General features: G+C 47.4%; 3 protein-coding genes across 11 annotated transcripts; all 3 read left to right on the forward strand.

The window, feature by feature from the left end:
• The first annotated feature begins 2,643 nt into the window (after positions 1 to 2,643).
• LOC128915717 (heat shock transcription factor, Y-linked-like) lies at positions 2,644 to 4,277 on the forward strand. The gene is made up of 3 exons (XM_054216451.1): positions 2,644 to 3,454; positions 4,093 to 4,208; positions 4,244 to 4,277. The coding sequence occupies exons 1-3, from the start codon at positions 2,885 to 2,887 to the stop codon at positions 4,275 to 4,277; spliced, it is 720 nt and encodes a 239-aa protein (XP_054072426.1). The 5' UTR covers positions 2,644 to 2,884.
• Positions 4,278 to 11,637: 7,360 nt separating this feature from the next.
• On the forward strand, positions 11,638 to 96,612 carry POC1A (POC1 centriolar protein A). 9 transcript variants are annotated; one of them, XR_008468677.1, is made up of 15 exons: positions 11,638 to 11,731; positions 13,185 to 13,269; positions 17,234 to 17,405; positions 20,896 to 21,075; positions 22,179 to 22,286; positions 23,640 to 23,755; positions 29,126 to 29,259; positions 40,396 to 40,464; positions 43,415 to 43,513; positions 60,075 to 60,215; positions 72,901 to 73,036; positions 73,224 to 73,370; positions 91,498 to 91,791; positions 93,394 to 94,263; positions 94,813 to 96,612. XR_008468677.1 is itself a non-coding variant. In XM_054216066.1 (12 exons), the coding sequence occupies exons 1-11, from the start codon at positions 11,714 to 11,716 to the stop codon at positions 69,331 to 69,333; spliced, it is 1,158 nt and encodes a 385-aa protein (XP_054072041.1). In that variant the 5' UTR covers positions 11,638 to 11,713; the 3' UTR covers positions 69,334 to 69,347; positions 72,901 to 73,026. The 9 variants fall into 9 exon arrangements, 3 of the variants coding, with proteins under 3 accessions (XP_054072041.1, XP_054072040.1, XP_054072042.1); XR_008468678.1 differs by having other exon boundaries at positions 93,394 to 93,982; XR_008468676.1 differs by lacking the exon at positions 91,498 to 91,791 and having other exon boundaries at positions 93,394 to 94,356.
• A 27,150-nt stretch (positions 96,613 to 123,762) lies between these two features.
• DUSP7 (dual specificity phosphatase 7) lies at positions 123,763 to 132,132 on the forward strand. The gene is made up of 3 exons (XM_054216507.1): positions 123,763 to 124,403; positions 126,752 to 127,180; positions 129,738 to 132,132. The coding sequence occupies exons 1-3, from the start codon at positions 123,992 to 123,994 to the stop codon at positions 130,043 to 130,045; spliced, it is 1,149 nt and encodes a 382-aa protein (XP_054072482.1). The 5' UTR covers positions 123,763 to 123,991; the 3' UTR covers positions 130,046 to 132,132.
• Positions 132,133 to 140,787: the final 8,655 nt, after the last annotated feature.

Genomic DNA, 140,787 nt, shown 5'->3' on the forward strand with positions numbered 1-140,787 from the left:
GAGAGACATGGATTTGACAGATGGACCACTTGGTGGATAAGGAATTGGCTGGATGGCCACATTAAAGGAGTTGCAGTCAATGGCTCCATGTCCAAGTGACGACCAGTGATGAGTAGCTTTTCTTAGGGGTTGGTATTGGGACTGGCACTGTTTAACATCTTTGTCAGCAACATGGACCGTGGAATTGAGTGCACCCAAGTTTGCTGATGACACCAAGCTGCGTGGTGCAGTTGAGACACTGGAGGGAAGGCATGCCATCCACAGGGACCTGGACAGGCTTGAGAGATGGGCCCATGCGAACCTCATGACGTTCAACAAGGCCAAGTGCAAAGTCCTGCACGTGGGTCAGGGCAATCCCAAGCACAGATATAGACGGGGCAGAGAATGGAGAACAGCCCTGCAGAGAAGGCCTTGTGAGTGTTGGTTGATGAGCTCAACATGACCCAGCAATGTGTGCTCACAGCCCAGAAAGCCAACTGTATCCTGAGCTGCATCAAAAGAAGCATGGCCAGCAGCTGAGGGAGGTGATTCTGCCCCTCTACTCCACTGTAGTGAGACCCCACCTGGAGTCCTGCATCTGGCTCTGGGGCCCCCAACATAAGAAGGACATGGACCTGTTGGAGCAGGTCCAGAAGAGGGCCATAAAGATGATCAGAGGGCTGGAACACCTCTCCTATGAAGACAGGCTGAGAGAGTTGGGGTTGTTCAGCCTGGAGAAGAGAAGGCTCCGGGGAGACCTTATAGTGACCTTCCAGTACCTAAAGGGGGCCTAGAAGAAAGCTGGAGAGGGACTTTTTACAAGGGCATGTAGTGACAGCACAAGGGGTAATAGCTTTAAACTGAAAGAGGGTAGATTTAGATTAGATATCAGGAAGAAATTCTTCACTGTGAGGGTGGTGAGACGCTGGAACAGGTTGCCTGGAGAAGCTGTGAATGCCCCATCCCTGGAGGTGTTCAAGGCCAGGCTGGATGGGGCTTTGAGCAGTGTGGTCTAGTGGAAGTCCCTGGCAGGGGGGCTGGAACTGGATGATCTTCAAGGCCCTTTCAACCCAAACCATTCTATGTTTCACATCTATTTGTAAAAGTCTGAAGCTAGATGGTGAAATACCCTCTGCTTTTTCCATTTTCCAGCACTTAAATGCAGTATTAAAGCTCTATTACAGCAATTTGAAGGACTCATGTTTTGTTGATGGTTGGACTTGATGATCTGAAAGGTTCCTTCCAACCTAGACAATTCTATGATTCTATATAAACGATTCTATAGAGGAAGTACTGTACAGTAATGTTTGTGCTGACAGTAATGTTTGTGCTGATCCCTTGTCCTGCTGCTGGTGAATCTCCCTCTGTTGACAAGTTCTTTATTCATTGGCATGATAGCAGCAAGCCTGCTTTTATCACCGTTTCCAAACTTAGCCAATGCTTAGAACAGATTGTTAGGGAACAGTAACCTGGGACTGCTAACAAGGTGAGCTCAGGGGTTGTTCTGGGCTGTCGGCTCTCTGCTGGGTCTCTGTCACCTTAGAAATAACCTCCCCTGTTACAGAGCTCGCAAAATGCTGCAGCCAACCCGCCTCACACTGGGCTGCAAGAGAGAGAGAAGCAGGAGCTCAGATACTGGGTACCATAGATGGGTCCTTCAGTTGATCCTGCTGGCGTGAAGAGGGTTTATGCCACACAAAGGCTTGCTGCAATGTGTTTCAACAAGGGAAGCCCTTTCCCCTTGCTCGGCAGAAGTGTTCATAGCCCCTTTGAAAGGTAGTTTGCTACCAGGGAGTTTTTCCAGCTGCAGGACAGATCTCAGGGCATATGAGGAGTCCTTGCTTTAGATGCTGGCCTGAAGGAGCTTTATCAGTATTGTCGTAGTGCCTGGAGCATTGGGTCAGTATAGCTTGTGTCAAACACGTAAAGCTGGCTCAGGACAAACTGTTGCCAGCTCTTCATACCCAAATAGGGTATTTCAGGGCAAATTTCTTCAGGTACCCCCTTCCCTTTCTCGTCAAATACAAGAAACAAAAGGCAAAATGTCTTCCTCTCAGTTAAATTCCTCCAGGGCTAAAGAAGCCAAAGGATGAAGGGCACAATAGAATCGTCTAGGTTGGAGGGGACCTTTAAGATGCAGCCAGTACCAGGGAGGGAGCACACTGAAAGGTCGGAGCCCGTCATGGCACCACATGCCTGGAGCACGAGGGTGCCTGGTGGGTGTGACAAAGGTTATGACAACCCATATCAGGCACAGCTTGACTGCCCTGGTGTGCTGGGCCAGGCTGAGCTATATGCTGGGCTCCTCTGAAAGTGACGGTGCAACTCAGGGGGAAAGATGCTGATCTTTCATCAGCCCGTTAGGCTTCTCTTGGAGCAAAATTACTGTCAGTGCCTGGGGAGGCTAGAAATTACTCTTGTGCAGTCCTGCAGTATTTAGACATGGGAGTATTTTGCCTGGCTTTTAGCGAATGTGCAGCCAAGACCTGTAAGATGTTTCCAGTGAATCACAAAAACTCCCCAAAAGGGGCACTGGGATGCCCAACACTGCAGCTATCCCCACTCCTCCCTTCAGACCCACTCCTGGATGCAACTGGACACAGCATGGTCATCTCATTGTCCACAGCCGTCCCACACAGCTTTACTGACTCCTGGGCTTGGGAGTCCCACCACCCCCCTGGCTCTGGGAGTGAAGAGCAGCAAGTGCTCTGCAGCAAGGGCTCCTCTGGCTGCTCCCTTCTGCCGGGGCACCACTGTCAAACAGCACCCTGATGTCACGCTGTGATGTCCCCACTGTGCAGCACGGGCATCAAAATGACATGTCAGAACGTCCCATTGGTGCCCCCGGTCACCCAGCACCAGTCGGCCTTCGCTTGCTGACTGGCAGGACGAGGCCAGGCTGCTCATGGCGATGGACAGTGAGGAAAACTTTTGTCCAACTGGGACAGAAGAAATGAAAAGGCAGGAACCTCCCGCAGAAATACCATCAATTTCTGCTCCAGCTGTGCTGGGGTATCCAGCCAACATGATTTCTGCTGGCTCTCCAGGACAGGGGGAAAGAGCACCCTGTGACGCTGCCGTAGCAGAGTGGAATGTGGAGCTGGATGTCCAACCTGGCTGTGAGGGTCACAAGACCAAGCAAGTCCCTCCTGTTTCCAACAAGGCAGTGGGTGAAGCCAATGAGTTCTCAGCACTCCACTTCCCTCAGAAGCTTTGGAAGGTGGTGGAAAGCCACCAGTTTCAATCCATTTGGTGGAGTGCGGATGGAAAATGTGTTGCCATCAATGAAGGACTCTTCAAAGAGGAGGTGCTGGGTGGGGGAAGACCTCAACAAGTTTTTGGAATGAACAGCATGAAGAGTTTCCTTCGGCAGACGAACCTGTACAGCTTCACCAAACAGCGACAGGATTTCCAACGATCTGCCTCCCTGCCCGAATTCCTGGCAGAAGAAGCAGCAGCTTCTGCACACAGCCAGGTACAGCACTTGCTCTGCACTTGGACTGAGGCTCACAGTAGTCTTGGGGGAGAGACGGACCTTCACATCAAATCGGGCCTCGCAATAGGGAAAATGGGGATGGCGGTGAGAGGTCTGGGTTTAACGACCTTCTCAGGTCATTTTCAGGAAGGTTTGAGTTAGTCTTTCTGACTAGTAGAAACACAGATAAAACACAGTTTGGTTATATCCGCTTAGTTTGAACCCATTAAGTGCAAAGTCAGATTCAGCATAACCTGATTTCTCTGAGTGTCTTTGCTACGTGTCTTGCAAATCTGAAACCTTCCTGTGGCACCTGCTGAATGCTGAGAAGGTACATCTAAGCACCAGAGTATCACCTGCCCACTCATTCGACACTGAAGTTGATGAACAATAGTGGTAGTTTCCAAAGCAGCTCTTATGCTTTTGAAAAGCCTACGATGCTCTGGTCCCAGGCAGCAAAATCCTGGGGGTGGCGATAACTGAACAGGACCGTCAGGTAACGTTTAGGTTTCGAACGCTCTGAGAGCCCTTTTCAATGTCCATGCTGGTCTTTTGCAATTCAGAGTCCCAGTTCTCGTAGCTTGGGGTTTTCCAGTCTCAAGATGGTGGCAACTGACTCTTCTCCTTTGCTTTTTTAGATCCTCTACTACTACAACCCCGCCTTCCACAGAGACCATCCCCACCTGCTGGCAAGCTGCAAGAGGAGGGTTGGCGTCAAACGCAGAGCCCTGGACGCCCCAGCCATGGATGAAGGGCACCCCTCCAGAATCCCGGGTGCTCAGCCTGCAGGGGACACACAGGCACCCACCAAGCGATGGGCTGAAGCACCTCCCAGCCTCAGCAGCAGCATCCCTCCGCCTCCCCCGGCAGCTGCTCCCACCATCCCAGAGCCTGCCGGAGCAGCGGGCAGCCAGAGGTTGATCCCTCTGGCCCTCTTCTTTGTGCCACCACCCATCAGCCAAGCCTCGGAGGGTCTCCAGCGTGCTGCTCCAGCTCCTCTGTGCTTTGCAATGCCCATGCTGGCAGCAGCCTCAGCTCTGCTGGGGCCAAGGCCACCCCACTGCCCCACCTGCACCTGCACCCCCAACCCTGCAGATGAACCCCAGCATTGCAAATCCTAGATAGAGCATGGAGAGTGGGCAGTAAGTCCATAGTTTCTTATTAGTAGCGTTGTTGATAGATAGAGCTTCATAGTCCTGGTAAGAAACAGGTCTTAGACAGTTGATAATAAAGTGTTTGTTGTCCTGTTTGCACAGCAGAAGCCCAGACTAAGTTTATAGACATACCAGACTTTCACCTGTCAAAACAGAAGCAATGTGTCCATGAGCACTTTAATAATTTTGCCTAACAATCAAGCTTCAATTTTTATATTTTTTTAGGTTTTAGGCTTCTGTTATAGCTTTAAGAGGGATCATCTTCAGCTGCTGGAAAGGTGCAAGCCAAAAGTGGGATACAAAACAAGCCGCAGCTGCCTGAATGCAGAGATGGATGAAAAGCACCCCAGAAGCCACCAAGATCTTCGGCCTGCGCAGGGAACCGTTGCTGGGGTGCAGGAAGGTGTTCACACCAGCTCCACCGCAGGACATGCAGGTGTCTGCTTGTAGAAAGTCCATACTTGCCAAGGTAAAGCAACTAATTGCTAGTCCATACTTGCCAAGGTAAAGCATCCCTGCATCTGCAGACCCCAGGCACCTCCAGGCACAGCTGACCCCCCTCCTTCCTGACCCTGCTGGAGCTGCAGGCAGGGAGAGCTTCTGGGTAGGGATAGTCACTAGTGAGTGAATAGAGCCTAACAGAGGTGGAAATCAATAGGGTCTAATAGAGTTAGTAATAAATAGTCTATTAGAGTTAGTAATAAATTGAGCCAAATAGAGTTGGTATTTCCAGTTGTTCTGTCCTTTTTGGACAGTGGAAAACACTGTTCATATTTAGTTCTGTGGCTTTAATGTTCCCATTTGTTCTTTAGTGGTCTTAGCAAGACAGACATCCCAGCACCAGCATATGGCAATGTCAGGGTAGTGCCAAGAGGTCCAGAGAAGGATGAGCTCCTGTTGGCACTGCACAGAAAAGCATCTATGCATCCCTTCCTCTCTCCCAGGATGAGATGTTGGAAGGGGAAATGATCCATGCAAGGGAAGCAACTGGTTTGGGTGGTGGGCTGTGGGCCGCACCGCCTTTTAGGCTCTGTCTACCTCAAACTATCTTGGAAATACAAAGGACCACTGTCCCCTCAGGCAGTTAATTTCACTGCAGAAGGGTTTGGCTTTAGTAATTCTACAAGTTTGCTCAGAGAGGAGAAGGAAGCTGCAGGGGAGGTGGTTAGATGGATGCTATCAAGTTAATGCTGGTTTGAACTAGGTCTGCTCTGACTTTTTGCAGATGCATCTTTCCCTTCAGCATGTAAAGGCACCACATGCAGCAGATACTTGGTTTTGTTCTGTGGTCGGCCCCGGCTGTGTTATCTGCCATTCCCCTCTGCAGCATGCAGGAATGGTGTGGAAAGGAGAGCAGACGGCCACTCTGGGTCTTCAGGAGGTGCAAGGCCATTGTGAGCGCAGAGCTTTAGAAGAAGGACCAGATGGTTGTGTGCTTGCCTGCACTGACCAAACTCAGTACTGCCAACAGCAGTTTCTCTAGAAAGGTCTATGTCCTCCTGCCCACTCTGCTCTGGGCGTGGCTGGGTGCGGATCCTTTTGGCTCTTCCTCTGTAACACTTTGTATGGAAACTCGATACCCTTGAGCAGGGGCAGACCCACACTCTGCTCTATCTGCAGAGTGAGGACTTTGGATATTTTGGGACAAAGATTTTCAATAGGATTCTAGGCTTGAAAGTTAAGGCCAAATGTGATCCAGCCCAGTGATCAGTGTTGACTGGAAAGCAGCCTAATGGAGAGAGATGAAGACCTCGAAGCATGCTCCTCTAGCACTGTTCTGGCTAATACCATTCTGGTTTATCAGGTGGGCGGTGCTGACTGTGTGCAGCATTACCCGCTCAGGGCAGGCCTGCCCCAGTGCCAGGGTCTGTGCAGCAGTGCCCTTGCCGGGTGCAGATGCTGGGGAGCTCCACATCCCAAAGGTCTCAGATTCATTCCTGTGAACTCAGCTATCATTTTCCTAGTACCAGTCTCCGTGCCCTTTGGTTCTGGATTGATGCAATCGTGAGTTCAGCAAAGTCTGAACTCCATTCACCCCTGCAGGCAACAGCAGAGAAAGTTTAGGGACTGAAAGCAGCCACCTGCCGTTGGTCACCAAGATCAGCAGAGCTGGGGCCACTGGGAGATATAACCAACATAAGTGGTCAGAGACAACTTCGTAGATGCTCAGAAAGCTGCTGATGGGATTCTGGATGGATCCAGCTTGCCATGATTTCTCACTCCTGAATCCTTCTCCTCCTTTAGGCCAGTTCTGGAAACCGTAGGCATGTATGAGCTCCCTTCCTTCCACCTCTCTTGGATGGCTGAAGAATTGTACAGCTTCACACAGGGAGCAGTAGTATATCCCTCTGGCCCTCCAGGATATGTCCTGGTGACAGTATGTCTCTGTCCCCTTGTCACCCTTCCCCTCACCACTTCAGCTATATGAATGAGCAATGAAAGTAGTTCAAATCACCTGTAAAGACAAGGCAGCAAATAAAATACGGTATTGCAATTAACTGGGTGCTTTCTGGCTCTCTGCCTAGCAGATGCTTTGGATCCAAGATGGACAAGTGTTCTCTTAGTGGCTCTAGCAGCTCCAGAGCCCAGGCTCTGCCGGCCCTTTGCTTTCCAACAGCAGAACTCTCCTGCATGCTGAATGCTGCGGGTGGGGGGGTGGTGTGCTCCCCCAGCCCTGTCAGCCTTTTCCACTTGTTGCTATAATCAGCTCATGTCACCTTCCTCCCGCTTTTCAAGGCTCTGATAACAAGCACCTAGGACAGCCAGGTGACCTTTGGCTGAGGTTCCTCTTTAAACTCTGGTAGCTTTTGCTTCATTGCCTAGTTGTTACGCAGCAGTTAAGATCAGTTCTGACAGCAGCAGAGTCTGCTCCCCTCCCTTTTCCCCTCTTAACTCACACAGGATCAAAGCTCCTTGAATGTGCTTGAACAAATTTGCATTTAGGTCAGTGAGAGATTTACTTGAGGAAAAGATATTTTTCTTTCCATCTTTTTCTTAACTCCATAAGAAAGGAAAATAAGCACAAAGGCAGGTGGGAGAAAAAAATTGTGGGCTATAAATAAATGGGTTTGGCACACATGGGAGGGCGAAGTCATTAGTAAGAGCGAAAATCACTGATGTGGCAGCAAGCTACATTTGCAGCTGATGTAAAGCTTGTTCTGAGGGGGCTGCTAGCAACTGGGAGAGCTGGGTGCGGTTGCTTGTTCCATCTTAGCTCATGCATGTTGCCTTGACCAACTCCACATCTCTTGGTGCTTCCCCTGTAGACAACAAATACTTCTTCCTACTCATTGAGAACCTCAGCTTTTCCAGGAAAACAATCTCATCGTGGTTTTCTAAAGCCTAACACACTGTCCCCCAGTTGGCATATTCTTAAAACTGCAAATGTACAGAGATTGGTGTGCTCAGCAGTTTAAATATTAACAGGACACGTGAGAACATGGGGTTGCAATACAGAAGTGGTAAACATTCAGTTTAGTTGCTAATCTTAGACCAACTCACTATAGCGAGAAGTTCAGGGCTTTCTGAATTGGGCTTGAAGTCAAAGGTTAGCCATAATTTCATGCAAGAATGACCCACCTGAATTCTGGGTGGGTCTGATGCTGTGCAGTAGCTTTGCTGCCCACGTGGCTGCGTGCTGCCCTGCAGCGTGCAGGGGCTGCAACGCAGGGCTCTGTTGTGATGATAGAGGTGGCAGATCCTGGGGCTTCTGCGCTCTTCCTGATTCATGGTCATACAAATAACACCAGGGAAGGACTTGCTGAGAATTACTATATAATGTATCTAGATTGCAAGCCAGGAAGTGGTATTTGAAAGGGGCTCTTCAACGCTTTTTTCACACATAGTTATGGTAATCCTAATGAACGAGCTGGCTAATTTGGCATGATTCATCTTTAATGAAATCATGCTGCCTTTTATCCATTTTTCCTGCTTATTTCTGTATCTTTAGAAAACTGAAGGCTGGAAGAGGTGTCAGCCTGCCCTCAGGTGGTCATCTGAAGAAAAGCAGGAATCACACTCCTGGCAGCGGGTGGCGACAGCGGGTGCTGCCTGTGGCGGGGTGACAGCACATGGGCTGAGGTCCTTCTCCCTGGCTGGGGCGTTGGGAGGGGGCTGGCTCCCAGGGACACGGTTTCTGAGGGATGGGAAAATCCCATCCTGCCCAAACCCAGGGCAGGTAACACCCAAAAGACATTTGGAAGCTGGGATAGAGCCTGGCCAGCGCTGCTCTAGCTGAACTGGGCTATCTGGAGACCCTGTCGTCTCCACCACAAGACCTGATATGTGCCTGTTGCACCTGAGGGCCCTTTTTTATTCCAAAGACCTTGGCATGAATATTCTTTAGTTCTTATTCTTTTGACATTTGTTCTGGACTGCTGGAGTTGTGAATGTCTCACCAATGGGCTGCTGTTTCCTCTAGCTGTTGGTGTTGTGCAGTGTCACCCCAGGGCTGAGGACTTGGTAAGTGAAGAGGCCATCCATGACCACCAGAGATGCTGCTAATGTATCATCTAGAAGGTGGGATGGCTTTTTTTTCAGGTGGTAGTATCTTTCAATAAAAGCAAAAGTTCCCATTTCTTGGTTTTATAAGTGGGAGTGCAACCACACCATGTTTCTGACTTCATATTTCTCTAAAATGGTTGCACAAGGCTTCTTTAGTGCCTTGGGCATATTTATCATCTTTTCTGTGTTCTGGTTTATTTCCGTGCAGAGAAAGAAAAACTAATAGTCAAATGCTGAAGTATTTCATGAGGAACAGATTAAGCAATGCTGGAAACTGCTTCAGATTTATAGATCCAAGATCCATAGTGACACGGGCAGAAAGGCCATGTCTGAGGGAGGTATGTATCTCTTCAGACTCGGTAACTCAAAGGGCAGGGGGAAAGGGAGAGCGTTTCAGACACACCAACACTCTTGAACCAGCAGACTTGACGACCATGGGATGGCAGTGCAAGAGGGAGACGGACGGATGGCTTCCCTGAGAAGCACAATTCATGGGATTGAGTTATAGTTCCATGGCAGCCTGGATCGCATCAGTGTTGGTTTGCTGTGGCCATGAGACATCAGTAGGCTCAAGAGGCAACATGTAGACAGTGACTGCAGGCTGGCAGCGGTGTATTTAGCCTTGCACCGATGTCAGCCTCAGGGGATTTTTGTCCTTTTCCTACTCACTGGAATCTGGCGTGGAGGTGCAAGTGCTGTCCCCAGGGACCGGTCACAACTGCTGTGGGTTCATCCAGCACACGCTGAGACCTGCTTGATGCTGTTGGCTGATTTAGGTGGAAAAAATCTGGATCTGGTGGTGGGAGAGGTGTGTTTGGACATTGCCCAAAGATAAGGAAAAGGTTTGAAATTGTCAGCTGTTCCACTTGCCTCTGCTTTTCCTTAAGGAAGAAATTTCTTTTAACCCTGCATGAAGCAACTTTTGAGTTAGAGATATTAAAGAAGAAAAAGGAAAAAAGCTGTAAAAGGCACAAATAGGCATTTAAACAAAATATATTCTCTTTCTGAGAATTGGAGAGCTTGATTGCTTGGGCCGATTCACATTAGGGAAAACTCCTTTTCTTTTTTTTGCTATCGATTGGGAATGGGAGCAACATAATTTCTGGTCCAACCTCAGCACAGCTTGAAATATGTCTTGTAGAGATCCTTATTGCTCGGCTGTGCTCCCCAGAAGCGCCGTGTTAGAGCCCATCCCCGGCCCTACACCATAACAGGCAGTTTTCAACAACAAAGCCCGACCTGCGTAAATTGGAAGTAGTTTGGAAAAAACTGGAAAAAAGATGGAGGATTCCCCGTGTGTTTAATGAAGCTGTCAGTTCCGTAATAACTGGAGAAAAATCCATTTCAATTTTAACCCAATTTCACATGGTAGAACAAGCTCCCTCAAAAAAATCCAGCTTTTAAGTCACAAGGCCTCCGAACAAGTAAGTGCTCTGCATTTGTGAACAAAGCAGGAGTGATTCAGACGAAGTGAGCAGGAGCATCTCCTGCCCAGAGGGTGACGAGGAAGGAATGCAATGTTTGACAGTCTGAAAATGAGCCTGTAAAATACAGGCAGAATTATGTGCAGTTCTGCTCTTTTTGGACTTCAGCACAAAGTTAGGAAGCACGTCTCCTGCTGATGTGGTAAGAGCCGTGCTGGGGAGAGGCGTAACAGGATGGAAAATGCCATTTTGGCAGCACCACGAGCAACGTTCGATGTTATGAAAATTTGTAACCGGCCCATGCTGACCGAGGAGAGAGGCCGGGACGCGAAGTCTACAATTACAAGGGTAGATAGATATTCATGCGCCATGAGGTGTCCCAGCCAAATCAGGGCACCCTAAATGTGGTTTTACACCGGGATCTTACACCCTTCAAGCATTCAGGTACAACTCAATGTGACTGATCACTTAATTGTAGGAAAACTTTGCAAAGCAACCCTGTCTCTGCAGCATTCTTGCTGTTTTGTCTATTGACCCAGGGCGATCCAGACGTCCCTGGAGTCGGCGTTGCTGGAGTTGTTTGTGTAAGATGCTGGGAGGGTTTCAAGGCGCAGTCGGAGGGGCCGGGACGCTGGTGTTCTCTCGGTTGTCCAGGGGTTTCCTTCATCCCTCGCAGGCAGCTCTGAGCTTCCACACAGCACAGGCCTTATGCCTCGGGCTGTCCGTTAGCTTGTTTTACTTAAGCAGGAACTGAAGCCTCCAGTAAAACTTCACTACCTCCTCACATGGCAGCGTGTAACGTGAACTACTATATATTTCCAAAGTTAGAAGGCTTTCATACTGTAAAGACTGACTGATGTAGTGGTGAGGGAAGGACATTTCCCTCACGCAGGTGAGCACCCTCAGGGCCCGCTGCGCTCGGAGGAACTGACTTTAACAGCAAGGCCTGTGCGGCTCGTTCCCCACCACTCCCCCCGAGCTCGCCTAACGGGCGACAGGCCCCCAACCCCGGCTCCCAAGCCTGTAATGGCGGCCCTCTCAGTGGGCAGGCCCCGCCCGCGGCCGGAAGTGCCCCCTCGCGCCCCTTCCGGCGCGGCGCCGCGGCCCTTTTAAGGGCGGAACCGTTGGTGCGGGGACCGAGCGGCGCGGGAACGGAGTTGTGGCGCGCGGGGGGCGTCATGGCTGCCGGCTGCCTGGTGAGGGGGCCGGCCTGGGGGTCTAGTGCCGCTGACCGGCGAAGGCCTGGGACGCTGCTGATGCTGGTTTGGGGAGAGGGCTGGAGTGGGGGGCCGTGGCCTCCGTGGTTGGGGGTGGTGTTAGAGGGCTCTAGCTCTTGGGGGTGGCGGTTCGCGGTGTCCCTGGGCTCGGGGTTTGATGGGGGGTAGTCCCTGGGGTGATGGCACGGTGCAGGGCTGGGGAAGCAGGGTGTCCCTGAGGGTTTGGGGGGGGGGGGGGGGGTAGGCCTGGTGCTGCTGGAGCTGGACTGTGTAGGGGAAGGCCGAGGAGGCAGCTCTGGGTCTGGGGGAGGCTTAGTGCTGCTGGGGTTGGGCGGTGTGGTGAGGGCTCTCCTCGGCTTGGGCTGTAGGGTGGCCTCATACAGTTGGGGCTGGGGAGGAACTGGGGGCAGAGTTGGGCTTGGGGTGGCTTAATGCTGCTGGGGTGGGCAGCTCTGGGTCCTAGGGTGCTGTTGCAGCTGGAATTGGACTGTGTTTTTGGAGGGGGGGGGTGGTGGTGCTGGGGGGGGGAGCTCTGGATCTGGGGAAGGCTGTGCTGAGGAGGGAGGTGCGTGTCAGCCACATTCTTCTGGAACTGGGTGCTTGTTTGAGCAGGCAGGGACTGTGGTCAAGTCCTGAAGGGGGGCGAGCAGGCTGCAGCTTAGGAGGGTGCTGTGGTCATCTAGGGGACAGGAGAGCTGGCTGATGCTTGAGGAGGGGGAAGAGGTAGGCTAGACTGTGGTGGGGGTTGCCAGGGAGGCAGAGACTGTATGTGCAAGAGCAGGGAATGAAGGCTAATCAATGTGTTCTGACGTCTGAACAATTTTCAAGTGTTACAACCCCCTGTAATGGTCTTCTCAGTGTTTTGGGTTTAGTGGTGGTTGTTGTTTTTTTTTTTTCCGACCTCGGGCTTTGTTTTGCCTTTGCAGCAAGGTGCTGTGTAGGGATGTGCAGTATTCCCTGGCTGTAGGGGAAGGGTAGTGGGTAGTGCAGTTCTGATTCTACCTGCTTGTTTTAACAGGTGTGTTAGCTCTTGCAAATTTGTCCCAGGTGGCCTCTTGGCTACCCCTGGGCTAAGATGAGCAGCTGTCAGAGCAAAATTGAGCTTGACGGCCTGCTCAGGTGGTTATCAACATGGCTGATCTGTCCCAAAGTCAGCTTTGAGGCCTCTGCACCAGCAGCATGTTGTTAAAATGCATGAATGATTTGTGCAAGCCACCTAAGATCCAGGGGGCTAGTCAGCTTGGATAATTTGCCTCTTTTCAAGTTTTTTGAGACATGTGAAATTTGCATTTTGTGTTGCACGATGTTTGTATCTCTGCCCAGTTTTTCTGGGATAAATATGTGGCTTGGTTGGTTTGTTGTAGAAATAAAACGGTTTTATTGTGCAAAAATGGTTCTTAATCTGTTGTGTCTGAACATTATTGTCTTTTAGGAAGATCCGTCCTTGGAGAGACACTTCAAAGGCCACAGAGATGCCATCACTAGCGTGGACTTCAGTCTCAATAAGAAACAATTGGGTAAATTGTTTCTCTGTGTTCTGATAACCAGATGATAAAGAGCTTCTCTCCTTTAGTTAAATGGAGGGAGCAGTGGAGGTACTGAGCTGTACAAGAGCAAAGAACTTTTTTTCATTAAAAGATTTGGGAGTATTTCAGGACAAACATTTCTATGTGCTTTGAAAAAAATCCTGTTGTTAAACCATAGGAGTGTTAGATTGTGTGCATCTCGCTGGTGCTTTAGGGGCATCTACTGTCACATATTGTTTTATCTACCTTGCTTTACCATGCAGTAAACTTAAGGTAAAACCTTACTTTTTTTCTCTGTCTTACATTTCTCCCCTTTAGACAATTACCTGTGATTATGCCAAGGCACGTGTCATAGTTGCTATTCAATAATCCACTGCGTGTGTGTTGAATAGGAACTCGGAGGGCTTTGGGGTCTTAGTGAAGTCACCATTCAGTTTGCGTAGCATGGTGTGGACATTGCTTTGGCTCACAGAAATGATGGTTTGAAGCAAAATACCTGGTAGGCAGTGGGCGCAGTAGGCATGAATAAATAGAAAGGTAGCAGTCTAGCAGGTAATAGTACCGTTCTGGATTTTGCAACCTACGCAACGTTCTGGAAGCTGCAAGGAAATGAAGCTGAATCAGATTGTCATGGACCCCCTCCCTCTGTCATGAATGCTAATTTAGGATCCTACGCAACTTTAAGGTAGCGGCAATTTAAGATTTATTAACATAGGATTAGGTTGTATGACTTTTAACAATAGTTGATCATCAGCCAATTATCAGAGTGATTTAACAAAATTTACTATGATCAACACAGTGACTTAGTTAAAGATTTGAAAATGGCAGGGTTCACCTGAGCCTTGCAATAGTTTCCTGAATCAAAATGCACAATCACACACACAAACAGATATAGAAGTTAACCTATGATTGTTTCCTTTTATGCAGGTTATAGTAAACTTCCATATCCCTGTGATCAAAAATGGACTCTACTCACTCTCTTACCTTTGTCGGCTTCTGTCAGCGGACAGTCTGAAACTCCTAACTCTTATCCCTGCGTCAGCTTCTATCAGCAGATGGTCTGAATCATGCCATGAAATAGGGGTTAGCAGCCTGCTGTGATCCTGGAGAGCTGCAAAGGGCCTCACTTTAGGTTTGATATTTATAGGGTCACAAGATGATTGACTGGGTCAGTACTTTTCCATTGTGGCCACAGTTCTTGTCTGGTGATCTTGGCAGCTTTCAGAGTGGGCTTGTGTTGCAGGCAGGAGGAGTTTTGGGCCATTAACCAGGCAACAGGAGTTGTAGGTGCAATCAGGGAGTGTCTAATTGCCCCAACTTGCTGTACTTACACTGGGACAAGAAGGTACCAGATTGTCTCCATTCACTGCCCAGCAGGCAGTGCCAGATTGTGCCAGCTCCCTGTGCTCACAGTTGAGACAAGACCAATGTTGGGTCCACCGCCCTTGTAACTGAAGCAAGAACGATGTTGTCTGGCGTTGACATGGCAATGTGTGCTGGGGGGGTCTGCACCACCACCCCCCTGCTGCTGTTTTTATTGCTGTCTGGTATCTTTTCTTTTCCAGTTCCTGTGTCCTTGATTGCAAAGAAAAACGTTCAGTCTGCTCTGTGTTGGTGATTCTGTTTCTGTATTCCTAAAACTTTATTCAGTCAGTGCAGATCTGTTTAGCAAGGGTGCTCTGAATGTAATTTAGCATTGCTTTTGATTGGCCTTTGAGAAGTAGTACGGGGCCCCTTGCTGCCTCCATCTAGACCATGGAATAGTCGATGCTTTTACTAAATGAGATCAGTTAAGAAAGAGAAACAACTTATAAGAAATTTTTCTTTTTCAGGTACTATTGAGTCAGTTGTGTGTACTTGACTCTTATGAGATTTTAAAGTTCTCTTTCCCCATTTGGCCCCCAAAAATAAATCAGCCAAACCTAGATGAGGACTCAGTCTTTTTATTCTATCAGATTGCTTGCCTAATCCAGGAGGGATAATAGCTATTGCCAACAAGTTGCATGTAAGCAGTATCATTCTGAAGTGCTTTATTGAGATGTTGGAGCATTGTTTTCCTTAATTTTTTTAACATCAGTCCTGGGTAAGCTGTGATATTGCAACTTAATATCTTTGCCAGACAATGACTTCGTGTAGTTATGACTAACGTTTAGATCTCTTTACACTACGTCTTGTGCTTAATTTACTTTTACACGGTTGTCTCCCCTTAAATTTTGATATCCCTAAGGACAGGTGTTGCCTGTATGAAATTGAACTGGCAAATATGTCAGGTTTTTGGTTTCCCCTTATGGGACATGCATAATGAATGATCCTGTTTGAAATGGTAATGTATTAATGCCAAATCAATAGCAGAAGAGATGACTATTTTTTGTGTTGAAATGACTGTGAAATAGATGGACATTTCAAGCAAGATCTATTTGGTATTTTGCCATAATGCTAATGAACTGAAATCTTGTAATGATGATACTGCCATGTCAGAACCTACCATCAAACTGATCTTTTTTTTCCTAGGAACGTGTTAAGATCTCCCTGGAGATATGTCCCACTTGGCACTCGGGTAGAGAGATACAGATGCAGCTTGGGTTTGTTGGCAGGCTAAGATGTGTGTCTTCTGTATTTGCCTGTGGAAAATCTACAAAGTTTTCTGTTATTTAGGCATTAACATTGATTTGAAGGGGTATTTTTACTGTCATTGTTTGAGACTTTAAGTTGCCATGGGCATATGTTTGGTCTTTTACAAACCACTAGGGTCCCAGTTCTCTGGACTTCATGCAGCATGGCGGGTTACAGGGGAGGAGCAGCTCTTCAGTTTTCACTGCGCAGAGGTGCTGATAGGACCTGAGCAGGAGAGTTTTAGACTGTAGTGGAATTTACTCTTGTGTTTGGGAAACCTCTTGCCTGGTATTCTTGGCGGGGACTGATACAGCTCCTGTCAGATAGGGAGGGGGATGTAGCTTGCATGAAGTTCAGTATTGTGGAGATGAGCTGTCAGTCGTGCTTGCAATGGATGTAGCGTGTGCACCTGAACTCTGCCTTCTACTTAAGTGACCCTTTCCTCTTGCTGCTGAGGAATATCTTGAAAAAGCAGCATCTGTCCTAGGGCATAGCTGCCGCCTTGTAAGTAGTCTTTGTCCTCTGGGGTCTCCCTCCAGCCCTTTCTCTTCTTTCTTGTCTTTGGAGCATGCCTTTGCCCTCTTCCACCCCTTTCTTAGAAGCCCAAGAGTAAAGGCAAGTTGTGGTGGTTGTTGGTTGTTTTTTATTCATGCAGGACAGTACAGAAGTAGGCATGAGTGAAAGAGTGGGTGTGAGTAGACGAAGGGGATCCCATCTCCATCCATATTTCCTTAAAGCCCCTCATGACTACCATCAAGTCCTGCTGACCTCTCCTACTAATAGCAAACTGAACACTGCTCAAACTGTGTTGCAAGCTTGGATTTTTCATATATTGTTAAGAGTTGCTGAGCTGGCTTTGATCAACGTTTTGCAACAAGGGAGAGGTGTTGGACGGAGATGTAGCTTTAAGTCACCAACTCAGGGTGGTGACTTAAAGCAATCTTTAGTGTGGTACTTGATATTTAACCTGCTGCAACTGGTAGCTGCCTCTGCTTCCCAATAAAGTGGTGAGATAACCTTCATCCACAGACCTTTTATGTCTTTCTGTAGTGTGTATTTATTTGGAAGAAGTTTTGCAACTTGTGTGGCTTTTGCCTCTGCAGCTGTTGCATGAATTGACCCTTGGAAGTGGAACTGTCAGTCCAAACCAATGCATGATTTTTTTGCTTTAATTACTAATGAAATATAAGGATGCAATACATTGGTGAAGCTTAAAGGACAATGTGCTTGAGATTGCTGGAAGCTGTGATGGTGAATTGGGTCTGAAATGTAGTTTCAATGTAGGGGAATTAATGCAAGTTTGGTCTTGTGTGTTTTGTGTTTTGTTTTTTTTTTATTTCAGCAAGTGGCTCGATGGATTCGTGCCTCATGATCTGGAGTATGAGACCTCAGATGAGAGCCTATCGCTTTGTGGGCCACAAAGATGCAGTGATGTGTGTTCAGTTTTCACCTTCTGGTCACCTGGTGGCTTCAGGCTCTAGAGACAAAACGGTCCGTTTATGGGTTCCCAGTGTGTAAGTATCTATTCCCTTCTGTCTCTGTCTTTGTGTTTTAACTATGGATTGGGATTTCCCTTTGCTTCTTGATAGCAGTTCCCCAACTATGGGACTGGGATCTCTTTGAAGGAAAGAAGAACCGTTTTATGTGGCAGCTCTAAGAGAGGAGAGGTAATTTGCACTTGAAATTGCATTGGAAACAAAACTGAAATCCTCTGCAAAGCTTAAAGTCAGTGTTAACTTCCTATGCTAATATAACAAGTCACTAGTGTAACTCATCAGTGGTGTGTTGTTGGATTTTTTCTCCTACTTTCCTCCTGGCAAACTGATCCTTTCCTGATCAGTGTTAAACAAGATGCTGAAACACAAGTTGGGGTTTTAGTGATGGAGATCTCTGTTCTGTGAGCAGGGTGGAGGTTACTAGCTTGCATGCTTGCTGTAGTCAACAAAACTGTTAGGTGCCTTTAATTTTTATTTCTTGGTCTAAAACTAGTAACTCTGCATTCCACTGATAGTAAATGATGGCATATTACTACGACAAAAGACTACTCTGGATTGTGTAGTGAATTTTTGTGAGCCTGCATATGATTAACAAGAATTTACTTACCCTTTCAGTACCTTAGCCATCTTAATGTATAATTATGAAGCTTCCATTTTTGAGTAGAGGGTTTAGTTGCCTTAACTCATTAACACTTGGCAAGTCCTTGGCAATCATTGTCTGAGAGACCTCATAACTTCTGTTTCACTGAGCAGTGCATTGTTTTAAGTGATGCTGCTTCAACAAGGAACACTTAGTTGAAATACAGCACAGACAGGAGAGAGCTGCAGAACTTCTGCTTGAAAATTTGCTGCAAGTAATGAGAAGCTTTTTGCAGCTGAGATGCATAAAAGCAGCTGTCAGTGTTTCCTCTTGTCTCCTGATTCCCACACTAACCAGTGGGATTGTTTTTTTGGAATGGTCAGGCATATGTAAAGGTATTTGAGGTTCCTCTGCTTGTGAGAAGTTGTAAATTGCTACTGTCAAAGACTAAAGGATCGTGTCCAGATCGTGATGATTATGGTGGCAAATAAAAGGGATTTTAAAAGAAACTAACAAACTCAAACTAAACAAAACCACACAAAAAACGTATCCCAATTCCAAGATAAACATGGCACTTCAGGTACCTGGGAAAGCATTTGTAGTTGTTTATTTTTTATGAGTTATTCTGGTTATGATTACCCATTGGAAGCTTTATTTGATGATCTATTAAACCATAAGTCACCTCTGCCATGGAACTGGTACGTTCTGAAAGTGACTTTTTAAATTCTGTGATAAAATGACCTTTAAATATCTATGATAATGTTTGCTAGAGTAATACCCTGCTCTAAGTTAAACCAGATAGATGACCCCGTTTTCCCCAACCCATTAATCATCATGACACTCACCTGAAACTATCAGAATGCCTGAACTCTTGTAAATGTAAATTCCTAGCGCTCATTTTGTATTCAGATCGAGTTATGCATCTGAGGCAGATATGCTATTACTCATATGTGGCAAAAGTATAGACCCTGCTTTTTGGGCAAATTACAGTTTATCTTTTAGCTACAGAATTGTCACTCCACCATTATGAATGCACTGAGACTAAACAGTAAATATGGTAGAAATGTCATAAAGTTAAAACTTATAGTGAAATAAAACTAAAATATGCAGCTTGTAACTTCAATTGTAGTTAACTTCAGTTTAACTAAACTTTCCTGGAAGAAATTCACAATGACATGTCAGCATATATATTATTAAAAGGCCCAAGGTGGATTATGATTAAAATTTAACCGTACTGCTCATCAATCTCCTATAAAGAGATGAACAGTGTCATTTTGCTATCTCCAGAGCTGTGCTGCTAACACAGCACGTTGAAAATAAATTACAGTGCAAACTTGTTAGATTCCTCAGAAGCTAAAATTTTAAGAAAGGGCTGGGATGTGATGGGAAAACCGAACTTAAAGGATATGTTGTGTGACTTTTATCTTGGTTGCTTAGGGATGTGAGCTCTGTAGTCTAAATTGCAGCTTCGGTTGTCATGTCAGAAAAGGGTGAGTGTGGAAAGGGAGTTGTTATTGTTATGCCAGTTGTCAATGCCTCAGTGCATGGCACCTTTAATCTGTGTTCATTTAGCATTCCTTGTCAATTTACCTTCTTTAGATAGAACAAAAAAAAAAAAACAAGGAGGCTGAATCAGGATTGAGACCTTCAGTTTGCTAGTTTTGCGCTGTCGTTAGAAGGGAAGGGAGAAACTGCCCTATAGTCTCTTTGCGGGCCAGGACTTTATTTCCAAGGAATCTGAAAACTTGCAGTCCCTCTGAAAGGTGATATGTTACTCAAGGAGATAATGCTACACTGGTGTATAGATTTTTGTCTTTGGGGTTTGTTTTTTTTTAAGCCAGGCTGACAGAATTTTGTAATCTCATGTTTCTGCATGAGTTTTTATCAGACTTGGGGATGTTCTGTGGTTTTGGACAGAAAGCTAACTTTCCTGAGAAGTAACCTTTATTGTTCTTTGCCTTCTGGCAGCTAAAAGATTAAATAAAACTAGGCAGCTCTGACCTTTTCTGGGGAGGGAGGGAATGTTACTGAAAGATATATAGTATTTTGATTTTTGGCCTTTACAGTTTTAGCCTCAGTATAAAGTCTGTTAAATCCTAACAGAGAAGGGAGCAAACCACAGTGTCTTTCTGTTGTTCTCTTCTGACTGTGAATATGGAGCTCCTGGTAGTACAGTACATGCTGGAGATCTATTTTGGACTAAGAGCCCCATATACCTGTTGGATCTCTAACTACGTTTTAACTTTCGATCTCTAAATATGCCTTGTGTTTATTTGCCAGAAGAATGCCTTTTGCATTTATTTGGAAATGACGGGTAAAGGAGAATAACAATACCTTGTATTTCGTCTTGCCTGGCTAAGTTAATGGTAGCTTGCTCCACGTTATACCACGTCAGGCATGCTGAGTTCAGTTGTTATTTCCTGTGTGGTGCCCCATCGGAAGCGTTTGGCTGGAGTATGGGCCATTACCGGACTAGGTGGGAGGTATTTGCCTGTTTGTCTCTGTCTAGATGAATTGTGAAAACACTTACCTCCCTCCTCGCCTGCCTTGCAGCAAAGGACCTGGTAACATTACAGAATCTCAGCGCCTTCTTTTGTATTGATGTTTCCATAAATGTTGTCTTTAAATGGTTGCACAAATTTAACAATAGCATTTTTTCCCCTGTATAGGGAACGTGGGTTGTTTCCTCTTGGATTGGGCTCCAGTATTGAACTGGAACAACTGGTTTTAGCTATATATTCTGTATAGCCTGTGAAGCATGTGTTTGTTTGGGTTGATCAACATTTTCTTCTTAATGTAAGCACATGCAGTTCCCATAGAAATACTGGTTAATAGCACGCTCAGCATACAGAAGCTTTGTGTTTTCAGGTACCTAATGTCTTTGCTGTCCTATTGTGCAGTTCTAAAGTATCCTTCCTTTCTGTATAGCAAAGGGGAATCTACTGTCTTCAAGGCTCATACGGCAACTGTAAGAAGTGTTCATTTTTCCAACGATGGACAGTCCTTAGTTACAGCTTCTGATGACAAAACAGTCAAAGTGTGGACGGTTCACAGGCAGAAGTTTCTATTCTCACTTAGTCAACACATAAACTGGGTTCGCTGTGCCAGGTAAGGACAGCTTTCTGATAAATAGAGATGGGGGTTTATCCCTCAAAGCAGAGACTGAGTATCATGGTCTTGCATAACGCGTTTCTATTCAGGATAATTCAACTGTACCTAGTGACTGAAATATGTTCTTGGGTACCCACTTTGTGTTTCTTCAGTGATCTCTGTCAAGCAGGGACTTTCCTGCTTAGTGATTTGTTGTGTTTTGCTTCTGCCTGGTATGGAGGCTTCTGCATCTTGAAGTTGCCAACAGAAGCAAAATGAGATGTATATTATTATGCTTATTTCAGCTTAGTTACTTTTAAACTTGTCATGTCTCCAGTTACAAATCACCACCTGTGCTCCTTTGAAAATGCTGAAAGCACTGCCACTAGGAAAACATTATTTCCTGATGACTCTCTCAGATTTGGCTTTCAGTTGTTGATCTCAGTTGTTCTGAGGAGTTTTTATGCATCTAGGATGAAGTCACAGTTTCTCTGTAGGGAAAAAGTTCATTATAGCTCTTGAATGTGGTGGTGACTCTATATATATCTATGCTATAGGTGCCCACAGTAAAGCAGAAAAATGTTTTTCCAGTATGTATGGTGATGATCTCTAGATAGGGACTCAAGTCCTGATCCTGTAAAATGTATGCCTCTGCAGAGAGATATTGATATCTGTCTTGTATACGAAATTTTGAGATAGGAGCTTAATATGTTCTTCTAAGGCACTCAAATAATGAAGTTTCTCCTGCTGCTGCTGTTATCTTGGGGGTAATTGTATTGCTTTGAATGCTTGTGGCAAAGGTAAGAATTATTTTGAATCGTGGTCAAGAAACAACTTGAGATAAATTGAAACAAGTAGGACAGGAGATCTTAAGTCAGACTCAAGACTTTCTTGAGGGTTATTTTCTGTGCTTGTGGAAGCAGGGATAGTTTGAGGGCTTATGGCTTGCTTTTTTTTCCATCAATTTACAGCAATCATATTTGTAGGCTTACTGATGCCAGCGTGACGTCTTGAAGAGCAAGGCGTGTTTACTAACATACTTTGACAGCTGGCCAAATCCAGTTGACCCTGTACACCTCTTGTTTGGGGGCATTTCTTAATTGCTGTAACTCTTGTTTTAGATTCTCTCCTGATGGACGATTGATAGTGTCAGCCAGTGATGATAAAACTGTCAAACTGTGGGATAAAACCAGCAGAGAATGCATACACTCCTTCTGTGAGCATGGGGGGTAAGTACCTGGCGGTGCAGGAGGACCAGCCACCTTGTGATTTCTGAAACGGAGGTGTCTGGTGAATGTACACCTGGCTTCGTGACTGCAGTCAGAGGTTCTTGTCCTGGCAATCCTTTCTTCCTCTTAAAAAAATCATTAGCACCTATTGCAAAAGCAGCCAGCAGAGGATGAGATGAAAAAAGAGCTTCCAGAATTGGTTTGGCTTTTTTATGACTTCTCCAGTTTGGAACCTTGAGGGTTATATTTCAATAACTGTCCAATGCGTCAAGCCTTAGTTTCTTTATGCTTATTTTTTTGAGATGCTTAAATTGTGTCAGCTATGTTACGCTTTTTTTATTTTGCTCTGAGTTGAAGTAAATTAAAAGAGCAAAAGCCTACTGGCAGATTGGTACTTGGATGCTTTATTTCGTCTTCAATTTCTTAAATAACAAAGTTATTCCAGAAACCACTTTGTATTCAGAAAAGCAGCTGTGGAATTGGGATTTTTTTTCATGAAAAATATTGAGCCACAGCAGAAGTTAATTTGTCCAGAAACACAAAACAAGTCCTTGGAGAAGTGAGACTAGAATCTTTCTAGTTTCTCACTGCATTGAATTTCTAAGTACAAATCTCTGTTCTTTCCAGGTAATATAGAATGATATTAAGGCGAATTCAGACAGTGTTATTTTTTTCCAGTGCTTTTAGGAATATAGCTTGTCCAAACAACCAATTAAAATATCTCAACTTCCTCAGCATTTGTTACAAGAATTCTCAAAGGATAATTTATTTCATCCAATTTCTTGTGTGGTTTTGGTGTGGAGTTAGGAGGTGCCCTTCAGAGAAGGTTCTGAAGGTTTTGCTGTGTGTGCAAAATAATTTGATTGCATACAGGTCCAGAAAGGAACTTGCTCTCAGCCTTACTACCTTCCAAGTGGCAACATATGATTTCGGGCACAAATTCAGTTAAGTTCTATCCTAAAATTAGTTAAGTGTAATAGAAGAAAAATATCTGTTCAGTCTTGTACACACCACTCTAGAAATCATGTTAATTTAATAGAAGACACATATTATGCAAACATTAAACGAACACTTGAAAATGTTGTTGTGACAGTTGGATCCATCATATTTTGGGAGGCTTGTATCTACAGCTCCTACAGCTGTAATGCAAAACATATGCTTAGATATAATCCTGCAGTCTACTCGGTGTTACAAGCAAGGTCTTAAGAGAAATTCAGCGCTACAAATTTTCACGTTATCTCGTCCTTTCCATATTGTTCACTGCATCATGATGTAGCTTCCCTTCTTGAAAAGACCTTTTTGATCTTCAGCAAGAGTTGAATGTAAACAGCTGGATTTAACTGCAATTTACAGGTTTGTGAATCATGTGGATTTTCATCCCAGTGGTACATGCATTGCTGCGGCTGGCACAGATAACACAGTGAAGGTGTGGGACGTTAGGATGAATAGACTTCTTCAACATTATCAAGGCAAGTTAAGATATTGGAAAAATCAGACCTTTCCACATTTTGATATGAATTGCTCTGAAGTCCGAGGACTGGTTCTCCATCATCTGCTGCTTTTCCAGAAAGGCACTGGGTTAGGCCTGCCACTGGAAGCGTTTTTTTCACCAATCGTCATGTTTTGCTTTGTGTTAGCTCCGAGACTGATTCTCACATTGATGAAAAACACCTCTGGCCTGATTTCTCCTTCTCTGTCCACCACCAAACAGCAAAAAAGCCATGATGCTGAAACTGTCCCATGTTGCAGGGTGTGTATAGGTGTTATCTGCCATGCCACTGGTCTCGTTTTCACTGTTCTTGAAGAATTTTTTAATAGTAAAAAGGATGTGGCCTTTGCCTCTAAATAAGCCTATAGGAGGAGTAGGATGCTTTCCAGCAAAGCAAAAGGTTAAGTTCCCAATGAGAAAACTAGGAAGAGTTAACAAAGAGGAAAATCAAAATCGACCAATTGCATTTCTATACTGTGATCCATGTTTACAGCTCTTCTTCCAGTATCTCCTTTGGTTTTCAGCTTCCAGAATTAGCTTTGACCTTGTTATGACTTGTCCAGGTTGGCTTGTCTTTGGAGTAGCTAGCTTTTATATTTAGCATTCTACATATTTCTTTTTTCTCTCTTCACCCTTACCTTCAAAATGGCATATCCTCTTCTTACTTCCTCTTGTCAAACTGATTAATGCTGCTATTTGGTAGAACTGGATAGAAAAGCCTCCTTTCCCATCCCTGCAAGCTGCTTGGAGTTTGATCGTCCTGTGTTGTGCATGTTAGTTGCTTGAGCCTAAATGTAGCTTTTCTTTCCTTTGCTATTAGTGATTTTTATGCCTGCTGTAGTATTTTGTAAATCCATATGTTCTCAAGTACTGTTTCCAGTACAGATAGCTTATTAAACTTAATTTTATTTTTTTTTAGCTTTTCATGAAGACTACTGCTGGTACGCTAGTAAAGCAGATCAGAGATAGGGGGCTGGAGCCTGGTGTATTGTTCTTTCTGCCATCTGCATCAGATACTCTCGGTTCCTGCTGCAACAGCCTCACAGCTGAATGCCAGGCAGGAAAGGCAGAGTAGGAAAATAGCTTGCAGTTGATTTCTGCTAATTTTGCAAGTTGAGAGACAAAAATTGAGCTCTAAATTAAAGCTGTTGGTCTTCCTGGCTTTATGTAACTAGAATTGTTTTTGACAGAGCTTTAGACTCCTTTTACTCACAAGGCAATGGAAGAATTTGCAGGCTCTCAATACGGGTTCTCTAGTTTCCCTTGATATATAGAAAGGCACAGAAAGCGTAGCGATGTTTAAGTTGCAGAGTTCTTCTGTTTGTCTACCTTCACAGCAATCTGTGCAAGACTAGACTACTTCTGGGGGGTAAGAGTGATGGGAGTTACTCATCTCAAAGCAAATGCAAATTGCCTGCAGAGACGCGGTTGAGATTATGAAAGCCTTTGGGTTCCATAAAAAAAGTAAGTAAAAGCTCACCAGAAAGAGGTGTTGCTGTGGAGTAGAAACAGTCTGCAAACTTCAGAATGCTTTTCTAATTCTGCTGTATATAGAGGGCTGTTCTTTTCCTCTTTGCATATAGATGGAACTACCATAATGGTCATCTGATCTGACTATTAAGCGCTGATGGTGACACTACCATCACTGGAGCAGGGCTTTTTCTAGGATAAAAAAACCCCACCATATTCCTTATTTTTAGAATCGGCTTATAGCTCCTGGATTGTGTTTTATTCCTGGCTTCTAAATGTAGGGTCCTCCTCTCAAGTGTATTGTCCCTGTGCAGTCGAGCACTCTTTGGACTCTTTTCAACTGTAAACCTGCCTGAGCTCCTTGAACTCTCATATAATGTGACTTATTTTTTTCTTCAGTTATTCTTATGGACTCATGGTCACTTCCAGTTCTCTGATAGTTAACAAAATCTAATGGAAGTCAAACCTTTTGAGGACTGTTGTTCCGGTTCATTGGTATGGAGCTGGTACAATTACAACAATGAATACCGACATGTGATTCTTTGTGTAATAAAGTATTGTTATCTTGTGACCTGTATCAAAACTTGGAAATGCCTTTTTGAAGTCTTGTTGCTAAATTACTAGGTAATGTATTTAAATACTAAAACAGTTTCAGATTGTCCTTTAACCTACTTTATCAGCTTTTCAACAGTGGCAAGATCTGCAGTGTGTGTTTCCAGTCACAGTATAACTTGGCTCAAAAATAATCTCTTCCTGCTTTCCACTTACTGCTATTAAATTGTCCAAATCTAATGCCGTTAAGGTTGGCTGCCAGGTTTATTTTTTGTGTCCTGGAGTTATATGTTTCCCTTGTATCCCACCCTTACTGAATGGCATTTTAGAGTGGCACCCTTGCTATTGAAGTCATCTTTTCCTGTTATGAGTGTTATTTTTAACAGCTACTGTGTAAATCCTAATTGTGTATTAAACTTTGGACTAGGAATAGTCATAAAAGCCGAAGAAACCTTGAATTGCAGAAATTGCAGTGGTATCTTTATGCACCTGTGGCTGGAAACTGATGCATTTGTACCGTGTTCTGGAGACGTGTTTGTGAGTCTTGCTCTTCTGAGGGTTTATGCTCATGCCTTTTGGCTAAATCGGATTCGGTTTTGTGGCTCTCGCATGTGAAGCTGCCGCCTCCGTCCCACTAGAGGGCGCCTCCTCCCTCACTCTGCGCTTGTGCTGCCTGATTTCAAGGGAATCCATTTTAAAGATTGAGTTGCGTCGAGGAGTTAATAGATTTAAGTGTCCCTGCCGCAGACTCTTGCGCGTTAGAGTTGGGTTGTTTTCAAAAACTGGTGAGTCTTTTAGCAGTGTTGCTCTTGTTGCTGGGACTTGTTCCAGCTGTGACATTTGTAAATGAAAGTTGGAAGTAGAGAGCAAACTGCAAAATCTCTTCTGTGGTGTAGTGTGGTTCTTTTTTTTTTTTTTTTTTTCTTTTTAAGCTGAGTAAAGCGTGTTCTGGTCACATTTACTGTACAGGAGAGCGGGCAGATGCTTTATTCACTCCTCTACTTGGGACTAACTCTTTTTGTACAGCAGATCAGCCCCCTACAAAAATGGACAATGTTTATTGCGTGACTTTTTTTTTTTCCCTGTGCAGAGCTGGGGGGTGCAGCTATATTGCAGGGCTATAGAAACAGCTCTAACCTATTTTTTAATTGATGTTTAAAAAGAGCAATTGGTACTTCTATATGTTTCAGACAGGGCTGGATGGTGGTTGTCTGTTGACTGGGGACTGTGGCTGTGTCTAGTCCATTGTAATTTTTCCTCTCACTGGTGGTTACTAAGTTGTTGCAACAACATAAAATTAGGATTGTCAGACTTAGAACAGTTATGTTCAGTCTCTATAGGCTGGCATGACTCAATTTTAGTCGTTAACCCCCCAGTTTAAGTCCTTTAACTGGCCATTATTTTTCTAGGGCTTGGCTGGCAGAAAGGTAGGCTTGTAGCAACAAATCACTGGGAGATGCCACCTTGCGCTGCACCAGATTTATTGATTACAACATAAAATCAAGTGAGGGTTGCTGGATGTGTTGGCAAATTTTTGGAGAGGTGTTGTGAATGGTCTCATGGGAGGTATGAGCTGGTTTGGCAGAAGAGAGATCACGTTTTCTCTGAGCTTATCACAGCCAAGAACTCCTTGGGCACAGAAGCTGTGACTGCTTACGTGGCCATGGTCTGTGTGATTTCTTGACATTATGAAAAGGTTTTTTTGGTGAAGCTGGAAATACTTTATTCACTATCTGGAATTTGGAGTATGTATCATTAACTTACCTGCCTCTGGTGTGATTTCTTCCAGGACCTGCCTTAGTTGACAAAGTAACGTTTGCTATCTGAATATAGACACTAATGGGGTGAGGAATATTACAAATCACTCGGAATAAAACTTTCAAAGGAGAAATGTATTTAGCACTCTTTCATGAGAAAAAACTCCACGTAGACTTTTTCTCCTTTAATACATAGTTTAATACAGGGCTGGGGGGGGTAGATGAAGATCTAGCTGTGTGATAGAGGCAGTATTCACTAACAGGAATAACTGTTCAGAAGTTATCTGTGTTAAGGTTTTCTGCTCTGTGTTTTAGTAGTCCAGGTCAAGAGGAGTTATGTTCTCAGAGCTTAAGCTGAGGTATCTAGTGTTTCTGAGAGTTTAAAAGGTAGATGTATTCTGTTTTACCATTGAGCAAGGTTATTTCGGATTTTTGCTTCAAATTTGCATCTGCAAAAGGTAATATTTGCTTCTAGTGTCTTTAAAATTGTATTTTGAGGGTCTTAACATGAAGTTTTGATTTGGAAGGCACGGTAGCCTCTCAAGGGAATATAAATTTTTTTGGGGGGGGAGGGGTGTGTAGTAGTAGTAGATTTGAGATACCAGAACATTTGGAGGGCACATAATACAATTAAGAGTAATTGGATAGTTAAAACCCTCTGCAAGCATAGTCTTAATATTCTGTAGTGTCACATACGCTGGGAAAGCTGTGCATATGTGAAGTACTGCATGTTCTCCTAAATAAATATGCTCAATAGCCTGTTTTGTGAAAGTTCGGGGAGGGGGGAGAAAAAAGCCCTGCATTAGGTAGATGTTTAATGTTACAGTGAATTTAAAAGTGTAGTTTGACTTTTTTCCTAGAGCATTTTCTTTAACTCTTTTCAGAGTAACTCCTAGGCTTCATCGTGATACAGGGAGGATTGCTTTATTGGAAGTTCACACTCTTGATAGTTCGGCTATTCATACTTGTTTTAAAGTTTTGGTGGTGAATTGGAGGGCTGAAGGAACAATGCTCGTACTGGATCATTTTCAAGTTGCTGATTATTCTTTCCTAGTTCCTCTGAAACCCAGTCTTGGTTAGAGTCAGGTAGTAAACCAAAAGAACCTGTGCAATGCCAACTTTAAGTTTGTCTTTCATCATCATTTCAGTCATTTTAATGTACTAACGTATAGATTATATCCTAGAATCACTTGGGAGTGAGAACAAGGCTCCATGGTGGTAAAATATGTCAACGTCCAGTGCTCTCACAGAATCCTTTTGCTTACTTGCGCATATAGTTTCTTCTGGGGGCTACACTGGAAGCTTTTGTAGTCTTAAATCTCCTAGAATAATTGGCAGAGCTTCTTTCTTTTTCCTCTCAATAAAGTAGTGCCTATTTTTACAGGAATTTAATACTGACCTTGTTCTCCAATGCTTTGAAGAGTTTTTGTGGAATGTTTCCCCCATGATAATTTTCCTGTTAAACTTTACAACAGAAAATTGGAATGTGCTTGTACTTTATTTTATTCTTTTGCCTTGGGCTTATGTAAACTGGTCTTGGTGATTATTATGTACATTTTTTCCATCTTTAGTGCACAGTGCCGTGGTAAACAGTCTTTCCTTTCACCCTTCTGGAAACTATCTGGTTACTGCTTCCAATGATTCAACTCTTAAAATTCTGGACTTGCTAGAAGGAAGACTTCTGTATACTCTTCATGGTCACCAGGTAAGATAAAACCTTTTCTACAGTAATGTACAAACCCATAACAAACTGGGTGAATTTGTGCTCAAGCTTTTCATTTTTCAAGGCCAAAAGTCTTTAGGAAACTTCCTGGCATAAAATGATGATGATAGTACTAATAATAATCTGCAAGATCATGACTCTCTTGAAGAGAAGGCCTATGGAGAGGGAAAGAGGTAAGGCAGGAATGGAGAGGATGAGAAAACAAGACAAAGGGAGCTGCAGTATTGAGGATGCAGACCTGAGTCCTAAGGGCTACAGTCAGAGCTGTTTCCCAGACTCTAATCCTGGGTCTATTGTGCACTCTCTGTAGCTCTGACTCTCTCTCCAGAGTGATGCAAATAACACTTGACCCCCTGATTTAAGTGTTATGAAGATAAATGCCATTCACCTGGCAGGAGACTTGAGGACAGTAGCAGTAAAATGGAGAAAATATATTCTGGGGATGTGTTTTGGGAACATGTTTCCATTTTGTTAAGAGTCTGAATTAAATAATTGAAGGTGATAAATGCTGCTGGTTGGTTAAGTTTAACTGATTGACCTATTAGTATTATGCTGCTGGATGTGTTGCTTGTATGGTTAATTATATGAATGCTTGAAGCTCTCATTTTAAATGTTAAATGAAAATAAATAGACTAATTTAATTGTCCATGCTGAGTGGGGCTCAAAGGCATGGAGAAGCAGACCTGCTTTAAAGGTTCCCTTTCCAAAGGGATGAAGAGAATTGATGTTTAACCCATTTGTCTCTTTGTTAAAATGGGGGATGAGTCTTAAAGCATCAAAACCAGCTGTGGAAAAAAACACAGCCTGAAGCTGTTGGGGGAGGTGGAGATGGTTCTGAGCAATAATGGTAGCTGTGTAAGATGCAAAACTGATAATTCTGGCTTCTTGTGGCTTTATTTAGTGACCACCTTGTCTGATGTCTAAAAAGATCACATTTGTTCTGTAACTTCTCTTATACTATGTGTCAATAAACTTTTCTCCTTTTTTGTCATATTAATGGAAAAATAGGACAACCTCATACTTCAAGCTCTGCTTTGTAGAAAGATCTGATTAAACTGACCAAAGGGTTCAAATGCCTTAACGAATGAGGGAAAGATAAATGCTGGCTATCCTAACGCGTAAACCTTGACTGCATAAAACTTTCTTAGTTTGAAAACACGACTAAGTGGATACTCCTGTCAACCAAGGGCTGCAGAGCTTCAAACTGTTGTCCTTATCTCATTTTCATACTTGTCTTTTGTGTTAATTGGCCAAGTGAGTGCTTAGGAAGTAGATTTCTGGAAAAGAGTAAGTGTGAAGGGACCGTGGGTCTTCGCACCTCTTATGCTTGCCTCAAGAAGGGAGGTTATTGTTCAGCAGGAGGCTGAAACTGCTTTCCATTTTCCACCCTTCTGAGCTGTAGGCTTCTCTTTGAGCGGTGCAGTGGCACAAAGAAAGGGTATTGCTTTGAATAAGAGTTCAAAACTGATGATGGTGATCGAGGTCTCTCAGAATTAGACAAAAGTCCCTTTAGGCTGATGCTGTGCTCGACTCGGGCTTCTACAAAACAGTTTTTGTGAATCATCTGTTCAGAAGTAGAGTTAAAGCTCTGTATTATTCCTCCCCACCCCCTATCCTGTTTCAGATCAGTTAGAAGCCTGCCACTCTCTTCTAGGCATCTAACTGACATTCAAAATGCTTTGACACTGGCACAGCTGAAGGATATCTGCCATTGTGGGGTTACATCTCCTTTGGTATTGCATTCTGGCCTTCTTGAAGGCTGTTGCACTGAGGTGGCTGTGAACCGTTCCTGGCATAGCCCTAGACAGGCATTCCCGCTGCTGGCATGTGCCATATTGCTGTAGGTTGGTGCATTTAATGCCTGTTTTAACTGATACCTTGCTTTTCTGCTAAAAGTGGTATGATAACCTGTGCTTCATTGACAATAACAACAGGCCCTGCTTTCATCAGAAGCTGCTGGGGTGGATTCCTGCGCTGGCTGCTTCTCTGGCCTGCTCTGCTCACAGATAAACCCAGGCCACTTAATACTGAGGGCTGCTTTTTTCTCCTCCAGGATCACTGTGATTTCTGCCAGTATATCTCAAGTGGCTAAAAATGAAGTGGGTGTGGATTTTTTTGGTTATTAAGTAGATTTGCCTTTTTCAGTGAGGGCTATAGGTTAGTCATCAAATGAACAGCCTGTTCTGAAGACATTCTTGAGTTGTGACTTTGTGTGGGTGAATATGCTGGTTGAGACTTTGGTCTGACTCTCGACAGCTGACTGCTGTTATGTTGTTCTGGGAAGGCTGGATGCGAATGGACACTTGAAGGAAAAAAACGTAAGGTCCTTTAGACATACTTTGACGCAACTGCTGGAGTGCCGGGAATTTGTTAGCAGCTGATTAGCTGCAGTTTACATAAGGGAGGATTGCCAAGTTTACATTGCTGTCTTTAATTGTAATGTAGCTGGCCTCCTTGTAGCAGAAGGATCGTTAGAGACAGAATTTGCAGCTTGGAGCTGACATCTTGCAGCTGCGAAATATCATTCTGTATTGTGCTGCATATTTTAGTTCTGGAGCGCTTCAAGCTGTGAAGTACTCTTGCCTAATTCCATACAGATGAGACACTGGGTTGGTACGTAGGTCCACCTCTGGTACGGAATCATCATTAAGGAACAGAATGTTTTTGGGGCCCCTAAGTTACCTCTGGAGAGTGGCTAAAGGAGAGCAGGTATGTACACAGTGCCTGTCTGCCCTTTGGGGCGGTTTGATGAGAACATTTCCAGACTGACTTCCTTAGTGGAATGGAAGTTCTCGGTAAATATTTAGAAAACATCTGTATGGTTATGTTTATAAATAGGAAGACAGAAAATGCAAAGTTACGTTTCTCCAAGCAACCTTAACTTGAACTGTGAAGTAGCTGCGTTCCACCTACCTGGGTGGCATAAGTGCTCCCTGCTTTGCTGCCTGGCTAAAGAGCGAGATCTTCTGAGCAGGTGCACAGGAAACAAATGTGCTCCTTTACGGTCTCCTACCAGTTCTGCCTAGGTAGCATTAGACATCTGTGCAGGCTTAGTCGTCTTTGAAGAGTGTGAGGACATCTCAGGGCTGCACAGAACTGGACCAGTGAAGGGAGGGAATGGGTGTCTTGCAAACAGCAAGCAATTGATTTTAGGTTAGCATTTCTGAGTATTAAAAGGAAATATGAGTGCTTTCTTCTTCCCTTGTAATTTTTTTTTTTTAAACTGAAGCTTTGAGGAGTTAAAGCTACTGAAGATTCAATTACAAGGTGCTGGTTCCTGGTTAGCTGTAGCCCTTACTCCCTGGCGAAGGAAGGTGCAGGCATGACAGTCTTGGTCTGTGTAGTTATACAGGAGTTTTTCAAAGCTCAGTGGACTGAGAATCTTTGTGACTTTGTCAGAGGTATTCTGCATGAAAACATCCCTTGTTGCCATTGTCGTCTGTGTCCCCCGTGCTTTTCTCCTCAGCTCCCTTTCACTCTCCCTTTCTCTCCTTTATTGTCCCCGTTGTGCAGTGTCTAGGAATCTGCCCTTTTTATCTAAACACTTTTCTTAGAATCATAGGGATGGAAGGGACCTCTGGAGACCATCTAGTCCAACCCCCCTGCCAGAGCAGGGTCACCCAGAGCAGGTTGCACAGGAACGCGTCCAGGCGGGTTTTGAATGTCTCCAGAGATGGAGACTCTACCACTTCTCTGGGCAGCCTGTGCCAGTGCTCTGCCACCCTCAAAATAAAGTTCCTCCTCATGTTTAGGTGGAACTTCCTATGCTCAAGTTTGTGCCCGTTACCCCTTGTCCTGTCACTGGGCACCACTGAAAAGAGCCTGCCCCCATCCTCCTGACACCCACCCTTTAAGTATTTATAAGTGTTGATAAGATCCCCCCTCAGCTGTCCTTTTTCCAGACTGAAGCGACCCAAGTCCCTCAGCGTTTCCTCATAAGAGAGGTGTTCCAGTCCCCTAATCATCTTGGTAGCTCTCTGCTGCACCCTCTCCAGCAGTTCCCTGTCCCTCTTGAACCGGGGAGCCCAGAACTGGACACAGACTCCAGGTGTGGCCTCACCAAGGCAGAGTGGAGGGGGAGGATGACCTCCCTCAACCTGCTGGCCACACTCTTCTGGATGCAGCCCAGGATGCCGTTGGCCTTCTTGGCCACAAGGGCACAGTGCTGGCTCATGGTCATCCTGTTGTCCACCTGGACTCCCAGGTCTCTTTCCACAGAGCTGCTCTCCAGCAGGTCAGCCCCCAACCTGTCCTGGTGCAGGGGGTTATTCCTCCCCAGGTGCAGCACCCTACACTTGCCCTTGTTGAATTTCATAAGGTTCCTCTTTGCCCAACCCTCCAGCCTGTCCAGGTCTCTCTGTATGGTGGCACAGCCTTCCAGTGTGTCAGCCACCCCCCTCAGCTTTGTGTCATCAGCAAACTTGCTGAGGGTGCTCTCTCCCCTTGTCCAGGTCATTGATGAGTATATTCTTGTCCTTACCTTTAGAGATGTAGGACAGTACGCAGCTCTGTCCGGCACATCTTTGTTTGCCAGTGTACAGTGCCTATGCTGACACCTTTTCCACTCTTCACGTCCTCTGTAGGGTATCTGTGTTGTTTGCAAAAAGGCAACAAACATCCATGGCTTTCATAGCTTTTTCTTTTTTTCAGCTCTTGCCTCGTTCTAAGACTTGGATTTTCCTGTCTGATGCTGCATCTGGAGGATATGTGCTGCATCCTCTACCAGACTGTGAAATAAGGGTGTCTAACTGTCACCTATCTTGTCCCGTGTATTTCTTCCTGCCTCTGTTGTCTTCTCTGAATTCAGCTTTCTTCTCCTACTATGTATCCTGCTATTGTCTTTCCCCTTTTCTGATGAGATTGAATAGATCTTCACAGCTGTGGGTGTCCTTGCTGCAAGTTCGTCATTGATCCTGAGATACAGACTGAGTGCTTCTGCCTTACCAAAAGGTCTGTTAATTTGAATTGGTCTTCATTGAACCCTCTTCACTGCTTTATCTGCTGCTGAAACCGAGTGATAGGTGAAAGGCATGTGACATCAGCATCTTGTCTCAGGCCCTCTTATGTTCTTTGGCACTCAAATGCATTTATCAAGTTTCTTACCTACTCTTGGTATTTTTTTAAATGTCTTGATCACGTATTCTTAGCATCTTTTGCTACGCTACTCTCTGTCATTTCAATGTCCAAGTGTGACTTGCCCTCTTCTCCTGTGCCACGAAATATTTGAAAGCACTGAGAACAGTGTCAGCAACTGCTCTGTTTGTTTATTATTATTCCTTTTATGCCTTGGACTGATGATCCCATGTCTAGGATCCCAGTGTTCTTGTTGCCGCCTCTCATTTGCTTCTCAGACCTCATTAGCACTTGTGTCGTCTTCTTCTCTTCGCACAATTAATCTAGTCCGGGAGAGTTTGACTGAATGTACTGGTTCTTATCTTCCCACTTCTACATCCCCTTTTTGTGGGCAGTGGAAGAGGAAGCTCTCCTTTAATTCAACTATTTGTATCCTCCAGATATGCTTTGTTCCAGCTTTTTGGCACCTTCCTTACTCTCTTATCTGGTTCTTCTCTGGATTTAAAAAAAAAAAAAAAAAAAAAAAAAAGGAGGGGGAGAAGAAAGTTCTACTGGCATCCTTGACCTCACTTGTCTCTCCAGCTACCTTCCTCTCTGCCTCTCCTTTCACTGTGCATTATTAAACTACTCTCCTCTGGTTTATTCCTGGACCTTCTCCAGCCTGGCTCTTGTTTCTTCTGTTATGCTGAAGCCAAAATGTTAGTTCTGTTCCTAGCTGAAGCTCGCAAGTCTGGCCTCTCTTGACTTGAACTGACTGTTGGTGTTGGCCCTACTGCTCTTGAAATCCTGTGCCTTCTGTCCTCCAGCAGTTCTATGGGGGAGGAAATGGTGTTCAAGAGGGCTTTCTCTGTCAGTACCTGCTTGTTATTTATAGACAGTACACATTCATCTGCTATCTGCATGCAGGTAAGACTGTTTACTCCAGGTATATTTCCATTTCTCCAAACTAAACTCTTGGCCTTTCTCTTAAGTATTTATTTCAGAGAGATCTATTTTTAGCTCCACCTTTGAAAGCTTTTCTGTTCAGGGATGCTATTCCTGTTGTCTCTTGTCATCCCTGTGTCAATTGTTACTGATGCAATTAGCATCCTGCCAGTCACTCATTCAGTGTCGTAATCTGTGTTCTGGCTTTGGATCCCATCTCTTTAGGTGATGAATGCATTCAAGCCACTCAGAATAGTTCTGAACATCTTTTTTCAAGGCCACACTTAATGTTTAGTGTAAGCTGATCAACCTGTGAATTGCGAGGGCAATGAAGGCCTTGTGATCATTAGCCTCAATCTGTAAGAAGTGGAAAAACAAGGAGAAGGTATAATTTCTGTCTCCAGGGGGTAGTGTGCACATATATCGGATTGTGTAACATGCTGTGCCTTACCCTTCTTACCTACTCCTGCAGCTAGAATTGGGATGTCACCGGGTGTTTCCGCTACCATGGCATGGCTATTTGGTCTTTCCCAAATGTTGTTCATTGGGAACACTGCTGCAAAGGAGTAGGCCTGATCCTGTTACCATTCCTTCTCTATAGCTGCCTCTTTTAAATTTCCAGTTTCTTTGCTGCATCCAGTATGTGAGCTATTTGTCCTTTCCAAGGTTCCTTGGGGCTTATTTCCACCCTGCCTGGTACTCTTTCACTAGAGGAGATGAGTTGAATATTGATTAGTGGCAATATTTTTCCCACTCAGCGTTTCCAGTGGATGACTTTTTGTGCTCTTCTGTGCTTTCCCTCAAACTTCCTGCAGCGCTCTCCCAGTATTACCAAAACTATTATTATAATGTCAAATTTTGACATGCACAAAAGCGCCACAGTCCTCATGCTGTTGGCCTGCTGAGGACTAGAAATGTTCCTTACCGCTGACTTGGTGTATCTCATTGGACAATCCCTTCTTTCTGCAGCTTGATGTTTAATCTGAGACAAGAAGCTGTAGGGATTTGGGGACTGGTGCTAGCAGCTTGTGTGTAGCACCCAGCACAATGAGGATGCAGAACTGGAACTTCTGAACCCTCAGGAAATACTAACAGACAGGCATTTGTATGCTGCTACAGGAAGAGGAATAAAGTGGTCCTTTAGAAGGCTGCTGTATCACTCATGTTCTAGTTGCGTGGGAAATAAGCTTAAAATTCTCCCTACAACTTGTATAGAAGAATAGGCAACTGCTGCTTTTTTGGCACTTCTAATGCAAGCGGTAAGTTTGAAGGGGGGACGGAATCTGAAGGAAGATTTGAATTCTTCAGTCTCTGACCATGTGCCTGTTGTCCAGGACTGCATCAGAAACCTGTTGGATCTCTGCTGTGCTTACCTGGAACAAATGGGAGTTAGTCTGTGTCTAACCACTGGCATGTGTAGCGCTTTATTTTTGTTTTGTGTGTTTATATTAAATTGTGAGTGTATTTGGGAAACTATTATTTGTATGTTGCTGTAGCAAACCTGTTCTATCCGGGAGGAAAGCTGTAAGTGTACGTAGCAAAAATACTTTTCACTTAATTTATGTCAACAAATCTGTAGAGGATGTTGTGTCTATAGGCTTGTCTGTTCCACTTCTTTCAATTTATAAAGGCACATTCAGTCTTTGATAGCAGTTTCTATTTTGGGAGGAATATGTTCTGTTGGACTTCTTTTTTCCTTTTTTTTTTTTTTTCCCGCTCCCTTCAGAATGCCATGACTTCGGAGTCACTGCCTGTTTTGATGTGATTTGTTTTGTGCTAAACTTTGTCTAAATACACGGAAATATTTAGACTGATAAAAATAGTTTTGTGAAACATTGCTCCTCTCCAGTATTCCTCACTTGTGCTTGTTCCTGAACATTTTGTCTTAAGCAATGTCTTGAACATTTTTTTTTTTTGCCCTCCCAACCCTGACTGGTTTATTACAGTCACAGCGTAGCTTCTGTATCCTCAGCTCTGTTATCTTTGAGTAAGATTCACCACTGTGCAGTTTTCTGGCTATGCATTTGTTTCTGCCCTTTCTGTTTATTTGTCTTTTGCATTTTTTTAGAGTCTCCGTTCCTGAGAGTATGGTCAGAGAGCTGAATGGCTGGGAAAGGTGGGTGGGAGTAGAAGGCAGAAGTACACTTTGTCTCAGCTGGTTGATGGCAGTGTCTTTGGTTTGAAATATCTGTGCTATTTAATGCTGTGTTGGTTGAACAAGCTTAGTCACGCTAATGACTGCGCGTGCATTTTGAAATTGCTGCTACTAGATCAATTCTGGGAAGGTCTCTCGAGTGAGATGTTGCTATGAGAAGACCTCAAAACCTTTGGAAATAACAGAGGATGAAATGGTAATATGGAAATACCTTAATGTGTTTTAAGGAAGCTAAAACTCTTCACGCTGGGAGTGACCACATGAAGACTCCGGTTTTGCTGGCATAACCTTGTGCCAGTGTATTTGAAAGCACGCAGGACTGTGGAACACAGGCTGCAGTGTGAGTTGTGCGTCTGTCCCAAATGTGATCTTTAGGTATTTGTCTACCTTCAGGATTTATGATGAGTTTGCTTTTACAAAGGAGAGAAAGAAGGGCAACCAGAAACAAAATGGATATGAGATTTCCATGTGATGCCCATTGGGAAGATGTGGACTCTTAATAGAATAGTGTGTCCTTGCCACTTGATACATGGTGAGAAGCTCCTTACTTGGCTTCTGAGATCCATGATCTTAATTGAAGGAGGATAACTCTGCTTCTGTCAGGAAGTGTATGTGTGTGGTGGAGTTTTCTGATGGTGGTTGTTGTGGCTTTTCTGGTGGATTTTTCAGCCTGTCACTAGTTCAGCTCACTTCCCCAGCAAACTTGGCCATAGGCTGCCTCTTCCAAGTGCTCATCCCTGCCTCTGCCCATTCCAGCATGGGCAGAAGCTCAGGCTTAGTGCAGTCTGCGAAGTAAGGTGCTCAGCAGCTGACATGAAACTTCACTCTCTGCGTCCTTGTCTGTTCATTCTAAGCAGAACAGTTTGTCTGTTGCGCCTGTGCTTGAACACACGTAATTATTTCCCAGCTCTGTTTAACTGCATCTCCGAGTGCCTGCCTCATCCTTCTCATGTGCCTCCTCCTGTGTGCTTTCTGAAAGGTTGAAAATGTATTAAAATAGATGCATGGTGTGAAATGCCTGCTTTTGCTCAAGCCGTGCTTTAGCAGTCAGCACCAATTTAAAGTCTCTCAGAACTGACTTGTTTTAAGAGCAAGGCTTCTTGAAAATGCAAGCACCTGTGCTGTACAAAGATGATCCTGGGTGCATCAATTCTGGCTTCTCTTCTGTAAAACTACTAAGAGAAAAGCAGTTTAAGCTAGGATTCTGTTCTTCAGTTAAAAGACTTGACAACTAACGCTAACCTTTAGAGAACACTAGGCTGTATGTTTAAAACATCAAATGATGTTGTAAGGAGTGCCTGCCTGCTGCTTCTGTTCTCCTGTGCTGCTCCAGGTGCCCGTTTGGTTTGAAGCCTCTGTCACTGCTTGGCCGCATGTTCCACATATAAGGGGTTGTGAAGCAGTGATTCTGTTTTGTTTCTGATGCCTTTGGATGTCCCCCCCATGACTTTGTCCTGCTAGTTGGTATCCAAAGAGAATAGCTGCCTCCTGCAAAACTCTAGATAGTACCACAGAGTACAGTGAATAGAAGCTAATGTACAAATACGGTATAATCTGCTGATGCTGCTCTGTCTGCCATGCAGTGACCTGTGCTTTTTACTACTGCTCCTCAGGTAGCCTCGGCTTCGTCTTCCTCCTGTGCTGAAAACTCTGGGTTTCTTGACTGCCAAGTCATAAATATAATGAGCAATTGGGTTCTGCTCTGAATACTGAATCTTATGCATTCAGTTATTCTGCTATATATTCAGTACAGATTTCTTGACTTAAAATGCTTGGAACCTTGGCCAAGTTAATTAATACAAATTGATTGCTTTCATTGATAGCTGGTCAAGTTGTGTTGTGGTGGGGTAAGCAAGAGCGTTAAGCCTTGGGTCTCCTGCAGTGAGTAGTTTGCATGGAATATCCTAGAAGTATAATAGGAGAGCATGTGATGACTGTAAAAATAAAATAAAAAAACAACAAAATGAAACTCTCTCCCCCCCAACTCTTTCCTTCATGATAGAACTTCTTTCACTTCTTGTCTTGTATCCCTGCCTGTTGGCTATTTCTATCATCAGTCACATGTTTTATGCTATCCCTTAGTGACAGTGATGTACTTTCAAAGAAAGTCTTTTGGGAAAGCATGTGCAGGGAAGATCCCATGGTGAATCTGGCACACACAGTGGTCCATGAAATTTGCTGTCTTGTGGTGCATGTGTCTTGATTCTAGGTAATGTTTGACGTTCTGGCCCCTGGAGTTCCATGATTATGTGAAAATCTTGGCTTAGTGCATTTTACTTTCAAGGTTCTAGTATTCATGGTGTAAGGAGGAGCTTGGAAAATGTACGTTCTGAAGACTTGGCAATTGAAGCCTGAAAGGTGGATTCATCACTCCTCAAATTTGTTTTAAAAAAGCTTATATTTCTATGGGACATTGTTTATGATTCATGAATGCTTAGAATTGTCAGTAGTGGGGGTATCTTACATCTGAAAATCTTTCTCAGTATGCCTTTTGATGCTGCTCTGTGTGTATCTGTGTGCGAAACCTCCTTTTCTGCCTTAAACCTTTCCATCAGGTGGCTAACTGAAGGTTGCATTCAATAAAACTCAAGTTTCACCACTCTTAATAAATGAACAGGAGTTTTAGAAACTTCTAATTCTAAAGGGAAGAGAGAGGGAACAAGGAAAAGCCTGAAGCTGTAAAACTTTGTTTGTTCCTGTCTCTGTCTTAATGCTGTGGATGTTCTGCCATGGATATGGTGTCTTAAACTGGGGGCGAAAATGTGGGAAATAGTAAATGCATGCTAGTGAGCTTAGCATGTTAATCGTGGCCTACTTGCCTGACAGGTAAGAGCTTTTTAAACTTTGTGTAAAGATTGCTGATGTCAAATGAGAAACACCTTGTAAAGCTGTAATGAATGGAGCTTTACAATGCTTTGTTTTCTTTCACATTTTTTTTAAAATCTATCTTTTAAATCTGTTTGCAGGGGCCAGCTACCTGTGTAGCGTTTTCAAGAGCTGGAGACTTATTTGCCTCCGGAGGTTCTGATGAACAGGTATCTGACTAACTTAATTTGATCGTTTTGTGCCTTGTTACTGTTTTCTTGGCATCTTACTGCTTTCAAAGAGGAAACAAATATTAAAAATAGTGAAAGATATTAACATAGATTTTGCTTACCAAGGAAGCGCTTCAGATGGATTATCTGGGAATGGGTATGTACAACAGAAGAAATACTAGCCTACGTACAGCCCTTGTTATATGTCCTTCTGAGGCATCTGCTGCTGAGGAATAGAATATCATGGGCTGTGCTGATGGATCAGCTTCTGATCTGCCACTGTTCTGAGACACAAGGGTAAGGACAAGGCAACCAGGCAGGGATGCTTCCTCTGAGTACTCTTCCAGGCTCCACTGACCTACAGTGCTCTGTGTTTGATATTCCTCAGTGCTTTCCTCCTCCCACAGACCTGTCCTCTCAGTCTTATGTGAGCTGCTGTGGCAAAGCCAGCTCCAGTGACTGAGATCAGGTGGTTTTGAGTCTGATTGGACACAAATATAGGCTGCAAGTCTCTCTATTAATGGTGCAAAGCTGCGCTAATGCTGCAGTTGCACAGCTCTTTGGGTCAGAGCTGGACTTTTCTCTGCTGACCTTAATGTGTGCGCTCGGGTTGAGAGCCTGGGTGTCTCATACTGCTGATAAAGGGGTTTTGTGAATGAAGCACTTGGGGCAGAAGGGGAAATCTCTCCCTTCTACTTCCGGCTCCGAGTTATTATCCAGATCCACACTTCTTTAAAACCTGCTGCGTTTTGTTTTCTGTTGATAGTGGGGGAAAGCAAAAATGTACCCAGTACGTCTGGACTGTGCTGAAATGACTTGCTGGGTTCTCTATGCAATGTGTGTGCTCAGTTGTATACTATTGAGGAGGAACCAGTGCTAGGATTGTAGCTCATGACAGTTTCATGAGCCACTGCATTTTAACTGTTTTATAGATTTGCCTAGATATGTGGCATAGTTTGTGATCCTCTCTCTTTGAGACCACTTTTTATTTAAGGCTTTAAACAGACTGTTTTGAAGTAATGCATCCTGTTTTTGTCTTAATAAAATTATATTGGGGTCACTGTTAAGGTTTGGTCTTGAAATGCTTATCTAACACAAGAAATAAATATGCCTTTTTGCTGTTGTTTCTCTCTTCCATAAAAGCCCTGATGTAGCTGGAAGTTGCAGCTATATAGCAATTCATTGTTACTTATTTTCAATGGAAATCTTCAGAAATTATTTGTCATTGATTTTTTTTTTTTTTTTTAGGCATAGCCAAGAAACTGACTTTTTATTTATTTCACTTTTAGCTTCAGAGGATATGTTAGCCTGCGTTTCTCTGTTGTGTAAAGTACTTCAAAAGGCTTCTTTTATCAGGTCCTTCTTTGTGTTTCCTATGGTTGAGATTTTTTTTAAAGAAAGCAATACTCGTTGTAAAGTATCACCTGGTATTGCTAAACTGAAACAGTGAGTGATAATGCCTCCCTAGAAAGTGCTTTGTTAAAGGTATGTTTTGGCACGTGGTCATATGCTGACTTCTTCGGCAGCCCTTTCCATCGTAGCTCAAGGTTGCGTGATTCTGAATTGTGTGCATTGGGAAGGGTGGCTCTTGGCTTTCCCGTTCTTAGCTCCCATGAAGGAGTTGCCTCTCTCCACTTAGGTATGTGTCTGAAAATGCAGGCAGTGTGTCCTTCTGTGGACGGAGAAAGAACTTTAACATACAACATATGTATGTATGAAATACAACATTAGTCTTAGACTTCCAGTTGTGTATATACAAGAAGCTTTTTCAGTGGAATGGACTTTGCTGAACACTAGCTTTCTGGATCCAAGAGAAATAACAATAACTTATTTTTGTGGAGTAATTTAGACACGTAGCCTGTCTAAAATAAACCATGATTAATTACTGAACTGCCAACAGGGCTGTTGTAGGAGCCTGCTGGAATCAGGTGGTGTGACTTGCACCCTATGCTGCAAATATATGCTGGTTTTAGCATAGTGTGAGTTGCCCTGCTGAAGATACGGGCAGACTTCAGTCCAAACTAGTGGTCTGAATGAGTATCCATTTTCCTGTCATTGCTGCTCGCAGAGCTGTGTTCATTGCCCTTAACCCCCGGGTTAGACTAGGTGGCAATGCCCATCTTTGTTGTAATAGCACCCTTGCTAGCTCTGAAGAGACAATCTGTACAATGAGAGCATCACTTTTTTTCTGCTACACAATGGAATGGCCTCATTGGCTAACTATGCAGCTCAGAAGAAAAATCCTTTTATTTGGGTGAAGCACGGATGAGAACTTGCAAGTAAATAATAAACGCTGATGTTTCTAATAACCAAGACTTTGGAAATAGTTGATTGATTGCTCTTAAACATTTTTAGACTTCTAGAGACACTGCTAAGGATTTTGCTCCATAAATTTGCTCTTGATATGGTGAAGTGGTTTATATGTTAGAGGCCTCTTTTCTGTTCTGAAATGAATACTGCATTATGGATAGAAGACGACTGTAAGTGGGACTTAAGTTTGGTATGTAGCTGACAAACTAGCTCAAGATTTCTAATGCTAGTCTCAAAATACTAACTCTCCTTTCCTATGAATGAATCTGATGATAAACCAGTGACTGTTTGTTTGGGGTGTGGCTGATAACTGCTATAATGCCAAGCATTTTAATATATTTGTGGTTTTAATGGTATATTCTGTATGTTGCTTTGAAGTTCTCGTGGTAGCTCTAGCGTCATGATGTTCCTGACACAAAGAATGTTGAAAGACGTAGATCACTTACCCATTGAGAACTCAGTTATGCTATGTCTGTATTCAGTAGTATATTTACAAATTACATCCTTAATTTAATTGATGCCAAAACTTTCTTAAGTAAGCTTTGGTGTGCGTCTGACTCTGATGTGTTGACAAAATTGACCTTTAAGCAAATGTAGATGGAAAACAGAGATAACTTAGTCACTTGCCTTTCTCCTGCAGGTGATGGTGTGGAAGACTAACTTTGACGCAGCAGATTATGGTGATGTACTGAAAACACAGAAGTCTGGCGCTAGTGTGGAAGGGACCCATCGTACTCTGGTACGTCAGCATGTAGAAATCCCGTGGAGTTCCTTTTCAGTACACTTTCTGCAACTGGAAAGCACATGTCTCTTTCAGGCAGTTGAACTCTAGAGCCATCTCTCCTTGGTATTTATTTGAGCTGCAGGATGTCTGTTTTTAACTGATCTCATCTTGTTTGTTTTGTTAAACTGTACTTACTTTATAGGAAAATGATATATGATGATTTTAAAAGGGAAGCAAATTTAGTGCAGGTATATATGCATTTTTTTATTAACAGCCTGTGTGTAAGAATGTGTGATAGGCTTGGATGGCAGTCCACAAAAAAAGCACAGACATGAGTAACAGCTGAAGTCAGTTTTTCTAGCTGATATGAATCCTTTCAGCTGGTGTCAGTCCTGAAAATAGATATTGTTCATGATACCTTTTCACTGACAGTCAGCAGGGACAAAAGAAATCTGTGCAGAGACTTCACGCTTGAGAAATAGGTGACGTATTGTACCGGAGCTTTTTTCTTAAATACTTGGAGGCACCAGTTCACATCCGTTCCCTGAACCACGTGTTATGAGACATTTGAGTGTATCTAATGGATAACTCCACCAGCTGAGTAAATTCAGTGTGATGCACTGATCTAAGCGTAGAACCGATGTTGGATGTCATGGCTATTATGAGAGTAACCCTTTAAAGTTACTGCCTGTATGAGTTACAAGTTTTGCACGTGGTGATGCTTTACTTAAACTTGATTACTTTGTCTTGTCGATCTTTGGGTATTTTTGATACACTGGAGTATTCCTACAGGATTCTGAGATACATTATTACCATGGATGGTTTTTGGTACATCTTGTTCAACTTGAGCTATAAGCTGAAAAGCAGTTTGTGAACCAGGGGGTTTATGCATATATGGCACTGCCTCAGTTGAAAGGTAAGTTTCTAGCCAACCTCCGTTCCTTCGTGGCAGTGTCTTTAATCTTACCGACTTAGATCTTCTTTATCAGGCTACTAAACTTATAGTAGCATTTTTATTTAATGTGACTTCAGTCCATTGCTGGAGGTGTTGGAATAGCTGTAGTATTTTATAACAGACAAGATTTGAGTCTGCAGCTCTAAACCTGGTGCCTTACGATGTGGAGTGATCTATAAAGAAAGCAAAGAAAACCAGGGGATGTTTGTGGTAGGGGATTGGGAGAGGATGGTAGGAAGCAAACACAGAAGGAAGGAGGAGGTGAAAGCGTTTATTGATCTTTGGCTGGTTTTGGCTAAAACTGACTTCTTCCTTTTCCTCCTCTCCTGTGTTCTAACCCTAAAGTTACGAGGCTATGAAACTAGCAGTCCAGTGACCTCTTTGTTAGCCTGTTGAACTGGACTGACTTTGAACTCTTATCTGCTTTAACTTAAGATATTGTGTAGTATAATTCTGGACTGAAATACAGCAGGGACAAAGAAGGCCTTTGTGGGAAGAAATAGTGTTTTCAGTTTGTAATGTTCCAAGGAATGGCTTAAATAGTGTAGATGGGGTGGCTGCTAATAGGAGATTATGCTATGGTAAGGTTACCCTGGCCTATACCACTGTTATTACTAGAGTATGTTAACAAGCAGTGATTTAAGGAAAGGAAGGAAATGCCTGAGCTTCTCTAAAACTTAGCTTTGTGTTACAAAACCTGTGTCAGCAGGTGGCAAGGTTTGCATTGAAGGTAGCTGCTGAAAAAAACCCTTGAACGATGACTAACCACACTGAACTGTCTGTCCAGAATTGCCCCTGTGGAAGAGTTTACCTGACAATACCGCTAACAGGTGCTGCTGGTACCAACTGTTTGGGTTCTACTGACAGGCAAATCCATGTCATGCTGTCTGACAAGGGCTTGCTCTACTCATGCTCTGACCCTATGGGAAACAGGATGCTGCAAATTCTTTGAGGTGCAATGTATTGGTTTGGACTAGGTGCTGTGTTTTTACAGAGGGCAAAGTGAATCCATGCTGAGTCACGCAGAAGAAACACAGACTTTGGTTTGGGGACCTAAATTACTTCAAAGGAGTGAGTATTTTGAGCTGCCACCCAAATGCAGCCTTTGGCTTGAGTGTGCAGCATGGGAGCTGCTGATCCCAGCAGTACTACCTGGATATAAAAAGTGTTATGTGCGACTTCCAGAAGATCAAACTTGAGTGATAGTCAGTGGGATTCTTCCTTCCAATTTATTCCTTGGGCAGATATGGTGTTATCTTTTGGTCTGAATAGCACAAATGATGCTTGCATTAGGTCTGCCAGATCAGCTATGGGCACGGATAGAGGCTAGTAAATTAAACCTTTACCTTCAACAGTAAAATTCTCCCTGGTTATAAAGCAGGGGTGAAGGTGGTTGCAATGGAGAGCTTGGGTGCCAGTTGGCACAATTAAGACCAATGTCTTAATCGAATAGTCTGTTGATGCAGTTCAACAATGTGATTTCTCTTACGCAGTTAAGAACATTGTTTTACCTTGGAAACTTGGTGCAGCTCTGTCCTCCCATAAAGGAGTGGAGTTTCAGTTTTTGTCTCGTGTTGCACAGTTTGAATGGTGCTGCCAAAGCCAATGTAGTCTAAATTTTGGGGTGGCGTCAGCTGTATCGTGGCTGCCTGTTATAAGAACAGTCATGTAGCATGCTAGAGCCTGTACCTGGCCTCTACTAAGAGCTCACCACACTTCATAAGAATGGAAATGCAAAATACAACTAGTGCTCAATATTTCTGTGTATTAAGTTGTTAGGAATGCAACACTTAATATTAAGGCAGTTATAATTGCTGAAGCTAGAAGGGAAAGAATAAACAGTGTAGTCCAAGAGCTAGTTTTGAATAGTATAGGTTAAGCTTAAATTTAGAATTGATATGAAACGTTCTTTGCTGTTAAAAAGAAGCTGATATCTCTGAAAATGGCTTGGCTTGTTATTTTAAGGAATAAGTACAGCCTGAACATGGAAATCTTGGCTCCATAAGAACTTGTCCATTCATGGCAGTCTACTTTTTTTCTTTCAAGTAAATTTCATGACTTTTATCTTTTAGAACTGTATCATGCCAGGCTCTTAAAGTGTACTGTCACTAACTTACTGCAAGACTTAAATTTCGCTGTATATTGAGTTCCTCCTTCCTTGGAGCAAAGAGTTTGCTTTTTAATAACAAGGTATTTATTTTGGTGGATTTTGTGTAGTTGAGATCAGTTATTTTTCCCATCAAAATCAGACTTGAAACTGCCACCTGTGGTTCTTGATTCCATGCCAAGATCACCTTTTCCTTCAATGAGGAATGAAGCTGCTTCATCCTTCTCTACTGCTGTGTTAGTGCATCGGGATTCTGCTTCTTCAATAATACTGAGATTTTGCAGACATTTTAGGATTTGAAACGGCTCTATAGGTTGTTATTTGGGTTTGGTACCCTTGAAACACATGAACACTATTCTTGAATCTGTTTTCACCCTTTACTTAATTCAGAGAATATTTTTCCAAGGAGAGCTTATGCTGTCATGTGTAGCTGTGTCACTTTTTTTGTCCTTAAGCATTGTGAAAGCACAAATGGTAACCAGAACGGTGGCTGTGTAAAAACACTCAGTTTAGTATCTTGCTTCTCACGGGGAGAGTCAGACTAACATGCAGTGCTAAGAAAGAATAACTAAACAGACTTCAAAACTAGTTTGTCATCAAGATGAACAGGAAGAAAAAAGAATCCTAAATAGCCTGTGGGATCAGAGGCATGAAACACTGTCAAGGTTGATGAGCTTGAAACAAACTTACTTTAAAACAATTTTCACTTCCATAGGCAGAGGGAGACCAGAGCCTTTAGAAGATGTTGGTTTCTCAGGCAGTTGGTTAAAGTTCATTATGAATCAGGGTATTGGGCTTGTTTGCAACAATCAGCATGGACTTCAAAGTTGTTCTGCCCACCTGCTTGTGTTTTCTGTAAATAATATGAGGTTTGGGAGATGCAGCTTGCTTTGAAAGTAAAACTGCTCTGTGCAAGGACTAATGTGTATGAAAGGGAAGCTCACGATGAGCAGGAATTGCACTCATGACTGGTGTAAAAGCATAGACGCAAAAGTGTGATAAAGAAAACACTGAAGCTGTCAGAATTGAGTTACAAATATCTGTTAGCGTGGATGTGAGGCTCTAAATGTTAGATCTGAGTTACAGTAGCTCTGAAATAAATTCTTACTCTTAAATTATATGCTAACGATTGTTGCTATTAAGTGTTGCATAATTGCCTTGAAAACCGAAGTTAAGGGCACTTGTCTTGCATGCTTGTAGGAAGCTGACTGGGAGAAATGAAGTCTTAGTCTTGCGTCTTGATCTTATAAGCATTTGTGTTTGTTTTAATCTAGAATCTAAGGGGTAAGAGTAAATTCTTTAAGCTGTAGTATTGAGTGGTGAGGACCCAGAGGAAAATCGGAATGAGAGGTATAGATTTTGCACGTGACTTCATGGATACAGGCTCTTATGCTTGTCCTGGGGTCGGTGACTGTAAGCATGCATCTTCTGCATGAAGATTTGTGTAGAATCAGGTCGAAGGATATGTTAATGGATCTGATATGTTGTGAAAGCATTCATCATACAATTTGTTCTTTCCAGAGAAGGCAGATAACGTGTTTTGGTGGTGGTTTCTTCCAAATACAAGGAAAGCTTCGTACATGCAGTTACAGCTGACGTGAGTGTAGAAGAACACTTGTTTCATTATGTGGCGGATTTGCTGCTATTGTTGACTAATTCCAGGAAGACTATGTATGGTCAAGCGTTATGAGCAAATGCTGACCAGTTGATGTCACGTGGACAGTTAGAAAGTACTTGGGTGTTTAGATAAACTTGTATGCTGAAAATAATGAATAAAAACATTGTAGTATAAGCTAAGTTGGTAAACAGTTTTTCATACAATGTTATGGAAAATAGGAAATACTCATTGATAGAGAGATTCTTTACTCAAGTTTAAACATGAACCTTCTTTAGGCATGTTGTAATTCTTTGTGCAAAATACTATTTTGCAAAGGAGGAGGCTGACAAGGAAACTTTAGACTAAGTCTTTACATGTAGCTTTCTAAAGAAAAGTACTTTAAAATGTGCTTGTGTTGCAGAAGGTCAGAGACAAAGATATCTTGAAGAGGGGGAGTGGGAATTTCAGGTGTCCAGAAGGCAGTGAAATGCACAGTCTGCAAGGGTTGTGTATAGTCTGTTTATCTCAAACCAAGGGTATCGTGGTGAGAGAGATAATAGGTACAGCAAACATAAGCTTTAAGTGATGGGGAAACGTTTCTCTTGCCATGTCAGCTGTGAATTCTGCAGCCATATAACTTAAATATATGCAGTTCAGTTTTCAGCTCCTGGCAGGACTCTGAGAGACCTGCTTGTGTGAGTGGATGTGCAGACAGACTCAAAAGCCAGTAATCCCTTTGTAGGGCAACTTGGGAGACATGGGCAGAGGTGCAGTGTTGTCCTCTGTCGCTGTCTTGCCAAGAAGTTTCTCTGCTCTTTTGAAGTTCAAGAGCACAAATGTTTTAAGTATCTTTACCTCCTTTGAAGTTAAACGGTATTCAATTATGGAGCTACAAAATGTGAAAGCTAATGGCATAGCAGACTTCACAAAGGGAAGCTTGGGAAGAGCAGCACAGCACTTCAACGGAAGGGACTTTTAAACAGGTGAGTAGCCCGTGAGGATCTTTCAGTTAAGACAGGCTTTTTTCTGCACTGCTGGGTTTAAAATTTTCTCCAGGCATTGGAATATGCTTATTTCTTCAGTGGCAATTTTTCCAAAACGTTTTGTTGAATAGGAGAGTAATTCCAAATCTGATCATAAAGCTGTCTGAGGGCTATAACTGAACATCCAAAGCTGACTCCACCTCTCTCCTTTGCTGGTTCTGTTTTGTGTTTGGTGACCTTGGGTGCCTCCTGTGCTCAGCCCGTGGTCTCCGTGCTGACTGCAGCAGTTCGTTCTGTCAGCCACTCATCCCTTGTGTAAATAAATTCCTCCTCAGTTACTCATAGGCCAGATGTGCCTTTTCTTTTTCTGACCTTTTGGCTTCCGAATTGGTAACTATCTCTAATTTTGGCATCTGTTAATACTTATGAATACTTTTGTACATTTTTTCTTTTTTTTTCCCTTGCTGCAAAATCCCCTCCCGGGAAGTAGTTTCATTGCAGAGCTGCAGCTCTTCACAATTGGATGTGAATGTGTGTTGTCGTTTGCACCTCCTCCACCCCCTTCTATTTATTTATTTTTAAGAGTTACAAGGGAGGAATCCTGCATTCAGCAGCAGGGGATCCAACCTTCAGCCTTCAGGATAAATGTGGTCTGCAAAATTATTATTTTTCCTGATCTGCTTGTCACCTTGTTTTTCTGAGGATACGTTCCCACTCCAAGAAGCTTTAGTCTGGTACAGGATTGTCTTCCTTTTGGAGTACGTAGGTAGATTATTTACTTAAAAGAACAACAGTGCGATGAGTGCTCAAGATGTTTCCACTGTTCTCTACCCTCCTTGGCCGTTGAAGCAGAAGCTTCATACGGATGGGCAGGAGTCTTCCTAGGACGGATCACGGGATGCTCAGGAGCTCTTCCCCACATCCTTCACAAGCAGTGCAGTTGCAGATGGTTACTCGTAGCTGCCTAACCTTTCACTCTTCCTTCACTGAAGGAAGCCCACTCATGTAAGCCTATTGCAATGTGTGACCTTGTTTGTGTGGGGGTTTTTTTTGGTGGTTTTTTTTTTTTTTTTGCAAGGAGAGAGGGGCTCAACAGGAACAGGGGAAAAGGCTTCTTTCCTCTCCCTCCTTTGTGATGTGGACAAAGCTGGGACTCTACCTTGGCCTGTGCCTGAAGAAGCTGTGCTTGCAAACCTTCTGAGAGCCAGAAGGATGTAATTTTCTTTCATTGTTCATATCCTTCTTTTAGCAAGAGCAGCTAATAGTTCTTTCTGTGCAAGCAGTGTGCTCCCGTGGTGTATTCCCCTCATCTTGCTGGAAACCAGAGATATAGAGCGGAATGAACTCTAACCCTCAGGAGGTACCAGGCACTTAGTCGACTAAGTTGTCATGGTGAGCAAGCCTGGCGAGTTGAGAATGTTTGCTTGAGCTCTTCCTGCCCAGTTCAGCATCCTCAGACTTGGGGAAAATAATCATTCTTCCCATAGTGGTAGTGTGATTAGTAGGAACTATGGCTAATGTGAGCCAGAAAGAGCAGACTGCCCGTTCATTTATAAACACATGTTCTTGTTAACAAAAGAGATGGAAACTTAATCTTATGTTGTGTGTTTACAGACCTATCTGATCTCCTTCACCCTGATACAGATAACCTAGTTCCAGCCCAGAACATCAGGCAGGAAGGCATCAGTGTTGCATCATCTATTTTGTGGGTAGCCTGAGTGAGTAACCCTTCAGTTTCGTCATTGAAAAGGCTGGATCCAACTGAGTCCAATGAATTAAGAGTCCCAGCTGTAATTCATTGGAGAATAAAGTCTAGCAACAGTACCATGTGTCTTCATCTCAGGAAGCAGAGTTTATCTGAGCAGAACTGGCTAGCTGTATCAGTTGACTGTGCTCTTTGTGGAGCCTCCCTGCAGATCTCACCGTTTCTCTGCATCTTAATTTGACTCTGAGGCTGCATCAGAGCAAAATAAATGGTTTTCTCTCACTCCCCTAAATGAGTGTTTACCTCGCAAACAGCTAACAGCAGAGCTTCTTTCTGGATGATACTCTGGAAAGCCTCTGTTATGGCTAGCCCTCTAATATTCTGTTTCAGCTTGTTGTTGCTGTGTGAAACTGAATTTTCCACAAGCTAGTGGGTTTTGCCCCTATGTTGTTGCTCTTTTCCCTTGAAACTTTTGCGTTTGCTTTTCCATTGATCTGGTAAACGTAAGGAGAGAAGGGTGTGCATGACAAATGAACGCTTATGTCTTCTCTGATTTTGTGTGTTAATGGTGGGGTTTTTTACACATTATTGCAGGCTGTTTATCAGAATTTTCGTACCTTGATTGATGAGGGGCTTGAGAGAGGAAAAAGCAGGGTATAGGCACCTTCAGCTTGGCTTTCCGAGAGGCTCTGAATGACTGCAACAACCTGGAATAGCTTTGCCTGTTAGTGGATGGGAGCAGCCGTGCTGCTACAGCTGTTTTCCCTTGTGTTCTGGTTTGACGAGATTTTTTGCAGAAATAAGAGATCAGCTTTTAATTTCTGTCATTTTACAGCGAATAGATTTGTTCTTTAAGGCTCTGGAACAATAAGGCAAGTCCTGACAAGTCATTATTGGTCAGAATAAAAATTGCCTTTTAAGTTCAGCATCTCAGGCTAATTAATGTAAATTCATCCACTTAGGTTGCCACTGTATGTGGCTTGTTTTAATGCTTGAGTCATAATTCAAAGAGAAGAGACAGAGGCGAAATCTTTTTTCTTTTTTTTTTTTCAAGAAGCTATTCTGTGTCAGCTTTGAGATGGATGAAGATGGCTCAAGTTAAAGTTTCTAAGGTCTCAAACATTTCTGCTAAAATCCGAACTTCCAGCAAGAGTAATAACAAACGGGCATATTATGTGTGTGTCTGCTTATGTTTACATATGTGTATATATAACATGCATTATTTATATGTAAGTAACATACACAGGCATGCATATATGTATGTTACATAGCGTATACATATTTCATTAGAAAGAGGCAAATGATTCTGATGAAGAAAATAAGCTGGAAGCTGTTGTTCACACTTCAGGAGCTCGCTGTGCATGTTTTGCTTTTTGCCTTGGGGACTGTCGCTTTTAGTATAAAAGAACCTGGAGCTGGATAACCCAAGGCTGAAGATAAACACTTTGTTTCAGTGTTTGGCTGCTTTTTCTCGGGAGTTTTTCCCAAGAGCGATCTTAAAAGGGGCCAGAAAACAGTAGCTTGCTCAATTCATGGTGAAATTTCTTACCAATGGTTCTCATATTTATAGTTCTGTTTGTATAGTGGCTTATTTCCACGCAAAACTGTTCTTTTGAGGTTTTTGGTAATGTTATTCTCCAGGATAGCCAGTTGGGCATCACCTGTACAGCGAAGCTTAATTATTCCGTCCTAAATTCTGGAAGTCGTCTTCATATCTCCTAACAAAACGCTAGGACTGATGGGATGGGAGAATTGATTAAGGGAGGTAAAATGCCTAGGAAAAGTAGGAAAAGACAATGTCTAAAATGTTGAAGGTGATACTTAGCTTTTTCTTCTCAATAAATAAAGACCTGCTTTTTTTCTTTTTCTTTTTCAACAGCTGGTAGTCACTTAAGTTTTACCTGGTCATGCACTATTTCACTGGGCTCTCAGTGTCTGGCATCACTGTTCCTCATTTTCACTTATCACAGAAATGCCATTTGTGCTTGTGGAAATGTAATCTGTACAAAACTTTCTCATTTTTCTTCAATGTTTATAGAGAGCTTTTTTTAGCAATTTAAAAAGTAATTCAAATGGGAAAGGAGTTGACTATGGAAAATTAGTTCCTATTATTTTAGCATCTTTTCTTAGTAAGACTGTGTGAATTGGTGGAGAATTGTATTGATTATGAGTCATTTGAAAACCCTAGCTTTTAGAGGTGTGTTCCTTACTGGGTTTGGATTGTGGCGATCCCCTTCACCAGAACTTATCAGGAGCTGTGACTTCCATTCCTTCCAGTGCCAGATACACTCCTCCTCGGAAATCGGCGCAGGGATCTACTTTCTTTCAACTTTTAATACAAAATAAAGATCAGATAGCATAAAAATAATCCATGAGCCTGATCTCAGCTGGCACAGCAGTTGATGCCATGGTATATATGTAGTGGTGCTCAGTACAAGCCAACTGAAAAGCATGGACAGCATGTAGCTTGGGTGCTTTTAGCAGTCACTTGTTACCTGAAGTTACCTTGAAAACCATGATAAAGTGTCATTAAAAGTGACACTTACAGAATATAGCGGTAAGTTAGGTGGACCAGCAGACAGTGAACCAGAAGAGCAAGGTCACTGAAAACAAGGGAGGGGAGCAGCTTTTTCCTTCTGGCAGGAGCAGGGTAAGGACCTACTCTTGGCCAGGGAGTATCAGACAGCATCACTTTCAGAGATGGGATCCTAGTATTTCTGTAGGCAGATACAAATTTCACTCCGCATGCGGTCTTCTGTGTGTGGCCAGGCTGGTTTCACACATGTTTGAGTACTGTAGCTGGCTCAGTGCAAGCTGTTACCCCTGTTTCTCTCCTTCCTGGCAGCCTGGTCGGCAGAGCTGGATGGGATGATGCTGCTTCGCTTCAAGTACATGAACCTTACTCCATCCGCCCACCTCTGCCTGTGATTCACTTAGGCTTTGGCGCAAGAGTGCTTTGGGATTTAAAGAGGTTTGAGATGTACCTATTAACTGTATTTCTTCTTGGGTTTATCACAGACTTAATATTTATTGGCCTATGGCAAAACATGGCCATTACTCTAGAGGTGCCAAGTTTTAATGTTTTTAATTTGGTATTTTTAGTAGCACCAGTAGGTAGAAGGGTTCTGTCTCAATCATTTATGGCCTCTTGCATATCTAACCCAACTTACCTTTTGGTGTGAAGCAGAAATGTGGCGGAGGGGGGGAAAAGGGAATTAATGTTCTTTTCACTTCCCTTCCTTTTTTTTCCCCTCCTTCTCCCTCCCAGATCCCCTTCCACTATCAAAACTCGAGTCATGAAATAAGAGGTGACAGGGATGAACGGTCCTATGAATTGTTTCACAAAACTAATTTCACTTGTATCCTAATTGTAGTTGTTACCCTATGCTGCTTTGGACAGTAGATGTGGAGTAACGCGTCTTGGAGAATGCGATTGCTCCAGAAATTTCAGTGCTCTCTTGAAGAAGGGATGCTATTCCAGACCAGAGAGATGCGCTTGTGCTTGGAGATGTGTTCAGTCAATGGTATTTTTTATGTATCAGGGAGAAATGAGGTTACCTCTCAGTTTTTAATGAGTTGTCCTGTCTAGCATGGTGTACGCAGTCTGACCTTCCTGTGAAGCTTACCTTGAAGCTAATATGCTTCCACTGGATGTCACTGTTGCTCTCTGGGAACACATTTAAAATATCACTCTACCTGTGGTGAAAATGACTCCTCCAAATAGAAGACTTTTAATGGTATTTCTTTCTCATTTGGATTAGTAGAATTTGGGTCCAAATAAACAGCATACATCACTTTTGGGAGTCTTCTGGTCCTCTGTTGTTTCTAGGGGAATTTTCTTTTTTTTCAGTTAAGAAGTGAACTTAATTGCACTTAGTGAATTTCGATACATTAGATGTCTGTAGTGAATTGAATACACTGGATGTATGTGATGCTTAAAGGGAATGACATCTTTCTAGATACTTGAAAATTCATTCTTATTAACATCACATTCTCTTTAAAAAAAAAACAACAAACAAAAAACAGACAAACACATAACAGTAGGTACATGGTGGAAATTGATTTAAAGGGACTTAAAGGTAGAGCTGAGCCTACTCTCCTTGCACCACTCAGTTTCTACCTTTTAGTGGAGAGTGATGAAGGGAAAAGGAATATTTCCTCTGGATTGAATTATAAGAATCCTACTTTTTGTTAGTAGGTGTAAAATTCAGACAGGTGGTTATCCTGTCAATATGTCTTCTAAATATCACCATTTGGAAAGCAAAATGGCATGTTTTCAAATCTCTTTTGCAGTTTTACTATGTGGACGTACACGCGTTGTGTAGTTAGTGCTTGCCCCCCACCCCCGATCAGCACTATAACAGCTGGCCAGAATGCTGTTTAGCCAGAAGAATTTTTGTAAGAGACCTCTGGAATGAAGGCTGATTAATTTTCCCCTTCCCCCAAGTAGTTGCACTGTGCTGTCTTTAAGTGGTTGCTATAAATAAATCACTTCTGTTTTCCCTTTGTCACTGAGAGCTGTATTGTATTCTGAAACTGCTCATCTATTCTTCCTTTAATGTTCAGCTGCTTCTTGCTATACTCCCAGTGCTTAATAAGCAGATGTTGTAATAAGATATTTAATGGCAAATACATTTGTTCGGTTGTGCTGAGTAAATTGTGCACTTGAGCTCTGACTGAAAGAAATTAAACCTCTGCAGCAGTGTCATTGTTTCTGGTGCCTGTCCCCAGGATTCAGCTGGCACCTCACCTTGCAGGTGAGTCAGATGGGAGCACAGGTGTCTGTAATCATGATGCTCATCAGTACTGAGACTGTCACAAAGCCCATGCATATTTCAGGGCTTTTTCTGTATTTTTTTGCAATGGTTTTTTTTTTTTTTAAATCTGCTAGAATTTAAATCACTAGTGGCTGCCTCACCGCATGATACAGATTTCAATTAGCAGAAGGGTAGATTTAGTTGGGTCTATGAGGGTTTTCTTCTTCACTCTTATGGACAGTAGCAGGGATGATTTAATCCTCTCTTAGAAAATTTGAAAAGGTTTCAATCTGGGGGCAATTCAGTTCTTCCTCACTTGGGAGCACATTTCCTTTCAAATGTACTGGCCATTAAGGTAGTGGTAAGTACAAGGTGTGGTCTGGCTGTTAAGGGAAAGTTCCCAAACATTTCCCTCTTGTTAAGCTTCCCCTGAAGGACCCCACAGTGATGCTTACTGCTGTCTAATTTGGAAGCTGTATTAACGATTCGGTAGAGGCAGCCTTATTGCCTTTATAAGGCAGCTTCAACCGGTGTCACTGCCATATTTGAACTATGGTTCAGGTGGGTGCTTATGGCAGACAGTGTCTCTCTGAGCGTTGCACTCTTTCCAGGTTTTTTTATTAAAGAAGAGCGTGTTTGAGCTCACTAAATGTTTGTCAGCTTCTAAAATTAATGTGAAACAAAATTCAGGGTGTCCGTTCAGATCCGGGATACTTGTAAAATGCCCTGTGAAGTCCCAGTTGTTGTGTTTACTTAGCAGGCAAAGCTTTCCTTGACTATAAGAAAAATTTAGACTTTGGCATGGAAGACTCAGCCTGTTTTTCTCCTTGATGCCATGGTAGGAAGGCCATGGTATCGCTTTTCCCCTCTCTTCACAAGGCTTCTGTTAGCTGGCAGTGGAGGGATGTGCTTTGGGCAGTGTCAATACAAATATTCCTACTTGGGCTCCTCAGCATCTTCAAAATAAAAAAAAAAAGTAAGTTGAAATTAGTCTAGTGAATCTGATACAGATGGATGCAAACGCTCTGCTTTAACCTGTGAAAGGGAGAGTGCTGTGCCTTTGTGAGCAGCAGCAGTGTGCAGTGCATGTCCATGTTGGCTGTCAGCCAGTCCTTTGCCTCTGTCCGTCTGCTGTTCCGTACACCATGGGCTGCATTTCCAGCTTGCTGTGTGTGTCTAGCTGAGGGTTTGCAGGCGTTTTCAGTGAGCCCCACCTTGCACTGGACATGCCTACGTTGGGCAAATCCAGGCTTAACCTTGGTTGAGCGCTCTGTCTAGGGCCCCTGTGAGAAGCCTACTTGGATGGGTCTCAGACTTTGGATTGCAGCTTGATGCCATCAAAGTGGGTGGGATGAGTAAGAAGGTAGAGCAAACTGACTTCAGCTGCTCTGCCTGGCTGTTGGTGGGCAGCGATTCAGAGTGCTGTCTCTAGGTGTGGGTGTTGGATACTTGGTTTTTGCACCCGCTGTGGCAGGGTAGGATGTGTGTGTTCCTAGAACTGAATATTCAAAGACCTTGGCCAGTTGAGAGCCTCCCTTTTGGAAGTCGCTCTCCATAACACATTGACGTAGGGTTTGTGGTTTTTTTTTTTTAATTTGATGCCTGGATGTATCCCTGGTTTAGGTAGATAAACTAACTCAGAACTTCATTGCTGAAGGCACTAGCTACAGCTTATCTTCTTGATGATGGTGGGCTGTAAGCATCCTTTCAAGCAGCTGTAGTTGAAATGGGGCAGTATGCCATATTGTCGTGCTTCTGTTATTAAATGTTCTTCATACTTCTGTTCTTGGGGGTGGTAGTGCCACCACTCAGAGTGCCTTTGGGAGCCCGCATGGGCTTCGTGGAGGTGGCTCGCTTGGTTTTTCATGGAGGTGGTACATAGCCTGTGAGCTGATCAGCAGAATGTAGCATCAGTGACAAAGAGCTGCTGCCGCCTCTGGCTTCAACTTGACATGATGAGGGACCACTTGACCCCTAAAGCATCAGGTGTGGGAACATCTATGCAATATTGTCCTTGCAAATATGCCAGACTCTTAAACTATGTGGACTGTAACAAAGAGAATATCAACTCTGACTTCAACCCAGCAGCTTTTTATGAAAAGCTGTCTGACATATGCTATAAAGGTAGAGGGAGAAAATATGTTGGTACAGTCATTTTACTGCTTCTGTGAGTCAGCTTGTTCTAATGGGTTTTGAAGTGGATAGCTCATCATCATTTGGGGTTTTTAAGTGCAGGTTGTATGCAGCGTTAGCTCACTCAAATTTCTGCTCTGCCATGATTGACTGGCCTAAAGTTACATCATCAAAATATGATAGTCAGCCTTAAAATAAGAAGAAAACATGCTTTTTAATGCTAATTACCTATTGAAAAGCAGTGTTTTGTTTTTTTGTTTTTTACTTTTAAACAGCAAATAGCAGCTTTGTAAAGCTGGCTTTATCTTGTCTCTGCAAAAGCATATTTTAGTTGATGAAATCAATGCATCGGTGAGCAACATGTGGCTCTTGGGCTACCTGCAGCACAGGAGTAGTGTGAGTGTGGCTCCCGTGTGGGGCTGTGCAATGCGACCCAGAGTGTGGGCTGCGTTGGCCTAGGGCCTGCAGATAATCCAAATTATCCAAGCAAGTAGGAGGAAGCAAATTAGCTGAGGCTGGTGTGGCTGGTACCACTGCTACCCAGCTGCATCCCAAGCCTGTGGTGTAACACAGGGATCCCTGTGGAGCAGTTGTTATATGTATCCTTTAAACCTTTCCCTTCCTTTCACTGCTCCTTATGCAAAACTGGTCTTGTGATGCTTGGCTGTACAAGGATAGTCTGGTTGGCAGGGTCTGGAAGAATGGTTGGCCCTTACTAGCAGTTAGTAGACAGCAGCAGGCCATTCTCTTGTCAAAGCCTACTATTGCTGTGGCCTCATTTTTATTTTTTTTTCCCCTTTTCTCTTCCCCTCCCCCCTCCCGCTTTCCTATGTTTCTGTTCTTTGCGCTGCTTATTGCTTATTTTACCTAACTGTTGGACTGACCTCAGTCTTGGGAGCCTTCCTTTCCAAATCAGTGACTTCCTAAATCAGCGACTCCCAGCAGTACAAGGTTCTTTTTCTTCTTCTATATTTATTCTTTAAATTTTTTTAATATGTGTGTATATATCTTTATAATGCACTAAACAGTTTTAGGTTTAAAGTTATGTGAGCTATTCTGAGGCCTTGCTGCAGTTGAGTTGCACATCTGCATATACCTGGTGTCAGGTATGGAGATGAGCAGGTAGATCAGTGCAGCGCTGATGAGAAATGCATTCACAGTAGTGCGTGTGAGAGAAGAGATGGGAGCAACTCTTCCTTTCAATCTTAGAAAAAGTACATGAGGGAGAACTTTTAGAGACCACTTTTCATTCTGTCAGAATTCCTTGCTGCCTTGTTGATTTGCAAAACTTCAGTCATTTATGTGAGTAATAAGTGCATGGGATGGAGCTGCACTGGGCATCGGGCCATGGAGAACTACATTTTGAGTGCTGTGATCTTGGCTTTAGATTCAAATCTTGTCTGTTAGTGTAAATTGAGAAACTTAAGTCTCCAATTGCTTAATCAGTTGGCTACCTTGTTTAGTTAGATAAACTCTGAACTTCTACTGGTGGTAATGCGGACAAATAACGCAAATAGTGTTTGCTTTAGAAGGAAAATACCATTTTGGAAGAAAAGGAAACAAAAATAAGTTCTCTACTAGAGATCTATTTGTGCTTTTAAAACTTAATTTATTCTGAATGAAATATTCAGGCTTGCATAACTAAAAGTTGAAATTGAAACTTCAAAGTAAGCTTGTTCTTAACCTCATTGAGGAGGGAAAACCAGTTTAAGATACAAACAAAATGAAAATGACTAAATCAAAACTGCCTGTTCTAATGCATATTGAAACATCTTGCTTCTGCTGAACTTAACTGTGGTATGGCATCCTTGCCTTCTTACAACTGCCAAACAAGAGGCTTTTACTTTACTGTTGGAGTGAAATAATTGGACTCCTCTCAGGGTAGCTTGCTTTATTCTTATAATTTGGATGTAGTGCTTCCATGTGGCTCCAGTTAAGTCCTCATTTACCTGTACTGTCTATGCCTGTGTATCACACGAGCATGTCAAAGCTCTTTGCACGTACAGAAGTTGAACCTTGCAGGATTGCTTCAAGATTGTTATCTAAAGTTTGCCTTTCCTGATGAGGGTTTAAAAACAAACAAAAAACCATGCACAAAAAACCCCCCTGAAAACAACAGGAAAAAAAACCCTCTACCTGGTAAAGACAGGCAAGTCTGCAGCAGCTTTTCCTTTTCTAGCTGTGGCAAGAACAAACAATTCCTGTTCTCTTTTGCCTATTTTTATGTCCCAACATAAACTGTTGTTTACTGTCTGCCCTCCATGAAACAGCAGTCCTTCTCCAGTTGTTAACTATGGCAATAGCAGATTGTCTGTTTGTTTTTTGTTTTTTTTTTTTAGCAATCAGAAATGGATTGTGGTGTTCATCTTAAGAAAACAAAAACTCAGGATTCTAGTAGGAACCAGGAGCAGCAAGAGGAGGAGATGAGTCTCGCAAATACCTTGGAGCATATTATGGGACAGCTGGATGTTCTGACTCAGGTATGGTTGGTGTTTAATTTTGCAACAAAAAATGTACCTCTGATTGGAAGAATTGGGAATATTTTGCAATAGTTTCATAGAATAAAAGTGTGGCTAGTTCAAAACGTATGCTTTTATTGTTTTTTTGATAAATCTGTGTTCATCTGCTTGTCAGCTTATCTCTGTTGGTTCCCTCCTATCGACTTCCAGCTCAGGCCATGCTCTTCCCCTGATTCCTTGTGCTGCAGTATAGCAAAGCACTACTTGAGCCAGCTCTGGTACCCTGTGCTGTTAGCCAGGGTTTATCTAAGGTGATGCCTAAAGGAGTGGTTGGCAGTAGGGCTGTTTTGGTGAATAATCTCTCCCTCTCTCTCTCTCTCTTCCCTCCTCCGTTATACTGCAGTCTATAGGTAAACTCCGTTCAGATCCCACTCCTTTCCCCCACCCGACGTTCACCTACACAGTCCAATTTCTGCAGTGTTCTCCTCCCATCAACAAGTCTGGGCCGTTCTGTGCCTCATCTCTGAAACATGCTTTTCACCCACAGCTAGCAAACAGCTAATCCTTTGCTAAAGCATTAACATACAGCTCTTCCTCAGAGTCACTGAGCAATGCCTGAATAGCACCAACCCTTAATGGGGATCCTCACAGTATGTGTTTACTTAATAAGAACTTGGGGATAGAGCTGTTTTTTGCTTAACTGTACAGCTGCTTGTTGCTTCTGTGAAGAAACACTGTTTCTGATCATTGTCTGGGGCTGAATTTCATTGTGTTATTTTTGAGGTATGTGAGAAGCAGGGAGAAAACATGGGATAGTAAGCAATGGCGACCTCCTGTAGATGAGACCATGGTCGTACGATGAAAGAATCTGTGTGGGAGGGTTTTTCTGTGAGTTTGAGTGTTGTTTCTAAGGAAGAACAAGCAGGTCTTGAACACTTGGTATTGAACATACTGATTACTAGTCCGAGTTAGCTATCTGCTCTTGAGAAGTACTTGTCAAAAAATGTAAGATGATGGGTTGGAGAGCCCATCAGGGGATTGAAGTAGGGCTGATTTGGGGATTAAAAATCATTCCAGGACTACAGACAGTCTAAAACAGCATAGGGTGAAAACCAAAAGGTATTTAAGTTCATTTGGCAGAAATGCAAGAAAGCACTTACCCTGTGATCTCTGAAACGCTGAACACTGGGGGGGGTGGGATGGAAATGTTGTATGACATTGGGCCCTTGTGCTTGTAAGTAAAATGCAACCCAGTGTATATACAAAATATTTTATTACTGTTTTTACATCTCCCTAGTAAGTTTGGAATGTGATCATTATCTTTCATTACATAAATCAGTTCTACACTCCTGATGATGGATATGTAATGGCTCCTTTTCAACTTCATAGGTGTTTAGAGGAGGCAAATATTGCAGTAAACAGTATGTGGGGGATTTAAACTAGATATAAGCAATGCAAACATCTCTCTCAAAGATATTGTGTAACCGTAGAAGATTCCAAATGTTGTTTTAAACCTAGCAGAAAGAGAAACTGAGATCAGTGGGGGAGGAATAAATTAGTAGATTATAGGATAAAATTGGAAATAGGCCTGAAATTATAGTAAAAAACCAAAAAGCTGCCTTGAGTAACTCTGCTTTCAGCAACCTTTTACCTTTTTGGAGATTTTTCTGCCATCTTTGAAGTACTTAATTTCCCATTCGTTCTAATCTTTGTATGTTGTATTTTGTATTAACACCGCTTTAATGCATTTGTACAAGTAGATGTTCTGACACGCTGTTGAAATGGTTTCATAATTCTTCATTTTCATGCCAAGATTTTGATATTTAGCAGTGAAACAAACCAACACCAAATAGTCAAGCTAATGCAAATGAGCATGGAAGAAGTCCTCATTCCTAGAGTAAGGGAGGAGGTTCCTCAAAGAGGAGGGATGCAGGCAGGTGGCAAGGCAGAGCTGTGGAAGGTAACTCTGGAGGGCATCTGCTTGTGTAGCTAAACTTTGGTTTCTCCAGTGCTGATGGCTGTAACAGAGAAGGGAATGCGGCTCTGAGAGAGCTGCTGTCACCCCTCTTTTGTGCAGTTAGATGTTGACTGAGAGGAGCCACGGTGTGCCGATTGCTATCAGAGATCCAAGTGAAATGGAAACAGCAGCAGCTGGCCTTGGGTTGGTCGTCCTTCCTAACCATTTCCGCCGCAGCAAAACTGCATGCTGCTCCCATGGGTGTAGCAGATTCAAACCAATGTTGTGTGTTTCACATGGCAGCTTTGGGCTTACTGACTCCTTTTTGTGAAAGGATGACACCACTACTTCAAAAACAGAACAAAAAGCTTTCATAAATAATGCATAACAGGTGTCAGTATATTTCCCTTCTTGAAGAAGGAAGGGCTGAAGATGTAGCGGTAGTCTCCTGGTGCTCTGTTATAAATCATCCATTCGTAATTCCTGAGGGGTGCTTGTTCAAAGAGAACAGTAATGGCATAGGCAGGGCCATACAGTTGGAGCGAAAGGGCACAGTCCCAGAAGCCCTCTATGGACATAGCCATCCACAGGTTTTCCAGCAATTTGTAATTTGTTAGCTCTGTGGGAGACTGGGTGTATTTCTAATGTGGTACCTTGAGTTCCTGCACTCTTTGTGGTGGTGTAGTTTCCAACACTATTAATGTGATGTAATGTACCGGTGAGGGAAAACTTAAAGTTGTGATAAACTACTTTGGGAAATTATGCAAATATAAAACTAATGTATTTTCCTGAAATTTTTTCCTTAGCTATCATTTTAAAGTTTATCACGCTAAACTTGGTATCATGTAAAAGTGGGAAGGAGAGAAAATACTTTCAATTTCTGCTGAAAGAGGTAATAGTAAGACATCAGCTGAAGGCTGTCATCGCTTCCCGGTGCCCGGCTTTGTTCTGAGCTGCACACTTGAAGCTGCATTGTCTGCTGCTCACCAATGATCAACACCTTCCCTCTCTTGACAAGAGACTTCCAGATGAAGTGGGGTGTCCATGTACGTGGAGACAGCGGGATTGTTTTTATTCCATTACGAGGTCTCTTGCTGCCAGACACCCATCGCAAGCGGAAGCGCTGAGGCTGTAGAGGGGTTGTGCCCCGCGCAGCACCGTGCACGTGAGCAGACTCGCTCCCTAAGTTGGGCACTTCAGCTCTTACCAAAGATGTATCAGAAGAAACTAGTGTCTGCTGTGCACCACACCTAGCAGTAACCGCTGTAGCAAATAGGTATGGTCCCCCTCAGGTTTTACGAAGTTTCATTTTCGTGGTGTTGACTTTGTGCTATGATTTTATTCTTTAGTGTTTTGGCAACTTTCTTCAAACTGGTTTTTGATTCAGTCAGACCTCTCCCCCCTTCTCACCAGAATGGTCAGGAAATCTTTTGTTTTACATGTAAGAAAATGGTCTAATGTAACCTGGCAGGGTCTTCGTATATTTTCTAAACGTGGTTTGTGTTTGGCCATACTTCACGTGCAAATAAAGGAGTTAATGTTTGACTGCCTCTTTCAAAAGAGTAGCATGTGCTTAGTAATTCTGCTGCCTTGAAGGATGGAGTGAAGTTGAGACCCAGACATAAGGCAGTTGTTCCCAGTATTTTTGGATGACCTAAAAGATACCCTGGTGCCCCTCTGTAGGAAAGCAGGCAATTCAAATCTGGCAAAGGAATGAGGAAGATGAGAGTATTAAATGTATGATATAGATGCTTTGCTCCTCCCTTTCCTGCAGCTTAGTATCTTGTCAGTGTCTCAAGGTTTAAAAGTCATGGTTTTTACTGGCATTTCAGAGACGTGAAAAGGAGGAAAACGCAAAATGCTCATCAGTTTTTTTTTTTTTAATCAAAGGCTGGATCTCAGTATCTCAGTGCCTCTATGAAGAGGTGGGCTGAATATTAAAAGTTTAAGGCAAAAAGCAAGGTGATTTTTATCTCTTGGATAACTTCCTGGAACAGAAAGGTGTGTTTTGGCTGGAACAAAAGTGGAGCAGATATTAAGAGTTTACTTGGTTCAAATATATTTTCTGCACTTGCTGCTGAACTGCACTTCTAAAAGAAGATCATCTGTGAGTAACCATCTTGGCCACAGTAGAATCCTTGCCTTTGCAATGATCATCTTCAAAGAGGTTGTGTACTCTTGCCCTCACTCCAAACACCTGCAGCTGCCACATTCATACTGTTAATCCATAGGACTGGTGGGCAACAGGCACCAAGGCAAAAGCTGCTGGTTTTATGTGGGAGGGAAGATGTCTGCTCCAAATGAAGAGTTCAGAATCAGGTTAGCATAAAAATTCATAAATAGCTGCAATAATCCACCCACAGGAAACAGCTTTATACGCTTCCCCAAACTAATCTTGCATTGAAACTGGGAGAAAACAACACAGTGAAATTGAGAAGACTTGCTAAATCTGTAAAATAATCCAAGCCTGAACTGAAGGACAGTCTAGTTCATGTGAGATTAAAGGATTATTTCACTCCAGAAAAGATTGCAGGGGAAGGGAGGAGATTTTTTTTTAAATGAAATTCTTTAGCATAAAAAAAAAAGACTTGGACAAGTAGGTTGCTTTTCAATTATAAGCACAACATTTTCAGTTCTAGTGAAACCCAGTAAAGCAAATTTATTATTCCTGGTTTTTTTGAGATGTGATCTCCAAAGCCTGTGTTGGGGAAGAATGAATGGCTCCTTTCTTCTGAGAAGTATTGAATGTAGATTAAGCAACTGGTTTAGTAAAATAAATGTTTTTATGACTTCAAGTAGTTAAGTCAAGAATAAAGATTTTTTTTTCTGTTGGTCATAAGTGCTACCTCTGCCTTGTCTTAGTTTCTATGTTGCTCTCAATACCTGAACATTCACTGGCTACAGGTGGACCCCATACATGAGAGAAGAACTGCAAGCAGTCTTTATTCCAAAAGAAATAGTTTGAAATCCAAAACACTAGCAAAAAAAGCCCTCATCTGAAAAAAATCTGTGACACACCAGATGAGCTTGGTTTTAAATCTTAATTTAAAGGACAGAGAGGCTATTTCTCATGAGTCAGAACCATCTCTTGGAGATGCAGTAGCTTTGATCTTTCACTCAAAGAAAACAAATGAAGTACCCTGGTTGTTGCTGGTCCTCTGTATCGTGTCATCAGAGCTATTTCTCTGAAATTTGCTTTCAAAATAAGCTTGTTACAAAATCTCTAAGTCTAGAAGCAAATAGATTTTTCTTCATTCTAAGGCTGCTTAAACTAAATGCACTCTTTGGGATATTGCTGTATTAGCAGGACACTGCAAAGGCTGGCTTCTCAAAAGTGCTGATCATCTCCCTGGAGGTCCACAGGACCTTCACCTTCCGTTATCCTTCAATGGGAGGAATATTAAACACCTCCCACAATTTGTTTTCACAAGCAGACCTTGAAGATTAATATAAAATGTTATTGAGCCATTGGGTACCAGCAGCTGGGTTAATTTAGCTGAGTGATTTGCATCCTTTCAAGAGGTAGATTGGGTGGCAGAGGAAGGATATGGGAGGCCTTTGAAGTCCTTGTGGTTGAGGGAGGCTTGTAGTCTTTTGGGGTTGCTAAACTCTGTATTATGTAGTTGCTCTGATGGTATGTGCTTGGATATTTTGTTGTAGCTCATTGTAACTTGCTGTGTTTTCATACTGTGTGGTGAAACTTGGAGTCTCCTGACTCCTTGGGCTGTGCTGGTGTAGCCCCAGAGGTCTAGGAGCTCTGCACCAGGGAGGCTGCCCATACCTGTGCAGAAACACGCAGCCAAGCCCTTCCAGAAACTTGCATGATCTGATGCAAGTGCCATCAGTTTAGCTTTGGATGATCAACTGTCAAGGCTGAAGCACCAGCAATGTGTGATGAAACATTTTTAGTAAGAGTGCTGTAAATGGAAATGCTCGGTTACAGATGGCTTGTGTGCCTTGTGTCCCCACACTGCGCAGAGGAAACTGGCAGAGCCTGTGGCTCATCATCTTTGTGGCTAGGATTGACTTAGTGTAAAGGAGCCCTTTTTTGTCCTCCAGGATCCCTTTGGTCACTGTGAATGTGGTACTGACCATGCTGCTTGGTCTGTCTAAGTGGACAATACTAGAATTTTCAGGTACTTTTGTATGGGTTTCCTACTGTAAATAAAAAGCATGAGCACTGTGAGTGATAACTTGTTGTTGCTGTTCTGAGTCTTCTGCCTGAGTCTAGGAGGAGACCAAAGCTGCAACTATAATTTAGTTAAAGGTTTGGTTAACTGTGATTCAAGGATCTGTAGGAAGTGGAGTGTACTGGAAGGTGGAAGGAGAGATGGCAGCTGATAATCATAGTCATATGGTTGGAAGAGACCTTCAAGATCATCTAGTTCCACCCCCCTGCCCTGGGCAGGGGCACCTCCCACCAGACCAGGTTGCTCCAAGCCCCGTCCAACCTGGCCTTGAACACCTCCAGGGATGGGGCAGCCACAGCTTCTCTGGGCAGCCTGGGCCAGGGGCTCACCACTGTCAGTACTAAGGAGGAAGCAATAGCTAAGCAATACTGGGTTTGAATTTTATAACTACCCACTTCCTTGTTGTAGTGCTTTGGGCTGCTAAATATAAAAAATTATTTCTTTTCAAGTATTGTGAGTAGCACAGGTCTGGACTGGCTGAAGAGCACTGGTGGGACTATGAGCTCTTGCACCCTGCACTAGAGAACAGCCCACAAGGTGGTTTAGCTGCACGACTTCTTGAGCAGATCTGGAGCTCTGCGTAGGGATCCTGATGAGGCATTTGCACATCTGCAGGCATAGTCACATTTTCCTAATCCACGTGACACAACAGTGATATTGGATGAATGTTCAAAACCTGTGTCGAGGGAATTCCTAACACACAGCTATACAGCAGCAGTGCCCAGCGTGTTCCTGTCTAGCCACACTGGAGCTAGGTGCTTTGTAGTTACAAATATAAAATTACGGAATTTGAAGCATGTCACAAAGTAAATCCAAGAAAATTAATGAAGAAATATCGAGGAGAAGACTAAAGCATGTCACGAACTGTCTTCTTAATCCTGAAATAATCAATATGCTATCTCTAAATCAGCCTGGTGTGAAACAGTCTATGCAAATAGGCTTTGTGAGAATTCCCTTAGAGTTTGCATTCAAAGCAATTGAGATGGTGAAGTGCTACGGAACTTATTTAAAATGGCTCTGGGGTAGCAGATCTTGTTTTAGTCTGAGCAGATGAGGAGCTATCATCTTACTTTAAAAAAAAAAAAAAAAAGCCTTAATTATGTATTTGATCTCTGAGATTAAGGCTTTGACCACTAGAGTAAGGCTAGTCCCAGCATGCAAAGAGCCTTGCATGCATTTGTTTGCTACATAAAGTGTTAATGGCTGTGAAGGCTTCACACCTTGTTACACACTCAGATGTGAGGCTTTCTTCCTCAGTTAGTCTGAACTGCCAGCTTTTGCCGAAAATGTTTCAGAGCATATTGAATGTCAGTAGCTGTTTTGGGTCCCATCCCAAAACCGTGTTGAGATAGAACTTGCGTGTGCGGAGGGCAGCCTGACTTTCTTTACGCGTGCTTTCTAATAGCAGGGGTCCGCTTTGAGTTGCACTGGATGCAGTTGCTGAGATCGAAGGGAGGCCGACAGCAAGTCAGGGCAAAACTTAGTATGATAGGAGGAAAAACAGCTCCTTACCAGACAGGTTCATGCCTGAACATCAGAGTGACTTTTGCTGCACAAGTTGTACCATGAGCCTTCAGCCTTGCAGCTGAAGTTTGGCATTTTAAACTATTGTTGGTGGAAGGAGTTAAATTAGGGGTTTTTTTTCTGTAAAAGATAGGTAGGGCTACCTTGGTCCAAATCCTTCCTTTGCTAGTTTATTTCCCTTATTGCATTAGTTTAGAGAAAGGGCTCCCAAGCTTAATTTTTCCAAATATTTGCTAATTCTTGTCTCCACATAGACTATGTATATGCTCAAGACTGTGTACAGGGGGTGTTGGAGGTACTATTTTAGTCATCCACATACAATAACTGGGGTCTCTTGTTGATATTACTCACTGTAACTGGTGCCTGTACTGGCAGCTGTACTCCTTTTGTGCAAGACTGTTTTCGCTTTCCAGTGTAGTGCCAACACCTCTCCTCCATGCTGGGCTGCAGTTTGTGGTCCAGGTGTGCCCTAGAGGTACGTAGGTACCTCTGAACCCGCTCATTAGCACTTGCTGAGGAAGGGACCCTTGGGTGCTAAGGCAGGTTTTTTTATGATGCAGTTTTCTTGCTGTACTTGGCCATGTTTGGGACTGAAGTCAGCTCTGAAATGACCATTTTTAGGGAAAACCATAAGAAGTTACAGCAGGGCATGTAGCTCATTGAAAATAAACCAGCGTTGGGCTTGCTCGTTACAGAGGGCAGAGCTCTCATGCCTGCAGCTCCAGGTCAGACTTGACAACCCTCATTCTGCAAATCGATGGCAATCTGCAGTCTTCGTTGGACCTCTTGCAAGGCATCCCTAAGCCTCATCTTATACCAGCACAGTGCAGTGGGGAAACTGAGGGTGCAGAAACTTTACAGACTTCTGTGTTTGTTGTATGTTCTTTTGCTTGTGCATTTTTTTTGATAAATTGAAAAGAAAATGCTGTCTTCATAAATTAATGTGTCAGATGGGAAAGAAAAATCTGGATTAGAAGTTATGTTTTTTTTTTATTGGGCTATTTGATATGTTAGTGCCCTGCAAAATCTTTTTTTAGTATATGCCTAGAAACACTGGTGGAGCAAACTTTTAAGAATCTTTTTATTTGAGTAAAGCTAGGAAACTACTTCTGCCTCCTTTGAGATCCATGGAGAGGTGGATTTTATGCTATGAAATGATGGCAGGAATAGAAGTGCAAGTGTTAATACTTTGCCTGCATGTAGCCAAGAGCATATCTGCTTTGCAGTCAGTGTGCAGGATCGCATCCCTTGTAGGCTCAGCCAAGCTGTTGTTCCCTGATTTGAGTAACTGTTGTATCAATACATGGAGTTTTTTGGGGTCCTACAATTACTGATGATCAGCTGGAGCAGTGTTATGTCCCCCATGCTATTATGTGTGCTAAAATCAAAGCTGGTGTGAGTGACATACTGAAATCCTGTGTGCTGTTTGCAGGGCAGGAGCTGCACGTTTCAGCATGCGGAACAGTGATCCCTTGTAGCGGGGTGAGCCTAACGTTATTCCACTCTTCCCGTGCTCTTGCCGGCTTTGCCCAGCTCCAGGGTAAGCCCTGCTTTAGTTAATGAGGAGTTAATGCTTTAGCCTATCTCGGTGGGTCCCTCTCTCCTGGCAGGGACTCCCACCGCTGCTCCAGAGGGTTGCTGATGGCCTCTGCTTGCTTGCCGCTCTGGACTTCTGGACTTCGCTTGTCAGGTTTCCTTTGGCAGTTGCAGAACTGGTTTCTGTTGGCATTCAGTTAGCACCTGGTTCCCCTTATCTGTAGTCCTCAAAAGAGGCAGGACTGATTGCCCCTCCAGGGCCGCTGCAAAAGCCTCAACCCTGAGGCTAATGGTTCTTAAACTATCTCTGCTGCTTAATCAGACAGGGAAGCGTTTAACAGGGACTAAGGAAAAGATACTGATGAAAGCATCTTGGAACAGCATCACAAATTGATACTATTTGGGTTGAGAGAGTAAAAATAACTTGGAGGAGTAGCACAGGGGGCTTGTCATGTAAGCAAGCGTGGCTACTGGGTGCTTCAGTTTAGGTGTCCTCGGGGAGGATGGAGCTGAGTATTCCCCAGAACTTAAATAGGAGGCAATTGGGGGTTTTTCTACATAGTTTCTCATTAATGTTTCCAAAGAGAAGAACAGTTTTTCTTCTAGGCTAAGTCTGCGAAGATGAATGAAGAGAAATGTTGCAGGAAGTGTCAGTAAAAGTGATTTAAGTGAGTTTTCTTTTGTGTGAAAAATTCCATATTCTGTCCTGGTGTCCATAGTAATGCTCAGTATATTACTGTAACGTCAGAAATACTCCTTAAAAAAACAAATAGATTGATCTTTCTTCTTGTTTCAGCCTAAGCTGTTATTCTTCTGCCAATTTGAGCCAGGACTTTAAGAAATTATCTAGCATTTACTCCCTGGTGTGTACTGGAGACATGTGTTGTGCTCCTGACACGACGGGGAGGCCCAGATCCTGCCACAGAGAAAAGGCTCGAGTGCGAACCTGGCTCTGGCGAATCCTCACTGAATCTGGCTAACAACATTTTCCTCCTTGGCTTCATTGTTGGTTTGTTGTCTTCTGGGAAGCAATAGCAAAAACTTGCAGGAGTCCAATGAGTACAGTTTAATTTGCCTACCAACAAGGACTTGCTTTATAAACAACAACATGGAAATACACTAAAACTGTCAGCTGCTAATAAAGGAGCTTTTTTTTATGTGTAAGTTACAATATAGCACTAATAGCAGCTGGGCAGTAGTCGTGCTTTCCCTTGCCTTCGTAGGATGTCAGATGCCCTGGGTATTTTGGGCATCATATATTGAAGTCTAAATGGACTGTAGTCATCAGTTCCTACTTTGGACTTCCTGGATTTAATTTCTGACTGCTACTTTTCCACTTTTAGTTTCCAAAAAATACTCACTACAAGTTTTCTGCTTATACTTACATGCAATTTCCATTCCAATAAACATTTTCCTTACAGCTTTTTCACAAATTCAACACTTTCTGAAATCTGCTTTACTTGTGCCTTGGTCTCACAGTGCCTCATGTAACAGCACTTAACTCGGATCGGCAGGATCGTGGTGGCGGTAAATCATGGGATATAGGAACCATAAGTAATCTGTGGCTTTGCTTCTAGTGGGGCAGTGTGACCAGCACATGAATTCAGTTGATTATCTTTCTAAAAGAAATTTGATGCAATGTCTCGCTGCCCCTCCTTTTTTTTAACAGTCTTAAGTTACTAGTTCCTTTTTAAATGGAAAAGCCAGGATCCCTACTGCTTTTCATTCTCTCTCTGGTTGCTTGCAGGGTAAGATCTTTGCTGTAAACCCCTGGTAGACGTTCAGCCTGCTGTGTTCTGTCCTGAGCAGCTTTACTCCTGACCTCTGTGAGACAGTCACTAGGCAATGGCATGGCTGGATGCATGAAAAAGATGAAATCCTCTCCCCTTTGAATAGATGGGAGGGCTCCTGCTGGCTCTGGGGCACCTGGGATGTTACCTGCTGGCTCCGCAAGTTTCCTTCTGGCTCTCTGTGTACTGAGTTCTTGTGCCTCAAAGGGGTGACAGTAGAGGAGGAAAAAACTTAAAGGAAGCTAGTGCCATAGCCCAGGGGAATGTTTAAGCAACACAGGGTTTGTTCTTTCAGGTGAAGCTTTCTACCGGTGCAGCAATGCCGCATTAGGCAGCGGAGTTAGCTCATCTGCCTTGTCACAGGGCGGTAGTGCATGTGTAGTAGAAATAAGCCTTGAACTATGTTTGTGGAGGGGGAAAAAAAGAAAGAAGTGCATCATGGTAAATGCCATGATACATGGCCCTTTCTGACTCTGTTGATATGTGATCTTACAAGATGGCAGAGGGAAAGGGCTTTGCCGTAGTGCTTGGTGGTGTGTTTTTAGTACGTCTGGTTTCTCCGCTTTCCCCCTATTCATCTCATTCCCCAAATCATTTTACGGGAGGCTTTTCCTTAGTCACTAGCGTGGCCTTAGCCAAGCTATTTCCTTTCTTTGTGTTTTAGTTTCCCTAGTTGTAAAATGGGGATAGTGAGACCTGCTTTCTTTTGTCAGGGACTTAGAGATGGGCTTACGAAGCGTGCTGTTAAAAGGCTTTCTCTGTATAACTTCTATACAAGCAGTGGTTGTCCAAGTTTATTTGCATTACTTTATTGAAGTCCACGGTTCTGAACATCCTTTGTTTCTAACAGAGGATGTTATTTATGCAGTAAAAATGCTCAAAATGTGAAGCTATTGATTGTTGCTGATAAGTTTATGGATATTAAAGTATTAAATCATCACGGCCTATTATCAGCTGTTCCGGTGTCTTTGGAAGCTGAAAGTGGTTTTGCATAGCCGGGTCCCTTGATTACCTCAGAGTGATCAATAAAAGGTTTTCAGCAGAGGCTTTTATTGCCACGTGGTTAAAATGTTCTTCCTGTGCATCCTGTACATGGTCACTGCAGCTTGAGGAGAAAGATATAACAATCTTTTGTGGGGTAACTGGATTACACAGAAATATTTAGGCATTATGTTGAGGTAGATGTTGCTACTTTGGGTTTCAGTTCCCCTCCATCACCTGTTGTGCTGCCTTATGCTGGGAGAATTTTCTTGCTTGTCATTGGGCTTGTCCAGCAAGTTTTGCATTTTTTAATTGCAGAAAACTGACAGCGTTCAGGGAAGAGAGGAAAGAGTCAGAAGCAGAAAGGCAAAAATCAAAGCTAAAACTGGGCAAAACTGTTCAAAACCTGTGTCTCCTTAGCAGAGGAGTGTCTGGTGTCACTCTGGTGTCTGATAGCTCATGAACATGGAAGGACAGAACCTGTTCGTGAAAGAAAATGCAGAGTCCAATTTGAAAGCACCAAATGCTGAAATGGGTGCTTGGTGGTGTCTGCAGGAGAGCTTCATGCCCGCCAGCCTCTGTTGCTGCTCTCTGAAGTCGTGTGGGGCTCTGCCCTGCTAAAATACCTCAAAATACTCCTGTGAATTTGGCATTTTATTACCCACTGAGAATACAGTACGTAGCTTGTCTTTGAGCAGCTCAACAGCAGCTTTCTTCTTGTTTTGCAGACGGTTTCCATCCTGGAGCAGAGGCTCACACTCACTGAAGACAAACTGAAGGAATGTCTTGAGAATCAGCAGAAAATCATTCAGAACAAAACGAGCTGATTTCCTGAGAGAAGATGGGAGCTGAAGGCGTTGGGAGGTTTGAAGTTGTTTGTGTTCCTAACAGACTGCGTGTGACTTGCTTTTAACAATTTTGAGCGCAATCTATTTTTCAGTTGGAATGTAAAGTTATTGTATCTGTAAATAAGCTTTGTTATTTTACTAAAATAAAAGGAATATTTTATTCATAAGCGTGGATAACTTTTGTGATCTCCTGTGTTTTCCAGAGATATAGCAGCCAGCGTGTGGTCTGAGTGCTAACTAGGAAGATTGCATCTTTCCTGCCTTCGGTGCTGCTGAGTTATTTTTAAAATGTTTAAGAATCTTGAAGTTGCCAAATGTCTGGTGCGGGCTGTATTAAGCTTGTTGCTGAGGTGAGTGCCGGCTACAGGTGACAAGCAAAGAGCTCCCAGGATATTTTGGGCAGTGGGAGTTCACATCTCTTCTCAGACCGTAGCAAGCAGGTGAGGTCCCAGTGCGACCAGAACCTGGAGAAGGGTCTGTCTCACCGGGTCCCTGGTGGTGCCTGGCAAATCTGACAAAGAGCAGTTCAGACCCTGGGTGGTATTTGTGCAGAGGTGATTAAATCCAATGATGGGAGTAGGTGTGAAAAACAATTGCTTGAGGCTGGGAGAGAGGCCCTGACGGGTTAGAGGCAGGGTGGATTCCAAGTGGATTTTGCTTTGTCGTCGTCTTAAACTAAAGGCAGGGTAGAGGGAGAGGAAAGGCAACCAAATAGCAGAACACTTGCTCCATCGTGAAACTTCTCTCTTCTTGCACTGGACTGCCTTTAATTTTCAGGCATTTTGCAGATGTTTTCACAGTTGAATAGGTCATTACTCACACCTACGCTCTCACCCTGGTCCCCTTATTGCTCCTCATGACTTTTTCAGGGCTTTAGCAGGTGTTCAATATGTAGCTGCACAAAAATTTGGACTTCTGGGAGATCCTGTTCTCCAGCACCTCTTCTGCTAACGCACACTGGAGATCTCCTTTCTTGCAATAAATCATTACCCACATCCTGGAGAAATGAGCTGTGGGAACTTGAGCACCTCAGGGTTAATGAAACCCTCCTCACCACTGTCTGACCTCTTCGAAAAGGGGGCGTCTGCCTCAATCCCTACCCTTGGTGGTCCCTCCTGCCGCCGCCTGCCAGCCTCGCACATCTCCAGATGTGCTGTGGGCATTCTGGATGCTTGCCTGAGAACTGGCTGGCATCCTTATTTCACATGGGGCTTAGCAGATCTTAAGGCCAGCCCACGTGTTTTTTGGGTTTGGTTCATTTGTTTTTGCACCTGTTTCTTTCGCAGGCTGTGTCTGCTCCTACAGCGTCTCGATAGTGTAGTACTCCTCATCCCATCTGGGTCAAGCTGTTCGCATTCCCCTGCCATCTCCAGGAAGCTTCTGGTCTCCTTCCCTCCTGGTACTTTCTATATCTCTAAAAGCCCCTTGTTGGTATTATCACAATATTTCACTCTTTCATTTGCAAGAGGCTGAGAGCTTTCTCATTTCCATGCTTATTGGGCAGATTATAAATCTGAGTTTCTCTCTGCTCTGCCACAGACTGCTTGTTTTCTGTTTCCAAGCTCCGAGGCTGATAAATCATTATTTTCGGTTAGATTACGCTAATGGAATCGATTCAGCGATCTTTTTCTGTGCTCTTGCTATAAGCTTTCAGTGGCTTTCTGCTGAGAGGCTGACATCATTTTGATTGAAATGAGCTTATGTTGGGATGCGGGTGGGTGGGGAGGAGGGGACTCGCAGGTACGTGTGGCCAGTTTGCTGCTAGGAGAAGGCTGGTCCTGCCCTGAGCTGCTGCTGCTGAAGCAATGACAAAAATGAGTTCAAAGAGCCTAATCTATCAACTTGATTCTCAATGTTATGGACTGGCCTTTGGGGTGGGGGTGTAGAGGGGAGAGGACTATTTAAGCTATTCCAACATTCATTAGTTTTAAGCTTGGCTTTAAAAATAGCCTTTGCTTCCTTTTAATGTGTAGTTTCTAATATCCTAGAGACCACAGCAGCAATTTGTATATAATATTTTAGGGAGAATAGCAATACAAATGACTTGGACACATTCAGTATAGACACTCTTTCTTTTCAGATGTTCTGAGTGAATCCATTTGAAAGATTTAATTGTGTTTTTAAAACAGATGAGATGCTCAGGTGATGAAGGGCAAGCCAGTGGGATATAGGGAAAGTTGCTTTTCTGGACTCAACTTATTAAAAGCACTCATTTGATCAATACAATGTATTGTTGTAGAGGTAACCCAGGGTGAGTGGGTGTGGGGAGCAGCAGAAGAGGGAATCCAACAACCGCTGTATGATTTAGATGGCAAGAAAGGTAATCTGAAAGGAATTTCTTCTGACAGTACGCTCCATCGTGATCATTCCCTTGTCCCAAATCTCAGCATCTTGCCCTCTCTTCATTTCCCCTCCTTACAACCTCTTACCTGGAGTAAGATATCAGGACTTAAAACGTACCAGCACTTCTGAAGGTGGCTATTGCTTGAGAAGCAGGCAAGGTGGGGACAATATGAGATTTAAATTATAATCCTTGTGCTTAAACATTGAGCAATAACCTCAAAAACACATCCTATTGCCTGTCTTGTCCCTAGGCTCCATGCTTAACTCGATCCACTAAGCACCATGGCTTTTGAGCGCTGAGGAGAGAGTAGCTTCTGGAATGAGTTAAATCCACTTTTCCTTTTATGCTCACAATCTTTTTTTGACTTGGGAACATTGACAGTGACTGATTTGCGAAGCTGTTAACTCGGGGAGCCGTGGAAGAGCCGAGGGAGGAGGAGTGCGTTGTTTGTACTTGGCTGACATCGCTTCTACGCCGCTTGAGGACATACCCTACCTTGAAAACCGCTTGTGGTGAACTGTGTACGGGGAGGCTACAAAGAGTTAAGGATTTTGCTTTGGATCTCCAAGGCATGCTTGAAGCCAAGTTCTTAAAAAAGTAGTTTAAGTTGTTGCCATTACATTTGCCAGATGAATGACCTCACTAAACTTTTAGCAACAGTTCTTTGTGCCGAGATTGGCCCCTGGGGAGCCCAGCGCTGCTGCAAATGGCTTTTTGGCTGCTATGAGTATGGAGCATGTTAAACATTACGGTGATCTGTGAAAAAGTAAGAATCTTCAAGCACTGCCCACTTTCCTTCCTGTCTGGGAGCTGGAATTGGACAGATACCACAGCTGAGCTCATAACTGAATAGGCAAAAATCACCAGAGTGCTGTGGTATTGACTCTTCTGACTGGGAAGCGAGATGGCCAGGAGCACCCTCTGCCCGCAGGGTCGTCACTGGACGCGAGTCTGCCAGCTAACTAGAAAATAAAAATCCAACTATGATCTAAGTAGCTGGGCTAAAACTAGCCATCCTTGTGGTACAAATCACTTATTATATAACCTCTTTGAAGAGCTGCTTTTGAACGAAATGTTTTTTTGGAACACGAGTGAGTAGGAGGGGAGGGAAGTGAATCGTTTTGCAAAGGTTTGTCACTTGTGACGTGAGAACAGGGCTGCGTTTCTTCTCTTGCTTTTAGAAATGGTTGGTCTCCAACTGCTTCTCAAATGGCATGACCTGATCAGCTGTAGTTTTGGGGAGGAAATGCAATGGGAAAGAAGATGCTCTTATTGATGCTCCTCTGCATGTTTAACATGGATTTAGCCCGCTGTAGGAAGCATGTGTGTGTCTCCGGGAAAGCTGGGATCTATTTCCAGCCCTGCATCAGAACTGCCATCGTAGGCAAACATCACTCCTCAATCCCCTGTTCTCCTTGTCAGGGGAGATGCACAGAAATGACTTCCTCTTTTGAGGTACAGGTTCTGTGGATGAAGAGCTCATTAGAGATCTGACTGTAGTGTGTCAGGGAAGAGAGAGGTGGGCTTGCTTCCAGAGCACAGGTCTTGAGCATCCTTGACTTCCTCCCTGTCTCCTTGTAGCACAGCAGCTGGCGATGCTGGGGGATTTGTGCTGGGCACCTTTCTGCTGTTTGGGGATTTGTGCTGGGCACCTTTCTGCTGTTTGGGGATTTGTGCTGGGCACCTTTCTGCTGTTTGGCACCTGTGGTGGCTGTCACCTAGGGCTTCGGGTGGAGTTTGGAGTTAACTGGTATCACTTCTGAGCAAAGATCGGGGATACGTGCTTACATCAGCCTGTTGGGAGAGGGTGCTGTGGGGTGGTTTCTGGTGGGGGATGAGCATGGTGAACCATTGGGGATGTTCTGGCAGAGGGCGGCTCATTGTCTGCTTAGCTGCAGCTGGGACATGCCAGGTGACCACTGCTTGAGGCCATGAATTTGCCATCTGCAAGGAAGTCTTTCCCCAGTGACTACCCTTAGATTTCTTTATACTCACTCCAGCCCTTGTCCCTGATAATGCAATACATCTGGAAATGCACCATTTTGTTGTTGCAAAACAGTTAGGCTGAATCAGTGCTGTGACCCAGTGCCAAAAACCTGTCACCTCGCTTCTCCTTCACTGTTTCTCCTCCCTGTAGGCATCTTCCATGCAGATGATAACTCACTGCTGCCTTCCGGACCCTGGTCAGGCTGAGGACACAGTGGTGATGCTCTGTGTGGCAACATGATTTTTCTGGAAATGTCTAGTGAGGGAACTTACTACTTTTCTTTATTTCTGGCACCGTCTGTGTTGGGCTGCAGGTGAAGTCCCTGTTAACAGGGTGGTGCTTTCCTATGTGGAGGTGAAGGGCTGGAGTGGAAATGGCAGCATTCAGCTGGGAAGTGACTTACCCCAGGCTTCAGGTCTGAGAGCACAGGTGGGGAATGGCAGGTTGACTCTGTTCTTGGCGCTGATGCTGCCCAGGAAAGGTGGTTGCACACCCTCCTGCTCACTGGGCATCTCCCCTGTCATGCTCTGCAGCAGCGGTGGCACAGCTGGAAAGCATCTGGCTAAAACAAAACCACAGGATGGGGGCGGGGGGGAGGTACTGCAACAAAAGCTGTCAAGACAATGCCCTAGCAGCAGAGACTAAAATCCTGCACGCATGATGGAGAGGAGTGATTCGGGAGAGGTACAGCTGCCCCGCCATGGAGCTGTTCCCTTCTTCAAGGGCTTGTCTTCAGTACGACAATGTGACAAAATACTACGGCTGCTTCCACAGATTCAGGAGTGAGAAAGGCAGGCTGCAAGCTGCAGGTTTGTGGAGCAAGACCCCCTCAAGGTGACCCATTTTAATCTGGCCATACCTACGTGCTGTTAAGTTGATTAAGAAATAGCTTTAATACCACTTGATCTTTTGCTTAAAGATCAGTGTGCGCCTGCTGGGTTATTCTTTTTTTTTTTTTTTAGCTCCTGTTTGTTTCCTAAGGGAGAGATTATTTGACCTGTGTATTTGTGTGATGTGTTTCTTTCCTTTACTCTATTATTTATGAAATCAATAGATCTTAAAAAAGAACATTGCGCGAAGTGTCTGGGGCAAGGTGTGCTGGAGAAGAATGTGAAAACCTGCCTGCTGGCATGGCCTTTCCCATCAGCCAGGCGTCTTTTCTGGAGACGGGGAGAGGAGCTCACCTGAGCACAAAGGGGTGGTTTGTCCTTGAAAATGCCTTGACAGTGGCCCAGGTGATGGGTGGCAAAAGCAGAAATTCTTGCCTGCGTACCTGCAGGTCACGCAGGGAGGCAGGGGCAGGAGTAAGGGTGGGCCATGGGATCGGCCTTCTAAATTTGGCAGCCCAGGTGGGAAAGAGGAGGCGTGATCTGGGCTATGTGCTGTGGAGGACACTGAAAATTCCTTAGATACCTTTAACCGGAGCCGTGTTGGTGGTGTTGAGCAGGCTCAGTTTGCTCTGGAGACTTTACCGCAGTCCGTGGGGCTGCTTCATCTTACTTTTGGAGGGCAGATCTGTTGCTGCTGTGCAGCACCCTGCACAAGATGGTACAAAGCTGTCCCTCGCCTCTGCTGAGACTGTCCAGACTGTCATTTACGAATACATCTGCATCAGCCCAGGATTTTGCCTGGCAAGGTGCCACGTGTTCCTTTGCCTCTGGGGTCCCATACCCCAAACTGGCCTGCTGCTTTCCAAGCTGTGGCTCTGCCAGCCTCTCTGTGCAGACAGGAAAAGTCAAATTCTGTGTGTAACGAGGCAGCAGTGAGCAGTCTCAGCTGACCCAGCCAGCGGGGTGCAGCCTAGGAGCATCCTGGCTTTGTCTTCTCTCTCCGCACCCGTGCGAGCTGGAGAGGGGCCCTCAGCCTCCAGCCTGGCTCAGGTATGGTCACGAGCTGCTGTGAGCGAAGGGCGCACTGTTACTAATGCTCCAGGCATTAATAGCCCAGCATTGACATGGCTTTCTGAGAGAAACCAAAGCCACCAGAAGAACCAGTTTCTGAGCCAGCTGATGTAGCACCTGCCTTTGATATCAGCTGGGGATTTAGGCAGAGGCATCTCCTGCAAATGTGGAGCTGAGTAAGAGAAAGTGCTTATTTCCCCCTTGCTGCTGCTGTGTTTTTTCTGGTTGCAAGTGAGTGTCTGCTCCCTTTGAGTCAAAGGCCAGCTGCTAGTCTGGGTCCCACAGGATGGAACACAGAAGCCTGCAGAATAAGTCCTTGGAGGATGCTCCAGAGCTGGAGCAGGGACTCGGGGGCTGTGGGGGTGGCCTTGGGAGGGGAGAAGAGTTGTGGAAAAAAACAGGCAGCAGGACCAGGGGGAGCTTGGGGTTAAACTGCCCTTTGCTGCTACCAGGTAATAAATTAAGTAACCGGAGCACCACTCTCTCTTCCTGTGTCGGGAGGGTGGGATGGGGAGCACAGCTCTGCAGGGCAGGGTGCTGTGCACGTGTAGGTCCTGCTCCTGGAGGACAGGGAGGTCTGCTGTGCTGCCATACCCACTTGTAGGGTCAGGAGCAAGCACCGGGGTGAAACCCTGGCCCCTTGCTGCTCTCCTCTGAGGGATTTCTGCCTGACAGCATCTCCGGATGGAGCGCGAGGTCTGTGCCAACAGCCCCTCTGGTACCTGCGCTCCCTAGCAGCGATTCCTGCTTGGAGTTACCTCCATCATCCCATGGTGCTGCAAAAGGTGGGAGCTGGCAGGGAAGCTCGATGTTGTGTAACTCAGCGATGGGTTTGCTGTTCCCAGGCTGTGGGTGAGGGCATGGCACAGCCTGGGGGGATTTTGCCAACCTCTGGCAATTTGCTGCCTCAAGCAGCTGCCTGTGCCGAGGGCCAACCTTCCTGCCCGCTTACGAAGCGATATTTTAACATAGTGAGACTTGCTTGGGATTGGTGCTGAGTTGTTCCCTGCACTGGGAATCAGCCGCTCACTTCACTTCACCCCTCTGATAGCGATGGGCCCATTCCTTTCCCTGCGGCCAGTGGGTTTCCCTGCGCTCCCTGCCCTGCGGCTCGGCAGCGCATTTCGGAGGTTACGTTATTTGCTGCAGTTACCCCACTCTCCTGCCTCTCCGTGCTGTGTGCTGCCTTTGTTGCCAGCTCTCGGAGGAGAAGCAAAGATGAAAGAGCAGAGATGATTATATTTAATAGCAATGAAAATTGGCACGGTGGTTGGGGGCCGTTTTCCTTCCCTCTCTCTCACCTATTGAAGGTGGGAGGTGGCTTTGAAACCACATGTGGTCAGCTCACCAGGACTGCGCTGGGCTCCACCGCGGCACTGGAGGGGAAAGCCAGGGGCATGCTTTACCTGCTTCTGTGTTATCTGAGGTTTCCAGCCTGGCCCCAGTAGTCAGGAAAGTAGCTTTTTTCCCCTCCTTCTTTTAAATGAAAAGCCCCTTTGCCCCCTTCTGCAAGTGCCTGCTGCCCTGGCCCCTCTGGGATTGGCTTGCCTGCCTTCTAGATGCAAATACCTTGCTAATGTACAATGATGGTAAAGGAGCAGCAGAAAGCTAAATGAAGGTCAGCTAAAGCCATCTTTCCCTAATTCATGCCGGCATTACCCAGGCTTGCTTGGAAAGCTGCGGGATCAGCTGCCCCTCACCCTGCAACGAGCTGGGATGGTCCCGTCCTGTGGTTCAAGGCCAGTTGAACACTTTCCTTTCCTGCCGGAGGGGGAGATGCTGGATCTGGGCTCCACCGCCTCCCCAGGTATCTCTGCTTTCCCCAAGGTGTGAACCGCCCCAGGGCTTTTGGTGAACTGTGGCTATGGGGTGGTGGAGAACTGTAGCCTGTGTTGGCCATTCTTCTGAGTACCCCTTTGCCTTTTTCCCACTAAACACTCCTTGTTTTTATACAGTGAGAAATTTCAAGTGGTTTTAACTACGCAGTGAAGGGTTTTTTCCCCTCTTGTTGCTCTTACTCACTCTTGGGCTGCATGGAAATTATTCTTAAAAAGTTTTACATCAGTTCATCTGAAGTTGATTCCTTGGCAATCTAAGCAATACTGCTGTAATCCATCCACATCTACCTGCACCAGTTTAATAACCCACTTGAAATCCCCGAGGTTAGTTAAAACTAGCCTCTGTGTCTAACCGAAAGGGGTTTTGCAAGGGATTTAAGCCTTTGCCTTCCCTTCCCAGTCGCACAGAGTGAGCAGTGACGTCCCAGCTGGCCGCCCGGGAGCTTTCCCTCGCCAGAGGGGAGATCAGGTACCTGTATGGAAATTGTTCAGAGCTGGGGCTGGGGCCAGATGGTTTGGGAGGCCCCTTCCGAGGTTATCAGCTCTGCTGAGTTGTCCAAATGCAAAACGTGTTGCGTGGAAAGACGGCAGTGAAATTGCTTTTGACTGAACACAGTGTCTTTGCAACCATTTACAGGACTGTTGTGCTGGGGAGACTTTAATGCCTCCTTTCCTCTGAGCCGCAACACTGATTTTCCTTTTCCCTGGGCCTTTTCTTTCCTTGTGTTTGTGTCCTGGATGGACATAAAACTGCTTTGTGGCCTTGCAGGATGACTTGCACGTTGTTCCTGCAGCTGGTGGTGTTCAAATGGGTCCTGTCGCACCTAAGCAACAGATGGGCTGGTGGCAGACCTGTGCAAAGTGTGGGAGATGGCATTTGCAGGAGGCCTTGTGTGGGGTTGTGTTCAATTTTGTGGTCTTTGTTCTCATGCTGTGCAGGGATGAAGTCCATCAGCTGGTACAGCCCATCAACAGACCACTGTGTCTCAGGGTGATGGCGTGCACTTGGAAACCTCTCGTCACCCTCAGGTGTGACAACCAGGTAAAGCCAGAAAACCGATGTCAGGAATGCTAAGGAAAGCAATAGCTGGGAAACCTTAAGAGAAGAAATGTGGTTGCAGCCCACCAAGCAGCTGGCAGCTCAGCAGGGTCGCTCTGAGTTTGCCTGATGGGGCAGCGCTGGTTTTTCTTTGCTCCTTCTACTTACCTGTGGCCTCTGCTAAGAAGCCTGGCCTGGCTGAACTACATTACCAAAACTGTGCGCTGTGTTTCTCATCACACCCTGGCAGTTGTGGGCTCCTGCAGGCCCTGTGGCTGAGGTCTTGTCTGGAGGCTGAAGGCTGGTTGATGGGTTCAGGGCAGTCGGTGTGCAGAGGAAGGGGACCTCTTCCAATGACATGTGGGAAGCCTGTCTTTTCAGATCCTCTCACTAGCATCAGGGCCATCCTTGTCTCATCTGCCGATGTTGAAGGGTAAATCTCTCTTCCTTTACTTTATAGTGCTAACAGATCAGGATTTCTTACCCTTTCTAGGTAGGCTTTGTCCGCTAGAGTTCCCTTGTGGAGGAAGGGGCCGTTCATGAGATGGGAATGGAGGGGCTTTTGCAAAGCCCCTTTGTGAAAGGCTTTCCAGGCCAGTTCTGTGAGCTGGACCTGACAAAGTGGGGCTGAAGGGAACAACACCTACCGCTTTTGTGTGCTGATATATGGGTCTCACCAGCGAGTCAACCTACCCCCAAAAGTCTTGGATAGTGCTGGAATTCCTCCAGTGGGGAATCCTTCACAGAGCCCAACCACATCTCTGCCAGTAGGTTTCCCGGTGCTCCTGTCCGATGAAAGCTATCACGTAGATGGTATGTCGTGTAATCGTGGCATTGTGCAAGCACCCTTGAGATCTTTGCTGGAGCCCTGTGAGATGGGAGGGGTCATACTCAAACCACCCCTCGTGGATGGGGATCCTGACTCACTGGAAGGTGGAGGGACTCGCTTAAGACTCTGTAACTTGTCTGCTTGCGATCTCCAGCTTGGACGTGGAGATGCAGATTTGCTTTAAGCTGGCTGGCTAGGGTGCTGCTGGCGGTGGAAGCCAGCATGGCTGGACCGTCTGGTTGTTTTGCCACTGTCTCAGCTGACTTTTGCAGCCTGTGTGGAGCTCAGCTTCTGCAGCTGCACGATCTGAGCCAGCGAGAGGCTGAGCCAAGATCAGCACCTGTGTTCTTGTTTCTTTTGGCCGGGCCATCCCGTAGGACACTTGCGGCTTTGCCTTCTGGAAGGCGCCCCGGCGTTTGGGCGCTGGATGGAGACGCAGCGCTGCAGGGAGAGTTTGGTTTGGCTCGGGGTTCCCTGTCCTGAGCTGGAACTGGCGAGCTGGGTCCCGAAGGCCTTTTCCTCCCATAGATAGGGATAATATTTCTATTAATGGGGTGGTGTGAAAGTCCGAGCCAAGTGAGCAGAGGTAATGCTGAAAGACCTGCAGGTGTTGGAAAGCTACAAGAAGTCCCTGCTGTGGTGATGTTCTCCTCTCCACTAATACACTCCAGGAGGCAGAAATGTTGGTCCGAACAAGGGTTGCTGAGGGTGAGCCAGTCTCTTTGGAGACTGCGGAACAGTATCCTAAAGCCAGGTCCTCACAACTGCCTGCATCCCTCACCAGTGTCCGTGCTCGGCTGAGGAAATAGCTTGTGGCTGTGTTGAAATGCGTAAGGTTAGGTCACAGCCCAGGTGCGGAGCTGTTTGATTTCCTGTGCATCTTACAGCTCATCTCTCAAGTGCTTTCTCAAGAGGCTATCTTGTCTGCTACACCAAACCTCCTCCCTTATTGACTCTCCACCACCTGATTTCTACAGTCAGATTTTGTGACTTACTCCCTTCCTTTGTCTCCGAAGAGTTTGATGCTACCTGGTGGGTTCACTGGGGACCTCTGAGAAGGGAGAGATCCATCTATCCTTTTTCTTCCCTGCAGCTTGCTTCCCTTGATACAAAGCCTTTCTCCCCATTGTGTTGTGCTGAGTGACCAGGCGTATGTCCCTACTTCAAGCCCATTTTCTTTCCTCACCCTGAACATGCTCAGAATTTGCTAATAGGGTTTGTAGTTCCTTACAATGATCCCTTTCCTCTAGCATCAGGTGTGCAACAAGCTGCTGCTAACGCTTTGAGACCTCTTACCGTGGTGGTGGGGCTTCAGGCACAAATCCCAAGCTTAAATTTCCCTTCCCAGCCTTGTACCACTCTCCCATCGCTGTGTTCAGCCAAGGCTGGTGGGACTCTGCCATCCCGGGCAGGAGGCTGGGAGAGGAGCAGGTCCTCTGCGCTGTGGGCGGTGCCGCGGAGCTCGGTGACTTGGCTTGTCCTGTGGAAGAGAAACAGCATCTCCTATTGCCCAACAGGAGCTGCCGCGTGGTGTGTTCCTGATAACGTGCGGTGGGAAATCACCTCTCAAACCTGACCAACGGGGCTTGTGCCGATGAGATAAGCCTGTGCTGGATGGGATCTGCCCTAGTTGGTCGTGTTACACCAGCGTTGCACAAAGTGAATTGCTCAGGCAGTCTTACTTCCTTCTCCAATACGTTTGGAGTGACACCCGCACTTTCACCATTTCTCAGGGTGGTTTGGGGCACGAGGGGAGGCTGGTGCAATAGGCAGGAGAAGGAGCCAGGAGGGTGGTGAGGCTCCTGCTGCTCAGGCTGGCTGCTGTGGAGCAGAAGGGTTTCAGAGGTGCTTTTAATGGGGAGTCCACAAAAGTTGGACATGCTTAATGCTTTCCCTGAGCTTGTGAGCTTGACCTGCCAATGGGCAAACCAGCAGCTCAATTCCCCCCCAGTACTATCGGTGTGTGGGGCTGCACAGCTGGAGGGAAGCCTGGGAGATTGGTGTGTCCAGTCCCCAGCCATGGGGAAGAAATTAGTTCATTACACTGTCCCCAAGACAATAAGCTGCAAATCAAAGGGAGAGGACGTTAGTCAAGCAGCGTGCACGCTTATCTGGCCTTCGTTGTGCAGCATGCCTTTGGTCCCACACGGCGCCTGGGGGTCCATGGGGCGACCATTGGGGAGTGGGATCAGCGCTTTGGTGGTGTCTCTGGTCAGGCCAGCGTGCAGATTGTGGAGGCAGATTAGGCTGCATGGGCGGCATAATCGGGAGATGATCATACCTTCTCTTATCTTAAATGCCCCCTCTTATCTGAAGGTCCTCAATTGTGTCTTCTGCAACAAAAGCTTCCAGGTTTGAGTAGAAATGAGTTTGCCAGGTGGCAGCTGTGGTGTGGACGGGTGAGCAGCAGATGCCTGGCAGTGAAGGGCAGCTTGCAATAACTTGTCTTTGGTGCATGACACTTGTGGAAAGCATCTGGGCCAGTTGATTTCAACCATTTCCATCCCCTGAAGGAAGACCCCACGCTTTGGGTCTCTGTGCCGCCCTGGAGCATGTGGTTTCGTGCTGGCGAGCAGAAAATGGCAGTGAGAATGTGGTGAATGAAGGGAAAGGAGCGTGGCCCTCCGGCTTCACCATGGTTTTCCGGGACATATCCTCTGCAGTGTTGGGAAACACTCAACTGGTCTAAGCTCTTGGTGAAGGAGCCCCAGTTTCACTGCAGCAAGTGTGTCCTCTCCGGGTGCTGTGGTCTGGGGCAGATGTCTGCTTTGCTCAAAGCCTATGCAACATTTCGATATAAACTCATTTTTGGAGGGATGTTTCAGAGCTCTAACGGTTTCTGTTGTTGAATGTGATAACCCAGCTCAACAAAATCGCTTCTCAGCTCCCCGGCTGAAGGAGCTGGGACTGTGTCCTACCCATTGCAGGGGTTCAGCATTCGAAGTCCAGGTTACAGATGAAAGTTTCCCTCTGCCCTGAACCCCGGCGGGCTGTGAGCAGTGCCAGGGCGCGCAGCCCGCTGGGCAAGGCAGAGCAAGTATCTTGGTGGAAATAGTGACACTATTGTGTTCCCTCATTACTTGTCTTTCCTAATTTTCCCCCAAATTTTGACATGTGTGGACGGAAGAGCACTGTGAATCTTTTTGCCATTAAAAAGTGCCTTTGTTTTCCAGCTGACTCTAGATCCCATTGAAATATTTTGGGATGGAGGGTAATCAGTCACCCTTAGTGCAAGTATAAGTTGTAATATACACGATTGGATGTTAGAAACTGAGCCTTATTGCTCTTGTAGAGGTAATTCTGATCTCCCTCCTTTATGTTACATAGATGTCATATATGTTTTCATATGCTCAGAGTCATGTTGTGGAGGAGGCACAACGCAGCAATTTTCTGTTTTTCACTCCCTGTTTAGAGACTTCTGGGTGTCTTTGGGAGAAAAAACGATGAATACTTTTTTTATGACAGAGAGAAAATTTATTGTCCTTTTTTTTTTCCAACATTTTTTCTGTCAAGTGGGAAACTGCTCAGTTTGTAATGTTGTCGAGCCCATGGAGATGAGGGAAGATAAACCCTGAATGATTAAGGTGTTAGACATCAGAGGTAACTTCTGAAATGTCAGGAAGGAAAAGGATCTTTAAGCCACGCACCCTGGCTTGGCAAAGCCGTTGCGGTGACGTGTCCTGCTTGGGTAACTACATCTGCGTGCTTCCCCTCCGGGCTCAGATGACGAAACGACTCGTTGATGTTAGTGGTGTCCCCTTCCAAGTGATGTGGCCCTTCACCACAAGCATTGGAAGGCTGCTGTGACCCTCGGGTTGGCGAGGAAATCAAAGGGAATTCAGGCAGGGGCTCTCCTGTCCCTGGAAAACTTGCAAATTCTTGCCTTGAACTGAACCACAAGGGAAAAGTGACCAAATAAATGGGAGACCTCCAGAGCAGAGATGTCTCGGGCACGGCATCTGTCCAGAGCAGCAGGCCACTTGAACTAGACTCCCTTCCCACCACGCATGGACCTGTTTAGGCTATTCAAGGAACAGTGGAAAATATCACTGGTTGTTTTTCTACATGAGTTTTCGTTTGGTCTATCTGAAGTTTGGGATCTTCAGTTCCCTCAGTCAGTGGCCCAATTAATAGCAGACATTTCAGGGTCACATAAAGCTGTTAAGTTTAATACTACTGCTTTGGTAGCCCCTGCCAAGGAAAGTGCCTTTCTTTTGAAGGGGTGGTAGGGCGATGCTTCCTCCGGGTGCACCTGCAGGGAGGGAGAAAGGGATCTGTTCTGGAGTCTAATTCCAGAGATCTGAGCTGAAGGACCTGGCGCTGGGGATGAGTATGGTGAGGATGTTGTCTCACCTTCTGGGTGCTGAGACGTGACAATGCTCCCTGGTGTAGGTGTGAAACGTCAGCAATGAACATTTACCAACGGTGCCTGATGTGACGCGCAAGGACCTGCCTGTCGTTTCAGACCATCTGTTTCTTGCCTTTCCTGGTGTCTTCCTCAGCCTGGTTCTCTTCTTTCCACTCATGGTCCCCACTGCAGGTGCTACTCTCTCCCCCTCCCCAGTTTTCCACCCTGAGCCTGCTCTGTAGCCTTCCTCCTGCCAACATACCGGTATCTTGGGTTTGGGTTTGATTTTTTTTGTGGTGGATTTGATCCCTGAAGCAGTACCCCTCTTGTGTACTTGTTTTTCCTCGTTCAGGTGGTTCTTGCTGTCTGTCCCTCTCCTTTGCGAGGAATAGACACGCTCTGGCTATGTATCTCTGACTTCCAATTGCTCAAGCCCCGGGGACTGGAGAGATTGTCCTGACGTGATCCTCTAACACATGGAGCGTACTTCTGACACAGGGGTGAAAGCAGTCACTGCCAAACTGACCAGGGAAATGGAAAATGGTGCCTGACTCTATTCGAGCCCTTATGGTGGCTCTCCCAAAGGACTCTGCTCAGGGGAGAAAGTCCCCTGGTCTTTTTTCCTTCCCTATTCAAGACTGGGCAGCGCTGTGGGAGTGTGTTCTTGTGCTTCCAGGGGTAATTCTTACCCTGACCCCGCAGCATGGGGTCCCCGGCGCAGGGAGAAGGGACGATGAGCCCATCACGGCCTCATACAGCGGGGAAAGGCAGCCCGACATGTGATGTGAGGAGATGTCAAGCGGGCGGTTATTGTAGTCGGTTTTGCCTTGCTTTTGGTGCTGGAAAGGGGCTCATCCATTGCTCTCCCACCTCTGAGGCAGATGTTGTATTCTGCTTTGGGGATGCCTTTCTCCGAGGGAAAAGGTGAAGACCCACGAGGAGCAACCTCAGCAAGAGCTGATCCTGTCATCCTGCTCCCAGCCCCGCTCGGTGCCGGGCACTCTCTGCCTCCGCAGGGACAGCCCCAGCCACCACCACGGGGTTTGGGTGGGCACAGGGTGTCCCCTGCCCTGGCACTTCTCCTCTGGCTCATGCTTTGTGCTTTCTCCTCCCCAGGCGGATGATAAAGGAAGGAGAGCATTTCCCAGGAAGTCACTTTGGCGCAGTATTTCTTTTGCGGGATTGATGTGTTGTGCACTCTTCTTTCTGGTTAATTCAAGCAAACGCACACAAATAACACGGCTTTTATCTGCCCAGGTCCAGACCATGCTCAAAGCCGCCTCTTGACGTGACTCACTCCTGGGCAAGCCCTGGAAAAAACAGATGTGGTAATTTGGTTGCAGATCCCGTCCTTTTCTCACGGCCCTGTGGTCAGCCAGCTTTGTCAGACGTGCCCTGGGTGGCTGGTGGAGGAGCGAGGTCCTCCGAGCAGGAGCCTTGCATCAGCCAAACGCCCGCTCCTGCCCCGCTGCAGCCCTCCCAGAGGGATCCTCCTGGTTTGCGGGGGACTCGTTCCCACAGCCAATTTGGGACACCATTTTCTATCAGCTGAACCAGTTTGGTTCTGGCGGAGGTGTTGCTGTAAACTGGGTTCTCGATCCATTGGGTAGTTTGTAAGAAGTAGTTCATAAAAAAAAAAAAACGTGCATCATGCCATTTGTTGATGTCCTCTCCTCTGCAGGCTTCTGAGAGGGTAAGTTTTGTTAGCTGAATATTTTTTTTTATTTTTTACAAAATGACATTTTTTTTGTTATCCTTCTTTTCCCTTTCTCCTGTTTTCCCTTTCTGCGTCCTCCTTTTTAATCCTTAAGTAAAACCTCAATGTAAAGAAAAATCCATATTTTAGGAAAAAAACCACATAAAACTGAAGGGGGAAGGTGGAATCCAATTTGATGAATAATAAATAATCTCAGGCTCAGAAAAGCCTCAGCTATTTTTCTCAAAGCGGCCCGGGCACTGCTAGCTCTATGTGCTGCCATAAATATTGGCCAGGTTCTTTCAACTCTTCTGAAGGCAAATGAGAAGCAGTTGCCAGGTTTGCTTGGTATTGCGCGTCTAGGATGATGAAAGGGCCAAAGAGTCGGGGAGATCTGTAATTGCGAGCGGGGTGCTCAGCCATGCGGTCTGGGAGCCCAAGCGCCGAGGTGTAGCAGGGAGGCACGCGCTTGATGTGGGAATCTCCCTTCGCCACGGTTTCTACCTGCCAAACACCAGCCTGGAAGATAACTCGCGCTGGCTCCAGGATGGGAGGACGCTAAAAGCGTTCCTGCCCAGACGAAGAGATGAAGCTCGGTGACGTGGCGCCAGGATGCACCTCCAGGCACTTGCATCGCTGCTCAAGGGCGAGGGGTTTGGAGCGCTGACACTCCCTGTGCACCTCGTGGTGGTGGAGCAGTTGGACGTCAGTGGGCAGGTTGGTGCTGTGATGCCTTTCCTTCCTTCCTTGTGCCTTAGAGAAGCATTTTTGCTTCCTCAAGTCCCACATGTGACAGATGAAACTTTGTCCTCTCTCTGTTTTCAGTGAATCAAACTTTTATTCTGCTTTCCTTTGCCGTCTTCTTTGGGTGCCATAGAGCCCCTTCTGCTTGACACCCTGGTGACTCTTAAACTCACAAGACTTGTCTGTCTCTGCATCTCTCTGTGCTTACAAAGCCCTCGCTGCTGTGCAGCCCCAGGGCAGCCATCCTCCAGCCTGCCCCAGGGCAGGTTGGTGCAGGATTGTGTGTGGTCCCTTTCGGCATGGCCCAAGCCTTGGATTTGGGCTTCTCCCCAACCCTGCCCATCACGGGGCTTGAGCACAGGCCTGAAGGAGGAGATAAGTACAGCCTCCATGGGTCTAACTGGAAGCATCTCCTGTTTCCAGCAGCAACCGTGAGGGATACCGTGGGGTTAAAAGAAGAATTAGGGGCATGTGTAGACCCATCTTGCAGTGGCAGGCAGCCGTTGGCAAGCTGTGGTTTAAGTTCTGCTTCCTCAGCAGAGGTGGTTTGCAATCCATCATGATTTAAGAGAGGATGACTTATTCTCCAGGAATTTATAGCCTTCTTTTTTATCACAATTTAAGCTTGTCCTCCAGGCTCTGTGGAAGTGCCCCCATCACCAAGGCTGTTGTTACTTTCCTGAGGCTGCTCTACACCCTGAGGATCAGGATCCAGGCAGTGCCTGCTCCGCCATGGCAAGGAGGGCAGTGAGACCTTTCCATTTCTTCCTGTTCGTTCGCCTTGTAGGTTTAAGACTGAGGAGAAGGACGTTTTGTACTGGGAGATGTCCTGCTCTTCACTGGCAAGGACTTTTCTCGGTTTCCTTGTGGTGGCTGATATCACACCTTCACACCTGACTTGACTGGCCGAACTGTTGAAGAGACCAAGCCCTTGAGTATAGTTATCTGAAGAACAAGAAAGATTTGGGGATGTTTATCCATTAGCTTACCTAGGGGTTATTAATGACTTTTCAGTGGAGCCAATTAAGCAGGTGTGTCAATGAGGACATAGCAAGAGCTGCGCTGCTACCAAGATAAATGTCAAGTGGTCTCTAATGCTCTCCTGGGGTACATGCTGTTGGTGCTACCCCGAGGGCTCGAGCAGCTGTGAAACCCTCTTGCCCCTGATCTGAGAGGGTTTTGCTGTTGCTGGTAGGTTGTGTTGTTTTTTTTTGTTTTTTGGTTTGGGTGGTGTTTTTGGTTTTGTGGGGGTTTTTTTTGTTTTTTTTTTTTTTTTTAGCAATTTGGCCAAGGGGGGTTTCCTCCAGCAGCACCGTCCCGGGGAGCCTGGCTGCGGTCCCTGCCTGTGTCCGGCTGTGCCGCAGTCGGCCCCAGTAGCATCGCTGCCATTTCCATGGCAACGGCACGTGCGCGGCCGTAATAAAGTCAGATTACAGCTGCTTCTCCGTGTGTGCAGGCAGGGAAGGAGTTTTCTGAGGTAAGAGCTCAAATGACTTGCAGAAGAGCGTTTTGGCTGGGGAAAGGCAGACTTTCCAGCCGCTAGGGAGGCCGTTTGTGCAGTGCTGGAAAGGCTAACGAAGATTGAGTGAGTTTTCTGGGATGGTTTTTTGCTCTGCCAAGTAGACTTCATGCATGCTTGTAGTAGGACCTAAATTTAAAGGGTGGTTGTCCAGAAAGGGTGACGGAGCATGTCTCTGAAGTCTCTACCTGTCCCACAGGGCAATAACATGGGCTATGTATTTTCTTGGAAGTGGCTTTAAAGGTTGCTGTGGGATCCAGTCTCAGCTTGGAGTCATCTGCTGGGGGTGGCTGTTGGTCGTGGTCAGAATGCCAACAGCCAGGCTGCGGGGAGAGCTCGACACAGCCCTTGAATTTCATCTCCTAAGAGCAAGAGCCGGGCAGGACTGTGTTTTGGGTTGACCAGTGATGAAGATGAGACCATGCTTGCTCTCTTGCCATGGACAGCCTGGTGGACAGAGCTGCTTTGTTGGCTCTCAGCAGAGTTACCAGCATCCTTCGAGCTGACCTGGGAGGAAAATGGAAAGGTTCGTTCGTTCTGCAGACCCTGGTCCATCCTGCTCTCCTTCTATCATCCTTCTTTCACCTCTCTGCTGGGGTAATCAGGGTGCCACCCTCTCTCATGGTAGGTCACTTTTGGGCCAAAGGACTTGTGTGGTCCCTGTTCCCTCTGCAACAACCTGCTCACCTCTGATGGGGTTGGGAGTGAGCGGCAAAGCCCATGGCACATGTTACACCGGTAGAGTAGGGGCTGCAGCCAATGCTGGGAGCCACACGGCTTGGCAGATGATGCCTTTGCAACATCCTGACATTGTCTCCTCCTCTGGAGCATGTGTTGTAGTCTAAAGGTGTCTGTTTGGTACCTCTGGAACCCTCTTCCTAATGAGGCCATGGTGGGACTGTTGGTTGGTTGTACTCCAGCGCTGTCAGCATGGCAGCTGAGTTTGCAGGCATCCAAAATGACGAGTCCTTTGACCCCAGCGCAGCAGTTCCGGCACTTTGCTTAAAACCAGGAAACATTTTAATGTGGTGAGACCTGGTGTTCCCTGTCCAGTTCAATTACAATTAGTAAAGTGAGACTCCTGGAGAGGCTTAGGAGCGCAATTTCTACCTAAATATCTAAACCATACACAAGACCAAGGGGATTTAGGTGCTAGGTGGGTTTTGGAGCTGTGCTGAAGCGGGAGCGGGGATGCTGGGGTGGGGAGGACACCGAGGGAACTTGCTGCTTTCTGAGAACACCAGATGCATCTCGGCGAGGTTTCTTTGGTTTCTCCCCGCTCAGTCTCGTGGGGTAACATCAAAGGAGGCTGCCAGTGGAAACCAGTAGAGACCGAGGTAACGCCTCGTCATGGGAGAGCCCTGGGAGCCCTGGCTGAGGGAAACCCGCCTGCCTGGCTCCATTCGGGCTGGCGAGGCCGGCTCTTCCCAGCACAAAGCGTGTGGCTGTGCTAGCCCTTCCCTGGGGATGGGACTGTCGGACACTGCCCGGGGCGGCTGCTTGCGGCAGAAATTATGGCAAGCGCCAGCGGGGTGTCACAGCCCAAGGAAGCTCCCAGAAGGTTTTAGGGGGAGGATTTGGGTGTGGGTTAAGAAAGGTCAGGCCCCAGGTACTGTCAAATGTCACGGAGGTTCAGGACCACAAACACCCTGTGGTTTGCTGTCTTCCCCCGCGCAGTCCCTGCCACCACCTCTCCTGTGTCCCCGGTGACGTGGCTGTGAGCTCTGTGTGTGTTTTGGAGGTGTCACCGGGGTAGCACCCACCGACCCACCCGGCGGGTGTGAAAACCAGGGGCTGGGTTTAGCACCAGCCCTGCCGCGGGGATCTCAGCAGTTCTGAAGCGTCCTCGCTGCTCAGCTGAGCTTGGCTCGCTTTCAGCAGTCTTTCGCTCCAGCACCAAATTCCTCCTCGGAAAGTGTAATGTTCATGAAGGAGACACGGTAATTAGCAAGCCGTCTGCTCGCTGCTTTGGCATGTGAGTAGGTGGTTGTTACCTCTGGAATTAGGTTGAAATCCAGTTGGTATTTAGGTGCATTTGATTTGCAAGAGCTTGGAGGCCCCTGAAAGAGCCCCTCTAAAGCGCATTGAGCTACATGCAACCTTCACGTTCTGTGTTTTCTCTCTGTAGGTCTGGGGCACGCAAGGAGAGCGCATTCCCAAGCTGGTATCCCCCAGCCATCTGAATAAACTGCGGACAGGCCACCGCCAGCAGTCAGAACAGATCCTGTCCTGCGTGAGCGCATCCTCCGCGCTGGCAGACCACCCGCAAAGAGACCCATGATTATCTCGGACTTCGTCATGGAAGTTGCTCAGGGGAAGCTTATTCTCAAATGGCGCTTGATCTTTGGTTGGAAGTCAAACGAGCAAATCCTGGTTATGCGGCTTTGCGCGTGGCTTTGCTGCTGTTCCCAGCCTGGAGGAATATTCCTGCCTCCGTTAGAGAGTTATAAGCCTAAGGGTTGTGTTTCGGCCCGTTATTAACTCTGACAGCATGAAAGTGAAGACAAAAAGGTTACAAACACGATCAAACCCACTTAATTACAAATCAATTCTTGGCTATTTCCACCACCAACGTTGTTCCAGTGCTAGTATGTAGTCTTCAAGTATCCATAAGTTTTGGCAACTTCTCTAGAGCATGCGGAGCCAGGAACTCTGGAATCCAGCTTTTTTTCCCCAAATCTTTTCAAGAAGTCTCCTCCTCCTGCTAAATTCTACGAGTAAGGAGGTATAAAGTGAAGATGCTAAAAAAGAATCTCCCTTGTGTTGTAGTTGAGAAACAGAAGTTTCTTCTCTTTAACAAATGACTTCCAATGGTTTCAACACTTAATTCTTTTTTCTCTTTTCATTTTGTCACAGGGGAAAAAAAATGAAAGGAAAAAATGGAAGAGAAGTAATGAAAAGGCCAAATGTTTCATTTTCTGGTTAATCTCTTAAGAACTTTAAAGAAGTGGATCATGCTAATTTCTGGAAAAAAGAAGAGAAATTCCACTTTGTGCATGTGATATTTTTTTTTAAATTTTTTTTTCCCCCCAGTTGAAATAATTCATCCTGCCTTAAATTAAAACGTTGGATTTGGAAACTGGGGCAGAAGGTGAGTGTTTGTGGGTGTGTTGGCAGGGGCATCCTGGGTGGATAAAAGCTTCTGGAAGGGCAGCGTGCAGCCCCAGCGCTGCAGGATGAGCTATCCTGGGACTCTCTCCGGGTAAAACCACGGCGGGTGCTGCTGGGGTGGATGAGGAGGTGAAGACGCCAGCCCAGAAAATCTTTAAATACTTCTAACACAGGAGCTCAGCCCCCACTCCTGTTAATTTTGGGAGCTACTCCCAGCTGCTCTGTCTGGGTCTGGGGGATGCCCCGCTCCTGGGGCCAGCAGCCTGGGCGCTCAGCATCCCCCAGGACAGCACCTTGCCCTCTCTGCCTGGGTGTTTTGCTGGGCATCAAAGGGACTGGAGGAAAAACCCAGCTGCGATGAGTGTGCGCCCTCCTTTCCTGTCGGAGCCCCTCTGAAAGACATTCATCGCTCATGCCACGTTTCTGTCATTTAAAGGAAGGTTTCTGCATCCCTGCTCTGGACCACACGGATCTCCACTGTGAGACCTTGACCGGAGGGTAGACGGAGGTTTAGCTGAGCCCCTGAACTCCTGGTTATCTGTGGCGTGATGGTGCTCCCAAGCCAGGCTCAATGAGAGGGACTGAGGTGGGTGAGTCATTTCCTTCCTGCCTTTTCCAAGCCTTTTCCCACCAGCGTCACCCAGCTCACCAAACATCGGCACTCTGGGGACGCTTCTCCACGGCACTTTACTCAGAGCAAAGGTGTTGGGCGCACCCGGCCGTACCCTCTGACGTGCCGGCTATCTCTGAGAGCAGCGAGGCATCCTTTGCTGGCGCCTTCGGAAGCAAATCCTGCAGCAGGGGACCGCTGTTGCGCCTGCTTTCCCCAGCTGATGATGTCGGGGAGGAGAAGGCACGTGGGGAGAGAATGACTTCACGGATCCGCTCCGGGAATCGGTCACCCCCTCCTCGCAGTGAGGGCTGCTGGAAGGGAGCCCGAGCGAAGCGCTGCCAACAATGTCTTCATCCTCGTACCCCGTTACGGGCAGTGTTTGCAAACGCTGAGGCGATGCTGTTCAGTGAGGAGCCAGCCAGCTCGGCTGATAAACGTGGCTTTTGGTGGCTCTGCTCAAAGCCCTGAGAGCCTCACGGTGTGTTTTGGCTCACAGCGGTGGGTTTGGATGGCTCCGTGGAAGAGGTGAAAGGAGAAAGCTGGCTATTTGGCTGTTTTTTCTTAAAGTAAATGAGCTCCGCCTGAACGATCAACCCAGTATGGCTGTTTCTGGACCCCACAGCCTGCAAGAAGAGGATTTTGTGGATTTACAGATGTGATGTTCTCCAGCTACACCTGGAGCACATGGTGGGGGTCTCTGAATACAGCTCAGCTCCCTTGGGCTGAATCGATTGCCAGTGAAATGAACCCAGGCCTCGGCACGCTGTGAGGTATCCCTGCAACCCGCCACCGCAGCAGAAGAGCACTGCAGGAACACTCCAGTCCGGGTGCAAGGGCTGCATGCGGCCAGAGCCCATCGCTGTGCGTTGTACAGGGAGGACCCCCGTCCCCCTCAACCCCCCCGCGGGGCTGCTTTTGCAAGAGCAAGAAGCAGGTTCGTCAAAGGCATCTCTGATGGAGTGCCAAAAGAGCTTTAAAATGATCTGTTTTGCATTGGGAAGGCAGAGAAATGCAGAACAGATGGTTCTTGTAAGCTGTCTCACATGAAACACTAAAGGATGGAGGCAATTAATCAATTAATTTCACTAGCCTCATAGGAAGGGTGCTGGCCACAGCCCTGGTAAGTGGTTGATGGGGCTGTGGAAGGCGGCTGCTCCCTTGCTTTGATCCAAACCAGCGTGAGCACCCATGCTGGCTGTCCGGAAACCCGGGGTCACGATGGCATCCTGCGGTGCCAGAGCCTGAGATGAGAGATGGCTTCTCTTTGAAGTCAGGATCAATAATCTGTGAAAATAAAATAAAAAGGAGGACCTGCTCCTCTCTGCTCCCCCAGTGGGGAAGATGTGGCAAAGCCCTTCCCGTGTTCAGGTTAGTGCTCTAAGAGGGGAGATCTGTAGCAGCCTATCTTCTCGATAACGAACCCATTCCAGTCCTGTGGTTAGTTATATTAAACAATTATGGGATTTAGCTCATTTACTTTGCTTTTTCACACCCTGGGTGTCCACAGGTTGTCAAGTACAAGACGAAGCAATTAGGGCAGGTGGACTCCATGTACCCAGCTCCTCCGCTGCCGTGGGATGTGGCTGTGCCTCGGCGCTGTGCTGGCTCCTCCGCCCGATGACGGTGAGCTCAGAGGTGTCGAGGATTATGTCAGCCGCACACTGAGCATCCCGAGCAGGAGATAACGCAGCGGTTGTGTCTGGAGCACTCTGGAAGCCCCAGTGCGCGGCCGGGAGCTGTTGTGTCTTGCCGTGCGATGAAGCACTGCCACACCTGTGCAAATTTCCCCGTAGCCTGGGGCTTGGGTGGAAATGTGGTTGGATCATTAAATCGAGCTGCTTGAGAGCTACTTGAAGATGGAAGATGTGAAATCAGGCATATGAAATGGCGATCGTGTCTAGATGATCCCCTGAGCATCTGCCCGCCTCCAACAGAGCTGCTGTTTGCAGCGACTCTGGTTCTCGGCTTGTGCCCCTGGAGGGACGGGCAGAGCTTGCTCCCGCAGAAAGCCCGGCTAAGCGTCCTCTCTGTCTCAGCAGAACGGTTGGGGCTCACCTGAAAAGGCCAGGATGTCACCTCGCATTGAGGAGCCAGCCAGTGAGTTCAGGTTGGTGGTGCCCGTTAGGGCAGGACCTGCAGGAGATCCAGGAAGGGGCGTGCAGATCTGGGACGCAGACCCCAGGTGCTGGACTTGAGCAGAGTCGGTCCTGCTTTGTGGAAACATCCACGTATCCACATCGCTTTTGGAAAGGGCTCTGCTTAAATTCTCTGTGTTTGTGCCTTCTCCTGGCCGCCTCCTTCCCCTCAACTGAGATCCCAAGGAATTGGGAAGGAAGCTGGGTGGGAGAAAAAGCCTTTTAGTTTGAAAGGAGCCACAGGGTTAGTTGACACGTGCCCCGGCCTCATGCATTTTGGATCTTCCTTAGCGTGTTGCTGCATGCAGCCCAGAAGGCTGCTCTGAGCAGCTCGCTGCCTGTCTGCATCCCTGGGGGATTCTGTGTTGCTCCCTCACCTTCCCTTCCCAGGGCATGAGAAGAACTCCCAAGAGCCAGGACCAAGCACTGGGGTCTGATAATGTGACATCTACTCCATTGGTAGTCAAAACTGCAGGGTAGTAAGCTAATTTCATGCCACATGTTCATCCTACAGCTCCTGAATGGAGAATGCCGTGTCTTACCTTGGGGCGAGGGGGTAGATCAGATCACGGGAGCCACAGTTTTCGCTTGGAGACTTGTGCCGAGCTGGAGCAGCTCCAAGTGCAGCTCCCAGGCTTGGTGCCTGCTCCGTGCCAGGACGCGTTGGTTGAGGGGCTGATGGAGCACCCAGGTTTTGGCTGGCAGAAGCAGCCAGGCCACCGGTGCTATGAAACCTGCAGGATCCTGCTGCAAGACCAGCTCAGCTGCTTTTTTCGGAGGAGCTGCCTGCTCTGGTGCAGAGCAGGGCCAGAGACTATTTACCGGTGAGGAAGCCCAGAATGGGTTCAAAAGTGGATGTTTTGGGAGGGATTTCAGCTTGGAGCATCTGTTTGGGGTAGCTGTGGGGCACAAGCCATGGTACCTGGATGGGTAAAGTATCCCCAGCCCATGAGCGTGTTTCATGAGGCTGTTTCCTTCAGTGCTGCCTGCTCCCTCCGCGCAGCTTGTTGCTAACGAATCTCGGCATCCTACCTAAGAGACAGACCGACGCTGGCGCGGCATCAGCCAGGCTTCGGCTGGTACCCAGGGTGCCCGGTGGAAGAAGGGCTGTCACGCTGCGGCTGAAACCCAAACGCAATTACACCGTGTCTGCGAGGCGTGAGGAGCTCGCCTGCATCGGGGGCAGACTGCTTCGCCGCCCGCAGAAGGTGCCGGCAGCCGCCGGCAACTGGTTGCTGCTTATTGCTGAAGCATCACTGATTTTTACCAGCAGCTTCTCCTCTCTGTAACCGTGGCTCCGAGGCACTCTCCGGGCTGGGGGAGAGGGAAGTGGAGCCGTCAGGGTGAGACTGGATGGAGGAGCAGCGGTTTTCGGTACAAAGCAATGAGGCACAGGCAACTTGTTTTCCTCCTGTTTTGCTGCTGGTTGCCTTCTGTGCCTGTGCAGTGAGGTGTCAGGCCGGGATGTTCCCCTTGTCTCTGTGGGTCTGCGTGGCATCGAGTTGGTCTGTAAATCTGTCCCCTGCGTGGAGACAGATGCAAACGGTCACCCACTGCCTTCCCAGGGGGTGTTCGGCACGCGCCTCCCTGCGCTCCTGCCGCCTTCTTGCAGTCGTAGCTCAGAAGCACCTCTCGGGCTGTAGCATCTGCTATCTTTAGCTTTACAGCTCCGAAGCGCACGTTGGCTTCATCACATGTTTAGAACTGACTGTGGGATGTGCCCAAATATTAAGTAACTTCCCAAGCTGGGTCTGGCTCAGACTGCTGGGATCTAGGACTGTTTCTTTGCAATTGGGTCACGGAGAGCATTTGGGTAGGTAGAGGAGACGCTGCCCTCCCCAACCTGCTGGTGGGAGAGGCGACAGCCAGGAGAGAGCTGGGTTGAAGGTTTGCTAGGAGACAGTCTACTGGGGATGTCTCGCCGGGCCTGAAGATACCTTCAGCATTTTGCAGAGGACCAAAACTGATGCTGGGTGGTGGCCCATCACTGTCGGAGGGGATATCTGGGAACAAAAAGCACAACTCTAGAGCTTGATTTTTGGGTTCCTCTTTCTTAGGAAGAGGGCTCGGCATGTGGGATCTGCCTCTCCCCTGCAGGAAAGGGCCTGGGCAACACAACGGGATGAATAACACGATGGCTGTACCCCCCCTCCCCAAAGCGGCCTCGGGCAGCTCCTGTTAGATCACTTTAAATCCAGCCCTGCTTGGCCTCTGTGTCCGATTTAAACAGCATGACCGAATACTTGCCGATGGGGAAGCCTTGTTTGATTGTGGAGGTAATAAGATGATTCGAACACAAGAGCTGATAGTTTCAAGTAACTGAAACTTAACCTCCCCGTATAAAGCGTTATTGTCCTGCCACAGAAATCCTCTGTCCGGGAGAGCACAGCTGCGGGGAAAATAAATGCTGCTGCTCTTTTTTTTTTTTTTTCCTTTTCTTTCTTTCTTTCTCTTTTTGCTGTTTGTTTGTTTAAAACCCGGGGACCTGGGGTTGGGTTGCTCTTATCGGCCGTGATGGAGTGGTGGTGGGATGTGGGCGCTGAGCTCTGCCCAGGGAGCTGGGGCTCCCTGGGGGACTGCGGGGCAAATTCCCTTTAATTCAGGGAATTAAATCCCAAGCAAAGCCATTGACAGTCATGGATTTAGTTGACATCCAGGCCAAATCCTGGCCCCATTGAAGTTAAATGTGGGCTTTAGCTGCTGGTGTCAGAGGGGTCGGGGCTGGGACCTCCTGCCAGGTGTTAAGCACATCTGCCCTACCCACCTCAGCAGGACGGGCTGCCCTGCCCGGGGGCGAGCACACGGCTGGGATCCTGCTCCCCGGGCACTGCCATGCTCGCAGAGCGCTTAAAATGGCAGCGGATACCCAACTTTGTGCTTTCCCTCCCCTGTGCAGGTCCCGGCTCCAGACCAAGCCCACCTTGCTCCGTTCAAGCCATCCGTGAAACCTCATCAAGCAGCAGCTGCTAATTCTTCAGTCACCTCGAAACCATCTCCTGATACAGAAACAGCTCGTCGCTGCCTGTAGCCAGCAGGAATGCCAGATCCTGCCAGCATCTGTTTTGAATGTCGAGGCAAAATGGGTCAGGGATGGTTTTATCTGGGGCTGGAAAACCGCTACCACCGAGAGTGTTGCACCAGGGCTGCCGCTCGCCTGCTGCTGCCATGACAGGAGGCCAAGAGAAGCACTCCCAGGCAGGCTGACCTCCCTAGGTGTGTTATAAATGGGGTAGAAAAAGAGGTATTTGAAAAAAAAAATAAAAAAAATTCATTTATATTTATACACACACACACACACATATATATATATGTGTGTGTGTATATATTTATATATATACATACATATATATATACACACATATATATGTGTGAGTGTCTGTTTTGGGCAGAAGTGCTGGGAGCTGCAAGAGCAGCCACCTCCATCAGCACTCCACGTCCAGCTCGGGGCTGGAGACACCTGGTCCGGCGGCCATATCGCCTGACCCGCGCACCTGTGTTGGTTTTCAGACTGTGTTTGTGAAGGTAAGGAGACTTTATTTTGTTTGCTTAGTTTTATTTTTTAAAAGCTTCCTACTTCCACAAATTCCTTGTCCACGCAAATCAGCGGGGTGGACAGGCAGGGTGTCAGTCTAATTGGTTTTGGGTGCGCCCAGAAATCCCCACGGGGATTTTTTTTTTTTTCCTGAGATACCTTCTTCCTGCTTGTAGCTACCATAAGAACATTTCTTCTGATGTGTTGCACTTATTTATTTGTCCAAATGCACAGCAGCCCAAGTCTGTGTTTGTATGTGTGCTCAAATGTCTTCCAAAAGCCACTCCTACCACCCCTGCAAAATAGTTGGAGGGTGACACAAGAACGATAACTATCTGGCCAACGGGAATGCTTTGGACTGAATGAACGGGAGTTGTGAATGGGAACGGCTCTGGGCAAGTAGCGCTGAGGCAGTTGTGACTTCACTCGGTGTGAGACCGAAATAACCGAGGCGATGCCCTTGTATCCCAGGGGAGAAGCAAAGACCCTGAGCGCCTGGCTCAGGAAATTCTCTCGCTCGTGAAAGAGGCTTCAGGAGATGCTTCATCCAAGCTTTTATGCTGGCATGGATCAAGGTCTGGATTTGTGCTTAATGCTTCACGCCGAAATCTGTGCTTAACTCAAGGTCATCTCGCAAAGGGGAAGCAGTGATTTGTAACCTGTTGCGGGAATCAGCTTTCCTGTTCATCCAAGCTCTCGGCTTGGTCACAGGATATTTGTCAAAGATGTAAGAAATTCTACTGCTTGGGACTGAAATAACGTCACTTTATTGTTAATACCCAGAGAAAGCCTCAGAGACTATGTCCGTACTAAACGCTGGTTCCCGTGCTAGTAAAATCCTGCTGGTGTAAGTATGTTTCTAGACAAATGTGATTTTTTTCTTTACTCTCGGGAGCTAGCAAAGTTTTATTATTTTTTTATTACTTTTCAAGCATCACCTCTACAAGCTACTCAAACTTCTCCAAGGGAATATCTTTGCCATTACTACTAAGCAGGTGCTTTTTAAAAGGATTAGAAAGATGAAGGCTGAAATGAAATCCAGGAATAATCAAATTATCCAGTTCTGAAATTGATTCTAAACCCAAACCCTTTTGGAGAAATTTCTGTATGAAAAATTGTGAGGGATGCGTATTGACTCTTCTGACTCGGCATCCAGCCACAAATCATTTGTGACTCCGGCGAGAAACACACGTAGCTTTGGTGGGGGCTGAATTTCCATCAGCGGAGATGCCCTGGCAGGTGAAAGGGCTGCTTTTCAGCCCAAAATTGGGTTCTGTGGCAGGGATCGTCCCCACGGGGTATTCCTGCTGCCTTCGCCGCTCCCCACTGGTGATGCTTAGGCTGCCCCTTTCCTCCAAATGGTTTTCCACAGGGACTTTGGCGTTTCCAGCTGACGTGTTCCCTGCTCTCTTTCTGACAGTGAGACGTCTTGGGCGATGGGGTTGCTGAGGTGCCGAACCTCCCAGTACACACCATCCAGCGCTGGAGGCAGGAGGGGACACCAGGTCCTGAGCCCAGGGCTCGTTTTCTCCTCCTCTCCGGGTGACTCCGGGGCAGAGGCTGCCACTCCTCCCATGAGCACATGACACCCAAACCCGGGAGTTGCTTTGCATCCCCTCAGTGATTTTCCTCTGGCTTATGGGCGTCTTCCTCAGTCGTCTTTGGAATGCTTGGGGTTTTGCTTCAAAACATTGCAACAGTGGGAAATGGTTTTGACGGAAGATCCAGCCCTTTTTTCTTGCATGTCCTCAGCACAGAGGCAGCAAAAGTTAGAAGAAAACCCCAAATATTTTCCAGATGACATGATTTCATCAGCCACTGTCGTGGGCACTGGGGAAATGCAAGAGCGCTTGCCCAACAGCCCTTGTAAACTTTGCTCTGCCGGCAGCATCCTGAGTCTGCCACTTGCTCGTATTTTCCCCGGGGCAGTGGGGAACCGAGTCTCTAAGTTCAACATAAGTTTCATGGTCCACGTATACCACAACCCCCACTGCAAGTGGCCCAGCTTGGCTCTGCGCCCCCAGAGGTGCTGATGGTGGGGGGCTCCATGGACCACGTGTCCCTGCACTTTGCATCTCTCCTAGCCCCCATCTGCAGCACGTGTGCAGTTCCCTCAGGGATTGCTGGTGTCCCAGGACCCCACCGCTCCCAGACCTCAATCTCTAGCTCTTCTGTGTTTCCTTTCTTCTCTCTGCTGTCCATAATTAGGGGCAGATCTCAGACAACAGACCCATGTAGGAGTGGGAATGGTAGTTGATGTGGCTCAGGCTGGCTAAGGAGGACCTCGATAATGGATTCAAACCACAAGATCTAGGGTGGCTGTACTCTGGGATGGGTGTGATCTCCCTGAAGACCTCCCTGAGTCCTTGTCTTCTTGACTTGGCGTCCTTCAACGTGTACCAGATTCAGATCCCAGGAAGCTCCAAGTCACATGTTGCTTCTGCAAAGCCTTGGCCTGCCCATCTCAAGCCAAGAGGTGCATGATGAAGCTCCTCTTAACTTCCACAGGGGTCCAGAGCAGGCACCCTTGCTCTGCTTGCATCTCCCCGAGTAGAGGTAGCCCCGACTGCCAGTGTAGCATCGCTCTTCTCCTCCACCAGAGACACACAAGCAGGGAAACTAGGCCAAAACATGATGGTTTATCTACCTTGTCTCTTGAGAAATCCCTTTTTCTTCATTTCTTTGGTGACCTGTGCCTTAGCCCAGCTGGGCAAGAGCTGTTTTATGATGTGCGGCTGGAAAAGAGAGGCTGAATCAGAGAGTTTTGGCAGTGGCTGGGCTGAAGGTGGGGTTTAAGCATGGTACCACTGCACGAGCAGCCCCCCAGGAGCCTCCCCAGCTGCTCCTGAGCCATCTGCACCTCTCTGAGAGGCAACCCCGTGCTGGCGCCAGGATTTCTGGGTGTGTGCCTTGGTCCTAGGAGGGCTTTTTTCCTCATGGGGAGGGTTGCATGGAAATAGCGTGATGTGGGAATCTGCTCTTTGCACTGAAGGGGTTAAAGTCTGCTCCCTCCTTCTCGGCTGACCATGGAAAATCCTGCTCATGCCGGGGACTGAATGCAGGACAGAAAGTAGGGCTCCTAGGATACAATAATACAAACAACACAACTTGTTCCACGAGCGGCGGAAACGAGCAAAGCCGGGTTTCCGACGGGTTTGTGTCGTGGGGTAAAGGGTGTGCGTGGGCTCTCGCTGGCCAGTAAAAGCTAAACATGTGCTCATCGGCTCCTCATCAGCCACCAGACTTCACAAAATTTACATTCCCATAATAACTGGGAGCCCTTGTACAGAATGGCTGAAAGTGTCCATAAAAAAGGAGAGGCGGAGAAGAGGGTGCACGGGCGGTATGGCTGCATAAACCTTGTTTCCATAGAAGATCAGGTTGTAAAACGAAGGATGCAAAGAGAGCATCCTCTGGGGAAGCTTAATGGTGTTTCCACCGGTTTCTGTCCCAAATTACGGATCCACTTTGTGATGATGTTCATTTTGCTGGGGGCAAAGGCACCTCAAAAGGCAGAGGTGCTGCATGACAAAGTGTTGGGCTGGAGTACTTTGAGTGGAGTTGGTCTGTTTAGCAGTCTGGCTTTTGGCCCTCAAACTGGAGAAACCTGTGTCTGAGTTCCCGTTGCAGCCTAGACTTGGTGTTTTTGGCGTTGATCACCCTGCGGCTCGGACGTAGGGATATCTTGAGGTTGATGGATGCTAAAACCAGAGCCCTTCCACTGTCCTCTGCACCAGGCATGGATTAACCCCCTGAGCCGTATCCAGGGAAGATGCAGCTATCGCATAACCAGCTTCTGGTGGCTGCGTAAATAAAACAGGACTGCTGGGATCGTGTCACGCTTGTTTTCTAGGAGAGAATAAACGTGATGGAGATGTTCAGCAGATGTGTGCTGGAGCCCCACAGGAGCCAGACTTTCATCTGTTTGTCACAAGTCCCTTCTTGGCAGCTTCGCCAGCCCATGCCACCCTTCAGGGGACAGAGGAGCAGTGGGGATGAGCCCGGGGTTTCTAATTAAACCCCATAAAGATGTCTTGTTGGTTTTTTTTCCTCGTTAGGATGTGGTGGAGGCTCCTTTGTGATGCACTGGTGGGGAGAAGGAGGAGGAGGGAGCTGCTGTGTCATCTTCACGAGGGTGGCAGTGGCCCCACTGGTGTCCTCTCACTCTGAGCACCCACGGGTGAGGAGGAGCACTGGCAGAAATTGGTGTCCTATGACTGAGTGGGGGAGACGGGGCAGCCCCATTCTTGTGCCCCCTCACCTGGGTAGGAAGCAGCATGGTCCATACCCCCTGTCCCCAGTCTCCTGAGCCACCCGGGGGAGTTGTGGCTCTGGTGTGTTCCTTGGCAAGCTGTCCCTTGTGTTGAGGGATGAACATAAATGCTGTCCCCAGGGAGCTGGGGTGGCTTTGTGTTACTGGGAGGCCAGACCTGCTCTGTGTGGTTTGCAGGGGGATGGCACCGGCTGAGAAGACTCGTCACTGCGAATGCACTAGACGTTACCGGGGTGCTCTGTAAGATTAGTGGGAAGGGAGGAGAGGGTCTTAAGGTAAACAGAGCAAAGCTGGCAGATGACTGCGCCATCTATGCGCAACCTCGTCTAAGCCTATTTATATAAATCATGTGAAACCCAAATTAGAATTTCATCCATCTGCTGTGCTGTAAGTCGCTCTTCCACTGGCACAGCAAGCCAAGAAAACGCTCTTAACTCCGTAAGATCTGCCTCAAGCATGAGAAAGGTTCGTCAATACAAGCCCCAGAGCTGGTGGGAGGGCTGAGATGCTGCATGTCGCAGCGTCCTGCAAGGCTGCAGGACACATTGTCACCAGATCCTCCAGTAGACAGCAGTATGTTGACATCAAGGGCAAGCCAGGAAGAGATGTAGATGTTCGACAAGAAGCCTCCAAGACTCCCCACCGTGTGCAGGAGGACAAGGGCTCACTTCTGCCTTGTGCATGACATAACCGTGGGTGAAAGCACTGGGCAAGACCATCTCTGCCTGGCTCCTGGTCCCAAAACCAATGCCCAAACACTGGGGTGAACTTGTAGTGGTTTAGCACAATGAGGAAGGTAGGGAAATGTCCTCTGTCCTTTCCCGTGTTTCCTACTTGTGGCAAAGATGGACTTTTCAGCCTTTCCCTCAGGGAGACTCTTACCCATTTGCTTTGCAGGTGTGCAGTGCTTCTGCTTGGGGCGGCTCCTCGGGGGAGTTACACCACCGGCAAACACGACCACAGCTCTTTGCCTGCCTTCACCTGTGGTCACTGAACTCGCTGCTCATCTGGGAGCACACTTACAGTAGGAGCATCCCGTGGGCCGATGACTCGTCTGGCCGGACGCTGCCCTGGCAGCCAGCGCAGGGCTGACCCCGCTGCCGCAGCAGAGCCGATTTCTAGGAAGCACGGCTGCCGGCACGCACAGCAGGTCCCTGGTGAAGATGGTGACTCACCAAGGGATCTTTTGACCTCTCCACCCAGCAGCATTGCGATCTGGCTCTCTTGACGTTTAGTGCTTTTCCTGTCATTAAAAAGAAAAACCTACTTTATTTTTTTAACTTTTTTTTTTTTCCTCTCACTGAATTGAGGATTTCAGTGAACAGTTTGGGGGTAAACAAGCTAAGATGACACTGTGGAGGAACAGTTGGTCGAGTTTGCAAGAGATGGAGCCAGATCTAAATATGGCACAGCCTCGCTGGTACAGAGCAGAAGGAAGGCGGCATATGTGTCTGAGCAGTTGGATTGCTGCACGCTCTGTTAGATTTCCTTAACATCAAGTGCGTCTCTTCCCTTTTTCTTTCCTTTTTAGCAAAAAAAAAAAATAATAAAAAGGAGCAGAATCTCACAGAAAATGTCTTTGGGTAGAAATAGGGAAGGGCTACGAGGAGGTGATGGGCCCTCTGTGTCCCCACCGGCTCAGCCGGCAGGTGGAGGCAGCTGTGTCTGGACGAGATGCTGCTCTGCAATGATGAAACCAGGAGGCAGTGGCCACCACCTCCAGTGCATCTCGCTGCTGGTGCCCACATCAAAATTTGGCCTGGCAAATGCCTTTTCCCAGGTGACCTTCATGCTGCTGCCAAGTGTTTGGTACCGATGGAGGGGCTGCCCCGGGCCATGTACCCCGCAGAGTCCAAGACCTGCAAGAAGGAGAAGGTCACTGGTGCTCACGTGGAGATGCTGCGCACCATCAGCCTTCCAGCTGGGCCTCCGCACACCAGGAGCAAGATGCCTTTCCCAGGTGCTCTGGACTGTGTACTGAAACCGAGAGTCTCCTCCAAAGTCCCAGGCCACGCTGTCGACACAGGAAAGTGGCTTGCTTCTAGGAGTTCCTCCTGGGAGGTGTATCCTCACACCCTACTGGTCGCATAAGTTTTTGAGCCCCTATGTCCACTGACATAAAGCCTGCAGAGAAATCAGAGTGTCCTTAGCCTGCGTTCACCGCTGGAAAAAACTGAGCAAGGATTTCACTCTCCCTCTGTGGCTGATGATGGAGACAGCTGGAGGCCAGGCTGCACTGGGAAAACAATGTGCTGCCAGATGCACGCTCCTCGTGTGGCTGCCGGCTCCTCCTGTGGCTCCTGCCTGTCCTGGAGGGCAACCCACAACTCCTGTGCTGTGGGGGATGAAGCTTTCATCCTGTGGGATGCTCTTGCTGGGTTTTCACACATGCAGGGAGCTAGGGAGAGGAAGCCAAAGGCGAGACTCTTGCGAGCAGCTTCAGTCAGGACTTGATTCTTAAACCACCCATTCACAGGGTTAGTTGTGGAGCCTTCTCCATCCCTGCAGGATAGACAGATTTGACTGTGAAGCTGCATGTTGGAGTCTTGTGTCCCTACATTTGGCCATTTAAACCAAGGCTTCCTCATGGCTTTCCAGCAAGAAGGGCTGACGTGGCTGAGTGTGAAGGGTTTGACACAGATACGGTGGGCAGGTGACTTCTCCATCCATCACCAGCGAGGGCAGGGCCGTGCACATGAAGGATGGGAAGGGACCGGCACTGTGTCCTGGACCTGAAGAAGACAGGAGCTGAGGGTGAAACACCGTGGGGTGGGGACCTGCTCGGTGGTTGCTGCTGCTGAGCATCTCCCTCTGCAAATGACTCCCCCCATCCCAGCACTAACGCAGGGAGCAGCCAGCACTATCACGGGCTAAACCTAGACTGGACCTTTCTGTAGCTGTTCCAGCTTTGGTCGGCCCAGGGTCCTGCCCAGGAGCGGGGGAGGATGTCCCCAGCCCCCTGGAAGCACCACAGCACCCTTCCTGCTCTCCCAGGCCGGCCGGCCGGGCAGCCAGCCCAGTGTGTTATGCAGAAAGTCAGTAAACTGACACTAAAAAGTCAGTATTTGCCAGTGAATAACATAATGGTTTTTCTTTCGGTTTAATTGCCTCAGAGTAAGTTTCCTAATCTGCATTTAAATCAGAGACCCCAAAATCCTCAGCGGAGGAGAAAGAGCTCCAGAGAAAGAAGGAAACAAGGGCAGGTCCCGGAGCACCAGTTCCGCTGCCTGGTGTGTTGCAGCGATGCCGTCTGCCTGGAAGGAGCACCCCCGCTTGCTTTCAGCTACTTCTTCTGCCCTGTGAAGACTTGTGTGGAAATGACCAAGGAACAAAGCACCCAGCCTGCTGCTGGCAGGGTAAGAGGCTGCTGGCAGGGCGTTGCTTGAGCGAAGAGGCTGAGGACGGTGCCTGACTTCCTGCACTCGCATCCTGGGAAAGCAGGTGGAAAATGATCCTGGTTGGGTCACGCATTCCTGAGCGAGTCCTTAATGCCAAGCGTGTGAGTAAAAAAAGGATTAAACAGAAGTTTAAGAGCTTTAATCACATAGAATGGAGGTGGTCAAAGCGTATCTGTCAGGAGATGTTTCAAATGCCCTTTTGCGAGTGCTGGGATTCATCTTATTTCAAGGGGTAGAAACAGAGGAATATAAAAGCAGAATCTTCTGTGATGCAAAACTGCTGCTTGTTTCATGGTTTTGCTTAATTCATTTTTATGAACAGGCTTTTAATTCAGTTTAACTCAGTCTCTTTCCCCCCCCGCTCCCCCTGTGCAATGCAAGCCCATTTGTGTCTAGGTTACTGGCAACCAGTATATCAAGCTCTAGCCAAGCACGTATTAAAATAAAGCTGCAATCTGCTGAAAAACAGGTTTTAAGATGGAAACAAATAATTAGAAACACACAAATTAGTGTATGTCTGACAACAGGTTGAGCTCCGCACGGATTTAAACAAAGCTGTAATGGCAGGATGCGAGCGATTCAAGCCGGAGGCAGTGGCGGAGTGTTGGATTTAACAGGTCAGCCAGAAAAGATGGGGGGAAGGAGCGTAGCCGGGGGGGGAATTGGCTGGGGCTGGGCGCCCCGAGCTGTGAGGTGAAAGAGCAACACTCGGGGGTTTTGTGTAACTCGCGGCCTCTCAAGGGCCGAGGCCTCGGATGAAGCACAAGCTGTTGGCTGGTGTTAGGAGCCCACGGAAGCATCTTGCAGCCGGCGCTGGTCCTTCCCCTCTGCCGTCTGCCTGCACTGGTGTGTCTTTACTGGGCAGTTGCAAGGCACCAGTAAGCCACTTCGGTGGGCAGGGTGTGGAAGCGCTTTCTGTCATTTTGTACCCGTGGTGTTGGGTGTTTTTATGCCTACAGGCTACAGCGGTCTGACACTGACCTGGGGACAGGCTCTATCCCCCAGGCAAGGCAGGGGGGAGCAAGGGCATTGCCCCTGGCTGGGCAATGGACAGCGGGTCCCCTGGGGAGCTTTCTAGCAGCTATTGAGAGCAAAATGGTTAAATACTCATTTTTTTTCTCTCATTCACATAGGCATCTCACCGCTGAAATCGCAGCGTGCCCGTTCCTCGGCGTGCGTGCGAGCGAGTGAGCCAGGCACACCAGCAGCATGGATTGTTCTTCTGCACCCATTGTTATGGAAATCGCCTTAGAGACAGTCGCTCCAGCGTACATTTTTAGAAGCGTGAGTGAGCCGCGCAGCAGGAAAACCGCTGCGAGGGGAGGGAAACCACCCGCCGGGCTCCCAGCAATGCCCCTTCCTCCGGCGGCGTGGTGGGGCCTTGCCGGTTCTCTTGGTGGGGATGGGATTTAGGGTGTTCCTTTGCCGGGTAAGGCTGGGAGAAGGAGCCTCAGGAGGAGCAGCCCCTTCTGCGTCAGTCTCCAAGGAAACCCTTGGGGCTGCGTGGCTCAGCCTGGAGTTTGGGCAGTGGCTCACGTGTCCCAGACTTGTGCCTGAATCACTCATCCACACTTCCATCTACAGTTTGCTAGTGCAAACAGCCCCATTTTAGGCAAATTGTGGGGTTTTCCCACATCCCTAGATGCCACTTTATCTCAAAGATTCTCACGGTTGGATTGGCGTGCAGGAGAAGTGATGTCCTCCCATGAGCTCGAGAGAAACCAGCCCTATCTCTGTTTCGAATGCACATTCCTCGCCGCTGAGTCTGAAAGGAGAAGCCTTTTAATGCTCCCACACCTCCCAGCTTTTGAGAGCAAGCCTGGGAGCCGCGGTGGTTACGGGGAAGCTTGGGCAGCGGGTGCTTCCAGGTCTGCTGCCACCAGCCTGGTTGCAGTGCCCGAGTCAGAGCGGGTCACCCCGCACTGCCAGGGAAGAGGGGCTGCCTGGTGGCAGGCCGGAGGAGCAGAGGACACCAAGCAGGTCCCTACCCCAGAGGTTTCCAAAACACCCCGGGTCAGGGCTGGCCAGCCACATGGGCGGATTCACTGCTCACCCCCCATTCGCACAGAGACACCCGTCCCTTTCATCCCAGTTTTGACTGAAAAATTCAGCAATTCTGGTCTCGATCAGTTAAAAAGATGGGCAAGGTTTGCTCCTCTCGGGCTTTGCCTGCACTCGTCGTGGCTGTCTCCCGCGGAGCAGGACCCGACCCCCCGCCTGTGCCCAGGAGCTTCGTGCGGCCTCAGCTGATGGAAGGGGAAAAGCGCAGATCCAGTGACCTTTGTTTGCACAACCACTGCCCACAGCCCCTGCCTGACATTTGAGAAGCGACCGTAAGTGCCGGGGGGGTGCATGATGATGGGGGTGCTGGGCAAAGCAGACGAGCCTCATCCCTGCTGGCGGAGTACCAGGCTGAGCCGTGGCCTGTCCTTTCTCTTTCTGGAAGTCCTGGTTGACTTGCCAGGAACCAAGGACAAGAAACCTGCCTCCAGCTCCTCGCTGGCCAGGCAGAGAGTTTGGCCACAGTTTGTCTATTCCTGAGACCGTTGTGCTGCCCACAGCAGCGATGGAGCCGGAGCAGCGAGGAGCGTTTGGCTCTGTGGGACGGTATGTCGATCGGTGCTGTGGGATGGGGCGGGAGGGAGCTCACAGGCTGGGAGGGCACCTTGTCATCAGAATGGGGTTGCTGGGAGTCACAAGGTGATGGCAAGATGCCACTGAATGGCCTGGCCGGCCGGGTCCCCAGCTTCGGCCCTGGCTGCTCCTCAGCATCCCCCTGGCGCTGCCTGGGGCCTGTGCCTGGGGTGGGGTGGGGAAGGACAACTCCGTCCCACACCTGCCTCCTCTGGCTTTTGCAAGCAGGCTGGTCTTCATACCTTCAGGTTTCACAAAGGACCACCGTGTCGGGCGCTGCAGGTGCGGTTGAAGCCGCTGAGCATCCTGGCCTTTGCACTTGCAAATCGTCCCGTTCTGCAGCCAGTACAGTACATTTCTCCCCAAACCTGGGAGACTCTTTATCCCAAAGGTCCCTGGTGTTGCTAACCCCAAAAGCTCAACCCTCCACAGTCAGAAGCATGAGATTAGCACAAGCCCCCAACTGTGTTTCTTTTGATAAAGAAAATTTTGGGGGAGGATGGGGAAGGGTAATTCTTTACATTTTACATTCTGAGCCATTTAAGCTTATTTTACTTCCCTTGCTACTTTATCTGCTGCACTTGCAATGGCTGGAAGCTCTCTTTTATTTTGTTTTGTGTGCTTTTAATGTGAAAACAGAGATTTTTGGGGCAGGTCGCTGGAGCTCGGCCACAGGAACTGACAGCCCTGGGCCGTGCCTGGCCGTGAAAGTCAGATGCCTTCGCTGGACATCTGGCTGCTTTAGCAGATAGCAGGGAAGCGCACTTTAGTATTTATCCTGAGCTAAAAAAACACGTAGAATGGAGAAAAATATACAAAGTAGGCCATGAAAACAGGGTTTGTGAACATCTGAGATCCGCTCCTAATTAATAGCAGTTCCCATCCCAGAAATCATACCATTCAGCAAAAGTTAATCATCTTTGCTCATACATACAATACACTTCAAGGGAGAATGAGTCACCCTCATTGAAATGTCTAATGTTATGAAATCCAGTGTGACTGATGTAACAGAGCCGGCTAAGCTCTCCAAATTGGCCGGGAGCACCAACAGCCCCGTGTGTAAGTTGACTTCATTGAGTTTTGCTTGTTTGTACCCGGGCTGGATTTCACCTTCAGTTACCAAAGCAGAGTCACGGGGAAGGGGCCAAGAAGGCCGCGGGCGGGCAGGGGAGGGGGGAAGGTGCCGCAGAGAGGGGCAGGAGGGGTTGCCAAGGCCAAGCCTGGCGCTCCTCAGCTCCCACCCTGGAGCTGCCCATCCCCACTTTTGGGAGCCCAGGAAGCAAGTCCGCACAGGGGCCCCGATCCTGTAAATATTTTGGCACGGGCGCAATTTGCAGCTCTGCTGGGGTGCCTGGGACCAGCACTTCAATCGCATCACTCTGCGCGTTTCACTGCTCCCAGGCCCAGGGATTTATTCTTCATTTCTTGGTTCAGAGAGGAATGTAGGTTGAAATCAGCATTAAGATTCTGCCTTGATATCAGCTGTTCCCTCTTAAATTAAATATTATTACCTGCAAACATTTCCTTTTAGCACTGGGAGCCGTTTGCTTGGTGTACTTTGTTTAAATGTCACCATATGAATTACTGAAAGTAATTTAAATATTTAAAGACATATACTGCAAGTCTAATTTTATTTTGAAATACTGAGCCAGACTCGCAGCTGATGCAGCAGATAACAGCTCAGCCTGGCACCCCTGGTTCCTGTCCCACTTCTTTAAATTAATAATTTGCATTTCCAACACCTTTCACCCAACAAGTCTGGACTCTGAGATTTTTTTATTTTGTTTTTTTTTCAGACAGATTTTCTTTTCTCTTTGAGGCCTTGCAGCCCCTCGCGGATGGGTGTGAGTCCCTCGGCGGGCTCCTCTCCCATCCATCCACCTCGCCTGCCCTTCCGTGGCATCTGCCCCGTAGGGCAAACCCTGGGAGAGATAAGATCAGAAATGCCAGGGCCCCGGCAGAAAAGACAGCAGCGCTCTCGTATCTCATGTTTTCCAACCAGAGGAGATCTCCCTCCCGACACAACCTTTTCATCTCTCATTATCTTTATGAATAGCTTTAAAAAAAAAAGTATAATTTCTGGCACAGTGGCCACGCTGCTGAAGAGCTGTTCCTCTTCCACCTCCTTCTTCACCCACTCAGATGGAAAGCTACAGGTAATGTTGGGGAGTAAATGAAAGGCTTTCCATGGGGAAATAAGCTAAAATAGTAAACAAAAGGCTGATTGTTAAAAGCAAAACAGCTGAAGATGTCACCAGGAAAACAACGGTGACGAAACACTCCTCATCCTTGGAAATTACCTTATATGCTGTTGGAAATTACCTTCTGACTCAACTGGCTCAATGCGTCTGATGCCACTTTGCTAATAGCTTTTACTTGACCTGAATACCCGTGGTTTTCAAGGAAATAACGTTCCCCGTGAGAAATGCCACCACCCGGACCTAAGCCTTCCCCAGCTTTCCTGAGAAAAACTTGGGTTAGGTGGATGCTGTGATGTCTCCAGCTCCTGGGAGCAGCCCTGATGAGCTGTGCTCCCGCCACCGTGTCCCCATGGCCAGCCAGTTTGCGGGGCTGGGACGGGCTCCCTGCGTGGGAGCGCCCAGAGCCTGCTCGGCTTTGATCTCACACCTCCACCTGCCATCTCAGCCGGGTCTCTGAACACAAGGTCCAAGTTACCTTTTAATCACACTGCAGGCATCTCCCCGGAGCGTTCATCTTGCCTGCTGCCCTGCCTGCCCCTCTCCCTCCAGAGATGAGTCTGGCTTCTTACGCAAAGCCGGTGACTCATTCCCTGGGATGTGTTTGCTTAAAAGTTGCCTGGTCACCTCTTTTCTCTGCTCGCTGCTTCCTCGCTTTTCAAAGCGGGAGTGAAGAAATGGTGACACACAGGCACAACGCACGCCTGTGCTGAAACGGCACAAGCTACTTGCAGGATCCCACTTCCCGTGTGCCCTGTGTGTCCCCAGGCCACGTGTCCCCTCGTGTTGTGGTCAGCGGTCAGATATGGAGAAGCATGTCTATGATGTGAGCTCTCCCTGCCCCCCTGGCTTTGCATGTGCCCCAGGGCCAGCCCAGCTACAGCAGCACCTGTGAAAGCTGGGCTGTCATTACAGCTGGGAAGGTTTCCCCCAAGTCCCCTTTGGCCACCAAAGCTGGCCCCTACAAGCCACGCTTGAGCAAGCCCCAGACCCTCGAGAACCCTTCAGAGATGATGCTGCCAGTGGGCACAGCAACGCACATGGTGTCTTGGGTGGGATCTAGCAAGTGCCTTTGACGATGACCTCTCGTGCATTGCTGCCTTGTGCTGGTACCATCCAGTGTCTTGTCCGCTGTGTTTGCTGGGGTGATAGACTGGGTCCAGCAAAGCTTCCAGGGCTTGGCTGTTGTGACATAGATACATTGCTTGATGCCACACCGAGGGGCATCTTCCTCCTTGACCTACAGCACAGCAAGGAACCAAAGGAACCATGGGACCAGCTGTAAAGCCAGGCACAGGAGGAGCAAGGCCGCAGCCAGGACATCTTTGCCGTGTCTCAGCAGCCAGGCAGGCACAGCGAGACAGGCCCACAGCACTCAGAGGGCAGGTCTCCTTCTCCAGACAACGCTGGTGTGTCCTTTCTGGCCTGCAGTGGGATGAACTAAAACCAGCCTGAATGGCCATGCTCCGAGGGTTGTGGTTAGCAGCTCAAAGCCCAGCTGGAGGGCAGTGGTGTGCCCCAAGGGTCAGCACCAGGCCCGATACGTTTAACTTCTTTGTTAGTGACCTGGATGATGGGACCCAGTGCACCAACTTTTAGAAGATGCAAAACTGGGAGGAGCGGCTGATCCATCAGAGGGTCATGCTGCCATTCAGAGGGACCTCGATGGGCAGAGAGAAGCTTTGTGAAGTCCAACAAAGGGAAGTATGAACTCCTTCCCCTGGGGAGCAATAATCCCATGCACCAATACACAATGGGGGCCAGCCAGCTGCAAAGCAGCTTTGCAGGTAAAGACCTGGGGGTTCCTGGTGGACAAGTTCACCATTCACAGCAATGAACTCTCACAGCCAGCAACAGCATGGGCTGCGTTAGGAAGAGTGTTGCCAGCAAGCTGAGGAAAACGAATGAAGAAGGCTTTGGTTCCCCGGTCACCAAGCACTGCTGCCACTGGTGGAAACGGGACTTGCACGCCGTGGGTGTTTCAGATATTGCTTGCTAACTCTTAGGTCCAGTGAAGCACTGCATGGAGGGGCTTTAATCCCATTTCAAGGCTTGGAAACGGGATACAGATGGGGGTAAGGACCTGCCCAGCATCACACGTTACGCCAGTGGTGAGTTGGGAAGGGACCAGTCTCTTCCCTGAGAACTGATCCAGTTCCCCCTGTGCTGGGTCATGTTCTTGCAGGTCATATATGTGCGTTGGAAAGCTGTGAGTGTACCCAAGAGTGTCCAACAGGCTGGACCAGTGACCGGCAGCGATTGCTGAACAAGTCCACAGCAAATTGGAGTTCCGTTAAATACACTAAATAAAAAGCACCAAAAAGAAGCGAAAAAGAGATCGTCCCGAGATGGTTTGTGTTCAAAATAAAGCTTTGTTTCCTGGAAACTAAACTTTTGGGGGAAAAACAGTGGGGTTCAGCTGAACATGACTAACACAGGGAGGAAAACAGAAGTCATTTTCCGATGCTCTGAAAGGGGAACCAGCGCCTTGCTCCTGTAACGCTTCACGGAAATGGCTTCTTGGGTTTTGTTCGGTTTTAGTTGAATCGCAATGAGGGGTTGCAATACCGGAGGACTTGGTGCAAGAAAAAAACAACCCTCAGGAACCGGAGCATCTTCACAGATGGCTGAAAAAACTTCTCAATGAAAAAGCAGTGTTGCCGCAGCACAGCTGGTGAGACCTTGAAGCAGGGCAGGAGCCTGGGCTGCCCGTCAATTAGTAGCCACCAAATACATCCAAAACCAGAACAACTACACGAAAAGCAGCATTGTGAGGGGACGTGCACTGGCTGGGAGACCTGCCCTGCTCGTTGGAAGAAAAGGATATGAAAAATAATTGACTTTAAAGCCAGGCACGGAGAAGTGGCAGCATGGTGCAACCTCCTTCCCCAGTATCTCTGCATCAGCTAAGGGCTTAATTGGTGCAGTTTGGGGTTTCGTTGATAGGCAGGGATGCGGTGCACCGCCACGTTGCTGAGTCCACCTCTGATCTTGTCACGGTGCAAATCCCAGATGGTGCTGTCAAAGCCACCGGGACGGCCTCGGATCCGCCGCAGCAGGGCTGAGCTGGGCTGCCTCACCCTTTCAGCGGCAGGGAAAGTCCTGGCTGGGTTTGCGTGGCAGAGGAGCACCAAGAAACCCAGGCGCCTTGCAGGACCAGGCAGAGGAGCGGCGACCGCCCAGCTCAGGGTGGGGACAGAAGACTGTCCTGGTATTCGGTGGCCCTGCTTGAAATCAGACCCAGAAAAGTAGTGAGGAGGGAGAGCACGAAGGCTGGTGAGCCAAAGCCTGGCAAAGATATGGCGTCTTCTCCCACCTTCTCTCAGCTTCTCCCACTGGAGGGACAGGCTGGGAGCTGGAGGGGCGACACAGCACCTTTCCCAGGAGGCTCTGCACTGCCTGCACCCATTTCAGGTTTTCCCCATCCGTCTCCTCCCCTTGCCCCAAGCCAGCACCCCAGCAGCAGCTTGGGAGAGGTGGGCGAGGGGCACAAAACTCACCCCCTGGGCACATATGGGGCAGGAGCTGGGTTAGGGACACACAGCTGGGTGCAGCCTGCGCCCGCCCTGCTCATTTCCAGCCCTTCCTGGTGGGTGGTGAAGCTGCTTTCGCAATTGTTTCCTGTGAAAAGCCCGCACCAGGAAGCTTGCCACTTAGGCTTCTTGAAAAAGAAATATTTCTCTGCAGGAAATTGCTTCTTGAACACAGCCCGGCCGCCCAGGAGAAGCTGCCGAGGAACTGACGTGTGCGTGGGGCGGGCGGCCGAGGACGTCGAAACTGTGGAGCCGGAGAAGCGATGGAGATGTGAGCGGATCAAAGGGGAGGTGCTCAGATAGCACCAACAGGTCCTGCACTCGCTGTCTCGGGCCATTCCTCGCTGCCTGTTTTCTTAGGAGAAAGGGCTTCTTTTTTTGGTGTACAAAAGGAGGCTTGATTATAAATGGGGTATGTAGGTATATATTCAATTACACACCATGCAGTTTGTGTCCCAAACATGCACGAGACAGGCTTGAGAGTAGGTATTATTGGCTTTTTAAGTCCCATAAATACCCTGTGCTGCTCCATGATCGCAGTGACAGACTCTAGAGGGTCTAATGCCAAAGGGAGCTTCGGAGCTGCCCCCTCCTCTAATTTCGTAAAGGCGGTGGCACACCGCTTCCATACCTGCTCATTTAAAATCCATTGATAAAAGGGTAAATAATCTTAAATATTCTCCTGTGGAAGGAGCCTGGAGCTCAGGAAGCGGTGGTAGAGAAGAAGGGAAGCGGTCATGCTCAACGATGTTTTCCCAGTTTAATTAGATTGGAGCTGCCCTCCCTTGGTGGTGGAGCCCATGGGGGGGGTCTTGGCCCCTGCTTAAACATGAGCTCTCTTTCTCTCCTGGGTTTTATAGAAAGCGTGGGGATGTCTGAAGTTCTCATTTAAGCAGCTATCCCAACCAAAGCATTTTGAGAAGAGCTGGGCCAATATTTCCCAGATATATTAATTTTTGGCTCTGCAAATTTGATTTTTTTGCTTCCACCCAGGTGGAAGCATGCCCTACTCTGTAACAATGCAGAGGTTTCCTGAAACCCTGAAGATGGACATAGACTTTTCTTGGGTGCCCAGTGAAAGGATAAGAGGCAATGGGAACAAATGGAAGCATGGGACATGATGGTTAAGCATAAAAAAAACATTTTTTCACTGGGAGGGTGGTCAGACACTGCATCAGGTTGCCCAGAGAGGCTGTGGAATCTCCATCCTCGGAGATATTGGGATAGCCAACTGGGATGCAGTACCTGCCTTAGTGGATGCTGCTGTGAGACACGGGTTGGCTCAGAGGCTCCTCGGAGGAACCTCCAGCCTCAACCCTTCTGGGCTTCTGTGACCTCTAAGAGTTTGTCACAGAAAACAGCAAAATGGGGTTCTTGGAGCCTCGATTTTTGCTGTGGAGATGTTTAAAGGGAAGTAAATGTCCACATTCCCCAAGGAAGCACACAGCTTTGTTCCTCCACAGTTTCACAGAGCTTCTAGATCTACCTGGAGACCTGCATAGTGGAAAGGCCAGAACCAGCCCAAGGAGAAGGCTCCTACATCAGGTCAGGTTGTGCAGACGCAAAGTGGGTACAACTGCCCTGAGCCACTGCACATGCCTTCTGGCTTTTGCACAGGAGGGGTTGGTTTGCTGCTTCTGCAGGAACAAGCCAGAGAATAATTTTGTAGTCTTTGGACCAGAACTCATTGACAAATTGATGGGAAAGTCTCCAAGCTCTGCAGCAAAAGTGCCTCCCAGAGAGGCGAAGGAGAAAATTCACCACCCAAAGACCTGGCCGTGGAGCTTCCATGTGCTCGTGGCTGCCTCATGCTCCACAAAGGTTTCTCCACATGGCGATTCTTCTCCTCTTCTCCAGCCTACATCTACCTGCTTTTGCTGGGACAGCAGAGGGGAAGATGCTTGCCAGGGCTCGGCATCCTTGCAGGATGGAGCCCACCAGACACTTTGCCCTGAAGCGGGGATGTGTTAGGGAGGAGAATCTGTTCCCATCGCCGAATTAGACGCCTGCAGTGTCAGCGCTGATGCTCCACGGGGACGACTCGCTGCGGAAAAGAGAGCACTGCACTTAGATCCTCCGGCTGAGCCTTTGCGGGTGAAGTGCTTCACCAGGCCAAAGTCATCTGACATTTTTCTCGGGGGCGGGTGAAGCTAATGAATCCCGATTAGGCAGTGCGGAGGCCGGGGAGCTAGATTTCTACTGAATATATATGAAGACAAATGTAAATTCTAAACTTTCTAGGGAGTATTTTTACCCTGGCTCAGTGTTAACGTTGATAAAAATAGTCACAAATTAGTGCAGGAGTAGAAAGCAAATTTGGGCCTTTTTTTTTTCTTTTTTTTTCTGTTAAAACCATGCATCTATTTCTCTACCAGGAGTTAACCTCTTACATCCATTAATGAAACATGGGGTAAACCATCAACAAGTGCCCTTCCCTGACAAAACAACTCCTACCTCAATTAAGTAATTAGGAAGGAAAGCTGAAGTTAAATAAAAAGCCTTTTTTTTTTTTTTTTTTTTAAAGATAGAAAAAAGTGATTCAATCAAAGAAATTCAGCACTGCGAGAGGATGTTACCATCACACCAGCCCACCTGCCCGGTTCCCTAGCACCCAAATGCTTGCAAAGGTGGTGGGGAGGCACCAGCCCCGTTCTACCGATGGGAAGACTGCAGTATAGAAAATTGTGATTTCGCCCAACGTGACAGAGTAAACGAGAAGCTTTCCTGGGAGCCCAGGTCATCTGAGCAAATTCCCAGCTGAAATACTGCTCACAAAATACTGCTTCGAGCCACCAGACCATCATTAAACTGCCAGGAAGGAGCATCCTCTCTCGGTACTGATGGATATTTGACCACCCACACCTGAGACAGGTGAAGACTCCTGCAAGAAGGAGCGTAATAGGTACATGGATTGATGTCTGGGCCATGAATCATACCTGATACTTGTTATTAGATGTTGCAAACAGCTGACTGAGCAATGAGAAAGTAAGCCTTAGGAAGGTTTAGCTGCTACAGCCCAGAGTTTTTGGGGAAAGGGCTGCTTTGACAGCTGAGATGGGAAAGAAAATCGTTTTGTGATGCAATGTTGCTGAGAAAGTGCATGTTAAAAAAAAAAAAAAAAAGAAGGGCAAAGATGTGCTTTTCAGAGGTTCATTTTTAAGAAGGAAATGTGGTTTAACTTCTGACCAGCTTCTGATTGATTGCAAATACTTTTGCTTTACTCTTCAAACCCTTGGGAACCCTAGCCCTCACCTAAGCTGCATTTAGTATCGTGAGTCCCCTCATTGTGTGACACCTTCCTCCCGTTCCTCAGACTTTGGCTGTTCCTTCAGCTCAAAGTAGCAGCTGTGACATCCTTGGGAGCAATTCCCGCGGCAGGGCTAAGTTAGGACCTGGAGCGAGTTTGGGGTAAACATCTGCTAACAATGCATTTATCTCGTGTTTTGCCGTGACTCACAGTTGTGGTCTGTGTTTCTAAACCACAAGATGAAGACCCAGGTAGAAAAGAGATGTCAAAACCCAGGCTGGGAGAAGAGAGGTGGCAGCGATGGAAACGAGGAACTTGAGACAGTGGCTTCATTGGCATCGCAGGAGACCGGGATGGATGAGAACAAAAGCAATCTGAAATCAAGCCAGGAAGACGCGTCTGTGGGAATGGGGAAGTTGCTGGTCACTGTGCTGGGCATTGAGTAAAAAGGCTGATGGAGGAGAGAGTCTTTCCACAGCAGGAAAACAACCAGAAAGACACACACAGCCCTGTGTATTAGAAACCCAAGGCCACATGCGGTGGTATGGCATGGAGACGATGGCGGTCCACATGAGAGTGGTTGTCGCTTTATGCTATCCTTTTCGCAGGCACTTGGGACTCTTTGGAGTTTAGCTGTAAGCTGCTCATTTCTGGACGTGTGCTGACGTTCTAGCTGTCAGCAAAGCTATGTACATGGTGAGACAAACACCACCGAGAGCCCTGAGCCCTGGCCAGCCCCTCTGCGCTGGTGCTGGCACAGATGATAGAATCATAGAATGGTTTAGGTTGGAAGGGACCTTAAAGATCATCTAGTTCCAACCCCGTTGTGGTGGGCAGGGACACCTCCCACTAGACCAGGCTGGTCAAAGCCCCATCCAGCCTGGCCTTCCTCCCCAGCATCCTGGCCCCAGTCTACATGCCCCTGATCTGCCATACTTTGGGAAACCTCACGGCTGTGAGGTGCCTTCTTCCTGGGAGGGGATTTGAGGGGGATGCCCACGGCTCTCTGCAGAGCAGAGGTCTCTTCTTTCACGGAAGAAATCCCGCTGGATGGCAGCTCCGGCTGCTGCCGGCAGGATGCAGGGCCTGGCAGAGGGAGCCTGGCGCTGGAGGATGCTACCTCGGGCTGGCTTCTGGCTGCGGTGCATTTTGGAGCGTTTGACTCAAGAGGGCAGCATGCCGACAGGCTGGCACCGGCCGCTGCCCGCTGCCCTGCCTGCGCCTGCCTGCTGGGCTGCAAGGGGAACCCACCGGGATGAGCCCTGCTCCTGCTGGGAGAAGCGATGGGAATCTCTGTTGTTCCCCTCCCAACGTCCCTCGGCCCCTGGCTGGGCAGGCAGAGGATGCCACACCAGCGTTTGGTGACATTATTTTGCTTTTGCCCTCGTCAGGGCGAAATCTGGTCTTGCCTCTGCAGGTGACGCGCCTGGAGCCTGTCCCGAAACTTATGCGGTTGCTAATGCGACCGCAAAATGGAGGTGAAACGTTTCTCTTCTGGTTTCACGGCACCGCATGCCGGCGGTTACACCTGCCTCCCTCGCGCCGCCCCAGAGCGGCCAAGGAGTCCCCGTAAGATTTCTGGGCACCGTTTTCAGTACAGCAGGGGCTTTAGACCCAGAGGTAAGGGGTTTGTTTGCACAACCCGCCGCTCTTCCCCTTGTGAATGGAAGGTGCTTCGATAAACATACTGAAAGGTCAGCTATTTTCACTGTGGCTTGCATAAGAACCTCAACATCCTCTGCTGCAAGAGCAGCGTTAGTAACTTCCTACTGCAACACTGAATCACAATAGCTTCCCACAGCAACCAGCGGTAAAAATAAACTGGGCAAGGGGAAGTGGACGGCTTCTGCTGTTCCGCTTTCTCGGGCACCCTTGAGTCACAAAAAAAGCCATGTAGGACGAGCCGTTTATTTTGCTGATGCCGATGAAATCCACGAACGGTCGGGAGCACAGTCCCACTGAAATCACAGAGTGTTTTGCAATGGGATGCTCAGCGTGCTCAAAGTTAAGCATGTGCTTGAGTGCTGTGTTGAGTCTGTATTTTTCATCAGGATCCAGACTTAGGAATTAGACTAAAAGGAGACAGGGACCCCAGCGCAACTGAGTGCTGCTTTTGTACTAAAGACAGAGGAAAATGGCCTCCTTGGGATGTTTTATGTGTCGAGGGTATATAAAAGACCACTGGGGAGACAGTGGCTCTGTGATGGTTTCAGTAGTAGATCTTGGCTTTGAGAAAAGCAGATCTTGACTGGATGAGACGCATCCTCAAATACAATCCGATTTGTATTTTTTGCCTTGAGACGTCATTTGAACAGCACAGTTTTAAACACTATTATGACTAAGACTCTGTGTGTGTGTGTGTGTGTGCGCGCGCATGCACGTGTTTGTTTGCGTGTGGGGGTTGTTTTCAAGAACAATATCTTTCCTGTTACACAAAATACAGCCCAGGTCTTGAAATTCAGCCAGCTGGGAAAAAACTCTGTCGAGACCTCGTCAGGTCGCTGAGCCTGGGAATCTGCTGGTGAGACAGACCCCGGCTCTTCCCTTTGTGACAGTATTTGCTGAGGAAGTTTATAGTAAGAGGCTAAAGTGAACATAAGTTAGAGCCAAAAAGGAACGGCTCATCTGTCCCAGACCGGGGAAGAGGAGCCATTCACTTCCCACTGATGCCCTTGGGAGTTTGGGGAGCTTGTAGGATAACCCAGGTGAGAAGGGACCACAGGAGGGCTCTAGTCAAACCTCCTGCTCAAAGCTGGGTCAGCCCCGGGGTCAGCCCAGGTTACCTGGGGCTGCGCTGAGTCGGATCTCGAAAACCAAGAAGGATGGAGATTGCACAACCCCTCTGAGTTAGCCGTCAATGTCTGACTGCCTGCGTGGTGAAAATAGACTGCAACAGAAGCAGCTCATGCAAAACCACATTTTTAATGTCATCCTGCTCATTAAAAAGAGAAAGATCAAATCTATTTTGTAGCAGAAACAGTTTATGTGAGGCACGGAAAACTTCTGGTACCAGAGGACTGATTCACATGAAACGGCACGTAAAAGATGGAAGGAAACCAGAAGGATGCCTCCAGATACATTCCTATCTTGAAATTTCAGTATTGCAGCACAAAAGGTTTGTATTTATAGTAGTGGATACCAATAGGGAAGATGATACTCTAAAAATAAGTGAGGATGCACAGATGAAATAATCTATTTTTGAGGCTCAGAAGAGAATCTGGAGGCTTAACGAGCCTCAAGTCAATGTTATTTTGGAACTGCGTGCTGCTGTCGAAGACCGAGGCAGGGCTGCCTGCGACCCGCTCAAAACCCACGCAGGCCCCCGCCCCCCGTGGGCCCTCTCGCTTCAACCCCCGCAACTTTTTCTTAAGCTTTTGGCTGAAAACTAACCGGGGCGGGGGGCAGGGGGCGGCGAGGCTGCTGGCTCTGCCCGGCAGCACCGCGGCCTCCCGCCAGCCTGGGCGCGGGTCCGAGTCCCCCTGCTCCCGCCGCACCGCGCCGCACCCCGCGCGCGCCTTCCCGCGCTCTGCCCCCGCCGCCGACCCCGCCCCCTGCCCATATTTGGGAGCGCCCGCTTCCCCCCGCCGCGCCTCATTGGCGCTGGGGGCGTGGCGGGAGGCGGTGACGCGGCAGCGGTGGGCGGGGCCCGGGGCGCGGGGTCGCACCGCCCCGGTGCGTGTGCGCGGGGGCCGCTTCGATCCCGATCCCCATCGCGATCGCGGCGGGCAGGGCCGGGCCGGGCGGGACGGGGCGTTGCTGCCGCTCGGCCGGCCCCGCCGCCCGCCCCGCCTCCCGAGGCATGACACGCCGAGCCGCCGGCGAAGCCCCGCTTTAATTGAGGCCGCCGGGATGGGGCGCACCGCGTAAGGCAGAGCGGGGGCCGTCGCGCTCCGGGCCGCAAGGCAGCGCGCACCCACGGCCGTGCGGGAGCGGAGCCGCCGTCCGGCAGAGCGCAAGCCCACCCCGGCCCCGGGGAAGTGAGCGGGGCCGCGTCCGGCCGCCGCGTGGGTGGCCGGTGGGCCGGGCGCTGGCGGCCGCCGCTGCCGAGCCTCATGAAAACGCAGGTCTGGGGGAGCTCCCCGCGGGCGCCCATGGCTGCGGCGATGCCGTGCAAGAGCGCGGAGTGGCTGCAGGAGGAGCTGGAGTCGGGCGGCGGCCGCTCGCTGCTGCTGCTCGACTGCCGCCCCCACGAGCTGTTCGAGAGCTCGCACATCGAGACGGCCATCAACCTGGCCATCCCCGGGCTCATGCTCCGCCGCCTCAAGAAGGGCAACCTGCCCATCCGCTCCATCATCCCCAACCACGAGGACAAGGAGCGCTTCGTCAAGCGCTGCAAGGCCGACACCGTGCTGCTCTACGACGAGGCCACCGCCGACTGGCAGGACGGCGGCGCCGCCACCTCTGTCCTGGGGCTCCTGCTCCAGAAGCTGCGCGATGACGGCTGTAAAGCCTATTACCTGAAAGGTGAGGTGCCCCCAGCCCTTGTCCGTCCATACCCCCCCGGTTGGCCCCTGCATCCCCGGCTGGAGGTGGCTGTGTTGTTTTGCTTCCTTCCCTTCACCTCCCTCTGCCTAATTTATTATTATTTTTTTTTTAATGTATTTTTTTTCCTCCTCTGCATCCCGTTTTAATCCCCCGCACAAAATGGTCGCAGGTTGGAAGCGGCCGGGAGCGCCCCGCTTCTTCCTGCGTCGCCTCCTCCGGCAGCGGCAGAAGGGAGCCCCCCAACCCTGCCACCGGGGGGGTGCTCTCTAGCGCTGCCCTGTCCCAAGCCGACCCCGGCCGGGCACCCCGGGGGCGCCCCTCATCTCCGCTACCCGGAGGGGGCCTTTCGGAGGCTCCCCGCCCCGGCGCCAGGCTCCCCTCCGGAAGAGATAGCCAGATTTTTGGGGGGGTAGGAGAGCCCACCCACCCCTGTTTTTGTCCCCCCCCCCCCTTCATCTCCGAAAAGCGAGCGCTTGGGTTTTTCTCCCGCTTTCCCTGGAAATGCCGGCGGGGCTGGGAGCGGGCAGCCCGCCTGGTCCCCCGGGGCCGGGCGATGGAGGAGCGGGGAGCCTGGTGTGGGGGAGCCGAGCCCCGCACATGCCCTTCCGTGAGGGCTGCGGTGGTTTGGGGCTTTTTGGGGGGTTTGGTGATTTTTGCGTGGTTTTTTTTTTTTTGGCCATTTTGAAAGATCCCAGCAGGCCTCCGCAGCGGGCTGAGCAGAGCCCACAGCTGGGCTGCTGGGACCCTTCCCATCCTCCCAGTGCTCCCAGTCCGGTCGCTGGGTGGCGGGTTTGAGGCAGAAATAACAGGAGAGCGGAGGAGCGGTGCGGGGGGGTGGGGGGGAGAGTGGTGAAGAAAGTTGCCACTTGCAACCTTTTAAAAAACACTGCTGCTTCTTGATAGACCCTTTTTCGTATCCCGGGGAGCCCCTGGTAAGGGTTTGGGGTGGCAAGGGGACAGGCGGGTATTTGGGGACCAGCCGTCAGGGCTGTGCTGCCCGCACAAGCCTCCTTCGAAGGTGACATGGTGAGGGGGACAAGCACAAGGTTGATCCCACTTCTCCCCTCTCGTACCTCCACTCCCCGCCCGTGCCGGTGGGCGAGTCCCCCATCCCATCCCATCGCATCCCATCCCATCCCGGTTTGGGGTTTCCCGAGGGGCTTCGTTGCTCCTTCGCTTTGTCTTCCCGTTCCTCTCCCCGTCCTCCTCACCCCTAGCTGGAAGGAGCAACTTTGAAGTTACTCCTAAGCTCTCCCCGATGGGCAGGGGAGGAGCTGAGCCCCTTTCTCTGCCTTTATCCGGGAGCCTCGGTGGGAAATGTTTCCAATTAAAATTCCAAAATGGCTCCTCGGCGCTGTCTGGCGGCGCGGGGGGGGACGACCGAGGGGAGGAGGACGAGGACGAGCCTTTTTTTCATGAATGGATGTGGCAGGAGCTGTCTGTCCTGCTCAGTGACCCCGCCACAACCACCGAACCCACTAACAAAGTTTCCAGGAGGCCTTTCTAATTAAACCATTTGTCAGTGTCAGATACCGATGGCTGAGCTCCGGTTTAATATTGCCTGGAAAGGAGGTAGATCGGTGGGGTTTTGTGGTTTTTTTTTGTTTTTTTTTTTTTTTTTGCTTCCCTGCCTCTGCCTTCCTTCCCAAACTGTTGAGCTGGAGAAAAGGACTTAGGAGCAGACATGAGGGGTCCCTTGCCTCCTGAAGCCCACTGAGGTTTAGGTGAAGAACAAACCTGTGACACTGACCTGTTGCAAAACGTGTTTGTAGTGATAAAATAGGTGTGAGGATCGCTCTTTGGCAAAACTTATGGCCTTTTTTTCCTGCTTGAAGGTGAATTATTTCATTGGGGTTTAGTGCCGGGGCTGGGTATGTGGTTGTTCTTGCTTTATCTTTTCAGACGCAGATACTTTTGTGCTTTTCTGTCTAGGTGGCATAATAGCTCTTGCCTAAACTGCCCCAGACGCATATTTCAAAGAAGCTAAACGAGATGAGATTGTCTCTTGCCATTGATTTTATTTTTGGGTGTTTTTCTTTTGTGATTGAGATTTGGCCCCTATTTATCTCAAGCAATATCGAACTTTGTAAGAAACACTCTTTGGCTTTTTGGGACCTGTTTGCTCACTAACAGTTGGCCCAGGGAAGGTGAGGGAGCAGGGAGATGCTTTTCTTGGGGTGAAGCTGAAGTTATACCAACTTTTTGCTGGCAAAGACTTGCTAAGTAATGTGCGCCTCTGTCTAGGTAGAAGAATTTCCTGTTCTGCAGAATAAAACATCTTTTTCTCTCTGCCTCTCCCCTTCCCTCTCTCCTTTCCCCTTTCCCAGGTGGCTTTAACAAGTTTCAGACCGAATACTCGGAGCACTGCGAGACGAACCTTGACAGCTCCTCACCCAGCAACTCTCCCCCGGCATCAGTCCTTGGCCTGGGAGGGCTGCGGATAAGCTCTGACTGCTCGGATGGCGAATCCGACAGGGAACCCAGCAGTGCCACGGAGTCGGACGGGAGCCCCATCCCTAACAATCAGCCTGCCTTTCCAGTCCAGATCCTACCTTACCTGTACCTGGGCTGTGCCAAAGATTCAACCAACTTGGACGTCCTGGGCAAATACGGCATTAAATACATCCTGAATGTGACTCCCAACCTGCCAAACATGTTTGAGCACGATGGAGAGTTCAAGTACAAGCAGATCCCCATCTCAGATCACTGGAGCCAGAATCTCTCGCAGTTCTTTCCTGAGGCCATTGCTTTCATTGGTAGGTACTTGGCAGAACATCTCTCTTCATACTCACCGCTTGGGAATGTGGCGAGCTGCTTCCCAGGGCTGTCGTTCATCCCTGGCCTCACCTCTCTGGGGCACAGCATCAGTGCTAGCTTAGCAGTTGAGCCGAGGTGACACTTCTGGTGCGTGTCACCCTGGCTGGGTTCAGGGAGGTCTCTCCTTCGAATATTCATCCCTATTACAGCACCACAGCTGGATTACCTGCAAGTGGTAGGACCGGCCCCGCTGGACCCGGCTGTCTCTTGCCCTTCTATGGGGATTTGCGCTTGTGTGAAATGGCTGAACCGAGGTGGTGGGGAGCTCCTTTGCCTGCGTTGCTCGGAGGAACGAGTGTTGATGGGAGCTGCATTGACTGGTGTCAGCAATTCCTTAGCCCCAAGTGTGGTTGAGATCTGGGGTTGGGGGGTGGGGGGGGGATGTTTTCTTTTCCCAAGGGGATTTGCTAGTCTAGTTGTGATCCCGCTGTATGTCGCCCTAGCATAACTAACTCCTTGTATGGATACTTCTCCTAAGGTAAGTGTCAACACAATGAGTTAGTGATTATAATTGCAGTGCAGAGCTCAGCTGGAAAAACTGCTGTGCAGACGGCCCCTGAGACAGCTGTGGCTGGTCGTGGGGAGGAGTGTGGGGGGCAGATCTCTTCTCCCAGGCTACCATAGACTTTGAAAATTGCTTCTTATTCTGTGAGAAGTGTCTGTTGGACTGAATAGGGATGTGTACTTCCAGCATGACCGGTGCAGTCTGCTGGCGATGGTCGTTAGCCTGATCAGTTCTGATTTACGGGAGGTGAATGGCACAGGTAGTCATTACCACCATTAACTATTAAAAGCCTTATGGCTTCACATCTGGTTTAAAAACACCAGTGTAGGGAAAGGCAAGGAGGACCTTTACCTTCAGACTGAAATCTCTGCAGCCCATTTCGATGCTGTTGTGTTGCCTCCCCATTTTGGACCCTGCTGCATGCGCTTGCTTGCTGTGCTGTAAGGCCTGAAATGGGGCAGAGCGGTGGTAGATCCTCCTCTGCTCTTCAGCTGTCAGAAACCCGGGTTCCCACGCACTCTCCTTTGCCCCCAGCTTCTGTCCTCTAGTAACACGATTGTGGTCAGAAGCGGCTGCTCCAGTGTGGCAGCAGGGACCCATCTAATGTCCCATCTACGTTTCCCACACAAAGTGTAGTATTAAACATTGGGGGTGAGGTACGGGGTCCCTGCTGGCATGTGGCATTTGGGATCCATCTGCTCAGACGATGTCTCTGAACGCTGCGCTTGTGCCTTCCAGTTAATGACAGGAAATGGAGGATTACCTCACTCTAAAACCAAACACTGAGAAATGCAGCACAGGTCAGATGAAAGGCAAAAATGTCTCAGAAAAATGTTGAATGGAGAGAGGCTAGGGGGAGGGCTGGGTACGCTGGGGGGCTATTGCCTACTGTACTGGAAATTCTTGCCTGGTTTTGCAAGCTGGGGCAGAAAACCTGTTGTGGCTTGGGTCTGGATTTTGTTTTGCCTGCTCTGCTTTGCCCTTCCCCGCTCTCGTGGTGCCAGTGTCCCTTACCTCCGGCTTTGCCTGGGGATCCTCTTTCTCCTGCCACCTTCTCCCTCCCCTCCAAGCTCTCAGTCAAATGACTGACTTCAAATAGGGCTGCCCAGAAGTAAGCGGCGCTGGGTACTTGCGTGCATTCAGCGGTCTCAGCGGCGTGTCCCTCTTTCAGCACTAAGATGTCAATTCATAAAGGGATCACACTGTTCCGGCTGTGCGAGAGACAATGAGTGTGTGTGTGCGCTTTTCAATTGGTGGCCACGGAGGGGAAATTTCGTCGCAGTTCTCTCGCCATTTTTTTGGTCCAGCTTGCATTCCTGCTCCCCGCTACCATTCATCCTGAGAGTCTCCTCCAACACAAGCGTTTGTTTGTAGTGAAGTGCATTTCTGTCGATCCTGAAGAACAGTTTCACAATAAGGGAAGTTCCTGCACTTCAGACTCAGCTTAAATTGGCTCCGACTACATTCAGATAACTTTGTAGTGGAAGGAGGACAAGGACAGCAGAACAGAGTAGCTGGCGTGTTGCTGGTCTGTAGGCTCACATGAAGTGCGCAGCCTTCCCCAGTTAGTTGGTGTTGAGGTGGGTGTGCTGTGCCTGACCACCAGCATCTCCCTGGAGCTGTTGTCTCCAGCTCCACCTGCCTTTTGTAGGTTACTCTATTTCTTGGTTTGAATAGAGGGGTACCGATGCTCCCTTGCCAAGGGATGTGTTGCCAGGCTTGATCAACACTTCTCAAGCATGTGAGATGCTTGGCCTTGCTGTGCGAAACGGGGATATGCAGCTTCGCCGTGCAGTGGGGATATCTCAGGAGCCCTTTGGGGAGAGATGCGGGTGTCAAAGGGACAGGAGATGGTGTCCCTAGGAGCGGGGTATCCAGTTCTGGCAGTCGTCCTGGTCCTGGGAGCCTGCAGCTGCCACCTGGCCCTGCTCCAAAGCCATGCGTTTTTGGTGCAGAATAATAGACTCCCCCTTCCCCTTGTCTTGTTTCAGATGAGGCCCGTTCCAAGAAGTGTGGGATCCTTGTTCACTGCCTCGCTGGCATCAGCCGGTCTGTAACAGTCACTGTCGCCTACTTGATGCAAAAACTCAACTTGTCCCTGAACGATGCCTATGACTTTGTGAAAAGGAAAAAATCCAACATTTCCCCAAACTTTAACTTCATGGGCCAGCTCCTGGACTTTGAGAGGACTCTGGGACTCAACAGCCCTTGTGACAACCGCTCGCCCAGTGAACAGCTCTACTTCACCACCCCCACCAACCACAACCTGTTTCAGCTGAACACTCTGGAGTCCACATGAAGGGGATGCCGCCTGGTCGGGAACTCGAGCATCGAATCGCTTCTCTTGAGCATTTCAACTCTTAGGAAAATATCCGTCTTGCCAGGCAGCTCTGAAAGGACTAGCTTCTCTGGGCAGAGGTGCCTGATCGCTGCTTTAAGAAGGCTAATGCCGTTCATTAGTGTCCTGATCAAAGTGGTTTGAAGAGGTAGTCTTTTTACAGGGGGTTACTTAATACAGGCGATGTTACAGCGTTTTGAACGCAGCTGTTACCGGCAATAACCGCTTTCCTGGGTGCATTGGGACTGTCAGAGCACGCACACGTGTGAAGAGCTACCAGGGGTTAGCTTGCTGTGGAAAGTGAGGAGATTTATGCACTTGGAAACCTTGAACAAAAGGTTTGGGCCAAGACTGTTTTAAAACCCAAGTTTACTTTTTTTTGATTTAAAAAAAAAAAAAAAGGTAGATCTTACTCGAGCTTTGGGTTCAAACTCTTTTTAAATATGTAAGTTCCTGTTTGTACAGACGAGGTTGCAAAACCAGTATTTTATTCTGTTTCTTGTTTGATCATTTATTATTTTTTTTTAATCAAATGTTTATATTGACCAAATGCATTTTGCACACTTTGTGAAGCCTTGGTATGTCCTGGCATATTACTGGGTACTCCAGAGAGAGATACATGCTGCTGCTGTTGTTGTTAGCATCTGGTAGGAAGCTTTGTTATGTGTGAAGGCCAGTTGGGCTTAAACGCAACCCCTTCACCACTCCTGCACTCACAATCACAAACTCTGCACTGATTCAGCCAAGGTGACTAAGCCGCAAGCTTTTTTTTTTTTAATGCCACCCCTGCCAAAAACACTGTTTGCTATTGCCAGAGGTGAAACTCTTGTAGCCTCCAGAGTTGGTAGAAGCATGTCTGAGCCCAGCTTCGTTCTCTGCTGCCTGTTGACTGACTTAACGTCATCCAGCTGGCCTGAAACCATTCCAGCTTCCCGAGTACAGAAGGTAGTTGTGATGTTGGCGTTTCTCGTGCACACTCAATTCTTTCCCCACGTGCGCGGGGCGGAGGGGGGAACACGGCGAGCGCCTGGAGCAGAGCGAGGATTGCGTAGCGGGACGGGACTGAATCGTCACGCACGGTGCGTGTGAGGGGAGTGAAGAGATGTGGAAATGATGACAAGAGCGTTGTAACAGAGAATTTTTTTATATATATATATGAATATATATATTAACTGGCAAATTCTGAGATGATTGGAGCTTTCAACAGAGGTTCTGACTTTTTTTTTTTCCTCCTCTTTCAAATAACTTTATGCCGTGCCTTCTATTCTGAGAAGACTTGTTTATATTTCTGGCTAGTGTTTGGCAAACACCTTATACCGAGCTGGGAGGGGGAGGAAGTGGTAATAATTTCTGGGAGGAGGGCAGAACGGATTTGGAGATTTCTTTATTGGCTGCAATGTAGTCCCTCCTTTCTCCCCCCTCCCTTTCCACTTTAACTCTCATGTAACTGAAAAAAAAAAAGCCACGGATTTTTTCTAAATATCCAGTTTTTTGTACTTTTTTCAAGAAAAAGAAAAAATAATAAAAAAAATCTCCATCTGGAGGAATGTTTGACGCTGTCACATCCTGAAACTGTTCTTTTTGTTAAAGATGTTACCAGAATGTTGGAATGAACTTCTCTTTCTTGTTTTCTGGTTGTTTTTTGTTTGTTTGTTCGTTGGGTTTTGTTTGCAACAATGTTGGGATCGTGGGTCATTAGAAGGGAGAATGAGCATAAGTATGGTTGCGAGTGAGAAAAGTGAGAATATCCTAATTGCATCTTACCTCATGGAGGAATTTATTTTTTCAGGGATTTTTTGACAGTGCATCTGTATTGCATTACAGCTAAGCTGGTTTGTAAAGGCTTCCTGTGCTGTTAGTGGTCTTTCTTCTTTAAAGGAAAAAAAAAAAAAAGATGCATCTTCTGATTAGTACAAATGAGAGCTTGTTAGTGAGGAATGGTTCTGCTTTCTGAGTTATGAAGGAAAATTAGTGACCCTATATATACTGATCCAATATTGGGACTTTGTTTGTATTGCAAATAAATATTATTTTTTCTTTAAAAATGATGTTTGTGTCAGATGCTTGTCTAGCCTCTGCCCATATAAGGGCATGCTGCTCCTATCCCTTTTTTTTTGTGGCCGATTAGTATTCTTCTGTGACCATGAAGAGCATTTGCTGGGCAGTGTTCAAGTGTGGTGTTTGGTTTCATGCACAGCTTAATTTTTAAGACCTGTGGTAAAACAGAGAGGGGGAGGTGGGAGGGCAAAGAGAGGGATATGGGGTATTGGATAAACCAGAGAACAAAGAACAGCTTGAGAATGGGACCGGCTTTGACCCCAGCCATTCCTCTGTGCCAAAAATAAATAGATACTAAAGACACTTTTGTTTGCTGTTTAAGCGTGGCCTACAAAGGCATGGCAAGGCCTTGCCCACAACTGTTATGATAGCAGGCTTTATTTCGGTAGGAAAGCAAAAAGTCGTGGCTCTGTGGGCAGCCACCTGATGACTTCTTCTGGGTCTCATGGAGAGTGGGAGCCCTGTCCTGCATCCTCAGGTTGGGGGCCAAGCCCCTGGCTGCAGTGTCACATGTGGGCTGTGCTGTCCCCCTGTGCTCCTCGGCGGTGGGTGCAAGCGGTTTGTGGGGAAACAAGGAAGGGCTGATGGGGCTGCTTTAGGGGGAAAGGTGGCTCCAAGCATCCAAGTGCAGCCCAGCTAAGGCAGCTGTGGCTTCCCATGCCTCTGCTCATAGCTGGGCAGGACTGAGCAGCAGTGCGGGGGGGGTGTGTCCCCATTCTTTGCTTTAACCTAAATGTCAAGAAAATAAATTGCTATCTACTCAGTTGTTCAGTTCCTCAAAGTGTGCATGTGTGTGTCTGGGCCTGAGCACCAAAGACAGCTAGTTTTATTCCAGAAGGAGCTCAGGCTGATGGGTGCAGAGTCCATCGCAGATCAGGGGGTAGGTGGTCAGAGGCTGAAGCAGGAGCCAAGGGAGAGCGCGTGTGTGAGAATTTGTTTGTTTACTCCTTGACTGCATGATGGGAATCTATATATTGATTTTGAGACCTGTTTGTGGTTCAACAAATGAAAATCTACCTGGTATGCAGGAAAAAGAAGACCTTTAGGTTTTCCCTTGTAATTACATGGTAGAGTATCTTGAGGTAGATATGAAACCATGCTGGAGGCTGGCTGTGCACTCAAGGAGTGCAGAACAGCTTGTCAGGTGTAGTGCTATATTTGCTTCCATCTAATTTCCTCTTCTGATTTTCTGCTAAGGTGTGGAATAGGATATTAGCAGTTAGCATTAGCCCTGTAAGCACATTTGCGCGGTAGCTGTGTTGTGGCTGGCTGGAACAGCACAGCTGCTGTTTGTGACGGTCTGGGTCGAAGAGCTGGTGTGCAGGCAGCTGCCAGGCTGCTCCTCAGCAGGCAGCTCCCTCGGGGTACCCGATCCTGGGAGATGCAAGTCTGTTGTGTGTCCCACCACTGCTGCGCTCAAAAGCCCTGTTGCCAAAGAAAGGAGATGGCTTGTCTGAAAACCATCCTGCTGCCTGCAAGTGCCCTTTCCTCCAGGACCCAAAGGAGCCTTTTCCAAGCTTTCTGGCCTTGACAGCAGGGAGCAGCCAGCCTGGCTGGTCTTCTGCCATCAGTGTTTTACAAATGGATTGCGTGGTGCTTCTTGGCTCAAAGGGGTTTCCTGGGAGACCTGATGTCCTGTAATTTAGTGAGGAGACAAGAACTGATATCAGGAAAGGGGCAATGCCAGAGAAATAGTTACAGAGAGAAGAGAGAGCGTGTCTACACTCCCTTGCAGAGGCGGGCACGAGCACTAGCTGAGCGTAGGAGCACGGGCTTGAGTGAGAAAGCTGGTTATGTTCAGATCAGTGGAATTTGGCAAGGAGATACCGCTTCCCACACGCAGCAGGGAGAAGCTCCTTGGTTAACCCATTGATTCCAGACAAGCCGCTTGCATGATGCTCTGTGGTGCTCTGCTCTACAAAACCAGGTAAACTACACAAGCAGAGAGATCTGCTGTCCCTGGGTTTTCACTTGTGATGCCACAAGCCCTCAGGCAATACGAGTGGGATTTTTTTGTTTGTTTTTAATGGATGACTTTGTCTTACACCTCTGATTTGAACAGCTAGAGGGACCACAGGTCCCAGGTGCTTTCAAAAAGTTTCTCCCTCCGTTTCAAGTGATGGCAAAAGCACAAAGCTCTGAACTCAGGTAGAGCTAAACTTCTGCAGTTCCCCACCAGGAAGCCCAGGTGGCTGATTTTAAGCATTTCCAGCAGCCCTCTGCACAGCATAGCACATCCTAGATCCCTCTATGCTGTGGGCATAGTAGCTGGCAGAGCCTGGTTGCTCACCCCAGACAGAGAGGAAAGGGTGAGGAAAGCAGGTATGTCCTGAGCACGAGGGTGACTGTTTGGCATCTTGTGAAACGGGAGAGCAAAGAGTAGGTTCCCAGGGCAGTGCAGTGAGGATTACTGGTGGCCATAGACAACACAAAGGCCGGGGAGATGTGCTCCAAACAACCGCGGGAGGGAGGTGTGAAGGGGTGGCGGAGGCAGCATCAGGAGCCCAATGAGCAGGATGTGAGCTCAGGGAAGGGGCCATGGGGTTATTTGTAGCTTTCTTTCCCTTGCTTGTGTCTACCCTTACCCCTCTCCCGGGCTGTTATTTCTTGGTGTGGCATCACACGTGCTCTGAACATGATGCAAGTCAACCTCTGCAGCTCTGAACTTGCTGGCTGTTGCGTCACCCCGAGACACACGTGGGAAAGCAGACTCTTCCTGCTGCCATCTGAATTTGGGTGCTCACATTTCCAAGGTAACCAGGTTATTTGTGGGCTGTTATTTTCTTTTTTTATCCTTCATGTGAGCAAATCAGGCTATTTGCAGTGTTGCGAAGGCATGTAAATAGCTCTGCTAATCAACACATCCCTGTATTTACAGCTGATTGGCACAGGCTGTGATAGTTATGCTCTGGGCTGCTCAGAAAGCGTGTGAAAGTGGGCTTTCTTCTGGATTTTGTGCCATTTGCTCCTTTGCGTCTTCGGGTTTTTTTCTTAATCATGCTTGAGGTCAGAGTGGTGGGCTGGCTTTTGGGATGAGAGGGCAAGTGAGGAAATGGTCAGCAGGTAGGGAGAGCAGCTCATAGGAGCCCCATCCAGCCTCCATGTCCTGTTCTTGTGAGTTCCTCTGTTCAAGCTGCGACATTCTCTGTCTGCTGGCTTTGTCTTTTGACTTTCTCCCTGTGTTGCCCAGCCATGCTGGCCCAAAGGACCGGCTGCAGCGAGGCTGCCCAGAGCTGCTGCCATGTTGCTGCTGGATCCCAGGCCCAGGCGATGCCTGGGATTTGTGTGGGAAACACCACGGCAGGACTGTGGCATGAGGGAAATGGCTGTGCTGTGTGCTGACTGTCGTAGAGGCTCGCCATGCCAGGAAGGGGCAAGCGGGTGCTGAGGACTGCCATGTCTGGCTGGGTAGTGTGGGGTTTGGGTCGCCATATGGGGTTCAGGTAGCGACATGATGATGAAGCAGCAAATGTGGCTGTTTCCTGGGGTCCATGCTCAAGTTTAAACGGCTTTTTGTGAGGTATCTGCCTTAAATTGGGGAAACTGTGAGGCAGGGAGCAATATGGCGTTGGCTTGGGGCAGCATTCTCCCCAGGGTGGGCAGTGGCAGCCATTTTGTGTCCTGCCTCTCCACTGGATGCCCCTTCCTGTCATGGCCGCCGCTGCCCTGAGGAGAGTGCACCAGCCGCCCTTCATGGGCCAGCAGGGCTTGGGGGCGGGGGGGAGGGGGGAAAGTACCTCGGTTAGAAATGTCATCTTTTCCTAGCCTGGCTAGCTGTCTGCTCTCACCTTTTACCTCTCCAAAACACCCGAGGAGCTGTTGTGGCACCTGTGGAGACACCGACTGCAGTCCTGGGAAGGTCTGAAATACTTGTGGCCATCATGATGGTGCAGAAACACGGCTGGGTCCTGCAAAGGAGGCGTGGGAGGATGAACAGACAGGGGAAGAAGGCTCCGTGCAGCTGGCGGCAGCTGAACCCCTCAGCCTGTGATGGCGGTGGCAGTCCTCGGCAGCCGTGATGGCGCTGGCACCAGCGGTCAGAGACAATGAGCTGCTTGCAATGGAATTGTAAGTTTCTGGTGCCTCCGGGCTCCTCCCCTGACACCTCCATGCTGCCCTGCTCAGCCGTGTCACGATCGTGTTTTTAGGTTGGGAGCTGGGTCAGGGCGGAAGCTGTGGTTCAGCTTTGATGGCTCAGTCAAGGGTTGGGGATTAATTATGGGTTGGGAATTAATCATGCGGCAGGCGCAGACACCCAGGCTGGCTGTACAGCCCCAGACTGCTGCTGCCCAGCCGCTCTGGGCTGTGTGGACCGCTCAGTGCTGGGGCAATAGGGACCTCCCCTCCCCTGCTTGGTGCATGCTGAGACGAGGCCTTTTTTTCTCTCCTTTCTGTTTGTTTGTGCTCGTAGCTAAACTTGCACTTGTTCTGCGTTATCCTTATTTGCTTCTCCCTGGTTTCTCTACTGCTTTCTGTTTCTTTGGATCACTGGGACTTGAGGTACTCTCACCTGGCGGCTGCTCCTGTGAAGCTGTGGTCCTTCTGCAGAGCCCTGGCTCTGTCTCACAGACATTATGGCATGTTGGAAATGGAGACCAGCTGTGCTATGGGAGGTTCGGGGAGGGATATGTGTTACTTCTGTGCTCCTCAGTGGTGTGAGTGATCCAAGAGCATGTAAAGCCTTGAGAAGTACCTGGTGAGGGAACTGAGTATGAGTGGGGGAAAGGGAATCCAGACAGATTTATTTATTTTCCTACTTTCTTTCCCTGGGGAAACATCTGGCTTATGTAAAGCCATTTGCTGGGTTTCTCCCTGCTTTATTTTGAAAGTCTCCGCATTCAGGCACTCTGCTCTTCTCATCTCCCTGCTCTTCTCATCTCCCATCACTGCCTCAAGGGCAGATTCTTCATGATTTGGGGTTTTGCTTTTATGAAGTTTACTCTTTGTTTCTGCTCTGTGTTGTGTTTTTCTTTTCTTTCCTTTCCTTTTCTTGTAAGGACTGCTCAAGTTTGGCTTGTGGTTTTGCCTTGTTTTCTTCTGAGAGGTGAATTGTTGTGATAAACCCTGCAGAAAGTGGGAGGGAGCAGACTGGTGTGTTGGCGAGACCCTGGGCACTGATACGGCATTAGTGAAAGCTCTGTAACAGCGAGAAGCTGACCTCTGAGCTTTGGTTGCGGATGAGACACGCTAGAAGCACAGCATTTTTCTGTGCAGAAGATTTTGAATTGAAATGTGTATGAGGGGGTGCGGTTGGAGGGGTTGTGGTTGTGACTTTGGGTTTGGGGTAAGCACTCCCTTTCGCCAATGTGGCTCTGTATTGGACCTGTCATTTTACCATGCAATCCTGGCAGTTAACTGCTGAGTACCTGGTGGAAGATTTAAAGCTTTGCTCCAGTAATGCAGTTTGGTTCTTACTCTAAATTTGCCACTTCCTCTCCCTGGATGGCTGGTTCTCCGCTGCTTGGAGCAGGCAGCGGTCCAGGCAGGATCGCATCCTTGAGAGCCAAGCAGGATTCTCTCAGAGCTGTGCAAAGTGTGATGCTGAATCTGAGTTTGAGGGGATTCCGGGTGTTGAGCCTGCAGAAAGCTGTCCTGTCCTCTGACAGAACAAGGATCAGTTCTGAGGTGAGCTCCATCTCCGTGTCCTCTCTGACATTCATCACCTTTCCTCTGCCCCCGTTCAGGCTGTTGCCTTCTAATGATCCTGTGCTAGAGGTTCAGGCAGGCTCCTGCACGTCTTGGCCTTGCATCCAGTTGGCAGAAAGCTGAGAGAGAGAGATATGTTTGGGAAAGTGTTGTGGGGTTTTTTTTTGTTGTTTGGTGGGTTTTTTTAATTTTTTTTTTTAACAAGAAGCTTCACTATTCATTCATTCCCCAAATAGCTTTCCCTCTTCTTGGACAACATCTTCCTGCTAGGACAGTCCAAGCCTGTTCTGACAGGCGGCTTATCTGCCTTGCAGCTCTGACTGCTTCCTCTGTCTCTCCTTTGTGTGGGAGGTGTTTTTGTCTTTCCAAACTTCTGCTGACTTCAGTGGGCGCTAGCCTGTGCCCAAACATGCACCGATAGTGCAGTTCAGTGCTGAAATTCGCCGCTGATTTTTATTTATGTCCCTGCAGCATGTTTTTCTTTGCAAGGGGAGGACTTAAGTGGTTTGGGGAGGGGCAGGAGGGTTGTTATTGAAAGCTGGTGAAGCAGAGGTTTTCCGCTGACCCTGTCTGCCTCTGTCCAGCGAGTCCCGCAGCAGAACATGGTGAAGGCACCATGTGTTGAGGGGTGCCATGCCAATGGGTGTCCAAACTGTAAAAAAACTGCGTCTGAAAAAGCCTGGAGCAGCCAACTTGCTGCCTTCCTGTGTTGCCGGCTGCTCAGGCAGTTTTAGAGAAATACCTAGTTTTAAATCAGGTAAAAGTGGAGAAAAGTGCGTGTGTGTGCATGAAGTAAGATTTACAAATGTCAGTATTTTTAATAAAACAAATCCAGTCACGTTTGAAGCTGCTGGCTGCCAGTGTGCATTCCTGATACAAAATCAGTGCTTCCACTGAAATACAGTTTCCAGTCAACATAATGGGACTGCCACTATCTGTGGCTCGAACTAGCAGCAGCCAGGAAAGCCCCATCTTGTCCCCTGTCCATGCTCCGCTTCGTGTCCATATCAGTCTGGTGCCTCCAGCCTCATCCTCCAGCCTGGGCTAACCAAGCTCCTCTTAAATGGAGAGGGAGAAGGCAGATCCTCTTAGAAAAGGGATGTCCGTCTTGTGAAGAGCGCTTCTGGATCATACGTGCTGGCTCCTCTGGAAAATGATGGGCTCTTGCAGCTTGTGTTGATTGGCCACCAAGAGATGAAGCACTTGGCCTTGGAGATGGGACTAGTGGTGAGTTACACACAGGAACATTTTCCCTCCCTCAGTGTTAAAATCAAACTCTGATCTCTGGTAGTCCAGAATAACTCCCAGATGTCACCGTCCTGAAATAACTATGAATGAAACTCTGGATGATGTTTAGTTTTCCTGACTCTCCAAAACTTCTGTGAGCCTGCTCCTTGTGGAGATATGTCTGGTTTTATCTATGGAGTTCTCCACATTTCTTCCTGAGCCGTGGCCATGCGATGCCACCACATGTCCAGTGCTACTGCATGTGCAGCGTAGGCTCAGGGATGTTTGTAGGTCAAGGATGACAGATACTCAGCAGGACTCATAGGTGCTGTTATTTAATTGCATTCCAACAGCAGCGAAAGCAGTAGCAAGAGTAATAAACAAATTATAGCCTACATTATGAAGCTGACAAATGCCACCCACACATTACCTGTCTTTAACCACTGTCATTACTACTCAGTCTTTGTGGGAACTAATCTTGCTGCTCAGTGTCCGACTTGTTCACTTAATATCATTATCTGAAGCAGTCGGCCGCTCCTTGTGAAAGAAGAGGAAGGTGCTTTTCCTGAGGCTTTTTCTCTGGGCGCTGAAATGTGGGTAGTTCTGGGGTGGAGGAGGCTGAAAGGAGCACTTTGCAAAAGCATGGTGTGGCAGGGAGGTGAAGACTGAAGTCCACAGGGACAGTCGGGGGCAGGGGCTAGGGATGGGTGGCAGGATGGAAGATTGCCACTTGGAGGAAAAGGCTGCACTCTGTTTGTCTCCCTAGGATGGACGAATAGTATTCAGCAAAGGGATGTTAGGAAGAGCCATGTTTTTCTTCTCTCCAGATGTTTTCCAGGGTTTGGGAGCAAGCTGGGTTGCTGAGTAATGACAGTTCTCTTTGTGGCTGCTCCAAGCCCAGGGCGTTGCAGGAGGAAGTCCTGGTGGTGTTTCTGTGGGGACCTGTTCAGGATCCCCCCAGGAAGGAAACCGATCTCCAAGGATTTCTTGCAGTGGTCTGGCATAGCTTGAGTTCAGCAGAGTCAAGGATGTTCAGCCTCCTTGATGCCTGGCTGCTGCCATTACGTTGTGTCAGTCCGTCCTAAATGTTAATGACTGCCCTGTGCCTGGGGTGCAGCTGTTCTTTCCCCAGTGATTTAACTGGGAGCCTTCCTGGGGGAGGCCATTGAGGCCTGCAAGCTGAGGAGCTGGGCTGAGAGAGCAAAAGGGAAAATACGTCTTTTTCAAGATACTCCATGGGTGGCTGGACCCTGGCCAGCCAGAGGTCCTATTGTGCTCCCAAGGTTTTGAGATATCTCATGGGGTCTCTAATGGGTAAATAATAAGCTGAAAGATGGGAAACAAAGACGGAGAGGTGAAGGGCCATATTTCTCAGTGGAAAATTGACATCAGTCAAATGGGACAAGGGCTTATCGAAGGCCAGAGCTTTTGAATGTGTCTGGTAATGATAAAGAGGAGTAAGTGGCAGATGAAGTTCACTGCTGACTATTCAGAGTAGCAAAACCGCAAAGCTGCACTGAATAGCTGTAGGAAGTCCTTGCAATGCGGAGTGGTGGGGTTGCCGCATATGATGCTGAGAAAAGCAAAGCAACCAAGGGGGAAGAGGGAGCCATCTTAATCTAAAATGCGGTGCAATGGGCTCAAAATGGGATAATGTCACTTGGGAGAGAGATCTCAGAAGTGCAATGAACTGGGCTATAGGAGCAAGGGTCTATTCTGAGTATGGTCAGAAAACTCAAAAACAATCAATTTCTAGGAAAGGAGTTGAGAAC

The sequence above is a fragment of the Rissa tridactyla genome, chromosome 10 (genome assembly GCF_028500815.1).
Source record: "Rissa tridactyla isolate bRisTri1 chromosome 10, bRisTri1.patW.cur.20221130, whole genome shotgun sequence".
NCBI classification, from domain to species: Eukaryota; Metazoa; Chordata; class Aves; order Charadriiformes; family Laridae; genus Rissa; species Rissa tridactyla.

Coding starts and splice junctions, on each gene's coding strand:
- POC1A (XM_054216065.1), top strand. Junction 17,406..20,895: donor CGTTTATGGGTTCCCAGTGT/GTAAGTATCTAT, acceptor CTTTCTGTATAG/CAAAGGGGAATCTACTGTCT. Junction 21,076..22,178: donor AACTGGGTTCGCTGTGCCAG/GTAAGGACAGCT, acceptor CTCTTGTTTTAG/ATTCTCTCCTGATGGACGAT.
- DUSP7 (XM_054216507.1), top strand. CDS start 123,992: ATGAAAACGCAGGTCTGGGGGAGCTCCCCGCGGGCGCCCATGGCTGCG. Junction 124,404..126,751: donor TAAAGCCTATTACCTGAAAG/GTGAGGTGCCCC, acceptor CCCCTTTCCCAG/GTGGCTTTAACAAGTTTCAG. Junction 127,181..129,737: donor TGAGGCCATTGCTTTCATTG/GTAGGTACTTGG, acceptor GTCTTGTTTCAG/ATGAGGCCCGTTCCAAGAAG.
- LOC128915717 (XM_054216451.1), top strand. CDS start 2,885: ATGGCGATGGACAGTGAGGAAAACTTTTGTCCAACTGGGACAGAAGAA. Junction 3,455..4,092: donor CAGCTTCTGCACACAGCCAG/GTACAGCACTTG, acceptor TTGCTTTTTTAG/ATCCTCTACTACTACAACCC. Junction 4,209..4,243: donor GCCCCAGCCATGGATGAAGG/GCACCCCTCCAG, acceptor CTCAGCCTGCAG/GGGACACACAGGCACCCACC.